This window comes from Tachypleus tridentatus, chromosome 12 (assembly GCF_004210375.1).
Source record: "Tachypleus tridentatus isolate NWPU-2018 chromosome 12, ASM421037v1, whole genome shotgun sequence".
Taxonomy (NCBI): domain Eukaryota; kingdom Metazoa; phylum Arthropoda; class Merostomata; order Xiphosura; family Limulidae; genus Tachypleus; species Tachypleus tridentatus.
The window spans coordinates 70,652,408-70,788,936 of record NC_134836.1 but is presented as its reverse complement, the minus strand read 5'-3'; the positions used below and the strand labels follow the sequence as shown (position 1 = coordinate 70,788,936).

Genomic DNA, 136,529 nt, shown 5'->3' with positions numbered 1-136,529 from the left:
AAAAGTAGCACCCCTTTATAGATTTTTTCCTACGTCCCTTCAACGATACTATCAGTATCCAGTAAAAGGTGTTTAAGTTAGGAAGAAAATAGCGAAAACATGAAAATAAACACAGCTCAGAAGTTCAGTAGCAAGTAGGCCTAACACGTATAGTTTGTTGTTTAGTTCTGCGCTTAATCAATATAACACAAAAAATTAGACTAAAATTTCTGTCACTTATGCTCTCGTTTAACGAAATTTACTTACGATACGTGTAATATTTATTTTATCGTATAATATCAAAACAAATGTCATCGCTACTAATGATATCTTATATTGTTTTCATCCAGTATGTGACTGTATTGAAAGTAATAATTAAACCAAAACTTCATTGTCTAACTACAATTAAAAGTCTGTTTTATGTCCTTTAAGGATATTATCATATATTCATTGCTGAAAACACTTGATATATCCATATGGTTTTATGTTATTGTTACCCTCACTTGTACAAAAAGGGTTAGCAATTTTTCTCGTGCAAGCGAAACTACAGGTGAAGAAAAGAAGTCCTATCCAAGGTCATGTCTCTTAAAATCGTCACAAGAAATCTTTCGTAAATTCCTTTGCTAATTATCTGAGAATCGAGTTGGACGAATGAATACTGGTCCTTTTATGTAACGTCACCGGAAGTTATAAAGCAGCCATCTTGTTGGTCCCTTATTGCGTTTCTATTTGCTAAGTCTGTTGTAAAAATATTAATATATGTTACATGAAATTGTACTAATAAATGAAGAGCAGGTCCTTTGATATAGTACTGATAAGCTCTTCCCCCGTAACTAAACTAATACGGATTGTAGTGTCACTGCTTCGGTAAAAGGACAGAAAGCTTGTAAACAAAACAAAAATATTTTGATGTCGAGAAATGTCCGTGTGTAACTCTACATATTAATTTACTTACATTATGATTCTTAAAAACAAATATGGCTACCGCTTGATGTCAAGTGCTAATACTGTGACGCTAGCGATTGCGCGGTCCAGTTCAGTATAGAAACCAGTAAACTGTACTCTGACCAGACTGCATAATTTTTCTCTTCTCTCCTCGCAATGGCTAAGCAGTAAGGCTGGAGGTTTATAGGACTAAAAACCGGGTTTCAATACCTGTGGTAGACACAGTATAGATAGGTCATTGTATATAGCTTTGTGCTTAACAACAAACTAAAAAACGAACAAACATAATTAATTGCACAGCAACAGTTAAAAGACTAAATTAAGCTAGGATAATTTGATTCTTTCAGGAGAAATTACTAGATGGCGAAGATTAAATAATTTGTCACTATGAAAAAAATCACAAATTTAAAATTTTTAGTTTTGTTACTTATACTCTAATTCAAGTCAAAACTAGTATTAATTGCATTCTGGCATAAGTTTGATTTGTTTTGAATTTCGCACAAATCTGCACGAGGTCTATCTGTATTCTAGCTATCCATAATTGAGAAGTGATAGACTAGAGCAAAGGCAGTTTGTCAACACTACCTCCCGTCAACTCCTGGGCTACTCTTCAACAATGAAATAGTGGGATTGATCGTTACTTTTTATAACGCCCCCACGGCAAAAACGGCGCACATGTTTAGCGACGTCTGTATCCTAGAGCATCAGTAATTTCTATCTGTTAACTGTTTAGAAACAAAATTTCAAAAGTGGTAAAAATAATTGCTGTAAATGTGCATACAGTTTTATTGCTTTGAGTGTCTTTGTGTTTTATTAACGCAAGTTGGCTATTTGTGCCCTGTCCGACGCGGTAAATCAAATCCAGGATTTGCAAGTCTGTATCATACATGTTCCTAAATACCTCTCACCTATTAACAGGTACTAGTAATCAGTCACATATTGCTAGACTTACATAACGTATCATTTTGTGGTTTATAAAATAGTGTATTCGTTAAGTATGCAGGGTGGCCCGTAACTTCCTACCCATCCATATGTTATTATGTTATATTCAATTACGTATGTATTATAAATTTGTTTCTTTTTTTTCAGAGAAATATGGCCGATGTAAGCCCATTTACACTTGAAGAGCGTATTGTGACAAGTACGTGGGTACATGAGCGCAGCGAGAATGAGGGACAGCACAAAAATACACTGGATATATAAGATATATGGATGGGTAGAGACTTATGGGTCACCCTGTATATGTGCACGTATATAATGTAAACTACCAAATGAACCAACATTGGTGTAGATGGCCTACAAACAACACGTGAATATCAAAGGGAATGGTGAACATTGTACATAAAAGGACATGGCCCTGATAGAGGTATTAAATATCATGCTATAAGCTTTTCTGAATTAAATATATGTGCTATGAAAATAATGCGTATTCTAAAATAATTATCACCGAAACAAACGTGCAAGTCATTGTTGAAGTTGTAGGATCAAAACAGATTTCCTTTCTAACTGGGGCCCGGCATAGTCAAGCGTGTTAAGGCGTGCGACTTGTAATTTGAAGGTCGCGGGTTCACATCCCGTCGCGCCAAACATGCTCGCCCTTTCACCCGTAGGGACGTTATAATGTGACGGTCAATCCCACTAGTCGTTGGTAAAAAAGTAGCCCAAGAGTTGGCGGTGGGTGGTGATGACTAGCTGCCTACCCTCTAGTCTTACGTTAGCACAGATAGCCCTCGAGTAGATTTGCGCGAAATTCAAAAAAATAAACAATCCTTTTTAAGTAGCGACATCTATTAGAGGCATTTATAATTATCTAATAAAAATTTATAATGCCATTTTTTCACTCTTATAAGATCTCGGCATTTAAATTAAATCAGATTTGATATATTTTAAATAATGTATTATTATTATTGTATTCAAAATTATGGACTTAAGTTTAAAGTTATGGCAAAATTGAAAATTGCTAATTTGGGTCTCTTGAGTAAGTGGTGGCATCTATTAGAGGTTTGTGTAATTACCTAATATGAATTTGTTATGTTTCTTATTGTATTATCTATGAGATACGGGCACTTAAAGTAAGGCAAATTTGATATATTTTTGTTAAATGATGTATTATTACTATCATAAAATTCAATATTACCAACTTAGTTTTAAAACTAGGTTAACGCCGTAGTTTTATATTATGCAAAAAGCGTTCCGATCACAGGTGAAATATTTTTATTTTTACCTGAGCGTTGAAGAAGATAATCACAGCAGCTCCGAGTCAACAAAATTTGTAAACCAAGAACATTAATACCACTTTATACCATAATAAAAAAATACAGATTTTATATTAAAGCTGTTGTACTACTTTCAGTGACGCGTAATATTACATTCGTAGTTTGTCCCCGTAGAAAAAAGGTTTACCTGTCCAAAGCGCTTTGTTTATACGTTTTATAATTTTGTATCAAAATCAATATTACTGTAAGTGGAATGTAATATTACACTAATGGTACTGCAAATGAAATGTACCATTACACTAATATTACTATAAGTGAAATGTAATATTACACTAACGGTACTGTATATGAAATGTAACATTACACTAATATTAATGTAAGTGTAGTGTAATATTCTGTCTATCCAGATTATGTGTGGTTAAATAAAGTATAGAACTATTTCAATGATCGACATTCGAAATAGGCATGATCGCACATTTGTTCTCATCTCGAGTGTAATAGTATTTTTGTCTGACAGAAAGCCTCCCTCAGTGACACAGCGGCATGTCTGTGGACTCACACCGCTAAAAACCAAGTTTCGATACCCTTGGTGGGCAGAGCACAGATAGCTCATTGTGTAGCTTTTGCTTGATTCCAAACAAACTGACTGAAAACTAGACGAAAGCTTGTACATTTTTTGTTAGGCGCAAAGCGACACTAGGGGCTATCTGTACTGTGCCCACCACGGGTATCAAAACCCGGATTAGAAGGAGGTTATTCAACGGATATAGTGATCGATCAAACTGTTAGAAGAAAGCGTTCGTAACTTCGACGACAGACATAAGGAACGTTTTACACGTTTAATCAACAGTTAGTGACGTGCCTTTCAGTCACAGGTTGTTAATACAGTTTTCGTGTACGTCAGGCGTTCCGCACAAAAACCACGACAGAACAAAGCTATATGGGTGTTAAAATTGTTTGAATTCATTAAGTTACAAAATTAACACTATTTCAGATAAAAAATCTAACGCCTAATTAACATGACTCGCTGGATAACCTGATGCGTTACTCTCGTTCATAATGTTGTACTTGTGATTCTGTTTGTTTCTTTTTAACTAGTTACTTACTTCGCAAATTAATATTAATACATTTTTTTTCCTGGAGATCTTGGTCCAGAGAGGATGAGGCACCTGGAACTATCCTTCGTTAAGTGACCTTCCCCATCATAAGCCGTACTGCGAAATAATGAACGACTTCTTGAGTTAGTGTGATGAAATCAATTAGTCACTGATTGTCTTAAGAATTTTATTCAAAAATACCCGAGTATAAATTATTCTATCATTAAAAACTCGCAGAAGCTGACGAACCTGTTAATGTTCCCAGAATATTAGATATTATATTAAAATATCAGATATCCTACCAAAATATTATTTATTCTATTAAAACATCGGATGTCCTAGACCAGGGGTGTGCAACATTTTTCGTCGGTGGGCCATATAACCAACTTCATCAATCAAGCGGGGTCACTTAAAAAACAAGCTTATTCGTGTAGATGCACAATAAATTAAAAAAAATTCTCAAAATGCAAGCAATATTTTATATTTTTGCATGAGTGATCATTTTAGTGCGACACTTGAAATTTAGAGTCCTTGCAGAGCTTGTCAATATCAGCTTTGACAGAAGTGGTTGCCACTCTTAACTGACTGGTCAAATGTTCATCAGTCAGCTGACTTCCACATTTGGTTTTGATGAGCTTCATTTTGGAGAAAAATTGCTCACAGCAGTTGGTGCTACCAAAAAGGGAGGCAATTCTTTGTGCATGACGGGACAAATTGGGAAACTTTTCACGTACACAGAGTTTGTAAAAGTCTAGCAAACTGTTTTCAGAGAATTTCCTTTTAGTGTCCATGTCAGCCTGCAGTTCAATGAGTTCCATTTGGCAATCATCAGGACTGTCTTCCACTGCCAAATCAAAAGGTTGAGCGAACAATTTCAATCTAATTTCAGTTTGTCTGAAATCTGGAAATCTGTTTGCAAACTCATCACGCAGCTTTTGTACACTGGTTCCATATTTGGTGCAATCCAGATTAGGAAATTTCAGTTTCCTGGTTGCAAGACATGTAAAATGGGTCAATATGGCTCTTCTCAACTGAACCTGGAAAAGTTCCAATTTCTTCTCAAAAGCACAAATATGCTCAAACAACTTATTCACAAGTTGACTTTTCCCTTGTAGTTTTAAGTTTAAATCAGACAGATGCTGTGTAATGTCTGTGAGGAATGCTAAGTCATTCAGCCAGTTTTCATTGCTCAAGAAGTCCACATTCTGACGTTTGCTCTCCATGAAGAACTTAATCTCCTCTCGCAGATTCCAGAATCTCTTCAAAGTAGCAGCTCTACTAAGCCAACGTACAGCAGAGAAGTACAAAACATCTGAATACTCACTGTCCAGCTCATCTAAAAAAGTTTTAAATTGTCGATGATTTAATCCTCGTGTTCGAATATAATTTACGCATTGGACGACATTTTTCATGACTTCTGCAAAATCCAGAACTTTGGTGCACAAGCTCTCTTGGTGAATAATGCAATGGCTTACAACTACGTCTTGTGCTCCAATTGCAGTTAGAAATTTCTTGGTGAATCCATTTGTCCTACCTGTCATGGAAGGAGCACCATCTGTTGTAACACCACATAATTTATAAGGATTCAGTTCAAACTTTTCTACAACCTTAAGCACTTGTTCACAAATATCCTGTCCTGTGGTTGTGGAGGAAAGGCTTGCCATATCTAAAACTCTTCGAAAACATCAAAGCCTGCAGTAACAGCTCTGATGAAAATGACAAGTTGGGATGTGTCATTGATATCAGTGCTTTCATCCAAAGCCAGACTGAAAGCTTCACACGAATTCAATCTCTCTTTCAAAGTTTCTTTGATGTCCTCTGAAAGATCTTTTGTCCTGCGTGAGACAGTAAAGGGAAAGGCTAGTTTGCTCCACCAAATATTTTTTCTCTGGACATGCATATTCTGTGAATATTGTTAAACAATTTTAATAAATTCTCCATCACTGAAAGGCTTTCCCTTTTCTGCCATACATTCACAAAGCTTAAAACTCAGTTTTGTCACCAGTTCTGAATTTTTCTTGAAAGTGGTAAAAACACCTTGTTGCTTTTCAATGGATGTTTTAAATGTTCAATTTTGTCCTTTCGTGCCTGACCAACAATTTCATCAAACTGGGAGGAGTGCTTAGTTGCGTAATGACGCTTAATATTGTACTCTTTCATGACTGCAATTGTAGTTTGACAGACGAGGCAGACAACACCTTGATTATGTGGGACAACAAGATATTTTGTGCACCATTCACTGTTGAATAACCTTCCCTCATCATCAATTTTTCGTTTCTTAACTGCTGACATTTTACTAGCCCTGAAATCAAAACAAAAAATTATTCTCACGAAAATAGCAAAGTAGAAAAAACATAGAATTTATTTACACATGGAACCTCTTATGGACAGAAACACATGTTTCTAAATTGGCATCCCGATCATAGCCTTCCGGTACTTAAATTAATTGAGAATAGCAAAATACAGTGTGACCTCGCCTATTCGCGGTTCGCCATTCGCGGGTTATGCGCGAACTGCGTTTTGTATGTCACAGAGACTGAAAGGGCTTTTCGAGGAGATTTCTGTTGTATTTACTCAATCAAGCCGTTTTATCAATTGTCGTCTTCACCAAACAAGATTGACTGCTATTGGCTGACTGCCTCAGCTTCCCAACAACGCAAACGGCAAAGCACAGCCCGGTAACGCACGGTACAATTTAGTGAAATACATAACAGTATGCAATATTGCTACATTATTACTGCATCAATGAGTATAAGTATCATTAGTGTTTGGGAAGCATTTCATATAGTATATAATCGCATACATATACGTTTTAAAACTGCGTCCAATATTCGCGGTTTTCGCTATTCGCGGAGGGTAAAGAACGTAACCCCGCGAATAACGAGGTCACACTGTACATAGAATCAGATGCATCTGAAAGCAAAAATTTTAATAAATTCAGTAAAGTCACAACAATATGCTAAATAATAATCGATTTACCTTCAATCTCTTGTAGTAACTGTAAAAGGTAATAAAATTTTCACCAACAATGAATGACGGACAGCAGAGGTTAGGGAAAATTGTCGCCAGCGGGCGAAGGCGAGGTTCAGGACATGACGTTAAGTCGTAGACAATAGTGCTAGTGCACGTCACCTATTCATGCCCTAAGGAGGCCGACCAATCGAATTCGGCCTGCTCCTCTCTAGCAAAATAATTTTAGAAGTTTGTCCAGTCGAAGCCTGGGAATCCCGTAGGATCGATGCTTTTAAAAATATTCCATTTGCGTTGGATTACAGATCAGGCCACATGGTTAGATTACAACAACTAGGGCCACACTAAATGGCTTGGCGGGCCGGGTTGTGGCCCGCGGGCCGCCTGTTGCACACCCCTGTCCTAGACTAACTTGTAAGAGAAGTCGGGCACTTACCTACCACGTCAATCAGGCAAAAATGGTCATTATTAGTCTTAGGTCATGGAGTTTAATTTCAAATTTTAACATATTTGTATGTTAAAATAATGTGCTAACAGTAGCTTCAGAAGCTTAAAATGCCTCAAAATATCCCCAGTAGTGAGTGAAATACACTCCCCAGTGTCTGTGAATATCTAATACCAGTAATCATAAAAACGTTAATATTACTCGAACAACAGAGCCAACCGGTAAAGACTAAAATATGATTTCTAGTTGAAATATATGAAAAGATTTCGGGTTAAACCGCAGTTTTCATACAGCTTCTAAATCCAAAGAATTTATTGTCAACTAATATCAAAACTATAAATATCTCCTAATATCAAAACTATAAATATCCCCCTCTCTTGTTTGGAGTGAAACTCTTGCAACAGCTCTGACATCGCCCATGAAAAAATTTGAAAAGGTTAAATTTATAAATTTTTATACACGTGTAACAACTTCAGAATGGTTTATCTCCATAAAGAGTAGTGTTGGTATATTTAGAAAGCCCATTGAAAAACAGTTATACTGTGAATACTTAGTTGGTTGCTAAAGTTTTATTTGGTTACACAGAAGAAACTTTTTTTTTATATATATTAGCAGCAGCAACAATATACCTAAAACGTTTTTAAAGTAAAGCAGAACAAATACTTCACTGTGTTTAATTATGTTATACAAAAGTATAAACACAAAACTTGTTAATGTAATGAACTTGACATTTTAAGTAGGAGTCATACTTTTCTAACAGGGTGGTGCACCTCTGGAATGGGTTCCCTTCCAATGTTCTAGAAGCAGTAAATTTGAGCGAGTTTTAACAGAAAGTTTGATAACTACATCAATAAGTCTGGCTTTAATACGTTTTTTTTAATTTATTTATTTATGAGTTTTAATTTAGTTTCTATAATGGGGCAGCCGAAATGACCAACAGGGACACTGTTGTCCCTAAAAAATTATGTTACAAGTAATTTTTACATCATACAGGAATGGTTATTTTCATTAATTGTATCTATTCTAGAGTATAAACTATAACTGAAATATACTAAATTTGAATGTAACAACACAAACAGTTGTTTTAACCCTAGTTTTAGTATTTTATGAACACAAAATAACAATATGAAAGCCATTACTTAACAATTAATATTGGTAAACAACCCATATTTAATATAAAACATCTTACTAATGAATTTGTTTAAGCATATCTCACATACCTGTAATAAAAAACAACTAAAGTACAAGTCAGTTTTAGTAATAAATTTAGGTATTTCAAACAGATGTAAATTTTCCATTTTATTACAAGTCAAGAGTATAACATATACACTTATCACACTGTTGTAAAACTATAATACACAGAACATTCATTATGTTACCACAAATTACAGAAGTCAAGATAAAAATTCTAATCCCAGTTCAATTTTTATCAAACACAATTATGGTTTGTTTAAAATCTAACCTTATAATATTTGTAACATATTTCACTTTATTTTGTGAATTCCTCGTCTATGTTTTTTGTATGCAAAGGCAGTTCTGAATTGTTTTTCACACATTTCACACCCATAAGGCCTTTCACCTGTGTGAACCCTTAAATGAATTCTTAAATTTAACATTCTCTTGAATTTTTTTTCACACATGTCACATGGATATGGCCTTTCTTCTGAGTGCACAGTTTTCAAGTGTGTTTCAAGTGCATAATTCTTTGTGAAACATTTACCACAGTGTTCACACTGATGTTTCTTTTCTTGATGCGTCACTTGATGTTTCTTTAAGTTGCTCTTTGTTGTAAACATTTTTCCACAAACTTCGCACATAAAAGACCTTTTAAGCATTTCATTGGAGTGCATTATTAACTTGTGATGTTTGAAAGTTTTTTGAGTGGATAAACGTAATCCACAAATGTCACACATGAAAGGTTTTACTGTGGTAAAGTGAGACTCTTCGTGGATCTTCATACCAAAGACAGTTTTTTAAATCTTTCCCACAAATGCTACAGTTGTAAAGCGGACGGTTAGCATCATGTATACGCGAGTGGATTGTCAGTTTACTCTGATCATAAAATAGTTTCCTGCAAACATCACAAGAAAATTTCTTCTCTCTTTTCCTCTTAACTGGAAATAAATTCTCAACTGATTTTTCAGTTAAAGCATTAGGACCTGGAACTATGGAAGTTTCTGTACTTGTCATGATGAATTTACCTGAAATAATGAAGAAAAAATTTAATTTCATAAATTTGAATGAATTAATTTGAAATACAAAAAAACTGTTTCATTCACTCATTTATGTACTTACAGGGTGGCCCATAAGTCCCTACCCATCCATATGTTATTATGTTATACTAATGATGAGTTGAAGGCAGCTGTTACTGTGGCATTTGGAACAATAATCCCTGCTATGTTGAGGAAGATGTCTCACAGAACATGGTGTCGCATAATATTATGCAGCGAGAATGAGGGACAGCACACAGATACACTGGATACATAAGATATATGGATGGGTAGGGACTTATGGCCACCCTGTATATTAGAACAGGGGAAACCAGCTAGATCAACTCCATAACTATCACCAAAGAACATAGATTTCACCAGTTTATATCATGTAAAATAATTAATTGAAATCAATAACTGGTTATAGTAAAAAATAGGTAACTTATCAAAATCAGTGTTTCAAATCATTTCAAGAAACCAAGTTATGGAATTATGTCAGATCACCGCATAGGTTCAAGAAGGCTAAATATACAATGATAAAATCATATAACCCAAAAGCTAAGGAAAAGTCCATGTTTCAAATGTGCTTGGATTATAGGGTTTTTATCATTTTATTTATGATTTCTTATTATTTAATTAATTAAAGTTTGTTAAACTTCATATAGTAGTGACACAACTCATGACAATAACCATTAAATTAAAACTAGTCTGATTATTCCTATTTTTTTGTATTAATATTATTTTGATTTTTCCACCTATTTAAGCACCGTGTGAGAATAATCCATAGGTTTATCTACAGTGAAGAGAAACTAATAAAGCCAAATAAATTGACACACAATACTAAAATACAAGTATGATTCTTTCAGTATTTTTTACAAGTGTTGTTAAAATAAAGTTCCTATAGAGACCTAAGCCATCCAACACACACATGGGTCTTTATTAAGTATCTCCATTTAATATCTTTAAAACCATTATATTTTCTTCCTTTTGGTTCATAGTGGTCAAGAGATTTGTTTTCAGTTTAGTTATTTTGGAAATTCTCTGCCAAGACACATGTGTAGAGTGAACACTAAATACATTAATGTAATAAACACAAGTACATTTACATTAATTCTAGATAAAATGAAATTTAACATAACTAAAACACAAAATTATTTCTCTATTATCATTTCACTTTATTCTTAAGTCATTGTGGATAATGTTTGTGGTTGTGGCACCCAAACACAATAGGAACATTCCATATAATAAACTCTCAAAGCACTTAAGAAGAATCAGTTAAGGGTTTGGAGTCAATTTCTCAACTCCAACTGCCTTTCCCTGTCTGCAACCAGTTATAGGAAAGTGGTTACTCTTAACATTTATCACTGACATAGAATTAAACTACCATAAATACTCTACAATGTAAATACACATATATTTCAGTTATACATATGTTTATAATTGAACAAAAACAACACAGCATAATCATTCTCTTGAAAAATGAAACTGTCTAGATTAGAGTCTCATCAGTTATTTCCAAACCTTAATTTTGTTTTTTCTCACATTTATTATCTCCAGAATTCAACAGAAATGAATCAAGGGTATCTTGTCTGGATAGTATTGTAAACTTAGATAACCTCTTAATGTTTTTTTTATGAAAAATAACTATTATTTTCCATCTATTCCTCCTCAGAATTCTTTCCACTAAATAAATACTTTTGTAAATTAGGAAACCATAACTGCACACTATATACCAAGTGATGCATTATCAGTGTTTGTGATAAAATCCTTCATTTTTCAATAAATTACTGAGCATATAACATACAATGTATAAGCAGCCTAGAAATGAAACGTATTTTACCCAGATATATGAATACCTGGCCATCAGATATCTAACACAGTTAAAATACACACTTTCATCAAGTGCAGGGAATGATGAAAATTATGGGATACACAATTAATTACAAAATTTTGTGACAAACACAGGACAAGTTACAGATTGAGAATGATGAACTCATAATACTGTAGTAAACGTTTATATAAAAATTCCAGCTGAGAACTTATATTGTAGTTGTCCTGTGTCTACTAATAATATTTTTCTCTGAGGAAGTAATTTCATGTGCAGTCTAGCCTTGTTCAATGTTTCTTCAGATTTTGAAATTTAGTATACAAGTAGCAAAATATTAGTTGTCACTTTAGCAACAGCCAGTAAACAATACATGTACAGACCTCTCACTCATACTGATCTCTGAAACACTGATTTTATTGTTGACTGGTAATGTTAGCAAAAAGTAGTGCAATGATAACTTATGTTTATTTATTATCATGAGTAATCTAAGAGGTCTTCTGTAGGGTTGTTTTGAAGCAATTTGTGATTTCAAAGTAAAATGCAAACTGCACAATCTTAATGTAATACAGTTGCACCAAACCAGTGCAATGTAACTCAACAAATAAGCATGTTTAAGCCTACAAAAATTTTCAAAATAATTCAAAATTGACAAAGTCTAATACTGAAGGTGAAAGTGTGACCTCCAGTTTCAAACTGTTTACAAAACAGTAAATTAATTAAGAGTACAATTAAAGAAAGAAACATTATGGATAATTAATGATCACACGGCAGAGGAGTGGGAGGTTTGTCCACCTGGTGAAAAAAGGAAAACACTTATAAAACCCAATATTGAGCAAAACTGTTTTAAAAATACTGTCTGATATACACCAATACCAAGCAAACACATTTGACAAGAGAGAAAGAAATGGAAGCTCTAAGGACCAGTACAGAGAGAAATATCCATATAAAAATCCACTCCTCTACAGCGCATGAATGTTTGATGACAAGTGGCCCACAAGTTTCACAGTTATGAGAGGATGTATACACTTTTGTGAAGTGATGACTTAGATAAATATGTAAGACAGTGACTGTTTTCAGAAATGAACATCAGTGCCACTTTTCCAACATCTGATATTTCATCATGCAGAACAACAAATGATAAGGTTTTATACATGCTGCCCTATTATATATTTCAAGAGTTTTTCTTGAATTCCTAACTGGTGACTCAGTTGCAAAATGCTGAGAGAGATAGAAACTTGAATGTTTGTCTTATGAAAGTAATCATTCTCCAAATATTACAAAAACATTTTAATGAAGGGTTAAAAATCAAACACACTATTCATTTTATAACTGATATAAAAATTAATGAAACTGGTATCTTCCAATAAACATTAACCCTTAAACAGTAGGAATGTTGTAGGTAGCAGTATCAATTGATGATGGCTATGGTTTTAGGGTTAAAAATAAAAGAGAAAAAAAAAAAGTATAGTTATCCATCAGTGATGTTTCTTTTACAATTTCACATAAAACATTAGCTGCTCTTTCAAAGTTATAATATATCAATACAACTGTTTTGTACATGATATTACCCAGAGAAATTATTGTAAAAAAAGATATATGGTATTAAAACTCTGAAATACTCCAATTTTTAGGCACCTACATAAAATTAAAAACAAAAATGAAAAATTCCAATTTTAAGATATCTGAATAAAATTACAAAAACAACTAAAAATAAACATCAATTTTTAAAAAATAAGCTTGAAATATTGAGACCTAATCATGTTTCCTGAATATAACCATTAAAATAATATCTCATATGAGATTTTCTTTTGTTAAATAATTGTGCATTTGCCATGGTTCCACTGAAACTTTCCTGTGTCCCTAGAAATACTCCTGGCTTAGACAAACCACAATATTCATTTCTAAAACTATCATTATTTTACTTCATTAAGCTTTAATAATATTTGTTTGTCTGATATAAGGAATCATGATCAAAATTTCATCCATATAAACACAAAATGCATTTTCTTCTAAAATGTATGTCTGTTTACAAGTTCTTTTCTTCATGCTATAACCAGGTTAGCAAATAAAAACTCAGTTATTTCTTAACAAATCTTAAGTCATCATTGGTATTCAACTCTTTAATTTAGACCCAACTTATTACACCTCCCACAACCCAACAGTTTAAAACATACCTTTTTATTACCATCAAGTTACTCCAGAGATTGAAGTTCATAAACTGCTATGGGCAGGATTCAGCTTGAAATGGTAAGCAGTTCTTGACTGTTAATCTTGAAAAATTACACACTGATTTCATTGTAAAGTCTGTCGGGTTTATAACTTACACAAAAGTTTGAGCGCCACATTATGTACTCATTCTGGAAACTTAAATATAACATAGGGTGTTTACTAGTTTGTCTGACCACGACATAAAAGACATTTAACAAAATACGATAGATTTTCCAATTTCTCACACCTGCCGCTCTAGACTGATCAATGTTTCAGCTCCCCAACAGGGTAAGAATATAAGAGCAAAATAAAGGATGATATCCCAGAGTAACAGATAACCTGTTTTTTAATGTACAAACAAGTATACGTTTGTTAGGGCTAACTCCTATAGCCAGTTCATTGCCAATATTACGACTACAATCTCAAATAATTAGACGATAATAGATCCTTAATCCAATTTTTATAGCGTAGATAATCCTTACCACGTGAAAGAATTAGCGCTAACAGTGTAACGACGTTAATTTATCGTGTTTAATCCATTGACCTAAACAATTGTCGAAAATAGTTGTAAAATCGGACATGACCTACTGCAACAAGAAAACAAAAATTTTAAGTTTAAGGTTGTGATTCGCATTGTGCGACACCTTGGAACTTCAAATTATATCTAGTAAATTTGGTATAAAGTATTTCCGATTTAGTTATAACCATTGACATTATTAGAATCTGGTAAGCAAATAAAATTTATACCAGTAAAATACAATTAAAGCAGATAATTACAAACTTTTCAGTCGCTGTGAAGAAAGTTCGCCAACCGTAACAAAATTGTTTCTCCTTTTTTGCTTACTTATACAATCCTAATTTTTTTTACTCAGAAATATCGTTTGTTTGTTGGCCCGGCATGGCCAAGCGCGTAAGGCGCGCGACTCGTAATCTGAGGGTCGCGGGTTTGCGCCCACGTCGCGCTAAACATGCTCGCCCTCCCAGCCGTGGGGGCGTTATAATGTGACAGTCAATCCCACTTTTCGTTGGTAAAAGAGTAGCCCAAGAGTTGGCGGTGGGTGGTGATGACTAGCTGCCTTCCCTCTAGTCTTACACTACTAAATTAGGGACGGCTAGCACAGATAGCCCTCGAGTAGCTTTGTGCGAAATTCCAAAACAAACAAACGTTTGTTTGTTTTTTAATTTCGCGCAAAGTACTCTAGAGCTATCAGCGCTAGCCGTCCCTAATTTAGTAGTGTAAGACTAGAGGGAAGGCAGCTAGTCATCACCACCCACCGCCAACCCTTGGGCTACTCTTTCATCTTTTTTAAATACTGGGTTTAACCGTAACGTTATAACGCCCCCATGGCTGAAAGGGCAAGCATGTGTGGTGCGAACCCGCGACTCTCAGATTACGAGTCGCACGCCTTAATCCACCTGGCTATGCCGGGCCTGCTACTATTAGTAATACGGTCATAATGACTTGAAAGCACTTTAGTTTTAATACGCTACTATGAAGTCATAAATGCAAAGAACAGGCTGATAACGTAATGTCTTATGTCCTACTATGATTTCGCAATAGATATTATACATTATCAAAGAACGAATTAGGCTTCATGTCACAGGTTCTCATTTCAATTTCACATCTAGTGAAAAAGCAAAGAAATCTTTAACATACGTGTATAATTTCTCAATAAAATAAACATTGTATTATGTAGTTAATAATACATGTAGTGCTTTAATTTTTAAATAAAATAATTCCCATAATACTTATGAATCGTTTTTCGTTGACTTACGATTTTTTAAACATAACAGTCGTTTACGGTCATGTAAACATTAAACAACATTACTTCAGTCACTTGTTAGATTTTGTTCAGCTGAACTGAATAATTAATATTGTATTTGATTACCTCATCAACACTATTGTTTTCACTTCTATGTGTTAATATTCGAATGAGGCAGCTGCTATTTCATTGCTCGTATTCTACGCATTTCATTATCTTTACAACAACAACAAAAATTTAGTAAAGGATTTGGTCTTTGTGTACTATTCATCAAACCTGCAGTTTTTGATTCTATAATTACAATGTTCTAAGACATATTTTTTATATATTCACCCTTAAAACAGAAGCATTTAAAATTGGAGGAATTACAAGCCGAATTCATATCGATCGATTTGTATATATTTTAATTATTGACACATAATTAATACATTTTTCTTTTTTTTACACTAATAAGCACGCAGACTTTCGAACCATTTAAGTGTAAGGCTTAAGATATGCTTGTTTTGTTTTTGTTTTTGAATTTCGCGCAAAGCTACTCGAGGGCTATCTGTGCTAGCCGTCCCTAATTTAGCAGTGTAAGACTAGAGAAAAGGCAGCTAGTCATCACCACCCACCGCCAACTCTTGGGCTACTCTTTTACCAACGAATAGTGGGATTGACATTATAAACGCCCCCACGGCTGGGAGGGCGAGCATGTTTGGTACGACCGGGATTCAAACCCGCGACCCTCGGATTACGAGTCGAACGCCTTAACACACTTGGCCATGCCGGGCCTCCAAGATATGCAAGGGTTAGGATAAGTGTGAAAGACTTATACGGATTAAAAATTCGTGCATCTGATAAGTGTAAGTTGTTCTCATATATTTTACAAAACTATATTGACATATGTTTCATTTATTTCTCAATATTATTATTTCTACATAATTAAGTGATCACATAGCAGCCTAAACCGTTTCCGCTTACAAAGATAATACGATTTCCATATTGTTGGCCTTCTCTCTTTATCTATCAGAAGGTTGGTATTTGAATAGAATTTCGGTTTGTATCATTAAACCTTTCCTTCAGAATAATACTGGTAGGGCTATTTTACAATAGAGTAACAGGTTACAACTGAAAAAGATGCCGTACGTGGGTTACAGATTGTATTCTAAAACTCTATAAATGCTGTATATATTAATAATCAAATAGGTAGTCAAAGATCGTGAACACAAGTTCGTTCTATCAAATGATGACAAAATTAAACTATTTCCAGAACGAGGTAAGTGCTAGGTCCTTCTTCATCTTTCTTTAACAGGCCTAACATCGACCTAGTTGTGGGTTTGGGCTATTGGCTTTTAGAATGCTTTGAATAGCTGAAAAGTGGCATATACAACTGAAATAGAGCGACTATTTCCGGTATTTAGGAAAAATTCTAGATGTACCGTTTTAATATAGCGCCCGTGCCATCCCAACATAGATAGTGCTAGTACAGTTTCCCATAATGCATTTCCAGGTCAAGTACTTAAACATTCTGTTATAGGATTGAAGCAGTTGGAATAATAAGCATTTATATGCAATTGTTTCAGCAAGAAAGTAAAAATTAAGAAGAACCTATATAATAAAAATCTCTGGGTATGGCAAACCACAGTAAACTAGCATAGAGACTCCAGAGTCATTAAAAAAACGACATCACATCCACAAAGAAGCTTAAAAAAAAAAAGCCACGAATTTCACGCTATTCCTGCACAGAAAATACTGGTGGAAAGATTGTGTTAGAGGCAAGAACTAAGATTTTGATGTGGGATTGATAACCAGAGAAGTGTGTAGCAGTACAAGTGAGCACGTTACTGATTCGCTAACTACGAAAACAACAAATAATCAAGGAATGTTTGTTGTTATTTCTGTAAAATTCACTGAGTTGCAGAAGTAAACCAACGCAGTATTAAACCTACTTGCAAGTATATTTGTATGTTATTTGGCAATTCGCAAGGATACTATGAAATAATCGTTTAATAACTCAGGCCTTTGCCTGAAAAGTTAGATTTTTGCAGTTGTCCAAGTTGTTCTTGAGTACCAAAGTTCTATACAAAATGCTGAAACCATTGGACCTACAAAGAGGTCAGAACACCACTTCAACTGTTATAACTAAATCGATTCTTCTGTCAACTAATCGATGTAGCTAAAAACTAAAGCGTAATGTCCCTGTATAGGTCACAGTGGGTTGATCGAAAGTTTATTAACGATAACAGGTAATTTAATTAAGCTTGCAGAGTAATTATTTATTGGAATAAATGAGCAGTTTATGTAAAAAGTTATATTTTTTATGAATGAAGATCTATAGTAGAACCTCATTCTCACAGTGATTGTTTATTCTAACTTTAAAGTTCCTCGAGTTAGTGACTTGTTTACACCACTCACAATTGTAATTCTGGATTTAATATAAAGCTATTGTGATTGATAGTAAAGTCGAGCTCCAATGGCTAGCCTCCACATCGGCTTGTCACAGTACATGCTGGTGACACTGTATCTTGGAAGAAAAACCCATACGACTCCAAACATTATGGAGCCCATTTTGGGGTAATAAATGTCAATGGAAAACATATTTTTGTGCTATTTTAGAAACTGATTTTAATGCTGAAATGTATGTACAAAGTTAAAAAACATTATATAGTGGTACGAGTTTCAAGATCAAGGACTTTACAGAGGTTATGATGAATACTAGGGAGGATAAATGCTCTTTGTCTTTGATCTTTCTCTTGGATATTCACACTTTAACTATGTGAATCAAGGAAAGTTACTTATTGATTTAAGGTTTGGTTGTCTTACACAATACTTTAGATGTTCACTTTCCAGTAGATGTGCATGAGATTGTTCTGACGTTCAATCCCTTCTGAACAAGGTCAATGAACCTTATTGTTCTCCCATCCGATTGCGAGCTGTACTTTTCTCTGCAGCCAAGGTAGTCCAAAAAAACATAATTACTAGAAATTAATAAAATCTAACAATTCTGTATGTAAAAATTAATAATAATTAACAAGCAATAAGAATGACAAATAAGTACAGTGGCATTTTTAGGTAGTAGGGGCAAGAGGGGGCTGAACTCCAGAGCTCATGACCTTAATGGAGGCACATTAATAATTTTATTCTATGTAAAATTGCACGAGATGTAGAGCCCACACAACCTTAAATCTGCAACTAAATAAGAATCATGTGCAAGAAGAAAATACAATTTTGATTTACTTCTGCAAAGTGACTCATATGTTTTGTTTGCAAAATTGGTAACGTCAGACTGATTGTTTGTTTTGAATTTCATGCAAAGATACACAAAGGTTACCTGCACTACACCAAACTGCAACTAGAATGTAAAACGCTAGAGTCCCACTTCTATAGCTAGAGGAACTATCATATGGAACTTAATGCCATTAAGACTGTCTTCTGACCTTTGTCCAGACTTACATACTCTTGTTTTGAACATGCTATCACTAGAAGCCACTGCCAGAATTGAATGACAGCAGTTTGAAAATTAGAATTTAGCTATTAAATAAAAAAACATGTTACTCTTACAAGAATTTGCAAAATATGTGTCTTGTCATTCTCTTAAAATAATGCTAGATTATAAATTCTCATCAGAAAACAAAAACCTCAATGTATTTTTCAGAATTAGATGTTGCAAAAAATTCCTTTTAGCTCAAGATCTTGAAAGATCAAATCATTACAATATAGTAATTACAAAAGCAAAAACTAAATATAAAGAAATAACATGGAAAGAGCAAATACACGTGTACTGGAATTATTTGACTACTGAAACACTGTTTTTTGGTTGTCATTTTTTATTTTAAACTGAGGTAACAGGACTGTATCTTCAATGACCCACACACAAAGCATTTGTGCCACATGAGCCAGAACCCAAAGATTTTAATCATATATGCATCATTATAAAGTGAAATACTATAACAACAAAATTCCAATATACAAACAGAGTATCCAGACAGATTGTGATGGGTGGTTTTTATCAAACTCCTCTAACTCAGTTCATCTTGAAATTGCATGTGAAATACTGATTCATTATTATTACTGGTGACCAAACTAAAGCTCTATTTTTTTTTACTTCTTTGTTTGTTTGTTTTTTGGAATTTCTCGCAAAGCTATACGAGGTCTATCTGTGCTAGCCATCCCTAATTTAACAGTGTAAGACTAGTAGGAAAACAGCTAGTCATCACCACCCTCTGCCAACTATCAGGCTACTCTTTTACCAATGATTAGTGGGATTGACCATCACATGGCTGAAAGGGCGAGCATGTTTGGTGCAATGGGGTTTACTTCTTCACAATTAATTCAGAATGCTGCTTCAAGATGTATCATTAACTTGTATAAATCTTGATTCTCCATACACAGGGAGATGAAACCCAAACAAGGATAAATACCTGAAAACCTGAGGGCCAAAATGTTGGAGTTTAATATTTCTGATGCATACTTTCATATGCTTATGCAGCTGACAATTTACCAATTCCACTAAAAACAACATAGAGTAACATGTGGTGGCAAAAATTAAAAAAAAAATTATATTAATAAAATAATTCTATTTCACCTTTTCTGTATTGTAACAGCATACATGGCTTTTCAACTTATGTTCCACTGAATGTGGGATAAAATTAAAGAAACCCTTCACCGAGGTCTTACCAAATGTTTTAACATTAAGTTTATAACACAACCACGAAAATAAGAGATGTGAATTCCCAATTATATTTATTTCATGCTGAAATATTATCAGATGTTACCTCTTTCACTGTCATAAACCCAAATGTTCCCCCTCTAAAGCACTTTCATAATTATTAAGTGTATATATACATATGGGAAACTCATTATAAATTTTAAAGTGTAGTAAGAGTTTCCAGTTCTTTGCAAACATGGAGAAAGATTTTTTTCCTTTTCAAATTAAACAAAGTCTACAAGTTACATACAGTTTGGATAATTGTCTTTTAGTTTTAAAACTGTATATCTAAAAATAAACCTGTCATGGGAAAAGTTGTTTATAAATATGGCAAGGTTTTCTGTTTGTAGTTAAACATAAAGTTGCACAATGGACTATCTGTGTTGTGCCCACCACTAATATTGGAACCCAGTTTTTAAGAGCATAAACTGTAATTGACATATAATAAATTTATATGTAGCCAACCTGAAACAGTTCTCCTAATTCATTTGTATTATTTAATAAACATAGATTAACAATATGCAATCCACTACTTACAAATTAAAATTAATAAATAACCCATATTTGTCAGGAAATATTTTCATAATAATGTTCTTTCACTGATGTCAACATGACTTGTACAACCCTAGTAAGAAAACTGTTGTAAAAATCCCAAATAAAAGGTACATATTTATAATTCTATTATAAAAATATATCAAACAGAACATTAAGAATGTTGTGGTGACAGAAGTCACCACAAAAATTCTAAAACCATTTCATTTCCACCAAACATAATTGTGTTTAGTCTAAAACTAACACTATTCTTACAATGTCTCTTCACTTTATTTTATGAATCCCTCGCCTATGCTTTTTTTGTGTGCAAAGGCAGTTCTTAACTGTTTTCCACATATTTCACACTCATAAGGCCGTTCACCAGTGTGAACCCTCAAATGAATTCTTAAATTTGATGTTCTCTTGAATCTTTTTTCACACATGTCACATGGATATGGCCTTTCTTCTGAGTGCACAGTTTCCAAATGAGTTTTGAGTGCATAATTCTTTGTGAAACATTTACCACAGTGTTCACACTGATGTTCCTTGTCCTTGTGTATTACTTGGTGTTTCCTTAAGTTGATTTTTGTTGTGAACATTTTTCCACAAATTTCACACACAACAGATTTTGTAAGTGTTTCTGTCGAATGCATTGATAACTTGTGATAAGTGAAACTTTTTCTTGTGGATAAACGTAATCCACACAGATCACACGTGAAAGGTTTTACGGTGGTACGATGAGATTCTAAATGCATCTTGAGACCAGATACAGTTTTTAAATCTTACCCACAAACTTCACAGTTGTAAAGTGGACGGTTAGCATTACGTGTAAGCATATGAACAGACAGTTTACATTTATCACAAAAACGTTTCTTACAAACACAACACAAGAGTTTTTTTTTCTCTTTTCCTCTTAACTTGGAATAACTCCATAACAGAATCTTCATTTAAATCATTAAGACCTGGAACTGTGAAAGTTTCTGTATTTGCCATGATGAGATTACCTGAAAAAAGAAAGTGTTTTATCCATTAATTTCTCTGTATATTAGAACTTAACAGTAATTTCAATTAATTGGTTATCTGTGAGTACATGTTACACTGATTCACAAAATGAAAATAACTGATTAATGTCACAAATACTTAATAATAATGTTTCCAATCATTCCTTTTAACCAAATAATCTTATCTTTATAAATTTACCTTTATTTGATTAATTCACAGTTGTTCAGCTTAGTTGACAAGGATCACAAGTCATAAAAATAATCCTTGTCAAAATTAATATTTCTGGTTATTCCAGTTATAAAAGTCTCATCAGTAAAAGATACAAATACAATAAAATGGCAAATATTAGGATATACCAGAATAAAAAGGATTCCTGAGTTAAAAAAAATAAGATTCCTGTTAGAATGTACTCTCTCCAAAAAATATATGAGCTAAATATTTATTAATATTCACCAATGTTTTATTTTTCATGTCTTCAAAACCATCTTTTTTGCCTTTTGGTTTACAGTAATCAAAAGACATCAGTGTTATCTTGGAAATCGTCTAAAAATGGTTTTTCAAACACTTCATGTTAACATTAATTCCATAAAGAGTATGTGTGTGTGTGTGTATATATATAGATATAAAGACTACATGAATACACAACAAATCTCTGACTGGCGAGAGTGTATAATCTTACGTTTCAGGTATTCAACAAACAATAAAGTAAATACAAGTGTTACCAGACAAAGAAACTGTGGATAGTTAATGATCACAGAGTTACCCTATGTACTGAAAGACCAGTTGCTGATGGTTAGGAGAATTGTTCACTGGTGAGAAACACACACATAAAAACACAACACTAAGCTCACTTATGTTTCTGAAATACAAGTAGTCTCATATATACTACTACCTGACATACACATTCAACAGATGAACAAACAGAAGTGCCCAGGGTGATATAAAGGAATCACATCCAATACTAACACCTATATATATGTGGGGATGAGTGTTTGATGAAAACTGGTCCAGCACTTTGGTAGTTACAAGTTACTTCATACACCCCTGAGAAACATCAATCATGGTAGAGTCACAAGCCTGAGACTGTTATCACAACCAAATTTCAATGCCATTCATTAGATTCTTCATTATGTTTAACAGCAAGATATGATCTTATACACACAAGTAAGAGATTTGTTTTTCACATATTGCAAAAGCTTTTAACGATTGATTGTAAATTGAATTAAGTTTCCACCACATAACCATTACAACAATATTTAATGTTTTTTATTATTATTAAATAAATATGCATATTTGCTATGACTCCTGAAACTTTCTTGTGGCCTTAGAGGTCAAACAGATAACCATAATACCCATTTATGAAGATAACATTTTAATTCACCAAATGCTAATCACATTTGTTTGTCTTGTATATAAAAGTAGTTTTGTATGTAAGATCGATATTTTATCCGTATAAACACACATTTTCTCCTAAAGTTTATGGCTGTTTACAAGTTGTACTTTCTTTATTTTTTAAATGGCTGTACAAGTGAAAATTATCTTTTAACTTAGTAAGTTTAATGTTATCACTGGTATTCAACTTATTAATTTAGCCCATATTTATTAAATATCCCATAGCCCAACAGCATATAACATATCTTTTTACTACTATCGAGTTATTATGTATTTGGAAGTTCTTGAACACTTATGTGACTGACATTCAACTAGAAATGGCCGAAAATATATATAATTTATTGCTAATCTTTAATAAGTTCCAATATCTCAAATTATTGACTAACCTTACTAGAAAGAAAAACTGATATAGTTTGCAGAAAAGTTTGAGGGCCACGTAGCTTCTGACACACTTCATCTTTCTAATTTAGGAAAGTTAAATACAGCAGACAAGACGTTTAGTAAGCTGCAACACGTTCCTCGTTCTGTCTTGTCAGTGGAAAATTCTACCACATCAACTGATTTATTTTCCAGCTCTCCTACAGTACAAATACATAAACATTATAATAAATAAACTGTTGTAATTTTGCCTCTCTTGGGGATAACTATAATCAACTCTTCATTGCAACTAAACAATATATTCTATACCTGAATATATTTTTTCCTTAAGAACAAAATACATACCTTTATCACGACTACCATATACACCCATCACAGCAGATAGTATTACGCGACATAGCACGACCACTTTCCACTTTTTTATATATATATATATAAAACATATATATATATATAGGGTAAGGTGTGGATACAACAAAACGTAGATGGACGTATATTCTCCAGAAAACTAGATATTTTCGCTTAGAGAAAATAATAATCCAACTAAAATTTTTATTACAAAGGAAAATAAACATTACATATAATACGTTGAAAGACATCAAAATCAACGCAAAACAAAGAATACAATATCCTGAAATATACGTCTACGTCCAAAACGATAGAAGCACGAAAAACGGTGTGGGAGCTCTTAAACTTTCTTCGATTTGCACAAAAACCTTGTATGTTATTAATACCTTGGCTTCTACTTTATAGTATATGAATCCACATTCTGAAACCTAATTCATCAACTGACAAGAAACAGTCACAATATCCAAAAGTCAAATTTTACAAAGAAACTTTATATTTGCAATATTATGGTATGTGAGCCATCGGAGGGTTACGAGATAAGTTACTAATTAATGCCATGTGACCTACCGGTCACTATATAATATACACGGAAATATGCCATTTTAACCCATACTTATTTTTAAAATGACGAAAGTGCAGAAAACACTGTGTTGGCTCTGAAAATTCGTTGTTTTATTCTGCGACAAAACTTATATGTCGTTAAAGAATTTGTTTGTTTGTTTTGGAATTTCGCACAAAGCTACTCGAGGGCTATCTGTGCTAGCCGTCCCTAATTTAGCAGTGTAAGACTAGAGGGAAGGCAGCTAGTCATCACTACCCACCGCCAACTCTTGGGCTACTCTTTTACCATGGCTGGGAGGGCGAGCATATTTGGCGCGAACCCACGACCCTCAGATTACGCAGCGCACGCCTTAACGCGCTAGGCCATGCCAGGCCCCCCGTTAAAGAAGGATTGAAAGACATCGAAATTGGTATGGAGCAAAGAAAATAATAGAGTACAATATGACACCGTCTCTCAGCAAAATTATATTAGCCTAGATCACGAAACTTACTATAAAATAATTTCTCTATAAGCTTAAATATTATTTTTGATTAAGATCTGACACAACAAAAATGTACTCTATCATATTTTGTTCTGAATAATCGATCCGCAGAAATATATTCGATTATCTGAAAAAAACAAAACAGGCTAGTTTAACAAATTATCTAAACCTAAAGTGTCTAGGTGAGTAAGAAATGTGATTATATTTAATTTGGCTTGTGTTTTTAAGTTTAAATTACTTTAAGTTTGCAGCACCTAGATCTCTGAATACACGTGACTTTGCGTGGCTGATAAATCAATGATCACATGCTAGTAGACTCTGCACTAGTGTGCTTATGGTTATATTTACAGATTTAGACCTTTGACGTTTACTGAATGGCAAATTTTGTGGTGTTCAAACAAATATACTGATTAGATATTAAATCGCTCATTTGATCGGAATGTGTAAATAATAAAATATTTTACCTAAATATATCATCCGACATTCACAATTTGTTAATTTCGTAACGTAGGTTTGTTGAGGAACCTCATGATAGTAAGGATATTAAAACTGCAGAAACAAACTTTGGGAAATCGTCATCTTCCTACATTACGTGGATTATAAAAAACTGTCGAGATAATGTGATAAAGAGTGGCGTACTTTGCGTATAATAACTTCACAACAATGTTTTTTTTTTTAAAAAAAACAAATAAACTATGCTACAGGACTATTGTTAAGATGCACATTAACGGCGACTTGGACTTTAAGAACATAGTAAGGGTCCAAAATAGTTTTAATTGGACATAATCAAGGCTCATCAAGAGATAAAATATACGTTGTACGTTGTTCAGTTATGTTCATACACTACAATTATTGTGGTTTAAAATTCAGATAAAACTATTCAGGAATCATCTGGTAAGATCAGTGATGTGTATATTTCGACACAAAAACATTAATGACTGTATCATGTTTCTCATAACGATACTGTTCTCTGCTTCTATTTGTCACAATGCTTCATTGATAAACCTATTTCGAAAAAAAAAAAAAATCCATGAAAGTTGGGAAAACATTTGTTTACACTGGGTTTAATTATTGAAAACCCCAAGGAACTTGGTTCAGAAGTCACCATGATAGTGCGTCACATAAGTCTGTAATTAGCTTGCCTGATTATGCTGTAGTGAACGAATTGTTGGAAGTAGAAGAAAGTAAGCAAACAAGCAGAAAAGATAGATTATTTCTATAAAGTCAACCAAGTTCTCACATATTTCAATCCTCAAGAATTACCTACAAGAGGACATGACCTACAAAAATCCACCTTTATCAGTTATTGTCTAATGGGAATTCAGTGCTTCACGAATGATTAAATAAAAGCAGACGTAAAGTATAAAAATTCTGATACATAAAATGAGCTACTTAAAACAACGGCTCGGTATATCTTTTGTGATGTTATCTCAGATGTTAAAGAATCATCTGATAAAATATCAATCATGACTGATGAAACAATAGACAAAGTTAACATGGCACAAATGTGTGTTGGTGTGAGATAAGTCGACGTTAATTTTTAAGCTCTAGAAACATTTGTGGGCATGTATGCAATACCTAATATGTCATCATAGACAATACTAAAAACACTTGAACATGTGTTTCAAAAGCGTGACATACCTATTCATTCGTTGCAAGGCCAGTTCATGATGGAGCAACTTCATGGTGTATAACAGAGGTCAGTAGCGTTAAGAGGAGGATAATTCATACCCACTGTTGTGATCGTGTGTTAAATTTTGCCTGTCAGGAGAACTTTAAAAAGATACCATTATGAGAAATGTTCTTAACACTGCACTGCATATTAAATCACTAACTTGATTAAACAGAGACTTAAAAGGAAAACAATTTAATCTACCAGATGGTCAGTGCGTGCTGACTGCATCCATACTATCATCAATCAGTACAACGTTCTACACGGGTTGTGGGACCTGTTATTGCAAAACTACGTGGATAGTTAAATGAAAGTACGGGTACGATGAGTAGGGATCATATGCAGTCATTTAATTTTCTGTTTTGTATCTTTGTGACAGAATGCTTCTTGCGACTTATTCAGCAAAGCTTTTCGAGAGAAAAACACGGCAGCTGAAGATCAGGCCCTGACACAGTTTACACTTATCAAGTTACAAGGAATGGAAGATCAGTTTAATTATACACATGAACGAGTGAAGTGCAAGGCTGTTGACATAGGCCAGCCTCAGCTTTCAAGGAAAAGGAGAGCATCTAAACATCATGAGGTTGGCGAGTCACCAGGATTATATGACCATCAACACTACATGCACATATAGAATGTTGTGTGTGTGACAAGCTCATTTCATTCCTAGAAAGTAGATTTCATGAGACAGGCTACCCAATATATCAGGTCATCCCATGAGTAATGTCTGAAAATTTAATACACAAAGTGCATCATCATTTTTGTCTTTGTAGAAGGTTTTAATAACTGAAATATATAGTAGGACGTGTATAAAAATGTTCGGACAAATAAAAGAAACTAACCCAACTCCACTTTTCAAAGATCATTAATCCAATAAACCCGTATGAAGATGGACGTGTCTGAGGAGCACATTAGGCATATAATGCTTTACGAGTTTAAAAAAGGTAATAGTGCAGCAGAAACCACGCGAAAAAAATTCAAGGTGTTTTGGTACGCAGTCTCTCAAGGAAAGAAAATGTCGAAGATAGTTTCAGAAGTTTATATCAGGTGACTACAGCTTAAGTGATGCGCCACGTTCAGGTCGTCCTGTTGAGTTTAATGATGACTTGCTGCTCGCTGCACTTGCTAAAGATTGTACTGTAACAGTTGAAGAATTAGCAAAGAAGCTAAATTCAACCAATTTAACAGTTCACTGTCATCTGCAACAGCTTGGAAAGGTGTCAAAACTAGGAAATAAGTCCCGCATGATTTGACAGAAGCCAACCTTAAAGCAAGAGCGGACATTTGCACTTCTCTGCATTCTCCTGAAAGTAACTCGCCTTTTCTGGACAGGTTAGTGAATGGAGATGAAAAATGGATATTTTATAAAAATGTAAAAGAGTAGCCCAAGCGTTGGCGGTGGGTGATGATGACTAGCTGCCTTCCCTCTAGTCTTACACTGCTAAATTAGGGACGGCTAGCGCAGATAGTCCTCAAGTAGCTTTGCGCAAAATTGAAAACAGACAGTTTCTTTGCTACCTAAAACTTGTATATATTATCAAAGACAAAAGTGAAGCGACTTCAAAGACACCAAAATTAGCAAAGAAACCAGCGCACTATAATTGACGCATATATTAGAAATGACTGAGGTGTGTAACGTGCTCTGAAAATTGCTTTGCTCTGCGACAAAACTTGCATATAATTACACGATCAAAGCGGACGAGTTAAAAAAACAACAAAAACACAACATTACGGTGAGACAAAGAAAATGAGGACATATATGCAATTATACTAATTCATATAACCAAAACGACTGGGGTACGAAAGTTACTTTGGCGGCGATGAAAATCACATTTCTTTTACAAAAGATTCTATTTTATTTTTTGTAAAGGAAAAGCAGACAAACCGAATTACACCAAACCTGGCGTGAAACAAAGACCTCTACTACATTTAAAACACTTAAAGACTGGAAAAAGCTCTAACGACTCAATTATTTTTTTTTAACTCGGCAACAAAACTTGTATGTTATTAATAAACAGGAAAACCAGATGTATTCAATGACACCACATCAACGTCGATAAAATATAGACTATAAAGTACGCGGATATCCAAAATGACTAAGGCGCAGACATTTTCTGTCGAGTCTTACAGTTTTTTCGTTCTGCAATAAAACTTGGACATTCTTGAATAAGAGAACCAGACGATGTCAAAATCAGAATGAAGTAAAGCAAACAAGAGCCCACAATATAGAATAATATACGAGGTTATACTAAACACGAATACCATAAACGACTGAGACGATGAAAATATTCTGGCGACACAAAAAACTTTTGCTTCGCGACAAAACTTACAAACTATTGAAAAGAAGGAACATACGAATCCAAGGGCACCAAAATCAATGTAAAGCGAAGATAATAATGAACTATAATATACGCAGATTAATGTAGTTTCGTTATTAGCCTACACCTAAAACATCGTAAAGTTCGTCAGGATTTCTTCTGTGATAATGATGTTAAGAATTTTTTAGAACTACCAAAGCGTTTCCCGTACTTAGTCGTTTGGACTTCATGCGTACAGTACAAGTGCACATATAAACAAATAAATATAAAGAAATAATTGTAAATTTTAAATCCTGCGAATAGGGTTCATTAAAAAAAATCTGTTAATAAAATGATTAATACTATTCAAACTTCTCTAGATATTAATACCACAAGAGGCCTACAAAAATCGAGCTTTATTTTTGGTATTTGAATTTTATTTTCACACATATATATTTTTGTCTACTGACTTTGGTGTAAAATAAAATTACGACGTTTAGCAGACACCTTTCTTTCAAGTTAATTCTAGACAGTGAAATATTTATAAATGGTCTGATAATTATAAATAGGTACCACTTATCAATCTATAACAATAATAATTTGAGATAAATAACTTAGAAAAATAAGTTACATCGTTCAAATCATAAGCAGTTTTTATATTACACTTATAATGTTGACATTTACGAATTTTATCAGTTCCAGAGAATAAAGCTTAATTGAGATAAGTTTACATGTAACAATTATAAGACAGTTCTCCTGATCCATTACTTATCAATTAATAGTGATAAATAAACCATGTTTAATATGAATTACTTTACCAAATTTTATTTATTGTCATATGTACTCCTAATAAGAAATAATTATTGTACAAGTCAGTTTTAGTAATAAATTTAGGTATTTCAAATAGATATAAAGTTTTCATTTTATTACAAGTCACTAGTAAAACACTTATCACACTATTGTAAAAGTATATCAAAAAGTACAATCAAAGTGTTAAAAGAAGGTATACAAGTAAACAGAATTTCTAATCCCAGTTCAATTTTTATCAAACACAATTATGGTTTCTTTAAAATCTAACCTTATAATATTTGTGACATATTTCACTTTATCTTGTGAATTCCTCGTCTATGTTTTTTGTATGCAAAAGCAGTTCTAAACTGTTTTTCACACATTTCACACCCATAAGGCCTTTCACCAGTGTGAACCCTCAAATGAATTCTTAAATTTAATGTTCTCTTGAATCTTTTTTCACACATGTCACATGGATATGGCCTTTCTTCTGAGTGCACAGTTTTCAGGTGAGTTTCGAGTGCATAATTCTTTGTGAAACATTTACCACAGTGTTCACACTGATGTTTCTTTTCTTGATGTGTTACCTGATGCATCTTTAAATGTTTCTTCATTACAAACATTTTTCCACAAATTTCACACATAATAGATCTTGTGAGCCTTTTCGTCGAGTGTATTGTTAATTTGTGATCCTTGAAACTTTTTCTTGTGGATAAACGTAATCCACACAGATCACACATGAAAGGTTTTACGGTAGTACGATGAGATTCTAAATGCATCTTCAGACCAGATACAGTTTTTAAATCTTTCCCACAAATTTCGCAGTTGTAAAGCGGACGGTTAGCATCATGTATACGGGAGTGGATTGTCAGTTTACTCTGATCATAAAATAGTTTCCTGCAAACATTACAAGAAAATTTCTTCTCTCTTTTCCTCTTAACTGGAAATAAATTCTCAACTGATTTTTCGTTTAAAGCATTAGGACCTGGAACTATGGAAGTTTCTGTATCTGCCATGAGGAAATTACCTGAAATAACAAAGAAAAATAAGTGTTTTATTCACCCCTTTCTCTGTACTTTATAACTGGACAATAAACTCAATGAACTGATATAGCTTATTTCCTGTAAACACAGATTGCATGGATTCATAAATTAATCAATTAACTGAAACCACAATTAAATTAACTAATGTCAAAAATATTAAAGTGATAGAAATCACCAACTACAATCATCCCAAGTAATAAACACTTGAGCTACTATCACCATGACTGTTTATTAGTTTAGTAATTTAAAGGTTAATCACCTTAGTTGATAAGTGTTAGCTTAATAGAAACAACAAAAACTATATAATTAAAATTGGTCTTTCTAGTTATTATTATTTCTATTATTCTGGTAATCAGGTCTTGTGTAAATAATCAAGTAGTTTATACACATAAGGAAGAGATAACTGAAGACATAAAATGGCAAAATATTAGGAAATACTAGAATAAATTACTAGTGTTAATATTTGATACAAGTGTGTGTGCATTTTTGTCACAGCAAAGCCACATCGGGCTATCTGCTGAGCCCACCGAAGGGAATCGAACCCCTGATTTAGCTTTGTAAATCCTTAGACTTACCGCTGTACTAGCAGTGATAAAATTAAAAATTCCAATAAAGAGATAAGCTACACAAAAATTAACAACAACGTTTTGGGACAACATGGGACCTCACTGATCCATCTTGACTGTTCCATCCTTTAAACTAAAACTGTTAATAAACAAATTTAAAACAAATCTTAATGCCAGCTCTCATCATTTATATACTTAAAGCTTTTCCTTAAACTTACTGCCTCCACAACATCTGAAGGCAAACAATTCCAAAGGCAAAACACCCTGTTAGAAAAATAAAACTCAGTTGAAGATACTCCTACACAGTCAAAAGTTATAGTTGTCCTCTAGTTCCACTGTTCTCACTGTTAAGTATAAAAAATATGATGTATTAAACATTATCAATTCCCTTTGCAGTCTTAAACATCTTAATCTTATCCATCCCTAACTCTATTTTTCTAAGATGAAACAATTTGAGAGATTTCAGCATTTCCTCACATGAAAAACTCTTCCATTTAAGTAACACTTTCCAACAACTTTAAGGCCAATGGCTCTTAAAAGGAAAGAAAAGCATGATAATAAAATATGTACCATTGTGATCTGAATGCCACATAGGCCACACATTGGTGTATCAGTACCAGAAAAAAAGGAAGTGGTGAGTTAAAAAACTGTGACCAATGCATAGCCTAGCAAAACAACTTCCTCACTTCAATCTTTACAGAAACAAGATAACCAAAGAGCTAAAGAAGGCCTGACTTGAAAAAGCTTATTATTTTGTTGCTCACTCCAAGTCGACTGCCAACTGGTGTATAATCAGGTTTTGATAACTGGACTGTAGTCCATGTACAGAACAGGGACAGTGGTGATAGAGCCAGAGGAAATGGAATTTGCCACTCTGTCAGCTAGCTCATTCCCATGAATACCAACATGACCTGGTATCCAAAAAAATTGGACAGAGATAGACGATAGAGAGAGATGGGCCAGTTTGTTTTGGATATCAATAAGAATAGGATGGTAACTAACAAGGAATGATGTCTGGGCCAATAGACAGCTGAGTGAATCAGTATAGATCGTACAATTCATATATTTTCATATATATAGTTTCAATACAATTCAGGGCAAGAGAAATGGCAGTGAACACAAACTGTAGAGGGGATTCTGTGCTGCAACCAAACTGTAAAAAACCATGGCAGAACCTACAAAGTCACCTGATTTGAACCACCCATATGTATGGGAATGGATGGATTGTTTAAAAGATGTTCAGCAAATAAAGAGCAATATTTCCAATTGGGAGTACCAGTCTTCCTCAGATGACTCAAAGATAGGTCACAGTTGAGGATAGTAATTAGCCATGGTAGAAGAGGCCAAACTGTTGATACTGCTATGCTATTCAAAGATATATCCAATTTTTCTTATTGTGCCCGAATACAAAGGCTAAACAATGACATATTTTCTATTATAGAAAAGTGTGGCCCACTGAGGAGGGAAAACACAGCCCCAAGTAGAATTCTGTGGTAAAGAGCGAAGTTTGGAAGCATACATATGAGACAGTAGCAAACGGTGAATATACTTTGGATTGGAGAAGTGCAAAAGGCCCCAGTGCAAAGCTGAAGCCCCTGATGGTGGATAGGATCCCCCATTTTCAGTGCCAAGGTTCTGGCAGAACCATAAACCATAGACAAGGGCATGATAAATTTTAAGCATGGAGTATCGATCCACTCCCCAAGAAATGGAAGAGATATTTTTCTTATAAAGTAAAATTATTTTACTTGGAACCTAGTCTGTCTTTTCAAAATTATAAACTTCTTTCCCCCCCTTGTGTTCATGAATCACAGGTATTTACTGCACCCCTGGATAATACTGTAAACTTAGATCACCCCTTAATATTCTTTTTTCAAGAAAAATAAGTTTAAGAAATCTATCTTGAGTTTTCTTTTCATAGAGAACAACTCCTCAAACTGTGTTATCATTTGTGTAATCTTCCTTAGAATCCCTTCCATAAAGCAACCATGCTTTTTAAAATAGGGAAACCAAAACACAAACACTATTGGAAGCGATGCCGATTCAATATTTTAGACAAAAAATACAATAATATTTAATTTTTATATAATTACTGAATATATAAGATATAGATAGCCAGAGATGTAACAATTTATTTGGCAAATATCTGAACATTTGGCCACAAAACAGCAGATATAAAGTAATAAACTATTCAATTAAGTTTAGAAGAGACTAGAAATTATGGGATATGTACATAATTACAAACTTTTGAAAAGGGGAGAGAAAGAGAGAACAATTACATACTAAGTAACAACACTGTAGTAAATGTTCACTAAACATTCCAGGTGAATACTCACACTAAAATTGGCTCTATCTTGTGTTTACATACAATACTTTTCTTTAGAGGATATAATTTGATCTACAGTCTAGCCACGTTCAGCGTTTCTTCAAGTTTCATAATGTAATATGCCCTGTAACATATGCAAACAGTAAAATGTTCATTGTCATCTTAGCAACAGTAGTGAACAAAACATGTCCTTCACAATGATTTTATTTTGATTGGTAGCTCTAGCATGAAGAGTTAATGAAACAATGATAACTTATGTGTTTATTTATTATCACAAGTAATCTAAGACATAAAAACTTTTTTTAGGACTGCTTTCAATCAGCTGGTAATTTTTAAGTGAAATGCAAATTATACATTTTTTAATTAAATATGTTAGCAAAGGGAAGTAAGTTTCCAACAATCCAATGGAATGCAACTCAAAACATAAGTATGCTCAAGACTATAAGAATAGGCAACAAATAAAGTCTTATTACAATAGCAAAAGGAAGACAGCTCATATTAATTCAAAAATTAAATAAATGTGCTTGAGACTACATGAATACAGAACAAATCTCTGACTGGCAAAAGTAAACACAAGTGTTACCAGACAAAGAAACTGTGGATAGTTAATGATCACAGAGTTACCCTATGTACTGAAAGACCAGTTGCTGATGGTTAGGAGAATTGTTCACTTGATAAAGAAAGAAACACACACATAAAAACACAATACTAAGCTCACGTATGTTTCTGAAATACAAGTAGTCTCATATATACTACTAGCTGATATACACATTCAACAAATGAACAAATAGAAGCCTCCAGGTGTAACAAAAGAGAAAATTATATACGAATACATAGCCCCATACCTCTCTGAGGAGGGAGATAAGTATTTGGTATTTATTGGCACAAAGTAACTAGACTATTTGTACCAAAGAAAAAGATAATAAGTAAAAATGGAACAAAGTTCAAATTTCAAGTAAAAAAATTAAATAGAAGTAAAAATATGATCAAACTGGACATTACCACTATTGAAACAAGTGTCTGGTGACAATTGATTCAGCAGTTATAAGCAGATGCACACATTTTTGTGAAATATTAATTTACATGGCAACACAAGACTGTGATGCTTTTAATAACTGAAAGTCAGTGCTACATATTCAATGTCTAACACTTCATCCTGCTCAATAACAAACAACACAAATGTTTATACATGTTGTTCTCTATGTCAAGTCTTCCTGGAAGTCATAACTGCAAAATTGAAAAAATATGTATGGCACTCCAAATAAAACATTAATTCCTCAAATATTGTGAACACTTTCCATAACAACAGAGTCTAACATGTATTATGTTGTTTCTACATAGCCATTACAATAATCAACATGCAATTTTTTATTGTTAAATAATTCTGTGTATCTGCCATGGTCCAGCTGAAACTCTTCCATGTTCCTAAAAATATCTCTGGCTCAGATAAACCACAATATTCATTTATCAAACTATTATAATTTCACTTCATCCAGTTTTAATAATATTTGTTTGTCTAACATAAGAAATCATAATCAAATTTTCATCCATATAAAGACAAAATAAATTTTCTTCTAAAGTGTACATCTGTTTACAAGCTGTCTTTTCTTCACACCATAACCAGTTTCACGTGTAAAAACTCACTTATCTCTTAACAAATCTTAAGTCACTTAATTGAGACCACATTTATTACACCTCCTACAACCCAACAGTTTAAAACATACCTTTTCACTACAACAAAGTCCCCCGATTTTTGTAAGTTCAGAAAATGATAAACTCTCACAGGCAGTTGACACTAATCTTGGAATGGTAAAAAGAACTTCATTGCTAATATTGAAAAATTGGAGTAACTCATAATTATTGACTAACTTTAGTGCAAAGCAAAGTTGGTCAGGTCCACACAAAGGTTTGGGGATCATATAGTTTCTGGAGCACTGTATGTATCTCATTCTAACAGTGATTCACGAAACGTAAATATATCAGGTTATTTACTGCTATTAGTTTGCTAGACCACAACAAGCAAAACATTTACTCAAGATTTAAAAAGGTGCAGTCAACATCAGTACAGCAGAAAAATAAATTAACTTTAACTCTCGTTGGAACAAGTGTAATCAACACTTTATTACAAATATATATACAACAAATGAACGTCTCCCAAAATATAGTCCATATTTTTCATGTACAAATATTTATTGCATTTGTTAGGACTAACTCTAACAGTCGGTCAGGGCTGGGTCAGTATTATATATTACAGTACAATAAACTGAACATACAATTAAAAGAGAAAATTACTAACTGTTTAGTATCCGTGAAAAAAATTCACCACACCGGCCACGATAAGCTAGTTGGTTTATTTGTTTCTCCTGTTTACGAAATTATGCAACCCTCAAAGTAAAACCTTATATAACTTCCACTTCTCACAAAACAATTAAAAATATTATCAATTTTACGACGATTTAAAATTGGTAGGTCTTTTAACCTCTACCGTGACGTCATGCGCTCAAAGAGCAAGCTGGGAATGTAATATAATGTGTGATTTGCTACAACGATTTATAAATATAATGAAAATTATTCATATAGGTGATAGATATTTATTAACCCATCTTATCTAGCGCATATTTAGATAATTTACTGGTCAAAACGTTCTGAAAATAATAATACACATAAAAATGTATATCTCAGAGCGGCTGATGTGGGTATGAACACTTTTACTAATAAAGCAGAGAACAACGTTTCGACCTGAAGATGACCTATGAAGGTCGAAACGTTGTTCTCTGCTTTATTAGTAAAAGTGTTCATACCCACATCAGCCGCTCTGAGATATACATTTTTACTTCAAGTGGGTTTCTCGTCATCAAGAAATAATACACATAATAAGGACGAAAATAATAGTCCGAATAATTGTTCAATTTGTAACACTTCGTTTCAGTTGTTTTTTACTCTTCTCAAATGGACTAGTTTGATTTGCTGTTTCTTTCTGTTGTGTAAAAGAAATCCTGACAAATTTCGCAAAAATATATCCACGGTTTTGATGATAGTTAACACAGATAAGTCGATACACATTCCTGTAAAACTTACTTTGAACAAATATCTAGAAACTCGCCCCTCTTTCTACTAATTATAATTTATATGGTTCTACACTACATTTTCTCTTTATTTTGTGAATATAACTATTGCCACATATACTAAATACTTATAGCACAATATGTGCATTGCCGATAATTTGTTGATTGTTTATTCAATGTTCGCTCAATGGACTATCTGGTACATAACAGAAAAATGATTCTCAGTTAACTTTAACGTTGTATATCCGTATAATGTTACACTTATATAATGTGATATCATACACACTACCGATCTACAGATCATACCTCAGTCAGCATAGGAGCCACATACTGTAAAGAAATATAATCTACTTTATAGGAGCCACATACCCTAAACTTTCTTCTTTTCTTTTTTTTTAATTTCGCGCAAAGCTACACAAGGGCAATCTGCAGTAGCCGTCCCTAATTTAACAATGTAAGACTATATGGAAAGCAGCTAGTCACCACCACCAACCGCCAACCCTTGGACTACTCTTTTCCCAACGAATAGTGGGATTGACTGTAACTTTATAACGCCCCCGCAACTGAAAGGGCGAGCATATTTGGTGTGACGGGGATTAGAACCCGCGACCCTCAGATTATGAGTCACTTACCTTAAAGAAAATATAGTATGTTTACTTTTACTTGTTTACTTTGCAGATGGCTACATTTCTGTTCTATAATAATTTGGGTACAAGGGACTTAACGTTTACAAACATCATCTAGCTGCTTCTGGAGATTAAAATCTCAGACATAACGTAAAAAATATACATTGACTTTTATTTTGAATTCACTACAATGTTCAAGTACATTTCCATTTAATTCTACTGGTTTAATTTGTTTAGGATATGATACTTGTCACTGAAGCAAGTAAAATTGTGTATGTTTATATCAGTTTATTTTCATTAACCTAACAAACTTCTTGAACAAATTAGCTGAAACAACATTTAGAATAATGAAGATGGTCGGCTATTTATATCACCCCAACAGCTGAAAGGTAGCGCATGTTCGACAACGAGATTCGAACTCGCGACATGCAAATTACAAGTCGAACGTCCTAACCTCCTATTCGTTCCAGGACCACTAGACTTATGGGAATATTGCCTAAAAGTTTTTTAAACTTTAAATACATCTAATGGGAATAAAATAAGCAATTTACATCAATAAATAATAATAACTTGTCACGTTGCCAACAGTCTTGTCTTTTTTTATAGACATTTCATCAGCTGACGGTCAGAATTCTTTTCTCGTTTACATGTACAACCCCAACATCACACTCCACACTAGCCAACTAACAACATTTAATTGTTAAAAAGGGTGTCATTATTTTATTAGACCTTTGACTCTATACACTGTCACGAGGTCATAAAGTAAACTGCTAGGTATCTGGCTCATTAAACTTTGATTTATTGACTAGACCTCAAAAGTTTCATCAAGTGTTCGGGTTAGCACCTAATACCTCAGACCCGGCATGGGCAGTGACGACTAGCTGCCTTCCCTCTAGTATTACACTGCAAAATTAGGGATGGTTAACGCAGATAGCCTTCGCGTAACTTTGCGCAAAATTCAAAATAAACAAACCTAATACCTCAAGCTTCTAAAAAAAAAGAGTTTAATTTAATTTGAATTGAGTCATAAATAGTCACACTAAAAATAGTTGTATTTCATTATCGTATATTACATGAATACAATTCATAGTTTACTGAGGGAAGAGCACTGTCCTCATCTTATTCCAGGCGAACAATTCGTATTGTGTGTTATTCACTTTAGTCAGAGAAGCTAAAACTATTTATCTGAATGATCATCAATCATGGTGATAATTGTATAATATGAACTTACCTTTATATGGTACTTCTATGAAAATCGGAACCAATTTTGATTTTTTTCTTTCGATTGCAAGATTTGTGATATAGATGAAGTCACAAGACCTATTACTAGAATTATAGTACTACTGCCGTTACCATAGGTAAGGTCGCAATACCTGTTACTAGTGTTATAGTACTACTGCCATTACCATAGGTAAGGTCGCAAGACCTGTTACTAGTGTTATGGTACTACTGCCATTACCATAGGTAAGGTCGCAAGATCTGTTATTAGTGTTATAGTATACTGCCGTTACCATAGGTAAGGTCGCAAGATCTGTTACTAGTGTTATAGGACTACTGCCATTACCTATGGTAATGGCACAATACCTTTTACTAGTGTTAAAGTAGTATTGTTTCAGAATTTTCATGACAAACTAATGAAAGGGATATTGATGCATATCTGTCCTTAATTTGAACTGATGAGCAGTACCTACCACCAACTCTTTGGTTACTCACAGAATAAATAGTAGGATTTGACTGTTACTCGTATAGCGTATTCACGGCCTCAAAATGTAGAGCACCTTTTACACAAACGAAATGCGAATCACGAACCTCAGAATTTACACTCTGAACACGCTAACCTCTAAGCTTTGTTTTGTTTTTGTTTCCATGGTGATTTATGGAAGTAACCAATGGAGATTCATGAAATTAGTAAGAGAATGGAGTTCAAATATTTTTAGATGTTTATTAAACTTCCTTTATATTTATGCTGTTGTGTTTGTATTAACAACAAAGTTTTGTGAAGATACAACCTCCACTATTCTTTTATTAAAGATCGATTTTTCAGGTCAAATTAAAACCAGTTTTGGTTTAGTTGAATACCTGGCTGTGAATCACATCTACGCTCAGGTATTACAATGATATATTGATAATCATCCCAATGACTCAGCAGTTGGCCCTAAAGCTTATAACGCTAAGTAACTGATTTCGATACCAATAGTGGGCATAGCGCAGATATCCCATTGTTTAAATAAAACAAACAAACGTATACAATTCGCACGTTCTGATGAACGCTATGCGCAAGCATGTAGAGTCAATAAGTATGACCTTGCATTTAACAAGTAAACAGGAGATTGGTTTATTTACAAAATTTGACGTATGTGAGAGTGGTACTGAGAACTAATTGAAATGAATGTAAATGCTTGTTGAAAGAAAAGGAGACGACATCCTGGCTCCTATAGCAAGGCCTTCTTCTCCTTTATGAGAGTGCTTACTAAATAATATCTTAATGTTTTGACAACTAATTAGATGTAGTACTCGTTGTTGGAAAACTGGGCATTCTTTTCCAAGAATGTCTTGGATGGCACAAGACAGGCTGATACAGTCCATGTAGTATGTTCCAAACATGCTCAGTAAGTTTTAAACTACGAGACTTTACTGGCCATTTCTTGTTTTCGAATACTTTCTGTTCAAAATACACAGTTATATGGTAGGTTGATTGTAATCAACCAAAATCAGTTTGGTTTGATTGGCCACCATAAAGTGTCTTACCATCCAATGGAAAATCTCGCATCGATACCTAACTGCAGTGAAGGTTCTGTTTACGATGATGTAGGGTTCCAGCCTTCCCTGTATGATAATTTCATCTCACACTATGTCAAATAATCCTACGTAGCTATTGTGTTTTTCGATACGGTTTGGTGAAAGAAGTAATTTGTATATGGCGTTCTTCTGAGCGGTTGGAATTTTACTGACCCTACAACTGATTTAATATTGATTCTCCATGTGCAAGACCAAGTTTATTGGTACGTTCAGTGATTCAGCCATATAGCATTGAATTTCTCCATATTCGAGTATCGCTGACATGTTCTTGTTTACACCCTCTGTTTATTCGATGCCATATTGGTTTTTAAACCTATTGCACTTATTGTTTGTATTGTATATTAACAATATTTATCCTTAATATTCTGTTTCTTTGTTTGTTGTTAAACTGAAAGCTACTCTAAAGGCTATCTGTGTTGTACTTACCGCAGTTATCGAAACGTAAGTTTTAGGGTCATAAGACCTTAGACTTTCTTACCTTCGAGCCACCAGGGAGATTATTCTTAGTAAATGTTAAATAGTGTATTCTACTTTTACTTTATTAAACTTAAAATACTTCCCTATTAAATCTTTGTACCTGGCTAAGTTCACCCACTTCTATAATGTTTTCTGTGCTTCATTGTTATTCAGATTGGATGTTGCTTAGTAAGTGTGAGACAGAAACGGAAAACTGTTAAAATTATCTTCGTATTTCTACACTTTAACTTCCATCTTCAAGAAACTGATATGAAACTTTTTATATATAATTATTTGTTTGTAAGTTGTCTTTTTTTATATATAATTATTTGTTTGTAAGTTGTCTTTTTTTATATATATTAATGGTTACAATTTTCCAAAATAAAAACTAATCTGAAAAAAAAATTAAAATATATTTATCGATATCTTTTGCTCGCCCCGGCATGGTCAAGCGTGTTAAGGCGTTCGACTCCTAATCCGAGGGTCTCGGGTTCGATTCCCGATGGCACCAAACATGCTCGCCTTTTCAGCCGTGGGGGCGTTATAATGTGACGTCAATCCCACTGTTCGTTGGTAAAAGAGTGGCCAAAGAGTTGGCGGTGGGTGATGATGACTAGGTGTCTTCCTTCTAGTCTTGCACTGCTAAATTAGGGACGACTAGCACAAATAGCCCTCGAGTAGCTTTGCGCGAAATTCAAAAACAAACAAACAAATATTCTGCTCAGGTAAAATGTGAAAATTAAATCAATAAAATATCATATTCTGGAGACAATAATAATTTTTAACAAATATTTTATGAGTTTCAAAGCAAATCATTTATATACAGGTCGATAAAAAAATTTCACTGACATCTTAATAAACCAGTTTTCTTATGGTGATAAGAAATTAACAAATACAATAAAAATATTCTATGTTTCCGTGTCTTCATTTATTAAACGATCCATTGCATGAACCAAGGGAGGAAATATTGACAAATAAGATGGTGAAGTGATATTTCCTTCCCGAGCGCTGATCTCGTCGCATTTGGAAGAGCCTGGGGTGTATTTCTCACAAAAATAATCCAATAAATCCAAACTGTAACGCGAGATGGCACTACTAAAATATTCTGCGTCATCAGAATTGCACGAGGTGGTTATAACGTGAGAAGCACACTTCTGGTAACCTCCAAAGGCACTAAAAGAAAAGTATATATTACTTGTAATTCTAGATTAAATTCCAGTACTTGTCTTGATGAACTAAATGTGTCATAGAAAATATCGATATTAAAGCGAACTAATCATAATCTTTAGAAGTAATAAAAAAACAACTAAACATGAAATATTCAGCTCATTATGGTTACTCAAGACAAGTAAGGGCCCAGCATAGCTAGGTGGTTAAGGCACTCGACTCGTAATCCAAGGGTCGCGGATTCGAATCCCCGTCACACCAAACATGCTCGTCCTTTCATCTGTAGGGGCGTTATGATGTTAAGGTTAATCCCACTATTCCTTAGTAAAAGAGTAGCCCAAGAGTTGGCGGTGGATGATGATGACTAGTTGCCTTCTCTCTAGTCTTCTACTGTTTCAGTATATTCAAGAGAAAATTTAATACCGGAGTGATGTTGAAGGCGCCCTCTACCATTTCAGATAGTTTGCTTGTTAGCAGTGACTGACACCTCTGACAAAAACAAAAGTCTAGGGACTATATAGTGATAGTTATTTTACGCACTTTTTTATTGCACGCTGTAATATAATACACAGAAAGTGTACAGTCAAAACTACGCAATTGCAAATAATTGATTAACTTAATGCAGTATATTGTTTACTGTGATGGATTTACTGTCAGTTATCTCTTTCAATATCGACGTTTGTTTCAGTTAAATGTATATTTAGAAATGCATGTAACATATACTGTTAAATATGTACTGCAAAATTCCCGCATATTTACTAAAGTTGAAGAAGATTCTGGAGTGTAAGAATCAACAATATACTTGTATATGTAAACACTGGTGTTTCGTCTGTGTTGTTGTGCAGGCTGAAATTTCTAGAAACTCTAAATACGCCTATAAGTGTAAAAAACGCGACGCCCTGAGAGACATTATATATATTGTTGGTTTGTTATAGTTAGAATACTACAAAACTCGGAAACTATAACTGTGATTAACGCTTATTAAATGGGAACTTCAGATATTTGATCAGAAACGTTTATAGGTTTCAAACATTACAAACCATTTAACTTCAGCGAATTCACATCGGCCATTAGTATTTTTACGAAGACATTATATAACTTCAGTGGCGAAAATCTCGACTGATAATCGACGAACCCAGAGCTATCTAGCTCCCTGTTAAGTGAATTGTTATTAATTCAACTCGTAATTAACTCGTTCATCGTAAACCTTCGATGAAACATCAAGGAAGTTTCAAATCAGAAAGAAAACTTGATTTTGTTTGTAACTTTGTAAAACTTTTGTACATAAATCATTGTCTGTAATAACCGTTATTGTAAATTGTATTGTTGTTTTACTATTAAGATATATTTATATTAAAAACAAACTGTGTCTATCAAACTTATTGGTAAATATTATAAACTGGATACACATCGAAATTTGTTTAATTTCTAAATTTAAATTATAATTTGACTCAGTTTCCGGCTGTTTAACATTGTAAATACAGAATGTCTACTGACATATGGTCAGAATTAACATGTCCGCAGTAGAACCCATCTCCAAAGGAACAATGAACTCCTTCATACAATCATTCATTGGTGTGTGTGTTTTTTTTATAGCAAAGCCATATCAGGCTATCTGGGGAGCCCTCCGAGGGTTATCGAACCCCTGATTTTAGCGTTGTAAATCCGAAGACATACCGCTGCACTAACGGGGGGCGCATTTATTGGTTGATAAATGATTTTTAAAAATGCAGCTAGTTGGTTAACTTACCAACACATGGTGGGAACTAACAAGTCGATGTCCGCAACAGAACCCATCTCCAAACGAACAATGAACTCCTTCATACAGTCATTCATTGGTTGAAAAATGACTTTTGCGCATTCCGTGCGCTTCAGGAAATCTGAGAACCAATAAAATAAGTGAATAATATTTATCATATTAAAATTAGACCTCGTACTACATTCTATTATCGTTGTTTCGAATGCTACACTGGGTTTGAGAATATAACATGTTTTACACTGTTTTTCTTTTAACAGTCATTTATTAAAATATGTAACCTGAATATTTGAAATGGTAGCTATTAACTTTTAATTATTGGTTTGTTTGTTTATAAATAAGCACAAAGCTACACGTTTGTGCTCTACAAACCACGGGAATCGACACCCTATTTTTAGAATTGTAAGTCTGTAAGCACACCACTGTGTCATGAGCAATTTTTTTATCATTATTATTTATTAGATGTGTGTGTCTGTAAATAAAATGTTCTCAGATAGGAGAACAGTAAATACAGGGACTTACAACACTAAAAATCTGAGGTTAGATTACTAGGGGTGGACACAGCAAATAGTCCACTGTGTATTTTCTCTAAAACAAACATTTCTGTCAGGCAATGTGAATTAGCGTGAATATAAAAAAATAAACATAAGTAGGGTTTGATATTTTGAAACTATAAAATAATGTTTTTATACTTTAGTTTACTTGAGATAAAATGATGAATGCATGAACTTTTGTAATTTAATTACAAGACCCTAATAACAGGCTTAGAAAAGGCTAACACAGATAGCCCTTTAGTACCATTGTGCGCTGTTATACAAAGACCAAATACAATGTATGTGTCAGTCACGACCTGAAATAGTTTTCTCTCTTTCAACAGAAGGATTATTTAGTTTATATTATACTGTTGTTTCACACATTATACTCCAACAAAATAGTATGAACTCCCCCCTAAGTGGCACAGTGGTATTACAGCGTACTTACACCAACATAAATTGAGATTCGATACCAGTGGTGGGCAGAGCACAGATAGACCTAAGGGAAGTTTTGTGTTTGATATCAAACAATAACCAAGTATCACGAAATCAAGAAATAAAAAAAAAACTTACTTAAGTTCTATAATTTTTTTACAAAGAAAAAAACATTAAATTATTACACTATGTAACAAAATTTTTACTTTTTTTTGTTCCCGGGCAGAAAGTGTTATTTTCCAATTGCTTATGCCTAAAGTAAATGGAAAAGACCTATTTTTCTCTTCAAACTTTGTTTTTGTGACCTGGGAGCGTATAACGAAAACATGATGGGAGACTACATTTGGGGACTGATACGTGAAAGTGATTTACATTACAGTCGCAAATCTTGATTTATATATTATTTTATTCAAACTTTATGTAAATTAAAATGTGCAAATTTGCCCGTTTTTACGTGTGTTTTTTTCTTATAGTAAAGCCACATCAGGCTATCCGCTGAGCCCATCGAGAGAAATCGAACCCCTGATTTTATCGTTGTAAGTCCGTAGACTTACTGCTGTACTAGCGGGCGGTCCGTCTTTACCTAGAAAATAGGTTAATTTCTAAATTTCATTATCCAGGTCACAAAAGCAAAGTTTAAAAGGAATAATGGCCATTTTCTGTATGGTTACAACATAAGCAACACATACTGTCCAGGAACACAATTTGTGTTGCATAGTGTTATTATTATTTTATCATTTCATAACCTTTGATCAAACAGTACGATATACAAAATATTAATTTCTAATCTAGTATAGAATAAGTAATTATGTTGGTGAAACTAAGTGACTCACTTTCCCGCGCTTCGCATCGTTCTTTGTTCTGCTTCACAGCACTTTGAACAAACAGGTCTGACAACTGGCGAACTAAAGAATCTAGACAGAAGTCCGAGTATTCCGCAGCACATGCTTCCGTTTCTTTCTGTTGTCTGTAATCGGGAAGTAATTGTAAACACTTTAGGTAATTACAATATCTGAATACTACATGTACAAATACAGAGAAAAATAATATCTGAAGATAAAACACGAATACTTGGAATGATCAGTATTAAGTTTACTCTGAGGCTTCAAATTAAGTTCCAAACATAGTTTGTTTGTTTGTTTGTTTTGAATTTAGCGCAAAGCTACTCGAGGGCTATCTGCGCTAGCCGTCCATAATTTAGCAGTGTAAGACTAGAGAGAAGGCAGCTAGTCATCACCACCCACCGCCAACTCTTGGGCTACTCTTTTACCAACGAATAGTGGGATTGACCGTCACATTATAACGCCCCCATGGCTGAAAGTGGGAGCATGTTTGGTGCGACCGGGATTCGAACCCGCGGCCCTCAGATTACGAGTCGAACGCCTTAACCCACCTGGCCATGCCGGTCCTAACTTCGAACTAACTTTAAGATCTTAATTCGTGTTTTCTCTGTTTCGTTCATGTCTTTTTCAGGTCTGCTAAGCACGAAATAATGGCCTATTTTCGACAGCTCCATGAATACTGTTAGGTATTTTCATACTTAAAATACATATTTGCTTTGAATAACTTTTCATAAGAAAAGTATAAGCTAAAATATTCGTTTTACCTTTTAAGTCAAGAATATCTCATCGCAAACTGTTATTTAATCACGTGCTGTAAACTGCCTCTCAATAACATTCCCTGATTTCCGTCTGTAATAACGAGCTGACTAGATATATTTAAAATAAATCTTCAAATATCTTATCTTCAAAACCGTAGATTAAGAAATAATAAATAATTTCTTCCTTGGAGCGCTTGAAGGTAAAAATGAATGTTTTTTAAACAAACAGAAAGTTTCACACACGATTACATTACTGTTAAACTTGGCACATTCCTCTTGGTGACTAATTTTGTAACAATAACAGTGCAGAAGATGTGTTTTGTGTACTTTCTTATACCAAACCCACATTGGGCTATCTGCTGAGCCCACCGAGAGGAATTGAACCCCTGATCTGAGAGTTGTAAATCCGTAGACGTACCGCTGTAGTAGCGGAGAGCAAGTACAAAGGAAGCCTTTTAAATATTACAGAATTTCTGAAGCGGCTTATTACGTTTCTTCTCAACCTGTTAATGTCCCTCCTTCCGCCTAGTTTATTAGGAATAATAACAATATGTTAATCTGTTTATATAACAAGAATTTAGAAACAGGCAATGAGCTCTGATCACAGAAATAACTATAGCTTTGAAAAGAGGTCGCTTTGAAATAATTTCTTATCTTGTTTAAATATTGCTCCCTAGTGGCACAGCAGTATGTCTGCGAACTCGCATCGCTAGAAACCGGGTTTCGATACCCCTGTTGGGCAGAGCACAGATAGTTCATTGTGTAGCTTTGTACCTAATTACAAACAAAGTTTAAATATTGCAAGATAAAGTAGTGACAGGTGAAGTAGTCTGTGTAGGTCCTGCCGGTTCTGCTGACCCAAATGTTGTGGTTGTTGTACAGTACATACAAACGGAACCAAACAGGTTAAATTATGTTTTCTCTAGTACCAGCTCTTGAAGTAGAACATTTGGCAGTTGTAAACGTATATCCAAGAAGTTCGGTTGTACATTTTCTTGATTAGTGTTTCACAAACGTCAGTCCGAGGAAAGTTTCGAAAAGAAACAAAAACTGACAGAATATTCGTATGTAAATCATAATGAGTTTCCCTTGTATACATCAGCGTAGTTTAAACAAACATTGATGTCGCCACTGTGGGACATCACGCGACGCAACTGAAACGTGGTTTGAAAATTAATTCGGAGTATATTACTGAAAAAGATTGAGAACCACATCTCCAGAAGTTCTAGGGCCTGGCATGGCCTAGCGCGTAAGGCGTGCGACTCGTAATCCGAGGGTCGCGGGTTCGCGCCCGCGTCGCGCCAAACATGCTCGCCCTCCCAGCCGTGGGGGCGTTATAATGTTTCGGTCAATCCCACTATTCGTTGGTAAAAGAGTAGCCCAAGAGTTGGCGGTGGGTGGTGATGACTAGCTGCCTTCCCTCTAGTCTTACACTGCAAAAATTAGGGACGGCTAGCACAGATAGCCCTCGAGTAGCTTTGTGCGAAATTTCAAAACAAAACCAATCAAACAAACCAGAAGTTCTCACACTTATCTAACAAAAGTTTGATGTGGTATGAATTTCGTGCAAAGCTACACAAGAGCTATCTGCGCATTCCGTTCCTAATTTACCAGTGTAAGACTAGAGGGTTTGTTTGGTTAGGTTTGAATACACGATGGCTATCTGCGCTAGCTGTTCCGAATTTAACAGTGTAAAACTAGAGGAAGACAGCTAGTCATCACTACCCACCGGCAACTCTTGGACTACCCTTTTACCAACGAATAGTGAGATTGACTGTAAAATTATAACGCTCCCACGGTTGAACTGACGAGCATATTTTATCTACCAAGGGAGTGTTACATTTATAAACCGTAACCTTACGTTCTGTTGTAGTTTTAACATGAACATTTTCTCGGATAATTTCGCACTTGTATAAAATCAACAGTTACGAAGCTGCCCACCATCAATCGTAATCGTCTAACATTTCCTTTTCTACACTCGAAAGCTGTATACACTTTTTCATCAGTAATACATTTCCTTAAATGTTTTTGATTGTGTATTTCAAATTCGTGCCAGGATTTTCTTTCAAAAATTCCAAGTTGTTTTTAACTTAAACCCTTTTCTCCATCGCTGATCTAAAGCTATAAATAACGATAAAGATTTAACCAAGTTTGTAAAGAACGGTGAGAGGTGTTTTCTGTACCTTGATATAATACCTTGGATTGTTTATAAGTCTAAAATATTACAAGTCGATATGGTCAAAACCGATGATTCAAATTGGTATTTTCAAACTGAATGGCATCTTATAAGACACGTGGGCTAAATCACGAGGTGGCCTGGAATGTATGGTCCGGTGGTTAAGGTACTCAACTCGTAATCCGAGGGTCACGAGTTCGAATCCCCGTTACACCAAACATGCTCGCCCCTTCAGCTGTGGGGGCGTTATAATGTCCCATTCAATCTCTCTATGCACTGGTGAAAGAGTAGCTCAAGAGTTGGCGGTGGGTGGTGATGACTAGCTGCCTTCCCTTTAATCTTACACTGCTAAATTAGGGACAGCTAGCGCAGATAGTCCTTGTGTAGCTTTGCGCGAAATTTAAAATAAATCGAACAAAATCACAAAGTTCCGTCACAGGAATCATTCTTAACCGTAGGACGGGATTAGTTAGGCTTGTATGTATTTGTTTATATGTTGTTAAGCACAGAGCTGCACAAGGAGGTATCTGTGCTGCACTCATCACGGTTATTAAAACCTGGTTTTTGTTATTATAAACATTTAAGTTTTTCTGCTGGGGTTGCCACAGTTAGCTGTAAAAGCGGAGTGTTCTCAGCACCAACTTGCAGGTGGAGCCTTGGACCTTCTAAATACAATGAATAGCAAGGTTATCCAACAAACGTTTTAACGTATATTTAGTCACCAAGATTTATTTGTGGGTGTGTGTTAAGTTGATCTAATGTGTATCCATGTATATTCACAAACAATTTGTTTGAACTTAGCGCAAAGCTAAACGAGGGCTATCTGCGCTACCCGTCCCTAATTTAGCAGTGTAAGACAAGGGGGAAGGCAGATAGTCATCATCACCCACCACCACTTCTTGGATTACCCTTTTACCAGTGAATAGTGAGATTGATCGTAACATTACAACACCCACACGGCTGAAAGGACGAGCATGTTTGGTGTGACGGGGATTCGAACCCGCGAGCCTCAGATTGCGAGTCGAGAGCCCTACCCACCTGGCCATGCTGGTTCACAAACAGATAAATAATACTAACCTAAATTAATGTGTGAGTGTTTCTTTATATTGTTCTGTGTAGTGCAGAAGTCGTTAACGTAAATTGACATGTGTGTGTTTCTTTGCATTGTTCTGTCTAGTTCAAAAGTCGTTAACGTAAATTAATATGTGAGTGCTTCTTTGCATTGTTCTGTGTAGTTCAAATGTCGTTAACGTAAATTAATATGTGAGTGTTTCTTTGTATTGTTCCGTGTAGTTCAGAAGTTGTTACCTTTTACCTGCAATATTCTTCCATTTCTTCTGTATTTACTGGAACTAAAGCATCATCGTTAGAAAACGGTACAAGGCGACTGGAACAGTAGTCAGCTCTCGCTTCAGAACAGTTTGTTTTAGCTCGCACTGATCGTAGCGCTAAGAGTTGCGAAAAACAGATTCAAAATATTTGAAAATTTATCAAAAATCAAACAGGTTATAGTACTCAGAAAAATTCACAAAACACACTATATAAATGAAACGATAATACGTTTTACCAGTTGAATGTCCTTCATAAGACAATAAATCCTGATTAATTTTTTTCTAAAAATTATATCTAAATAAATATTTTATGAACATGTTATTAAAGGATTAATTGTATTATAGTAACAATATATGCATAAAGAATGTTTATCCATTTTCTACAATTTCACGAAAACGATATTTTTTTTATATTGGGTCATCTACAAGAAGTCCTTGATTGGAATTTTGAATTATTTCTTCGAAAGGGGACCTAAGGCCGCCTTAAGGGGTAAGTTGTTTTAACCATTAGTTTTAACCACTATTAGTAATATGTTATACGTCAGCCTGTCAGTAGACACTAAAATAACGTTACATAAGGGAAAATTAATGTTGCAATTTGTACCGTCGTGAGCTCAGTAAAACGTGCATGTGCCAAGAATCACGAGAACAACTTACTATGCACGCTGTAGACTACAACAAAGCATGACATACAAACATGAAAGGCAAGAAATAAAAGTATATGTTACTCTTAGTTTTGGTGTTATGTACTCTTGAAACAGAACAACTTTTGAGGATCCAGCAGTGGTACATCTGTTGTATATATTTAAGGTCAAACTTGCTCCTTCATAAAGCCTTGTAGATTGAAACACATGATGAAACTGACTATCAATGAAATATTCCTACATGGTTAAATGTCTAAACCTGCGATTTATTAATTGTGATGGTAAAAGTAAAGAGTTTGATAATGGAGGGCAAATTTTCAAAGGTATAACTTTTCATAAAAGTACTTATATATATATATATATATATATTACCAATTTTTAAGAATCTCTTACGGAGAATGAAAACATCAATAATAATGCTTTGTAGCATCATCTATTCGGTTGAAAAGATATTTATATTGATTTTTACACATATTGTCACTGGCGTTATTCTGGTATTCCTAACTTGCAGTATGTTGCTCTGAACATGATAAGTTAATAATTAAGAAGTTATAAGAATTCCCACTTGACTGGGATTTGAGCTTGAGACAAATCACTGAGTCAATTTGAACGTTAGCAACAGAGGGTCGAGCGTGGCCAACAAATCAAGCTTTATGAACAGAGAACGGGTTTTATGTAAATCAGTCACTAGGAGGTAAGCAGGGATGAGCAATATGCAATTATTTTTCAATAGTTTATCCAATAAAAAGCAGCTGAATTGTGTGTGACATTGCTCATGAAGTAATGGAAATGATTTTATAGTTACAGTGTAAAGATCAGGGATTCATGGTATTAAACGTTAATATTTTATGATTAGATGTTAATCTCAGTTAAATGTTATCTGCAAATGTACAGGATTTGATTTAAAAAATTGAATCTTTTTAAGGCAGTGTCGCCAATAGTTAGCTAAACCATATAATTACCAGCACCATAAGCTTTTAAAACAATTTTTCTGACCCATTTATTCACAAAACTGCTTATGAGCTTATGATTTTGGGGTCTTTGAATAAGCGCCAGGTTTGATTTGTTTTGAATTTCGCGCAAAGCTACACGAGGGCTATCTGCGCTAGCCGTCCCTAACTTAACAGTGTAAGACTAGAGAGAAGGCAGCTAGTCATCACCACCCACCGTCATCTCTTGGGCTACTCTTTTACCAGTGAATAGTGGGATTGGCCGTCACATTATAACGTCACCACGGCTGAAAGTAGGAGCATGTTTATTGTGACGGGGATTCGAACCCGCGACCCTCGGATTACGAGTAGAGTACCTTAACCACCTGGTCATGCCGGGCGGAGCCATCATGTGAAGTGTCAGCTCATAATTTTTTTTCTCTTAGTACTGTTTAATTCAGATATCAGATATCCGATAACCCGTTAACTACTCTTAGTGTGGATGAGCAGTGAAGAGACAATTACATTACTATTTTCAAGTTATTTTAGTGTGAATTAGTGTTAGTTCATATACACTTTTCTAACAGTAGTAGTGTATTTAAATGTTCAACTATAAATGAAAAAATCCGCAAACTTTATTTTTCTTTGTTTTGAATTTCGCACAAAGCTACATGAGGGCTATCTTTGATATTCTTCCCTAATTTAGAAGTGCCAGTCTGAAGGGAAGACAGCTAGTCATCATCACTCACCGCCAACCCTTGGACTACTCTTTTGATAACGAATAATGGGACTGACAGTCGTAATATAATGCCCCCACGGGTAAAAGAGGATCATGTTTGGTGTGACGGGGATTACGAGTCGAACGCCCTAACCACCTGGCCATGCCGGGTCACTTTAATTTGTGAACTCTATGAATGGTACTAGTACATAATGCAGGCGATGTAGCATTACACTCGGCGTCCTTCTCAGTTGTTGAAAGGAAAACAAATTCACTGTATACCTACAATAAAAGACCAGATATACAGCTTTGGGGTTTGTTTGTTTTGGAATTTCGCACAAAGCTACTCGAGGGCTATCTGTGCTAGCCGTCCCTAATTTAGCAGTGTAAGACTAGAAGGAAGGCAGCTAGTCATCACCACCCACCGCCAACTCTTGGGCTACTCTTTTACCAACGAATAGTGGGATTGACTGTGACATTATAACGCCTCCACGGCTGAAAGGGCGAGCATGTGTGGCGCGACCGTGATGCGAACCCGCGACCCTCAGATTACGAGTCGCACGCCTTAACACGCTTGGCCATGCCGGACCTAGCTTTGGAGTGGATTGTTTATTTTGTTTCATATAACCTTACATTACCATTTTGACCACTTGTGTGGCCAATATCAGAAAATTGTCGAATATTGTATGAAATATTTCTTACAACGGTTCACTTGATGATGGCTAACGAACGGAAATTATGTAAATTCGTGATTATTGAAAGGTTACTTTAGAACATGAAAAGTTGTTTCCTTTATATGTAATTATAAAAGAAAATAAAACACAAAATGTGAAACCGTAAATTTGCACATATCTCTGCTTGGACCCAATAAACCTTCATTCCAAATTTCGTGAAGATCGATCAACAAGGGGCGAAGTCGTGGTAAAAAACAACAAAAAAAAAACACCCGTAAAATCCGCAAAACTGAAAATTTGTATACGTATTCCCCAAGGGATCATTAATCCTCCATACAAAATTTGGTAGTGATCCACCCTGTGAAGTATGCACCTCGATGTACAACACACAGTACTATTATATTTATATAAATAAATAAACTGCGCAAAAGTTGTATACATGGTTTTTACTTATCCCACTCAGTCCTCTAGTGAGGGTCAGTAAAAAAAGTAATTTTCACAGGCCATTTTAAATCTCCAATCTGTGCTACTCTGAACTTGCCGAAAGCACAGTTATTTAACCCGCATGCGTATAATAATTCGTTCACCTTTTAAATATAGATAGTGTTATCATACCAACAGAAAGATGTTTCAAGTTTGTTTTGTTTATATATCAAAAGAAAAAGGAAAATTATTTTACACTCGATAGGTTTAAGATAAATTTTCCAGGCATATTAATAAATCTTCTTATGAAAATATGTCATCCTTTGGTATTTACTGGGCAGAAGGTTATATGAACGTTAGCCGTGTGCCAAATCTCTACTTTTTGTGCTCATTTCTTAATGACCCATTTACACTTAAATTCTCTATGCATATAGACTATAACAAACTTTATAAGCCTACTTTTTACGTAGGGAATAAAATAATGTTAAACAGGACGCGAAGCAGAGCAGTCGTTTAATAACTCCAGGTCGCACCAAACATGCTCGCCCTTTCAGCCGTGGGGGCGTTATATTGTTTCGATCAATCCCACTATTCGTTGGTAAAATAGTAGCCCAAGAGTTGGCGGTGGGTGGTGATGACTAGCTGTCGTCCCTCTAGTCTTACACTGCTAAATTAGGGACAGCTAGCGCAGATAGCCCTCGTATAGCTTTGCACGAAATTCAAAACAAACAAATAAACGAAATGTTGGAATAAGTAGTTTGGTTTGGTTTGAATTTCATGCAAAGCTACACGCGGGCTATCTGTGCTAGCCGTACATAATTTAGCAGTAAAACACTGGAGGGAAGACAACTAGTCACCACTATTGAGGTAGTCTGGTTTTAGCTTGATTCATATTAAATGCAGGAGAGAAAGGTAAGGGAGCTATTACATTTAATCAAAGTATTCTTGCTATAACACGGTAATTATAAGATCAGGATGGGGAATCAAACAATTACGTAGATTTGTCTAACTTAAAACTAATACAGTGAGGGGTAACAACCTTGTTCATGATACAGTGAGGGGTAACAACCTTGTTCACGATACAGTGAGGGGTAACAACCTTGTTCACGATACAGTGAGGAATAACTACTTTGTTCACCACGAACCGTAGCTGTTGAATGACAGTGAGTTTGTTAAGAACGTTGTTAGTTGTATCTATACTTAACGATAGACTTTTAATTTTCAGATGTTGACCGCTATTTTAATTTTTCAACTCGCGAATTGAAACATGTAAGAAGAGACGATTGTTTGTTGTTTATTAAGCATAAACTACACGATAGCCTACTTGTGTTGCGTCCTCCATGGGTATTGAAACCCGAATATTTAGAGTTATAAGTTTACAGATTTACCGATGGAGGCTCTTGACAGACAGAATATCTCTAACTTCTTTCTGGAACTAATTAGGCATCTGTGTTCCTCTAAGTTTATAACTTCTGAATTTTTATAGCTGTTATATTATTAATATTTTGTTACGTTAATATACGTGATTGTATTTGATACTTGTGGTTTAGCTCTATAGCTTAAACTGTGTGATTTGAAAATAAATGCAAATATAAGCGAACAAGATGACTTACCGAGAAACACAAGAAGCACTCTTCTACATCCAATCATCTTCTGGTAAAAATATATGCTCAAAAATCCACCTTTATACACACATCAAATAAAGGTAACATTGACTAACAACCTGGAGGTATTATCTAAAGGCCATTTCTTATGGTGAGTGGGTTGTTGTCAATATATTCCAGTTTAACTGTACCTGACAGACCTTGTATAAACTTTACAAATGTTTGAAACCTTGGAGTAACGGTAAAATCTAGTGAATATATCAATTTAACATTACAAATAATGATTCACATTTGACAAGGGACATAAGCAGTGAGTCATCAGTTCAAAGGCGTATTTACAAAGCTTGATCTATCAAGGACTAATGTGAAAATCATTTCTTGCGGCCCTCGTCAAGGACTAACACATTCCATTTTTTATTTTAGCACACAAGGTCAAATTGCATTTATTAGTTATCGCTTTCTGTAATCGAGTAGCACATTAAAATATCACAATCGTTATTACAAACAGTAATGTTATGTTCCTACAATTACAGTACACAGTTGTTGTTGTTTTTTTGTAAAATGCCATATACGACTGTCAAACATTATTCCCGCCAACTGCCAATTAAAGGCTTTTACTCATATAGTAAATATAAATATATACTTGGGCTTAGAATGTTTCTACAGACTTCTACTTCTTCTATGACTTGTTGGCAGTAACTTGAAAAATCAACGGACAGCACTTTCTTCATTAGAAGAACTAGTTAAATGTATGTACAACAAACTCTTTACACTATAGAGGCTCGGCATGGCCAAGCGTGTTAAAACGTGCAACTCGTACTCTGAGAGTCGCGGGTTTGCATCCCCGTCACGCCAAACATGCTCGCTCTTTCAGCCATGAGGACGTTATAATGTGACGGTCAATCCCACTATTCGTTGGTAAAAGAGTAGCCCAAGAGTTGGCGGTGGGTGGTGATGACTAGCTGCCTTCCCTCTAGTCTTACACTGCTAAAGTAGGGAAGGCTAACACAGATAACCCTCGAGTAGCTTTGTGCGAAATTCGAAAACAAACAAACAAACAAACTTTACACGATAGATTATCATAGGCATAACACAGTTCTCACTTTCTTATCAGGCCTGGCATGGCCTAGCGCGTAAGGCATGCGACTCGTAATCCGATGGTCGCGGGTTCGCGCCAAACATACTCGCCCTCCCAGCCGTGGGGTCGTTATAATGTGACGGTCAATCCCACTATTCGCTGGTAAAAGAGTAGCCCAAGAGGTGTTGGTGGGTGGTGATGACTAGCTGCCTTCCCTCTAGTCTTACACTGCTAAATTAGGGACGGCTAGCACAGATAGCTTCGAGTAGCTTTGTGCGAAATTCCAAAACAAACAAACAAAAACAAATTTTCTTATCAAAAGCTCAATTACGTCTATTCAATTGCTTTAGAATTTCAGTTGGCAAGCTGAACTATTTTTCTCTGTTATTATCGCCATACTATCCGAGCTTAATTCAGTTACGTTTCGTGAGTTACCATTTCTTCTCCTTTTTCGTATTTAGGCCTATTACCAATAAACACTTGCTTTTCACATACAGGTATACTTCCAAATAACCATCTACTTTTTACCAAAGGCCACCTAAACAGTTTCATTTATTCTAGAACTCTCTTTGACGAAATAAACTATTTATTTTATCTCTTTCAACACTATTAGTTTCACTTTAATATTTACATCAACCGTTAGGCCTTCCTTCTCTACCCGAAAGTCTCTTTTATGATATTACTTTGTTTCTCGTCAGCTCTGTCTGTCAACTTTTCCCGCTCATTTCACATTATTTATATGTTTATTACTTAATCGTCTGCTCGCTGTATCTTCTACATCAATAAATTTCACGCGACGTTCCACAATCTGTACATCAATGACTTAAAACACAAGTACGAATCTTACCGACTTACACAACTAAACTTGTCATAGCATTTACATTAAAATAATTGTTTCTGTCTTATTATGATCAAAATCAAACAATAATAAAATATTCATTCATAATAATATCTACACTAAATTAATTTATATCATGACAGTTATCTTTATTCTCTGTAAAAAATGTTTTTGTTAATCACGTGGAATCTTTATTACATTTTCTTCGAATTAGCAAAACTTTTGATCAATAAAAACGTGTTTTGTTATTGAGGTTAGTCATATTTTATAAGAGTTTTGTTCCAAGACCAGTGCTATTCTCAGAACTGCTTTCTTCTTCATCTCTCAGCTCACTCTAATGGACGTCCTCACCACGATTTTCATAATAGAATAAACCTTTACAGAAGCTGTTGATGTAGATTTTCACACCATGTTCTGATAAACTTTCTGTGAGTTTTCCAAAATCAGATTCCATGAGCACTTTTTAAGGAAATATTGGGTTGAGGAATAATTCGTGAGCGTTTTTTCAAGTTAAAAAATATATTCATAAATGAAACGCTTTCGCAAAATATTTCATGTCATTTGGTAGATAATTTTTTGCTCTAATAGATGGTGTGTTTGATTTTCATATGTCTTTAATTTTTGCTTTCATTTTCAGCTCATTAAATGGAATGTGAAGTGGACAAAATCGAGCATTTTCGACACCATCTGCTTTTCGCATTTAATTTCTTGCAATTTCGTTTAAAACAATGCATACTATATACCTAGGTATTACATGAAATAAAATATCATAATAAATGTTTTGGGTGTAATGTGTTCATGCATTGAAGTATTGTATAGTCTTGCATGTAATGCTTGAATGAAATTATTTAAAAAGGCTCACGAATTATTCCTCAACCTAATATTTTAAAATGTACAAAAGTTCAATGGCATTGTTTCAGGGGGTTTGACCAATGTATGGTAAAAATAAATATTTATTTCTTAAACAATTCTCATCAAAATAGCCCTATAGCTAGAAATTTGTGGTCTTAGAAAAACTTTAATTCCTTGTTTACTAATTCGTTAATGGTACCAGAAGTTGCTCATATCATTACAATTACTTCTTGGGTCGAATATTGTCCTTTCTTTCCCTTTGTAACCATATATTTTTACTTTGAAGGTGATGGCGTTGCTCTAGATCAGGTGTGTTTCTGTTGTTGTCCTGCACGAGGTCTTTAAAGATTGTCTGCCTTCTTTAAAATGTTGTCATTTGGATATCCATCGTCTAGCAGCCTTACTGTATAGATATTTATCTCTGAAAAGGCATATTATACCTCTGCAACGAAAGCTTAATCGTTACATGGCTGTAGGAAACAACAAAGCCAGTCAGGTTATGGTCTGACCACTTTCTGATACTTATTTATTGAAAAATGTTTCTTTATATTCAATACATTACATTGTGTGTATGCAATATTTGTAGTTAGAACAGATCAACATTCAATCTCATAGCATTAAAATTTCAAAACTTTTCTCCCCCGACCCCCTAGAAATGACATGCTCTTCACGCATCGTGTACCACGTTTTTAACTGTGGCAATGATCTTACCACTCAAAAGTTTCTTTCTACAGCAATGCGTCACGGTACAGTGTTTGTTGAGCAAATAGCTACATGACGGGCTATTTGTATCGTACTCACAAGGAGTATCGAAACCCAGTTTTTAATAGTGTGAGCCGTCAGAATTACCGCTGAGCTGTTACAGTACTGTCGGATCATCAGATATTTTTCGGGAATAAAAAATTCCGGTCTTTTTATCTTTTTGTGAGTTACTAGGATATTATTAGTTATGTATCTTTATGTTGAGAAAATAACAACAAAATAACATACAATTTTAATGTAGTAAATCTGGTACAATCATAAAGTCTTTTGTGATAATTTTAGTACAAATTATCAATATTTTTAAGTTTTAACTACCTAGTTCTTTTATTAGAAAAGTCCGTATTATAAAACTATATTTAAAAATGTCATCTACTGTAAGGCTCCGTTAAAAATTCATTGATATTTTATTTTATACTAAAATTTCAAAGTAAAGTTTATATGATAATTAAGGAATACGTTATTTTCATTCTGTTCAGTGTCACTACACTATCTGGTTAAAACAGCAACAAACTCAAAATATATAATTTCCGAAAAACCACATACTACAATAATGTACGTGACAGTGCATTTTGAAAATTTATATGTAAATTAGATTTTGGTAAGCGTGAAAAGCGGTAAAAATTGTAATTAAAGCTTACAATATATTACTGCAAAAAATTTTCCAATTTAGAAGTAAATAAAAACTTGTTTATCTGAGTTATATGTATGTTTTATTCTGAACGATTCATAACGTGTTAAATGAAATATATATACATATATATGTTGTTGTTTTTTAATTAAGTACAACGCTACATAAAGTGCTGTGCTTTTCCCACTACAGGTATCAAAACCAGGTTTTAAAGTTGTAAGTTTGTAAACATACTGCTGTGCCACTAAGGGCAGATATCACAAACATCCTCTTATTAATTACAACTAACATCATAAAATTCATTACACCAGAAACTCCAGTCCAAATTATGAATTTAAGATGTTTCACTCATAACCAAAAACTTAATAATTCATATCAATTTTATTCAGTCGTTTTCAACGTACTTTTGGGAATAATATTCTTGAAGTACACTTCCTAATTTTTCTAGGTCTTCTTTACTTCTTATTACACCTTTGGGAAGGTAGCCAAGAAGTTTCTCTGCATGCTCTTTAAGCAGACGCTGTCTTTCTTCTTCAATTATTTCTTTGCGTTGTTGTTCCATTTCTTTTTGTCGTTTTTCTTCATCCTTCTCTCTTTCTGCTTCTGCAAGACGTCGAACTCGCCTTTCTTCTATGAGTCTTTCAACTTCCTTTCTGTGTTCCAGTTGTTTTAATCGACGCTTTTCTTTTGTCAGTTGCTCAATTCTGTCCTCGTCTGCATACTTTTGTAGCATAGCCTTTCTATAGCATTCCTCTTCTATCTTTTCTGCATCTCGTTTTTTTGCCTTTAACTCTAATTCTTCTTCATGAATGTTTTTCCATTCAACACGGTGTCGAAGCTTAGTTTCTATCTCTTCTTCATCTCTTCTTCTTTGCTCCTCTTCCTTTTCTGCAACATCAAGCTCTAACCGCAATGTTTCCAACTCTTCACGTTCCTGTTTCTGCTTCTCCAAAATAGCTTGTAGTTGCTGCTGAAGTCTCTCGTGTTTTTCATTTTTCAACCGTTTTTCCTCTTCCTGCTCTTCTTTACGAATGTTTTGGTATGCCAGATATTCTCTTATCTCTTGGTTCTCTTTTTCACACCTTTGCTTTTCCTTCTGTTCCAATTCCTGCCTCGACTTTTTAAATTCCTCAAGAAATACTTTTTCTTTTTGTTGCTTATGAATCCTTTCTTCCATTTCTTTTTTGGTCTTCTTCCATTATCTTTGCAACAATTTGATCTATCATAAATTTTTCATGCATATATTCCAGATAGGCAGCCTCCTTTTTCTTTTCTTGTTCTTTAATTTGATCATCTAGTTGCTTTTGGTACTGAATTTTCATCTCAAATTCTTTAACTTGTTTTTCTTTTTCCCTCATTTCAATATCTTCATTGATTTTTTCTAGCTCTTTAGACCACCATTCTTTTTCACCTTTCTGAATAGCTTTTTCGACTTCTTTTTCAGCTAACTGAAGAGCTCTTTCTTTACTCACATATGCTTCTCTTAGTTTGGATTCAAGTTCTCTTAATTCTAAACTGTTCAGACAAATTTGTTTGTGAAGCTTTTCTTCTTTGATAGCATTCTTACGCTGTCTTTCTAGTTCACAAGCAACTGCTTCTTCTTTCTTTCTCTGTTCTTCTACCATTTGTCTTCTTTTATTTTCTTCAGCCAATATTTCACTTGTTTTCTTCTCTTCTTGTTCCAGCTCCAATCTTCTCAGAAGTCGCATGTCCTCTGCACGTCTTGCACGTTTAACTGATTCTCTTATACTCTGTTCTTGCTTCATTTTCTGAATCAAGTTCTGTCTTTCTTGCTCCTTTTGTGATTCTTGAAACCACATGATGTACAATAAAACATTTATGTTCTGCAATAAAGAGAAAAGCCATTTCAACTATACTTTCATATCAATAATCACTAGTTTTTGACAAAGAATACGAACTAGCACATTAACTTATGTATTTAACTTTACACATGTACACAGTATTAATGACAGGTACAGTCAACCTTCATGATTCCCTTCCATACACAAATGTCCAACCCTTTATTCTGTTTTGAATTACTTCAGTTCTAACAATGTGAAAATTAAATATTAGTGCTAATATAATATATATACATAAAGTATAGATGCTATTCTTATCACATTGTAACTTTGAAGCTCTAAATTATTGGCAGATAAAACATATTTTTGAACTGTGAAAATTGGTAATTTATTACAGTTGTAAAACATGTTATTTTAAGAAAATTATAACTTTTTATTGAAAAGGTAATCCTGAAATGTTTAACACATAGATTGATTTTAGTGTAGATTCTATACTTCTCAGAACTTTACTTATTACTGTACCAAAATGATTTTTTCAAATTACTAATATATGAATCAAAGTACTTAAGCTAACCTGCCTTATGAAATGTTTAATTTTAAAATAGCCAAACACTCATATAACCATTTTGAATGATAGTAAATTAATTACTGGACTAATATTTAACAGAACTACTCCATTCCCCATATTAATGGAAACTTGCCCAAAATTAGCATAACCACCCCTTTTTAATGATCCTTAGTACATATATTTTGTATGCTAGCAGCAGAGTTACCAACAACATGTCCAAATAATTCATCTTTTCCAGATAGAGAAATCAAACATAGAATTGATCCTGACCACTTGGTAGCTTTCTAGGACCTGTAACTTTTCTCACACTTAATGTGGACAGATGAATTGGTTATTTCAAAAGCTCAGGAGTAAAAATGGTATGTTATTTTCTAACTTCAACTCAGCAATGATCAAAATGTAATCTCATATTTTCTTAAAAATCTCCCCTATAGCAACACACATATTGATAATAATTTCCGAACGTTTGATAGTATACACTCAAATACTTTAAGAGTTACTACCATTTTCTTAACCCCTGCTTCAAAAGGTGAGGAATAATTAAGGCAGATTACACAGATTTCACCACTGACTACAGCACTTCTAGTAGTGGAAACGGATGGTCTTGCAAATGGCTGCCACTTTGCGAGCAGGAGCTGTGGCTAGTGCTAATTTTTCTGTCAATAAGGTATCTTTTTCTGCCTCTTGCTAAACTTATATACATCTTTAACAATCTGTAATCAACAATGACATATATAGTGTCCTAAAAACCTTAGATTAACCTATAAAGTCACGTGTATGATTTCAAAATGAAGACTATCTCGTGACATTGTTTTCATGAAAGTAAGAGATACATCCATAAATTTGAGAGACATCTAGAGTGAAATGGCCATGGTTTAATTGTGAGCTTTTCATTACACTTTATTACTGCAAGATACACTAAGATATGTTGCAATCCATTAATAATGTACCTAGAGAAGACATATACAAAAAGACTATATTCTGTATCTTGAAATTTAATTATAGTCTTCAGAAAGTTGAGCTATATTACTGAGCAAAAGCACTGTATATCTTAGGTAAAAGCAATGAAACTCACCCAGTGCATATATCCATGCCACTGATTTTGGTGAGGACAAGACTGCATCCATTGTTTGCAGGAGACAATGTTGCTCTCCAACATTACAGATAATGTTTACCAAAGCTTTAGTACAAATCACCATTACTGAACTGCACCTTCCAGTCAAGACACACTCCTTTAGCTAAAGTTAGGCAAAGTTCAAGAAATTCACTTTGGATTCTCATTGTAAAATAGCCGAAACATTTCTCTAATGTTGTAAAGATCCAGGCATTTCTGCTTGCATTCGCACTTGCTGTCCTCCGAGTTCAAGACAAAAATAAAGTTTATCTTTCTTGGCATAAGTTAGCTGGTATTCTCTGTCATGTACTTGCTTTGTCTTCTTCTATTTTGGTGTTAAGTCCTCCCAGTTTTGGGTTTAGGTTAGAGGCAGCCTTCAAACTATTTTGCCACTCTACAACCTGACCAGAACATGGAACAACTCTCAATACTCTGATCTTCTCACTCTGTGCATCAAGAGAGTTGAAATTTGTCTTCAGTTGATCCATCATTTCCTTTGGACGTGAGTTCACATCATCTAAAACTGGTACTCATTAACATCATCTTCTGTGTTACTGTCTGCCCAACCTCTCTTGGCTTCTCCTCGTGGTACTTCTCTTGTGCCAGCTTTGCTCTTTAACAGTAATGACTCTCTCAGCAACATTAAGCTTTCATTAACAAATGACAGTTCATGTTATTGCAATTGAAATTTCAACAAGATTTTTCTCTTTATCAATCCCTTTTGTGACTTCAAAGATAACTTTATCTTCACTTTTGGAATAAAAAACAATGTTTCTTGTTTAACTGCAATTGATTATCACAAGTTGTATAAAGTGCTTGGTGCTTTCCCTTGAGGCATTATATACATATATAATATGCATGTTTTTAAGGCATTTTAAATGTCACTATTGACTACAGACAACTGTAAGTGTGTACATGTTTATACCAGACAGAAAATGTAGTACAAATCATAACTTCTAATCAGAAAGTGGTGGCCATTTGCATGACTTGTTGACCACATAACTATTTAGTTCTGACTGTCATCACTAGAAGTGCTTTAGTCAGAAGTAAAATGTATGTTACTAGCCAGAAGTATTCCTTTCTACCCAAAGCTATCTTAAGAAAATGGTCACAAATCATACGGTATTGGAATGCATACTTTCAAACTTATAAAAACTTTTGTTAGGTATGGGTGCTACGATATGAAAGATTTTTTTGTGTTGGTTTGGAATGACCTAAGAATAGGATGTTCATTCTTTACAGAATAATTAATCTTCTTTTGTTATTTAATTATGTGTAACTTTTAGTTGTAGTAATAGTTGTACAATCACATATGGTAAAGCTGAAAGTTGTATAATAAAAACTGTTAACATATAGCATATTGTAACCAGTCTACGAAATAATAACTCTGTGGTAAATTTAATTAAACTAAATAAAAGTATATTTGTTTCGAATTAAGCACAAACATACACAACAGGCTGTGTTCTGCGGTGTAATTCCTGAGACATAAAACTAAAAGAAACCTGTAGTTGAAATTTTCTAAACTTGAACAATCATTGCTAGGTTTACTATTATTTCATTCTAGTAATATCATTAATACTGCACATTGGCATATACAAAATAACAAGGCTAAATTTCAGTAACAGTTCGAATTTGAAATTTGTAGTTAACTTGCCGTTAGCTGATGCGAGACTAAATTTCAGAAGTTATTCCTCTACTTAAGGAGCATAATTTTCCTACTTAAATTTGAAACTAAACATTAAGTATAATATTAAAAATGATAAATTGTAAAATAAAGTATGTCACTACAAAATTTTTTCCACCTCAAACAGGATAGTTAATAGAAGATTCTGGCTAAATCCGTCGTTGTTATGGCAATTGGCGCAATATATCAAGCCATCTGGCGATTAAGTATATGTCGTGTTAAAACCAGACTAACTTAACGAATCAAATATGTTGCATATAAAGTAAATAGAAATAATATTAATACAGTTTATGAGAGTAAGTCAGATGATAACTATACTTCTCTGTTTGTCCTTTGCTGGCGAATCTGGTATACAAATTAGGAATTTTAATCCACGCATCTCGAATACTTAATATTATGAAATAGGCTTCAGACTAGGCTTTTGGGGAACATAACATTTTAGGATTTGTTGTATAAGAAAAATCTTGACAAACTAAAAATGTCAAGTTATGAAAATGATGAAATTTCACTCGTTTTCGAATGGATAAAAGAATGAGTTAACTACAAAATTTACAATTTTATCTATACCTCTGACATTTTCATGTACGCGAATTCATTTTTCGTTAACTGCAAACAGCAAGAACACCCTTATGTGAATTGTATTATTATCAAGGACTTAAATCTAGCCCGTACTGACACAGCGGTAAGTCTACGGACTTACAACGCCAGAAATAGGGTTTCTATACCCATGAATACCCCATCATGTAGCTTTATGCTTAATTAAAAAACAAGACAAAACTTAAACTTGAAAATTGACTTCAACGAGTTGAAAAACAAACTAAAAACGTGCATTTTACTCTCTATTTAACAAACAGCAAGTCAGAACACTAATGAGTACACAAAGTAATTCTAAATTACAGAAATAAACTTCGAAATATTCTATCTGTTCTCAAAATAATGCTATTCTAGACTGTAGAGGATGACATTATATAGATAAAAACAATGCCATCCTTTTCAGAGAGTATACACTACCTTTGTCATGAGCTGTCAAATTTTTGTATTCTTGTCTGTTCAGGGCCGATCAAAAGTGAGGCCAAAAGGGCCACTTGGCCTGGACCTCAAATTTAGACACTTGATACTTTTTTTTTAGTACTTATTAAGTTTCGCGACTCGTTGTTTTACGTGTCTTCCTTCAAATTATATTACGTTCCTTTTTGGACTAATTACGGTCTTATTTTGTTTTCTTGTGTCGTCATTTAAAATTTTATTATGGCTAGAGGCCTCAGAAGTTGAAAATGGCCTAGGTCTCTCTGAGTCTCTGAGAGAGCCTGATTCGACTGACAAATATATACTCTACGAAAAAGGCAAACACGTTTGTTTCTTTGTGCAATAGGATTATTAAAGTTTCACGGTTTTTCGAGAATTCATGAACATTGTTGATGATAAACAGCACAGTATAATGATTTTTTGTAAATATAATAATTTGTTTGGTGGATAAAAGATGATGCCAAAGGAGAAAAAATTAAACAATTGAAAAAATATTTAGATCAAAATGCAGATTAAATTAAGTTTGTTAAGTTGTTTTGAATTAAGTACAAAGCTACACAATGGGCTATCTGTGCTCTGCCCATCACGGGTATCGAAATTCGGTTTTCAGCGTTGTATGTCCGCAAATATACTGCTGAGCCACTAGGGGGCAAGTTTGTTAAGACTGAGAACAAAAGTTCTAAAGTTTGTGTATAGCCTACTATAAGTCTTTTTTCAAGATAACATGAAAGTTTTGATAATAATTTAAAATGCAAACTTATTTATTGGCCCAGCTTTTTTTTTCTTTTTTTTTTTTTAGATTAACGTGGAAGCATTTCGACAATGCTTCATCTGCTAGCCAATGAAGATGTCCGTCTTTACTCAGTTCTCGAACTTATTGGAGCTATAAATATAAACATAAAAAAGCATTAGTTCTAAAACTATTTACATCAGTTATTATGAGACAGCGATAAATAAATAATAAGTGAAGTACTAAAATACATCCTTCTTGCTGTAAACCCATGCAAGGCCAGTAAAGAAGAATATAATTACAACTGATAGGCCTAATGGTCAGTATGTTGACTGTTAGGAACAATTTTAAAGTATTAGTAAGTTTGTTATTTCAATTTAAAAAAACGAAAAAAAACAATATGGCTGCGAGTGTTCATAATTGACTACCTTCCTTCTGGCCTGTAGCTCAAAATTAGGGTCTGTTATTCCTGAAGGTTAAGGTTTTCTGACCTAGTTGTTTATCTTATGTGCATATAAGGTGTACTTCTTATTGAAAAATTTCAGTTTAAAATTGTCTCTCATATGTCACAACTAGTACCAAATAATTCTATATGTTATCATCCCCCCCCCCATATGGCACAGTGGTATGTCCGTGTCTTATCCTGTTAGAAATCTGGTTTCAATACTAGTGGTGGGTAGAGCACAGATAACACTTTGTGTAGCTTTGTGCTTAATAACAAACAACAACTGCATATTATTTGTAAATTATAAAATAATCCAGTTGAAAAACCAATATATGACACTAGTTGTCAGGAGTTGGTTTTGGATATTTAAACAGCTGCATTTCAAATTGTTTCTTTGCATTCTGTGTAGCTAGTTGTCGCCAATTTTGAAATAATAAACGAGGAAGAAGATAGCTAGTCGAATTAGCTCACAAACATGGGATATTTCTAATCGATTAGCATGATTTGACTATTGCTCTTGGAAATTCATCTACGGTCTGCGATTTTACTTTTATTTTGTGGCGCTGCCCTTTTTTCGTTGCTTGAAATTAAGCACAAAGCTACACAATAGGCTATATGTACTCTTCTTACCATAGATATCGAAATACGGTTTCTACGGCTCGCAAACATGACGCTGTGCCGCTAGGGGGATACACAAAATAAAAGAAAAGTGACCTCAAATATTTTTTATTGACAAGCACATCAATCTCTAATATTACCCCACGTGACGGTCTAGCGTTAAGCCTTGAGGTTAAAATAGCTAAAAATCGGGTTTCGATACTTGCGGTAAGTAGACTACAGAGCCCATTGTTTAGCATTGTGCTTAACAAAGAACAAACAGTATCAGGAATAACAGAAGTAGTTCAAACATTTGTTCTTTATTATCACTGTATATTGGTCTACCTATACACAAAGGCCCGGCATGGCCTGATGGTTAGGGCGCTCGACTTTTAAGCTGAGGGTCACGGGATCGAATCCCTGTCAGTCGTGGGAGTGTTATAATTTGACGGTCAATCTCACTAATCGTTGATATAATAGTAGCCTAAGAGTTGGCGATGGGTGATGATGACTATTGCCTTCCTACACTGCTAAATTAGAGACGGTTAGCGCATATAGCTCTCTTGTAGCTTTGAGCGAAATTCAAAACAAACAAACAAACCTACACAAAAAAAATAGCTCTGAATATTGTAATAAGACTTAGGCAATATTTCTAAACGCACCATTGTGAATTGTGTAGAGTAGTTTTTTTTTTTTACGTATTCTTCACTAGCTAACAAATAGCAGTGGTTGCTGGCTCTCAGTAATTTAAATGTAGCTAGTATTTACCTGTTACACATATACACAAATAGCTGTGTGCAGACTATTTCAGTACGGTTCACTTTTCAGAAGGGTGGTCAACATCAAGCATTTTGTGATAATTTGTGGCAAACAAATGATCTTGGTCAATTTTAGAGTGCTAATTTCAAAACTTTTGTTTGCCCACCTGACAAATTGTCCCTTTCACCTTCAAAATTGAAAAACAAAATGGCTGTCAATGAACATCCATAATCAGTAACCATTACTTTGTACACCCAAAAAGCGAAGGGAAATTTGTGCCTCCAGTATTTAAACAGAATGTTTCTGTCTTTATTACAGACCTAAAGGGTTCTTTAAACTGAAGAATAGGGATCAATAGTCGCGGCACTTGAAACTTTTAGATAAGATTAAAGTAAATTATTCTATGAGACCTTGCTGGCATGGATGAAATGAGAGTCTTAGGTATAGAAAAGGACACAACCAAGACATTTAAAGCTAACCGAACTCTCGAACAGCGATTTCTTGTTGTGTGTGAAGTTCAACAACCACATCTATATACAAACAAATGGCCTAAGATTGGGCAACCAAGTATCACCAGTTCTAGGCAATATTTTTATGACACAAGTTGAAACACAAGCAATTAACACAACATTACATCCACCACTATACTGGTACGGATATGTAGACAACACGATTGCGGGATTCACATTTACAGAACACACACTTAATTTTTCCAATCACATTAACGCTATACATCCCAACATTAACTTCACATGTGACAGGAATAAAACAATCAAATATCATTTCTTAACCTCAAAATTACAAGAACCGATATACAATTGAAAACAAAAAATCCACCGAAAAATCACCCATACTGAACTATACATTCCTTGGGACTCAGCACATGATACAAAACAAAAGCTCAACGTACTAAGAAACCAAATCAACACAGTCATAAAACTATGCTCACCAAATAAAATTATCGATGAATTAGACAAAATAAAACAATACTTCATCAACATCAACAAATTTCCTCCACAAACCGTAGAAAACATTATACGCACACACCAAGACAGAAAGCAAAATCAACCAACAAAAGTAAATATATATCACGAATAAAAAAATCACGAAACCATATACTGCTGCATCCCATATATTCCCAACATCAGCAGAAAAATAACCAACATTTAGCAAAAAACTAGCAACAAAATATGACATTCCAGCTAATACCAAATTTATTCAAAAAACAGGCACAAAACTAAGGTCTATACTATGTAAAAACTATACTGACAAACACAACATCAACATTATTTATAAAATACAATGAGATAGATAACTGCCACGACTTCTTTATTGGAGAAAACTAGAAAAATGGAAACCAGATTCAAAAAACACAAAAAGTCACCTTCACACGTTTTCGAACACTGCAAATCAAGTAAACACAACATAACCATAGAAAACACCCAAATACTAAATAAAGAAACAAACATAAACAAACGCAAAATTAAAGAAGCCTTACTTATACAACAACTCAAGTCCAAAATGAACTAATACAAAGGAACACCTTTATACCTATATTAATAAATATATCCAACATCTAAGCACGCCCTCTACATTCCTGCACTCAATTACACAACCGCCTTCAAACATGTAGTCAGCTGTCGGTCAGTAATCCTTTCTTTCTTTGTGAGCCTGACGATGACCGAAGGTCGAAATGTTGTTCGCTCCTCTACATAGTGCTCTCTCTATTCATGCCAGCCTTTTTTACACATATAATTTTCTCTACAAGTGGGTTTTCTCGTCATCACTATAAGAAATATTTTAAAATGCTTACTTGTATAGATATTTTATTACATTGTGACACATTGTCTTATATTTGCATTGAATATATATGCATGCGTCTACACAGCTTGAAAATTTTTATATGGCTATATATATACGGCTTTAAAACTTAAAACAAAAAGTCTAACAGAAGGTGTATCTCCATCGCAATGTAGGTCCTTCTTCTTCAGTCACCTCCAAAATATATGACACATTTTGTAATCCCACATTATAGCTTGTACCCTAGAATCTTTTTTTTTTTTTTTTTAAACGCAGCGTATTTGTTTAATTTTAATGTTTTGTTTTGTCTTAAAAATTATGGTTATAATATATATATACACTACTCAATATGCATTGCATGTGTATATATGTTTAAAACTCATGCGATTGCAAAATCTAGTCCATGTACCACCCCAGTATAGTTTAGTAGTTTCTTCAATCTAGTGTGTAAATACTTCGATATAGCTACAAGATATAAATATAGCAGCTATATGCATTTTACAATCACATACATAACATAACGCTCATGCCCCCGCTAGTACAGCGGTAAGTCTACGGATTTACAACGCTAAAATCAGGGGTTTGATTCCCCTCGGTGGGCTCGACAGATAGCCCGATGTGGCTTTGCTATAAGAAAAACACACACACATAACGTTCATACATATAGTACTACTATTAATGACAACATTTTGGTAATGACGTCAGTAGCAATAGCCATTCAATCTGTATAAAGAGAGAGCATCATACACGAACTACGTAATTCATTAAACTAAACTACTAACATTATTTTCTGAAGATACAAATCGCTCCTAAATATTACAACTTTTAGACATGGAGTCAAAATAACGACTTGTGGATTGAGAAAATAATTTCAACACTGTGTCTCAAATCTTAAGCTTGGTTGTTTACTTTTTGTAATTGCGTTTTAATTTTAAGCTTTCTATTTTGTTTCTGTAATTTTTTTTTAATATTCCTATTACCAATCTTTAAATTAACTTTTTTTTTTTAGTAATATTGTATGCAGAAAAAGGCGTCGCAGTTAAAATATTAACATGTCGAAGGTAGTGTCCTTGTGGAACATTTGCAGAATCAGAGGGTGCTATTCAGTCTATTGTAAGATGTCTATGGTAGTTTCATGTCCTAAATAAATAAATAAAAAAAAACAGATGACGTATGTAAGTACCAAACACATTTGCAAAGTACAATATCAAAATGTGATAATTTTAAAATAAATTTATTATATACGCTATAATATTTTAATACGAAAAATGCCGTATCGTAATTATAAATTACATCAAAGTGAAAGATCGTCAAAAGTTTTTATTTTATATTATGTTCAGCTCTGTATTAAGAAAACAGAAACTAAACAGCCCAATTAAACTTACTAAAAGTCACGGATAGTTATTAAACTTTATGGGGTAGTGATTTGTTAACTTGTAGCTCATAGTTGACATTTCCATTAAGACTTTTCATTTCGTACTGCTTCATGCGTTGTTCTTACCCGTTAAATAATCATATTAATTTAACACAGTAGAAAGCTCCACCTTACATCTTAATTTAGTTGGTGTACTTTGGTTTCAGGTACAGCACGTGATTGTTTAGTATTCGTGTATAGTTGTGATGATGTTTCCCTAAAATGTGATCTAATTGTTTATGTAAGTTTTAGAACCGAATATTCGCCCAAACTTAAAGGTACAGTCTTTTTGTTATTCTAAGTTAGTAAACGAAAGTAAATGATATATCGTAACAGACTACTGGGGTATTATCTATTATTATTACTACTAGTAGTGTTGGAGACAACTGTTAACAGTACAAAAGTTTGGGCGAGGTTTGAAACTTAGCCGAAAATTTAATGTGTTGTCTTTGATATATCGTAATGTAATTTTGAAATTGAAGAGATAATAATGATGTTAAATAGATTGATATTTAATCATCAAAAGGTGTGCTTACTTTCTCATACGGTATTGCTAGAAGTAAAAAAAAAAAATCTGTACTTCTAGGTTTCTATGAGTAATGTATGCTGTGACGTATGTTGAAACCCTATCTAAACCGTTTTCGGGTATAGTTATTGAGCTCGGCTGTTTAATTAAGAAAAATAATGTGTACATAATCTTTAAAAGATTAAATTATAAATTTTAGCATTCAAGTCTCCTAACTTATATCGGGAATTATTGTACTTCTCTCTTTTTTTTTTTTTAAGTAACCTCTAATAAATATTCATTTGTTCTATAATACACTAAACTAATCAAACATTTAACATTATATGCAATGTATTCTAAGTTGTTTAAATTTGCTGATCATATCCAAGGCTTGAGTTTTGTTAGCTGTGAGGAGCAGGATGCTGTTTTATAACTGGATTTAGGTTATTTGGTGAATTGGTTTTCAGTTATAATGGATACAAAGTTATGCACATGTTTAGCTTTGGGCTCTTTACCTCAGAAAGGACACTGATTTGTTGGAAAGAGTTCAGAGTAGGGTTAATGGAATGGGATAGCTAATCTCTTTGAATTTGTTTTCTTTTGGAAAGACTTGGAGGGGATCTGATTGAGGTGTTTGAAATTGTTAGGAGCAATAATGGTGTTCGTGTTTATTTTTTAATGGTGAGAATGGTAAGACTAGGGAACACAAATTTTGGCAGTGTAGAAGTCATCTTTAACTGAGAAGGCATTATTTTTTTTACAGGTTAGATGACTTTTGGAATAGGTTGTTTTCAATAGTGGTAGATGCAGATAATTTAAAAGTTTAAGGGAAAGCTTGATCAATGCATAAATTATAAGGGTTAGTTTTGAATTGTTACTGTTTAATGCACTGAATAGAACAGTCTAGATAGTCTAAAAAGTCTTGTTGTCTTTTAATGTTGCATTATGAGTTATCAAAAGTTCCAATTATGATGAAAATAACCTTGATAGTGTTATTGAAAAAACAGATCTTGGCATCCTGGTTGCTCAGTTTTAAGCCACCTAAGCAGAGTTCTGTTGTTAGTAGTAGGGCAATGAAAATTTTAGGTTATATCTGCAAAAATATTTAATATAATTCTAAAAAAGTTGTGATTTTATTTTAATGGTCACTGGTTAAACCTTATTTGAAGTATTGTATTTAGTCTATGATTCCTTTACCTTAGGAAGGATGTTGAAAGTGAATTATTGGAAAAGTTGCCATATAACAAAAAGGTTAAAATTTTAAAATTGTTTTCTCTTAGAAAAAAGAAAAAGGGTGAGAGGGAATGTGAGATGTTGTAAATTGTTAAGGTAATTTATGGTGTCTATATGTTGTCATTTTTTTTCTTAAACTTTATGGTAAGAGTTGTAGAATTAGGAGTTATAAGTATACATTTTGGCAGGTTAGGAAACATTTTCAACAAAGGCAGTTTATTTTATCAAGAGTGAGGTTGGCCTTTAGAATGGGTTTCTGACAGATAGGATAAACTTAAAGGAATGATTGACAAATACTTAAATCAGAGGGGTGGCTTGAACTGTTTTATGAAAGTTTATTTTAATGGATGAGACAACCCAGATGAACCACTAGGTCACTTTTCCCTAAAATGTATATTCTGTAGCCCTTTGTTCGAACCTTTTTGACTTACTTGTCTTACTTTCAGTAGGTATTAGATATTCTAACTTTTTTATGACTATACATGTAATTGTAATTATTTTAGAGTTAATAAATAATTTATGTAAGAAGTGGTTTATATATAATTTTTAAGTGACTAGTGAACTACAACTAAAGTGGTGAATTTTGGTTGTGTAGAAAAACTAGTATTTAAAGTCTTTAAAGAGAAGAGGCACCTACTTTATGCATGAATAAGGCTCTTTTTATTGTGTTTACTTATAATTATTTTTATTTTTGTGTATTTTGTAAAGAAAGTTTAAAGGGTTTTAAAGAGTTTAAAAGTTCAAATTTTCATGTTTTGCATCACTCTTAAAAGGGGTACGAACTGTAATTTTCAAATTAACATTTTGTGAAAGTTGTGATACTGTTTAAAAGAAACCCTGTGATTTTGTTACTGTATGTAGATCCCACTCTGTACCGTTAGGGGGTGAATAACGAAGGAACAGAGCTTCAGTTTTTGTAACTACTCCTGGAGCTCAGTTTTTCTGCTCAATATTTTTCAAATGGAGCTTGGAAGATGACGAATAGAGCTAAAAAATCTTGATGTTCAGTAAATTTGACAACACATAACATAGTAATGCTATTTGTAATAAATACCAGTGAATGCTATACAATGTACAGAATAGTGTAATTATATAATTTTTTTAAACAACTTGTTCAAATATCTAGCTCAGTTGTTTTTATTATCTTCAAATACTAATCTATCACTCTACAATTATGATATAGAAAAAAATGTTTCCCTGATATTTTTTTCAGCTTATGATCTTCTGTGTTATAGTAGACAATGTGATGCTTGGTGATTAGTTCATTCCTTTAAGAATAGCCAGTTAGCGTGGTTTAAGTGAAGTAATGCTTCAAAAGCTTAAACAGTGATGTAAGTTGGATTTTATGTTGTTGTTTTTTTATTATAGTTATTCCTTCAACACCTGATCAGTTACTCAATCAAAAGACTGCCAAACAGAATTAACACATCAGCCTCTCAACCATTACAACAACTTCAGGCATAAGTTTTAAAAAAATACACTGAGAAACTGTCATTCAAAAATAACAGCTTACTTTCATTTCATGAGTAAATGAAATTGAAATAATAATATAATGCATACTTGCATGTTTTACTTTTATATATAATTCTACACACATTAGAAATCCCTTTGTAACAATAATTATATGACAGAAAGAAGTAAAGATTTTTTTCTTTCATTTTTTGGTTATTATATTTTAATTCTTTTTGACATCACATTATTTCATTGGTCTCTATACAGTTAGTTTTATACACTGTGCTTAAATGGTGCAGAAAATATTTAACTCTTCTACACTTGGTTAATGTTTACATGGTAAGTGACTAATTTACCAACCACCTTAAATTCATGTGTATATATATATACATGCAGGAGAATTGTAATTTTCACATGTGTGAAAGTAATATGATTTTTCACTGCAGAATAACTTGATTGCTCTAAACGTTAGAAGCCATTTTAACCAGTGAGTTTCATGTAAATGCAACGGTGAAAACAAATTTAAAAATTTATGCCAATCTGCATTCAGTTACTGATGCATAAAATTGAAAATTAATTTTAATACTGTAATTATATGCACTGTTTTATATAAATGTGACAGAATAAATTAAATATGGAAACTTTGAACTAAATATATAAATGCTTTTTGTTTCTTTCAGCTTGTATTGTAAAATGTAACAAATGTATTGATGAAAATTTCTGAGCTGACAATAGAATTAGAAAAAAGATAACTGGAAAAATTGGTGATTAGATTTTTTTTCTTGTTTTAATATTCCCACCTTATAAATTGTTTTAACTTTTGTAAAGAGCCATTATCATAAACATTCTTTCAAAATAGTAAATATTGTGCAGTTTTTGTTTTCCAAGGTTATGTTTTTACTTAAGTATTATGACAAGAATGTTTTATCACATGAAATCTAAGGACAGTTATATTCAATAATGTATTAATTGATTTCAGTAACAGTGTCCTAAAATCAGATATTCCAGTTTTATTTCAAAATGCTTGGTTTTTTTTATTTAATGAGTTGTTCTAACAAAATAATAAATTTAGTTATGAATATCCAGTTTTCCATAAGTCTTGTTATGTTTTTTTTTTCTAACCTTCCTGGCTGATTTCTCATGCAACACTGCTAGGGGATGTTTTTTAAAAGAACACGAGAATGGTAATATAAAAATAAAATCTTAAACTTTTATGTTTAATGCTTTCCTGATTTGTAATTAATATCACCAAGTAAAGTTTATTTTCATCAAAAAAATAAATTATTGTTAATCTTATGGAAATTCCATGGGAGAAACTAAAGGAAAATTATTAGTAATATTTTTTTCATAGGTTTCATGTTACATTACACACAACATGTACCCACGTACAACAGCTCATGGTTACAAACGTAACTTAGTTTTAACTTGTTGTGTGTAATGATGTGAGAATTGTTTCTAGTTAGAAGTACTTGATTAATGATCCTGATTATTAATTGATTAGTAAATTTCACTCATCATCTAGCTCTGTTTCTAACTTACTCGGGGGGAGTTTGTGCTTTGTGTACAAAACATTTTTTGGTTATAGCATTTTGTATTTGAATGTAAAAAGTTTATAAACTGGATAAATGCTGGATAAATGAAATTAAGTGATCTGCCCAGACTACTTGCATGTTAGGCCTAGTATAGTGTTTTGGTGACTGCAGTATTAAACCGAAGTGGATTAAATTTACTCTGTAGCACGATACCCACCAAACACTTTAAGACACTTTGAGTTAAACAGTAAGTCAGATGGCTTGTCTAGTAAGAGACATATTTAGTGATGCTTTGAAAATCTGGGTATTGGAGTTAGGTATTAACACTCAACACAGTAAAGGTACCAGTACCCTAAGTGTTTATAAACAAATGAAATTCACACAGAAACAGTGTTGTCTGAGATGAGTCTCCGAGGGATGACTGCTTCTTTTCCCAAATACCTTACTATTTTTAGTACAGAGTACTATCTATACAGACTTCTTATAAAGATATGGTGGAACTTGTCTATATTTCTTTGTTTATAATTTCAGTTGTGCTTGGTTTAATGACATTTAAAGATATTCCTGTGTGCATGCACTTCATTATTTTAGTTATCTTAATGTTTTCTGAAGATTTTCTATCTGTGACTTCTTATATTTATGAGGCACTATATTTATTGCAATTAAGTTTATCTGGAAAGAAGTTATCAACAGAAACTTAATTTATTAAATAACTGTTGAATGAAAAGTGATTATTTTAATACTGTTTACACACTGAACAGCCAATCCTATAAACTAACCAATGAAAGACAATGCAGCAAGATGATGATGACAAGTCTGAGTCCAGCTCTTCCTTTGAAAGTGATCCGGAGGATATACTGTTGCAGAGTTCTCGTAGTGGAAATGTTCAAGTAGTAAATCAGCTATTGAAAGAGAAGATAAAAGGACATGTTTCATTTGATATCAACTGCAGAGGTTAGGAATGATTCATTTATTTGATTTTATTAATTAAGTGATTTGTTTTATATTTTTGTAGGTAGGTCTTACGTAAAAAAATGCACAAACGTAAACATTCCCTGAGGTTGTGTGGCCTTTATTTATCACATGCCAACATATTCTGTTTGCTGTATGAGTAAACACTGAAAGATTGATATTAATATAAGTATGTATTATAGATCTCTTTTGAATATTAAATTTTTGAATCTATCTCATGGACAACAAAGGATACAACAGAATAGACTTGTTAAAATATTTAACAGGAAGGGAATTTGTTTCCTGTGTAAATTTTAGAGTTTTCTTGCTTCTTGATGTAAATAAAGTTTTTGAGGTTATTTCTCTTTATTTAGATGAAGGCACCATGACCATTATTACATGTATTGATTATCATAGTCTTTTTTTTTTTTTTTTGTTGAAACAAATCTTTTCTTGTTCCAGTTTGTGACTTTGATTACTTAATTGTTGGAACAGTGGTATGGTGGGTTGGGTGTGGACTAGTGGTTAGCACGTCTGGGTTGTGAATCATGTCAGCAGAAAAAGATGTTGTGAGGTTGGGGTTATGGGGACGCTCAGATAGTTTTTGTGTAGCTTTGTGTGAAAGTTGCAAAACAAATCGGGTCTGTATTGCAAGGTACCTATCAGCATCTGGTTAATGAGATAATGATAATACTGTTAAATCACTTCAACTTAATAAAGATAGGTATCACAGACTGCCTATTTTCAAATGAAAAAGATTTAGAGCATAAAACATGTTTAGAAGATGAGGAAAACAGATCACACAGTGTCCTTTTTTTGGCACTGAATACACTGGAAAACCAGATAAAGAAGATAAATACAAGAACTAAGAGGGAAGAAAATTTCTACATGAGACATCTTTCTGCTGTTCAGACACATGGTGAATGTTGTGATTGTTGATCTAAATACATGAAAGAAACAAACAGATTAAGAGGATTCTAAATTCGGTTACCCTGTAAACACGAGATTGTAAAACTGATCTGTCTCCAATAGTCCGTCATGCCTGAGAATAAGTAATTAGTTTTAACCAAAATCTTTGATTGAACGAGTTAAACCAGTAACAGTAATTGAGTGGTGCTACCACTTTCTTTCTAGTTTGGTGTATGTCTGTTTAAAAACAAAGTTTTATCTTTAACTCAGTAACATCTTTATCTCGACTTTCCTTCGTTCAGGGTCTTGTGTTGTTTCAAGACTTGTTTTTTAATGCTAGAGAACTGATTTGATCTAAGACTCGTTTCTGTAGTGTTAAACATAAATTAGTGTGATGAACACCTATTAAAAGAAAATTTCAGTATTATAACTCAAGTTAAAAAGATAAAGTTAAAAGTAAAAGGAAGTCAAGTAAGAAATGGAAGTAAATCAGAATTATTTAGTAATTATTAGTATCCAAATTTTATTTTTTTAATACTCTTTAAGTTTTTTGCATTTTTAAATTATTACTTCTATTGTAGGGACACAGAAAAGTAACCGTGGATGGTCAGCACTGCACCTTGCTTCTTATTTTGGGCATACATCAGTTGTTCAACTGCTGTTACAGGTCAGATGTAGTTTCATGTTTTGATATGTTTTTTTAATTGCCAGTATGATTTTCTAGTTTCTTGTTAAAAACTATATAATATTTTGATGTATTAAGGTTGTCTTTTTATTAATGAGCATGACATATAAGTATACCACGAGTTTCTATCTTTTTATTTTAATACAGTATTCTTATAAATTTATTGTACAGGCCCAGCATGGCCAGGTGGTTAAGACACTCAACTCGTAATCCGAGGGTCACGGGTTTGAATCCAAGTCACACCAAACATGCTTGCCCTTTCAGTCATGGAGGCATTATAATGTGACAGTCAATCCCATTCATCATTCGTTGATAAAAGAGTAGCCCAAGAGTTGGCAGTGGGTGGTGATGACTGGCTGTCTTCCCTCTGGTCTTACACTGCTAAATTAGGGACAGCCAGCACAGATAGCCCTCAAGTAGTTTTGTGCAGTGAAATAAAACAAAAAAACAATTTATTGTATGCATGAACAGTTTTTCATAACACCTGCTCAAGTGCTGTAAGTAAATATGTCTTTTAAAGTATCCCAGTGATGTCACTGATAATGAAAAGAACTGTTGAAAACCTTATATTAATTGAATGTATTCAAGGCCAGTCAACTGGTACAATTCCATGTCTGTGAAGGAGTTTTGACTATAATTCTGTGTGTACGGAGTGCATTTTCATCAAGCATGGCATACATATTAAAACAGCACAAGTCTGTTGTACGTATAAAATTCAGATGTATTAACAAAGCATTTGTATTGAAGATTCATGAAGTCAGTCTGACTTGGAGGCTGAGAGTGAGGTGATGTTCATGTGAAGAATAAAAACACTTTAATCGACTGAACAGATTTCCACTTTCATAACCTATACAGTCTCTTAAATTCACATCTACAGTGCTTTTCAGGAAATCCTGTACACTGTTTTTGATATTTTATATAACATACATTGTTGCCAAACCGGCAATTTATAGTAACATGTTGATTTTGATAACTCTGCATCAAATGTATTAGACTACATTGAATGACATTCTTAACAAGGTCAGACTGCTTACATTTTGACCTCCCCCCCATTTGTGCATACAGAATGAATTCAATTTTACAGGTTAAGGCTTATGATAAGATGCACTATCATCTTCCATTTCACGAAAAGCTGAAAATGCTCATATTACATTAGAATCATCAGATTACGGTTTAGGCATGTATCTCAGCTTGTCTCCCAGTTTATTATTTTATTAGATTTTGTGTATTTGATTTGATGAGACTGTGCATAATGGAAAAATTAATATTGTTTGAACTGTTGTAGTACATACCTCCATAACAAAACTTTGAGATATAGTTTTAAGCTTGTCTTGTAATAGGTGAGATAATGCACTGTAATATTCTGTATTTGACAAAATTCAGATTTATTGGTTAACCTTTATTTAGACAACATACCTATAAAAAAAAAAAAATCATATTTAAGAATTAGTAGCATTTTAATAAAATGAATTGGAAGATTTAGTTCAGAATATATTTAATTTTAATATATAATAATTGGAAGATATAGTTCAGAATATATTTAATTTTAATATATAATATTTTAAGACAGTTAACCTCTTTAAGTTCTGTGAACATCTTTCTGGTATTGAGCGTGCGCCTTCTTACAAAGCTACCTTTTGCTCTCTTTTAACACAGCTGCATGTCTGAAGACTTACAGTACTAGAGACCAGGTTTCAATACGTGTAGTAGGCAGAGCACAGGTAGCTCATTGTGTAGCTTTGTGCTTAATTAAAAACAACAGTGAAGTTACCTTACAAATATTGAGCACACTTCTTTATGCCAACTTATCAGAACTAATTAAAAATAGTAGTTCTAACACTTTCAAGAATCTTAAACTCAAATATATTTATCTTTATTTTAGAAAAAAGTTAATACTTCTTTAATATCATTTTCAAATAAAAACAAAAAGAATATCCAAGTTATTTTTTCCCCACATCTGAAGACTTGTCAATAAACAACATACCAGTTTTATAATATTTTTATACTTCCAAACCCAAAGAATATGTTTATATTTTACAAGAAAGTATCATTGCTTGAGAACATAATTATCCAAATTTTGTTTCTTACCTGATTTTCCCTTCTGTTTCACATCCTCCGTGTCCTCTCTACCACCAGTTGGGGAGTGGATCGATGTTCTATGTTCAAGATATATTGTTCTCTTATTCGATCAAAACTTGACTATGGATCAATGGTCTATGGCTCTGCCAGACCCTCGGCCTTAAAGATGCTGGACCCCATTCATCATCAAGGACTTTGACTCTGCAATGGGGCTTTCTGCACCTCCCCAGTTCAAAGCTTATATGTAGAATCTCATGAACCTTCTCTGCACCTTTGCTGTTTGCAACTGTCTTTACTATATTCTTTGAAACTTCATTCCTTACCAAAGCATCTCACTTGGGGATGTGTTTTCCTTCCTCAGTGGGCCATACTTTTTCAGAACAGATGATCTGCCATTGCTCCTTTTGGCCTTCACATCCAGGTGCAATTGAATGAATTGGGTCTGTCCTTGGATAATATTGCAGAATCCACTGGTCAGCCCATCCCACCGTGGCTTATTACAGTTCCCAAATGTGATCTTTCTTTAAGTCATCTGAGAAAGGCAGATACTCCCGATTGGAAGTACCGTTTCTTATTTACTGAACATCTTTTGAATAATTTTTCATTCCAATTTATGCAGATGGTTCCAAATCAGGTAACTCTGTGGGCTCTGTCATGGTTTGTTACGGTTTGGTGGTTGCACGCAGAATCCCCTCTACAGCTTCTGTGTTCACTGCTGAACTGTATGCCATTTCTCTTGCCCTGGATCATATTGAAGCTAAGCAGTACTCCAACTGCTTCATTAATACTGACTCTCTTAGTTCTCTACTGGCCCTGAAATCACTTCACGTTGGATCACACCCCGTTCTCGCTGATATTCAAAACCGACTGGCCCATTTCTCATTAACATCTACTTATATTCAGTTTTTCTGGATATCAAGCCACATTGGTATTCGCGGGAACGAGCTTGCAGACACGGCAGCTAAATCTATCTGCTCTGGCACTATCACCACTGTGCCTATACCATACATGGACTATGGTCCTGTATTCAAGGCTCAGATCCATGCCAGCTGGCAGTCAACTTGAAGTGAGCAATGCTAAGACAAGCTTTTCCAAATAAAACCCTTTATTGGACTTTGGCCATCTAGCTTTCGTAAGGTTCGGGAAGGAGGAAGTTGTTCTAACTAGATTACGCATTGGTCATAGTTATTAACACATTGTTTTCTTTTATCTGGATCTGATGCACCAGTGTGTAGTTTGTGAAACACTCAAATCACTGTAAGCCACATTTTACTTTCTTGCCATCGTTACGACTCTCAACGACGGGACTATTTTAAACATGCTCTGTCCCAAGGTTTGTCCATAATATTAGACAGTGTTATTGGTGATGGTGGCACTATCCACCTTGATAAAGATTTTTTAGTTTTTTAATTGGCAATTAATCTTTTTAATGTCATTTAAGTGTTTGATATTTATTCATTACACCTTTTTAATTGTGGTTCCCTTTTATGAGTCTTAATCTCTGTAGTTTGATTTGAAATTGGAAAATGGCCAGGACATTAAATAACTCGACACCAGGACTGGAAAGGCCAACTTCAGGTGACTATTGCTGCTGTTTGAACTATCCGTTTGAACTACCCGTTAGTTGTCCTTGCGAGTTATTATTACAATTTTGCTGCATGTCTTTTAACACTTTTATTACTTTACTTTTTTGATACTGGCCATAATGACACATAACCTGGAACCAGGACTGGAAAGACCAACTTCAGGTGACTGACGGTGGTTCTTGTACTTACCTGTTAGTCTTCCTGGCGAGTTATGATCATTACCATTTTGCTAGAGAAAGTCATTTACAACTTCTCTTACTCTGCTTTCTCTCTTACCATTGTAAACTAGGTGTCAACATTGGTTTTATGCTTTTTCTGTTTTTCAATGATGTTTTGTTTTACCTTCATTTCCTTTTATGAATTTTACTACATTTACTTTATTTCTACCTTTTTACTGGGTGTTTGGTGCAGATAACCTAGCTGCTTTGTGCCATAAAACACTAAATCAACCAACCAACCTTCTGTTTCACTGATTTTATTGGTATAACGTCATTTGTAATCACATAAGATGTGATATGATAAACTACTCATGAAGCTGTACTTGGAAACTTAATAAGAGTTAAAATATCACTGGATGCAGCATAATACAAGATACTTATATCATTATACAATGAATAAAGTGGTGTGAGAAGTAATTTAGGGTTTTATGTGAAAGTGGCAAAACCAAGATTCTACATAAAAAAACAAACAAACAGAATGTAATGGGAAGTTAAGAAGACCTAAGGGAAAAAAACATTAATGTTTCTGTGTTAAGTTATATTTATTTCAAATCTGTGGAAAATGCATTATTTAATAAGAAATTGGTTAAGCTTAGTCATATTTAACAAGAGTGATAGACAACCATAGTAGTTGAGCATTGGTTGGCCACACTCGATTTCTCTAGATCTCACGAGTTACACAATACCACCTGTACTGTTTTTATTTTAACTTAATTCCGTCATTAACGTAGATGTAAATATCTCCTAAATTTCAACACATTTTCCACTATATAAAAAGCCTGTGAAAGAGGTAGCTTTTATTACCAAGGATTTATTTAACACCAAGTGAAATTAATTTGATGTTTGTTATGAATGGAAATTTTTTATTGATGATTGAGTACTTATAAGAAATGTGGAAAGAAAGTAAAACTAATCATTGAATTCAGGAAGATTGATTAATTATTTGTAATTAAACACAAAGCTATACAATAGGCAATCTGTGCTCTGTCCATTATAGGTATTGAAACTTGGTTTCTAATAGCATGAATCCACAAACATACTGTTTTCCCATTGAGGGTGAATTCTGGGTAGAGACTGATTATGTTAATTTGTTATTACCTAAAACAAGCTGAAACAAAGATAAATAACAAAAAATATAATATTTTGCCCAATTTGGAAAGATCCCAGGATAGAAGCTATAATGTAGGATGTAAAATGTGTCCTAGGTTTTGGAGGTGACTGATGGAGTAGGAGCTACATTGCAATGGGGATACACTATCTATTAGTGTTAACCTCCATTTGCCAGCACTTCTCACCAAACTTTTTCATGGCCATGACTTGACCCTCTTCTGCTATTGTTTTTGTCTCTTGTTTGCTACTCATCTCATAGTTTTTATGTTCACCATTAAATCATCTGTCTGTTATATTTTCTACATCAATGTATTACAAATACAACTTTCAATAATTGTCTGCTTTTAAGTCTTGTAGTAAAAAATCAACTATTAAACAGATGTAAAATATTCATTCACAAAATAAATATTTATGTTAATAGTGTTTTATATTATGGCACTGTGAAATAAATAACAAATGAAAATGCTTTGTTATAGAAAAATGGTGAATTTGCTACTTTATTGTGATTCTTTATGTTGGAGTGTAAGCTTGTTTGTTTGTCTGATTTTTTAAATTAACTTTTAAATATATTTTATCATTCTTCCATTAATTATTCTGTGAAATTTATGCTTTTAACATAAAATAATTAAGATTGTGAAAAATAAATTGTGTCAGTGATAGCTCGTACTTGTATGAATGATCCGTTGCAAAGTTTTGTTATAAGATACTTGTATTTTATCATTCCAGAACAAAGCAGATGTAAATGTTGTAAATGATACAGGCGACACCCCTCTTCACAAAGCAGCTTACACTGGGAGAGAGGCAAGTTTTAAGTAATACCTTTATAAATGAAATTTTGCACATAGTGCTGAAATTCTCATTACTAGCAAACATCATCAACTTTAGCTTCTTTTGCAATTATGATAAAATAGAAAATATTTGTCTTTGATTTATGTATGACAGAATTATTTTCTTTAACATATTATAGAAATAATACCAAAAATTGAATGTTTTACTAATTTGTTTAGAGAGATTCACACAAGTTTTTAAAATAAAGTATAAAAAGTTCACACAATTTCCATTGAAATATTAAGTTTTCATAATGTTTCTTATGAATTTAAATAACAGAATTTGGTGCAAGTAAATTTTTGTCAAATTACAATTGTTCCTGTTTATGCCATTAGTAATAGAGAGTATTTGCTGTTTAACATGCCATATATTTTAAGTTTTATTTCTAGAGTAATCTCTCTTAGTAATTAATTTTTTTTTTGTAAATGAAATGTACAATTTGCAAGTTACTGTAATCTTTTGCATGCATTGAATCCTTTGTTTCATTTGTAAGTATAGAATGATTAGGCCTATCCTGTGTACTGTAAAATGTTTTAGAATGCGTGCAAAAGAATAATACAGCTCATTTGAAAAACAGACTTAGATTTTAGTCACTGAGGTACTTTTTATGGTTTTCATGTTTTATAATGCAAGTTTGTGCAGAGTTGTGAACAATAAATGAACTAGTAAAAAAAATTGCACAAAGAAAATAACTTTGCAATATACAAAACAGGAAATAAAAGTATTTTTTGTTTTTTCGCCCTTTAGGGACTTCTTATTTTATTATTAGCCAATGATGCTGATGTTTTTATTAGAAATGGAGAAGGGCAAAGACCAAAAGACGTTGCCAAAGTTGAAGATGTTCGAAAACTGTTACAAGGTATGTGTAGTATGTACAGGTTACGTTAAAGATTGGTAATGTGAAGAACGATACTGCAGATGTCTAAAATCTTAGTAAAGGACGGTAGTTATAATAGAAGAACATGTATGCAAATGTTTCGTTATAATGATCCCATCATAACTACAGAGCATCTCTCAGGTGTCAAGGGGTATACACCTGCTTATAAAAAAAACAAAACAAGATGTGATATCAAATAATAATTCTAACCCTATTTCTGACCTGGCATGCCCAGATGGGTTAAGGCACTAGACTTGTAATCTGAGGGTTGAGGGTTTGAATCTCCATTGCACCAAACGTGCTCACTCTGTCAGCCATGGGGGTGTTATAAAGTTAAGGTCAGTCCCACTATTTCTTGGTAAAAGAGTAGTCCAAGAGTTGGCAGTAGGTGATGATGACTGGCTGCCTTCCCTCTAGTCTTACACTGCAAAATTAGGGACGGCTAGTGCAGACAGCCCTTAAGTAGCTTTGTGCAAAATTCAAAACACACAAACAAACCTTGTAGCTTTGTACGAAATTAAAAAAAAAAAAATCCCACAGTTTATAACTCAGAGAAGATTGTATTGTTGACATTGTCATTCTCTGACATTTAACCCTATAATGATGACTCATAGATCAAAAGCCATATTATTGCATTTGTTGACTTGTTTTCAAAATTTTATTGAACTATTATTTTATGAATTTATGTCATTAAGCTTGGTATCAAATTGTAGATTGCAATTCAAATTTTAGTATTATGTGTTGGTTAATTTCTTAACTTAAAAATGAATCTCAAAAGATCACACCTAAATGTAGATTTTAGTGAGTCACATGGTAAGTTGAATGCAGCACTGTTTAAAGTTACATGTTTGTAATGTCAAAATGCCAAGTCTACAGTTTAATACAAATTAGGAATTCAAATTACTAATATTAACAAGTTAGAATATAAAATAAGAAAGCCAAAACTTTTTATTTTACTGAGATATAGCTTATGTCCTGAATCAAACATGGTGGTTCCATTCACCTCTTTCTATTTTTGAAAAGTCCCTTATAAATACTTACTTAAATATATAATGTGAATAAGCAATCAGAAGCTCAGATTATCCCCCTATTTGCATTCTTGCCCAGTTTAAAGTGCTTGGAAGCTGTTTCATTCTCTCAAACGAAGATTTCATGCAGGTAGGTTATGTTTTTTAGTTTGATTGAAATTACACATTTTCTTAGGTGAAATAGAGTTTAGTTTTTAAACTTGATAAATTATGGAGGACTTGTGTATCGATATAGTTATTTATGATTATTTTGGTTATTCCACTAACACGTGTGTGTATAAAACCTAAAAAGAATTGTTTCGCATCCTTCACATACAAAATTTAATTTGAAAAGGCTTAGCAAGAAGTAAATGAGCACATAGGTTGTAACTAGAAGATATTTGTTGCTGTGCTTACTTACTGTTTGTGTTTTAAGAAAAATAAGTTTAGTAATTTATTTCTAAATAGTAATAATTAATATACGAATATAATGTATAATAATTGAAATGTGACCACATTTTACCAAATACCAGTCTACTAAAGCACAGCTAAGACCAGTCAGATTTAAATTACTGGATATGGTAACACGAGTGCACATGCACTGTATCAATGCAAGTTCTGTAACATTAACTAGCCATGCTTAAAAGGTAAATATAAAGAAAGTAATAAATATAGATGAATGTATTATATTATGAGATTTAAGTCATTTAGAGTAAATATTTGTTTTATGTTATAATTTATTTATTGTGTAATGAAAATGTATAATTTATATTTATTTCCTAAATTTTTATGGTAGTTACAAAGTTAGTGATATTTACAGACTTAATGTAGTTAGGGTAGAAGAAATAACAGACGAAATATAAAGTTTTCCTTAAAACAAACATTTGGAATGAATTTAGAAGGTTTTACAGATTACATAAATAATATTTGGGATTTCTGGGTTGAAGAATAGTTTTATAATCATCACACGAAAATCACTGTGCTTTGTTTGGTAATTAAATGAACCATTTTCACAAACAAACTCTTAGTAACAGAACTTCATCATAAAAACTGATTTTTTTTGTGTACAACATACTTGGACTCTTCTCTAAAAGTCTATCAAATTTTGTGAAGCTACACATGCTGTAACAAAAGTTATAGAATAAATACTTGTATATATTATACCGATCCCATCCCAAAAGAGATAATTTAATTTATAAATGAAAATGGGGGGGAAAATCCTACTTTCATTTCTGCATAGCTCCAAGAAATCTTTCTGTAAATAATTCATTTATTGAATTTTTGTTAGCATAGATTTATATTTGGTGAGAAAAGGTGATTTGTGTCAGGTGTTTTAATGTGAATTTTCTTTTTTGTTAGTCACGGCAAGTTGTTTGAATTATTACTCATGAAGTTTTAGTTTGAAACTTCCCAGATCAGATTATAAACTGCTTACATCATTGTGAAGTAAATAAATTGGCTTTAGCTATAACTTGTGATTTCTCGTTATATTGGTTTTCCCGAGCTTGTTTAGAGTTTTAACAATATGTAATGCAGTTTTGTAAAGTACAGTTAAATTGGGTTAACTGATGGAATGTATATGGTCGTGTATATGTATAGAAATGTTTAAATTATGTACATTTAGGCCATTGCCCAAACAGGCGTCATGGTACTTCTCTCTTGGATGATTTTTTATTTTAGCATTTGATTTGTTCTTTTAAGTCACAATTTTTTTTTATTATTTTTTGCCATTAAAGCAACTAATATCTTAACTTGTAGTTATTTGTTCAAAAGTTTCCACATTGTTTACTTTTTCATTGTGTTGTGTTATGGTAGCTAAACTATTTGTATGATTGTATGGACTTTCATATTTCGTATTATGAAAAACATCTATGAAGTCTTGCATAGTGGTACTGTTTTATAGTAGAGTGATTGATGTTCCTTAAAACTTTACTCTCCAAGTACTTTAAAACAAAAATATTATGGAAATCATGAATAAATGTGTATCTAATAGTATGAGTTAAGACTTGAAGATTGTATTTTTTAATTTTTTTGGTTGACAGAGAGCCACCTGTAAAGTAAGGAGAAGGAATGACATGATTTACTAGACCCTTTTAAAATTTTTTTTTTCAATAGTTCAAAGGTTTTATGCATACAAGTACAGTGGTTTGAAAGCTTGCAGTGTATTTGATCTCGATACTCATCTCTATTCCTTTCACAGCTGCAGAAGATGCGGACGTGAAGAGGAAAGAGGCCAAACTTCTTAGTGCTGCACGGGAAGGAGACCTACAAACATTAAATAAACTAGTATGTTGAAATTATGTTTACTGGTAACAATACACTTCAGTTTCACAGTTACAAATAAGGAATGAGATCTACAAACATTGAACAAACAAGTATGTTGAAGTTAAGTTTCCTGGTAACAGTACACTTTGGTTTTAGTTTCAAATAAGTCACAGTGAAGAACTAATGAAGTGAATTTTAAAGCCTCTGGTAGCAAGATGGTAAATCTGAGTTTTACACTAAAACCTGGGTTTCAATACCCATTATGGGCAGAGCTTTACAACCAACAAAATTTAATCAGTGATGTCGAGAAACCCACTTGTTGAGAAATTTAAGTTTGAAACTGATGCAAGGTTTACTGACAAAGAAATATAAATAAAAAAAATGGATAAATATAAAAAAAACAGTTCTCTTTGAGTTATATTTTATCCAGTCAAAAAATTAAGAAAGTGTTAAATTGTCTTTGCGTTTAGGAGGGTGGGATATTAATTGTTGCTCAACTCGCAGAAGTCATCTTATAGTATGAAGTTAATCTGGTAAAACTTTGGAAATATTTTTAACATTTTGCTCTGTTTTATCTAAACATTAAGAAGTTTTATTGTACTGAAGTAATGTTATTAGTGCATCATAAAGTAAGTGTTTGGCAGATGCACACAAACCACTGTTTGTAGAAGAATGTTGAATTTTTGTGGGTGTAGTGTTTATTTCAGAGTTATTTGAAAATTTTGTGCATTGTCATTTTAGCTTACATTCAGTAGGAGCTAGTCCTAAAAATTTAATCACAGTGTTAATGCCATGCATTATTGTCAACTACTTTTAGTACCAATTCAAAGGTTCTTAGTTTGGGAATAAAGTTGTCCTTTATGAATAATCATAATTATTTGTCATTAAATGTATGATGACATCACTGAACCAACTTTTGGAGTTATGATTCTGTGTATGTAGATGATGAAAGTGTTTCAATGATTTTGTGGATATAATTTACCAATAAACTTACACAATTGTACTTGCTCGAGACTGGAGAAAAAATTGCATTTGTTTGGGTTAAAATGAATATTTTAGACTTTGCAACTTAAAGTGATTATATCAGCTTAGGTAATGAACAGTGCACTATAATTAAAAGGTAAAGATAAGAGTCAGTTAACTGTGATTTAGAGTTTGGTGGAGATCTTATTGTACCAAAGTTTGGCTGTTTGTAAGTAGCCTTGTTTAGTGTGTATTTTGTGATGATAAACTAATGTTCAATAGAGCTGGGTGATTAATTATAGTTAATTAATTAATAATTATTAGTAATTAATTATAGCCAGTATAATTAACTGCCTATGAGATTTAATTCTGTTCGCTATTGTTGCATAGAATATACAATCAAAATTTAACAATGAATTGATTATTGGCACAAAGATAACCTATTACTCTAGTTATTACTACTTTTCATTATGTGAACTATTCAAGTGAATAGAAAGTGCCATTATGTTCTCTCATAATTATTTTAGATTAATTTAAGTTTGTTAAGCTTAATCAGTTAGTGTTACAACTCATGCTGATTGAAATCAGTGTTTCCAGTTATAACTGTTTTTGTTAATCTAACTATTCAAGTTTTGTTTGATTAACCGAATGTAGTCAGTTTACAAATTATACTAATTTCCCAGATGTAGTATTGGTTACTATTTAGAACTTGCTGATCTTGTTGCAGGTATGAGCACTGGTTAAGTAGAAAAATGGTAATATAAACACAGGAGAGTGTTATTTAATTTCTATTATTTAACACCTTTCATTCGATAAGTATTTTTGATGAACTGATTAAAATAATTTGCGTTTTCCACAGCTTCATGATGCCAATCCACCAAATATAAATTGCACGGACACCTCGGGAAACACAGCCCTTCACTGCTGTGCTTATAGAGGACAGAAAGAAACAGCAGTGTTGCTTTTACAATGTGGAATTGATTCTTCCATTAAAAATCAACGAGGTAACAGTCTTTCATGCAAGAAAGATGTTAAACTGAAACATGTTTTCAAATAATGTGCATTATGTAAGACTGGCCACAAACTTGAATAAAGGGTAAAAAGTCAGGAAAAATTGTAAGATTTCCATTACTATTTTCTTTTTTGTTCCAGAATATTTACATGTGTTCATATCTTGGTTATGCAATGCACATACATTATTACTTTTTTAGTTTTAACTATAACCTTTGTTGCCTTGGTTTGCAGAGTCCATTGTACATTACCATAAATATCCAAATTTCCTTTATATGCTAGCATTATTTATAATTAAATTATTGTTGGATTTGTTAATTGTGCCTTGAAAAACAGTTCCATTTGTCATGACATATTGGTGCCTTTATTTTACTTGTGTTTTGACTGTTAAATATGCTTTTTAATGATTAAAGTAAGTGACATTTACAAACTATGTAAAATGTAATTCCAGGAAAACTTGTTTAAAATTTGTTATGATTATATTTTTTTCATTGTTTTTATTTACAAGCAATTTGTTTGCTTCCTTTCATACCTACTGTTTTTCTGACATTATATTTTTAAGTAAGTGACATTAGCTTAATTGAGAAACAGAAATGAAATATGTTGACTTGAAATTGTAACATTCGTATCACCATATTTCACTTTAGGTTATTTCTCAATAATGAAAAATCAGTGATACATATTGGATGTTAAAATTTCTTTAATGTATATAAATACAATATTTTTAGGTCAAATAGCTGCAGATCTTACAACAAATCCTCATATGAAACAAATTCTTTGTGTTCAGCCAATTAGAAAGCTTCAGAAAAATGCTGTTAGATTCGAGGGACCATTGTTGAGGGTAAACTATTTAGTTTAATAACTTTGTACTTATGTTGTTACAGTGAATGAGTTGAATTTTTTTCTATACACAAAATCTGTAACTCTGTGTTTGAAAAAAAAATAATTCATTTTCATGTAGGAAAGTCTTCCATCAAAATGTCAGTGGAATTCGAAAGGAGTAATTTTGTGTAATGTATTATGCATCATTCATGTAAATACAGTATATATGTTTTTTATGAAAAATTAACCCCTTCTGGACTGAAGGGATATCACTAATATCTCCTGTCCTCTTCCTTTATTCGTTGTGGTGAAAATAGTTAACTAGGCTTCACAAAATTTGGTAGAAATTTTGTTAAAAGTGCTTAGTTTCTGTATAAAGAATTTCATGGAATTAGATACAGTAAATGTCATTTTGTTGTAGTATGAAACATCTAAAATCTCATGAAACTGTTTTGAAAATCAAATTCTTCTTTTTACCTTTTTTTTATTAATCTTAAATTTCCTTCTCATATATTCAATAAACTTTAACTTATTTGATATGCACTGGTGTATCCTTTTGGAACTCTATCTACTGTTTAAATCACATGCTGTAATTTATACCTGAAAGTACTGACAAAGACTTACCATTGAACAGTAACCTCACATTTCAGTATTTTGAATACTTCTTTTGTCAGACAGGATCCCTTGATGACTACAATATATTTTTTTTTGTTATTGTTGTTGAGATCAGTTTGTGTCTCAAAATTATTATTTTCACTGAATGAGAATTTCTGGTATTTGCTTTTTTGTTTTGACATAAGAGTCTGTAAAATATATTGAATTAAAAAATGAAATAAGTGTCATCTTAGTAGTTCACTGTTGCAGGTCTAAGCTTATTCACTAGACTACAGTATGTTTAACTGATGTCTTATTGTAAAAGAATATTCCTATACATTAAAGACAAACATAAAATGGTTATGAAGAATGAAAAGTACAGCGGAAAATATAAAAACAGTAGTAAAACCTATAATTAATTGTGAAATATTTCAAAACATTTATTTTGAGGTTTTCCCTTTACTCTCTGAAATATTCAGCTTCGTCATGTTAAAGTAGAACTTATCTGCATGACACATTGATGATTATTTCCTTAAGGGTGTATATCGTTTTAGAACCGAAAAAGTCTGTTTTTATTATCATATTAGGCAGTTAAATAAATATGGGTTCAGTTAATAAATATGTAGTTGGAAAATAAAAAAAGTGTAGAAACACAAACACTAGACTAAACAAACATTCTTATAAGTAGAGTTAAGAGTGGGATGTATACAGTCTAGAGATAAGACAGAATACTTTAGATGGACGTCTAGAGATAAGACAGAATACTTTAGGTGGACGTCTAGAGATAAGACAGAATACTTTAGGTGGACGTCTAGAGATAAGACAGAATACTTTAGGTGGTTTTTTTTTCAATTTTTATTTTTAAATAAGTGTTAGAAATGCTATAATATTGATTCTTAAACTGTGTTTAAGTAATATCTTAATGAAATACAGTTAGAATTATTGTTATTCTTATTAAATATTGACAGTTGATTTTTGAATGTGCATGTACTGAAACTGACCAGAGCATATACTGGTCAGGGATGGTTCAAGCCACATTCCAGTTTATATGTAGTTACGAATGGGTGTCACACAAGAATTCAGTCTTTATATTTACTCTGAATTAGCATGCCTTTTTTAAAAACTTTACAGTTAAAGGGACTGAAACTGGGTGTATTCTTTAATTATAAGTAGTAACTTCAAAGTAGAGGTTTTCTTCTTTTTTCAGTAATGTATTTTTGTGAGTTTATTTGTTATGCATTGAACTTGTATTTAATTTTTCAGTACTTATAAAATTTTGTAGGCCTGGCATGGTTAGGTGCTCATAATCTGAGGGTTGCGGGTTCGAATTCCCACCGCACCAAACATGCTTGCCCTTTTAGCCATGGGGGAGTTATAATGTGACAGTCAATCCCACTATTGATTTGTAAAAGAGTAACCCAAGAGTTGGCAGTGGGTGGTAATGACTAGCTGCCTTCCCTCTAGTCCTACACTGCTAAATTAGGGATGACTAGCACAGATAGCCCTTGTGTAGCTTTGTGCAAAATTCAAAACAAACTAAACCAAAATATACTTTTGTGTGTGTGTTCTTACTTTACTGGTTTGCTATTTTTACTCATTTAATGTTTTTTTTAATTCTTTAGAAAAGTAAACTTCTGGGGTGGAAACCATTTTGGGCTGTTTTAGAAAGAGGAGTATTTTCATTTTTCTCTCCAGGTATGCTGCAATACTTTAGGTTTTATGTCTTTGCTTAAACATTTTGTTAAGGTGTTAGTGATTATTATGTTTAGTGTTTTGTGTATGATTAATAGTACCTTTTTCTTAAACAGTGACATCTGGTGACTAAATTTTAAATCTGAGCTTAAAATAAAAATTACTATCTTCTCTTGTTTAATTTTGTTTTCAGTTACAAAATAATTTTCATAAATACCTAAATGTTTTTATATTTTTATTAGTGTGACGTCTCATATGTCAGGAACTTAGTTGATAAGACGTCTGTTGACAGTTTAAAGGTTTATGTGCGCGTTAACATGAGCAATGTTAAAATTCTTAACAAAAATATGTCTGTGCTTGAATGTGCATACAAGAAAGGATTTTGTTCATATTTTTAGTTTATAATTTACTAAAGAAAATACACAATTATTGTTTTTATGTTTCTTAACTTTTCCATATGGATCACAGGTCAAAGGCCATGCCTTTGTATTTGTGGATTTGTTTTGAAAATTTTATTGAAGTACTATTTTATGAACTTGTATCATTAAATTTAGTATCGAACTATATATTAGAGTTCAAATTGTATAGTACATATAATTTAGTTTGTTAATTTAAAAGTAAATATTGAAAAGATGCATCTAAACATAGATTTTATGTGTAATGTGATATAATGAATGCAACACTAGTTGAAAATAGATGTTTGTGATGTCAAAATACAAAGTAGATAGTTTAGTATGAATTAGAAACTGAAATTATCAATATTAAAAACATAAATTATATGGTAATAACCTCGTATCTTTTTTTATTTGCTGAGATGTCCCTCATGCACTGAATCAAAACAGTGGTCCTGCTCATCTTTTTCCATTTTTGGAAATGGTCTTTCATATTCACTTCTATATATGACATGGAAATAACCAATCAAAAGCTCAGAATGTCCCTTATGTGGTTTTCTCAGCCATTTTCAAATATATTATTATTTATTTCTTTTGAAACAAGCCATTGTGTTGGTAAGTTCAGTCTTTAGCCTGTTCAAAGTTTTATATATTTTTGGACCCAAATGCAGCTTAATTACTAAACTTGATAAATTAAATTGGAATCCTGTGGTATCGATATGTTACCTTATGATTTTTTTTTTTTTTTTTGTTATTCAAAACAGTGGCCCTGCTCATCTCTTTCCATTTTTGGAAATGGTCTTTCATATACACTTCTATATATGACATGGAAATAACCAATCAAAAGCTCAGAATGTCCCTTATGTGGTTTTCTCAGCCATTTTCAAATATATTATTATTTATTTCTTTTGAAACAAGCCATTGTGTTGATAAATTAAATTGGAATCCTGTGGTATCGATATGTTACCTTATGATTTTTTTTTTTTTTTGTTATTCATGTGTGTGTGTGTGTGTATAAAACCTAAGATAAATCGTTTCATCTCACATCCTTAACTTGTGAAATTTCTTAAGGCTTAGCAACTTACAACACACAGCAACTGAGTACAAATGGCAAAGTTAGAAGAGGCAATTGTTTGCTTTAATTCTTTATGTACTGTTCTATACATGTGTGTGTGTGTAAAAGAAATAAAGTTTAAAATTTATTTATAAATAATATATATATATGATGTATTATAACTGAAATGTGACTATTTCACAAAATACTAGTCCACTAAAACATAGCCAAGACAGTTTACTTTGTAAAGGTCAGCTTTATATTATTAGATATGGTATCATGAGTGCATGCGCCACGTGTTAATATCTGTGATGTTAGCCAGCAATGGCCAAAAAGTCAATAAAAATAATAAATATATATGTAAATGTATAATGTTATGACATTTAAGCTATTTAGACTTAACATTTGTGTTTTTGAGTTATAATTTGTAATCATTAGGGGTAAAAAGCATGATTCATATTTATTTCTTTATTTTTTTTGTGGTTGTTACGAGCTTGGTCAAATGAACCAAACATGCACAATGATTCTAATTCAATAGTGAAAATAAAAGATAAAAAAGATATAGAAAAAAAATTATATTTGATAATTATCTGGAACTTATAAATATTTCACGTGAAATATGTAAACTTTATGTAAAAGTATTTTTGATCTTAAAATGAAAATTATTCTGCATATTGAATAGTCAACATTCTGAAAGAAAAACATTTTGCAAGAAATTTTAAGTTCTTTAATTAAAAAACGTCTTAATATTTTAATTCAAAACCCCAGTATCTTGTGTATAAAAGGCTTGTAATGTTTACCAATAACTTGCAAAATGTTTTTAAATACATGCCTATATTAACAAAACTCATAGTATAATTACTCTCATGGATTCTTCTGTAGTTATGAATTCCCATTGTGGAAGGGTTAAAGAAACATGTATATTAAACAGGCAACTAAATGAAATTCATAACTATAAACATACTTCAGTTTTTTGTCACTTCAAATTTATTGTCTGTGGTAATAGCTCCCAAAAGCATCAAGGATGACCTATCTGTTGGACATATCTGAAACATGCAGATGAATAAGAAAATAGATAATAAGGAAAATGAAATTGGGGATAAGTTTTTGTGGTTATAACCAATAACTTCTGAAAACCTAAGGACTGAAATCACTTCATATGTTTTCCTCATTAAAGCTGTAACTTCAGTTAATAGTAAGTAAATTGGTAATAGCTCAAATCAAGGTATGAGATACTTTTTACTGCATTTTAAACAAATAAACTTTGATGGATAAATTATTTTTATGATATTTGAAAATAATTCAACTGAAAATAAGCTATGTACATATCGGTTTTTCTCAACACTTCCTTTTCTATTTTTATTTAGAGCTGATGCAGCTACTGGGACAAAAAGAAAAAGCTACAAATATCTCGATGAAGCTAAAGTTGTGGTAAGAATTATGAGTAATTTTGTTATCACCTAATTTAGTTGTTTTGTTTTTTTATCTTGTTTACTGTGTTGATAAGTTGGATTTGTATACATGAAATGAAAATTGAAAGGAAAACAACTTGTAGGTAATGTTTTTTTTAATCAGATGAAAGGTGTTAGAATGTGTGTTTCATTAACTGTATTCAGTTAATGAAACAGTTTTATTTTCAATTTGTTGCTGTCTACAATTTAATGAACTTTGAGGACCCTAGTGAGTATCAAACTGTGTGCAGATGCCACGTTTCTCTCAAACAACAGATACTGAATACTTAGTACACACCCATTAGGTATTTATATAGGCCATACTTTGACCATTTTCCAAGTAATGTACAGTGGATCACCCTCCCCTTCTATGTTGTCTGTTGGTGTAATACTGAACTTACTGACATTGTGTGGTGAGTTGATTTGGCCCTAAATTTTTTTTGTCGTCACTAGAATTTTGATAAAGGTTGTTGGTTAAAGTCATAACAATATGACAACTGTAATTATTGTACATTTGGACCATACGTGGTGTGATTGCACCTGATGAAGGTGGAAGGATGCACTGATGGGACTGATATCATTTAAGTGTGTCACATTTTACCATCATGGAGTCTTAATAATATCTGTGTATCCTTCCTATATCATAACTGAACCAACATTAACAGCCATATTCAGCAGTGTTAGGTTTTTAAATGTAAGCCTATCAGTTCATTCTGTCTTTTGTGGTATTTTTACCTGGATGTAGTCTACATATTTTCCATTCCACCAACTTATTAGTGTTTGGATTGGTCCTTTTGTAGAACTCTTGGTATCAGAAGTGATAAACCAGGTTTAAATCTGAGATATCACAAAATAATCCCCACACTTTAACCTGTGGATGCATTATATGAATAAAATTTGTATTTTAGCATAGATGGTAGGGTGCTACTGACTGGCTGTCTTCTCTCTGGTTAGTAGTTCCAACATAGGCATTTTTAATATTTCAGGATTTTTTTCAAAACATATGAATTTGTTGATGAGCATCATGTAAAAATAGTTTTTCCTGTCATGTACTGATGTTTCAAAAATTCTTTTACATTTTAAAGTGACTCATGTTTTATATACATTTAAAACATGATTTATGCTGTGTTATTTCATTGAAACAAAGGTATTATGTGAACTGGCTGTATTTTTCTGTAGTGTTTGGGGAAAAAATTGTATAGCATTTAATTCTGTTGGATTCATGTACAACATGTTCCATTTTTCAATTGTATAGCATTTAATTCAGTTAGATTCATGTACAACATGTTCCATTTTTCTTTTTGTTAAATAAATAACTAGGAAAGAGTTAACAAGGTTTTTATTTGATAATGTAACAGACATGAGTTAATAAATCAGATTTGTAGTTTTTAAATGTTGTAGGCTATTATACTTAAAATACTATTTTTATTTTTTACCACAGATGTTTGTTGTAGCTTTCAATGATTTCTGTTTATTTATTCATAAGTAGTTATTCTTTTATGTCAGAACAATGCATCACCTTATTTCCAAAGTATTTATTCAAGCAAAATTTTCAGAAATAACATTTGGAAATTGAACGTTGTTTATTCCAGGCAGACGGGGGTGATGAGGCAGCTTTTGCTATACACTTTTCTGATAACACAAACCAAAGATTCAGTGTTCCATTTCTTCACTATCAGCAGCTTGACAGAGAGGTGAGTTGTTATCAAGAACAGTCAAAAGGTTCATGGAAGTATACCTATAACAAAAACTATATTCTTGGTTAATTATGTTCTTAGTTATGTTTACATTGTTTGTTTACTTAGAACTAAAATTAATAATAGGAGATCTTCCAGTGTTACTTTCTCTGTGACTGTGAGTCTATTTGTATTAATCTATATTGTGTATAATTCATAGATTTATTACTCACACACAGTCCATAGTACAAATAAGATAAACTAAATTGGTATAATCTAGGAACAAAGAAATATCTTGATAATTGAATAAATAATGTGCTTAATGATAAACTTTTATCTTGCTAGAAATGGATAAATGCACTGAAGGAACACATTGATTTCAGTACCCACTACACAAAACAAGGAATGGGTAATGCTGATAGTGACGAAGAGGAATATTCTCTTGTGCCTTTGGCTTCAATGCAACGAATGTTTCAAGTAAATATTGTATCAGGTTTTTGTCTTTACTACAGTGGATATATCAAGTTAATATTGTATTGTGTTTTTATCTTTACTACAATGGATATTTGAAGTAGTATTATGTGTATCACTGTCTCTTAGCACTTTAATTAGATTTTACAGTATACACTTATGAAAAAGGTGTGCAATAATTAAGTTTAGGCACTACTAAACTAGGGTTCTCTCTTCCTACAAAATATTTTAGGCATCTCGAATTTATAATGGATGCAAGGGAGAATTAGTGGTATTTAAAGATGTGTGTACAGTGCATCAGGTGCTTGTGTACTTTAAGTTTGATTTAATAATGAGACACCCAATTTGAGACAAAGTTTGAAGATAGCTTGAATAGATCATGAAGAAAATTATTGCAAGTTTAGCATAGTGACAAATAAAGAATATTTCAACAAGGGTTTGTCATCATTGGTGTATTTCAAGCTTTTGGAATTGTTAATTTAAAGTTTAGACATGTTAAATAAAGTTTTATGAATCTTACAATGTCCAGAGATGACTATCATCCAAAGTTGTAAATTATAGTGTTCCTTGCCCCCTTCCCCCTCCTTCCCCTTCCCTAGATTTATTGTGCAAGTCAAAGATTCTGGAAAAAACATGGTCCACAGAAGATTTTAACAATGAGACTGTTGGCTTTGTGAAGGGAAGTGAGTTTCTACTTTTACAATACCTGAATTTCTTTGAGGGATTCTTATGTGAAATGGTAATAATGTATATTGAAACATCCTGGGAATTATTCTGCAGTTAGAATGTGGAATTAACACACTATAGATATGAGATGAAATGTTTCTCTCAAGCTCTCAACTAGAATATAAAATTGTTTTAGTTGATATGTTGTAGTAATTGGAATTAGACGTAAATTTTATGCTTTATATATGTACCATCTCAAAGAGTTCTTAAGCAATTATGAACAATTTTTATGTCCTTGCAGACTGGTCAGGCACATCAGAAACTTTTGGAGAAACAGATTATATCTTTACAGTCCTTATCAAAACAATACTTTTGTGCAGAAAAATCTACAAATTCAATTGTGAAACATTTAGTTTCGTGGCAGAATATTGAGTCTCAGCTCACTCAGGTTGTGGAGTCATCCAAAACATTGTCAGCCAGCTTGTCTCATTGTATGGCTGTGTTCTCACAGCAAGAGGAGGTTAGTTTACCTATTATTTGTTCAGTGTTTGCACATATTACAAATAATGTGTAATATTTATGTATTACATATACATGTAAACACTGATCAGTTAGTCATCCACATTCTTACTTAAAGTAATAGATTATTTTTGATACAGTTAGTGTTCTGTTTAGTGATTTTATTATTTATGAAGTTTGTATGTTAATTTAAAATAATCTGTCAGTCTTGTATCAGCCAAAGAGTCAGTTAATCATTGTGTTGTGAAGCCTGTGATCAAATCATTGTATGGTGGGGTTCCCAAACTTTGCCAACTGGTGGACACCCTTCAACTTCTTTAGTGTATTGGAGGGCCATCTCCTGTTATAAAGAGTTTATCATGTGTAACTGATCTGTCATATTTTACTACCTTTATGGCTTGATTCTAGTCTTAAGAAAAGAACAATGAAAAGAAATTTAAATATGAAAAATAAATCTTATGACGGACTTTTATGTCAAGAATGCTGCTGCTATACTAAAACAATCTTGTAAATTACTGAGTCAGTATCTGACAGTTTCAAATGAAGATCTGTCTCCATGTAATTCAATTTATGTTAATAACAATTAATAATTTGGGATGTTTATATATTATTAGTTTTATAATGCCTTAGCACTTCACTTTCTCAGTAACTGATAATTTCATAAATTTAATGTATTACTGCAGACTCCCAGGGGGTGCTGCAGTCCACAGTTTGGGAACCTCTGCCATATGGTATTATTATATGTTACAATATGACATTTTCCTATGAATAATTATTAATGATTTAGTTTTCTGATATCTGAAAAAAACATTTACCAAGTACTCATTTTAAATTAGCTCTGCTTTATCAATGCAAAGTTAACTAAAGTAAATTGTGCTTTTAGTAAAAAAACAACAAAAACTTTGCAGGTTCGAACTCTTCAACTCAAGCAAGAACAAGAAAAATGTCGTGTTTTAGAAGAAGCTCTCCACGTGTTAGCTAAAGAACACCACGAACTGGAACAATCAATTAGCACAACTCCTTATAATTCACCAACTCGTAACCACATCGACCATTTTCTTCAAACAGAATGCGAAGAATTTTATGATGCCTTTGAAGGTGGTGGGTTTTTTAATATAGATTAAAAACTAAAGTCATGGTTTAATAATGCATCTTCTTCAGGGTAGAGAGCATCTTATCTTTTCCAATATTTCTTTGAATTTTCCAGTATTTGTTTTCTTTGGGAATAGAATTTTACACAAAGAAATTAAAGCTTATTTTAATGTAATTAATTTATTAAATTATTTTCATCTTTTTGGGGTTATAAAATAAGCAAAATAAAAATAAGAAATATTTTCAAGCAAACATAATATTTTTATCCTGGAATAAAAATATACTTGTATTAAAGAAGCTATAGTAATTTGATAGTTACCCATCTTTTATATGAAGTGAATTTATATTATGTAAATTCTTATTTTATATCTTTTGGTCTCTCCTTCATATTTTTTCTATTTTTTATTGAAAATTGCTGTAAATCATTTTAGTTTTTGAACCACAGTTTCTTTGAAATGAATTATTTTTATACCTTCTAAATCAAAAGACACCAGATGGTGTGCAGTTATTTTCTGTTTAAACACATCCTTTTCTAATTGTTCGTATAGAGAACAACATTCATAAAGGTTTAGAGACTTGAAAACTTCTGTTCAGTATTTAACAGATTTAGAAAACTACACAGCAGACACTTATAAAAATATTTTTATGGTTGTGAATGGCAGAAATACTTCACTGAAATATATTAAGGATAAAAATATCACTTGTTCTTATTGTTTTGTCTCTCTTTACAAGTTTGTGTATTTCATTTTTAATAACTACACTTAAAATAGCAAAAATAAAATGGTACTTAATGATCTTAAAATGAATAATTATAACAACATAAACTACAAAGCATATACTGGGAGTTTGAAATGAACTGACAAAATAGAAATCTTCCACTCCCCATTGCAGAAAAAAAAAAGGAACTCATGGGCTTGGTTGATAAATTTTAATGTAAATATGACAATGTGGCAGCTGACAATTTTCCAAAAATCACTTCTGTACATATAGAAAACTGGTCATGATGTTTAAACTATGAGCAATGACTAATCATTTTGTGTGGTTTTAGTGAGTCTGCATAATATGGACATTTTGTATTTCGCTTATTAATCTTGTCTGTTTGCTCTAATCTATTTAGTCAAAGATATAAAGGCCCAGGTTGTTAAGGTGCTTGACTCGTAATCTGAGGGTTGCGGGTTCGAATCACAGTCACACCAAACATGCTTGCCCTTTCAATTGTGGGGGCATTATAATGTAATGATCAATCCTGCTATTTGTTGGTAAAAGAGTAGCCCAAGAGTTGGCAGTGGGTGGTGATGAATAGCTGCCTTCCCTCTAGTCTTAAACTGCAAAGTTAGGGACAACAAGTGCAGTTAGTCCTCGTGTAGCTTTGTGCAAAATTCAAAACAAAGAAAGAAAGATATAATTAATTATAACTTATAATGGGAAAATTGTGTTTTATTAATTAACACCTCTGTTTTATTTTATTTTATACACCATGTTAGTCAAAGATACCTCATAATGGGTAAGCTGTGTTATTGCTTAACACCTGGTTTATTTTATTTTATGCACTGTATTAGTCAAAGATATCTCATAATGGGTAAGTTGTGTTATTGCTTAACACCTGGTTTATTTTACTTTATACACTGTATTAGTCAAAGATATCTCATAATGGGAAAGCTGTGTTATTGCTTAACACCTCTAGTTTATTTTATTTTATACACTGTATTAGTCAAAGATATCTCATAATGGGTAAGCTGTGTTATTGCTTAACACCTCTAGTTTATTTTATTTTATACACTGTATTAGTCAAAGATATCTCATAATGGGTAAGCTGTGTTATTGCTTAACACCTCCAGTTTATTTTATTTTGTACACCCATACACGGTTCAAAAGGATCATGTTTTAAATTGTAGATGTGTTACGAGTTAATTAGGATCTGATTCACACTACTTAAAATCATTTCAAACCTTAAAACATAGGTATAAATAATAAGCATTAATTATAAATACTGGCTCTCTAGAATCTTAGTTTGTATCTCAGGACAGCTGGTGTGGGTATTAACACTTACTAATAAAGCAGAGATCATGACCTAGGAAGGTCAAAACATTGTTTACTGCTTTATTAGTAAGTTTTAATACACATAACAGTCGTCCTGAGATACATTTTCACTTCAGGTGGGTTTTTCGTCATCATGAAGAATCTTAGTTTGTCATTCAAGACCGTTTATATAAGTACCAAGTATTTGCTTTCATCTTTCAACTTCTTGCCATGTCATTTACATTAAAACATTAATCATTAAAGAAATTTCTTTGATTTTAGAAATGATTTTGAACTTTGGAGATGATTAGACAAGAAAACGTAGATGGTCATTGAGAATAGCCATTCATCCAACCTTTGATTTATTGGGAATGATAACTGTTAAATTTTATTTTTTTTAGATTAAGAAGTTTGTGTGTAAGAGGGAGGAATTTAATTTAAGCTTATAATTAAATCAACTTGAATTATATTATGTATGTAGAAGTTTTTAAATGATAAAATAGGTATCAAATTATTCAGGGGTTACTCATCTATTTGTTTAATTATTAAGCTTAGGAGAAGGATGCTAACATGTTAATTGAAGAAAGCATTATGGGTTAATTGTATTTAAGTAAATTGGCATGCAAAGTGGTACTGTTAAAAAAAAAAAAATTGATCTTGTGGTACAACTGAGAATTTAATGCCCCAAAATACAGATTTAGTTTTTTTAGGTCTGTGAACTCTATCCATGACAGAACAGTTTCTAGATAAATATGATTTTATACAGTAATGTCTGATAATGATTTCTGTTTGTGTTTGGTTAGTGAAAGTAGCCATTCATTTGTTGTAGTGTTCAGAGAAATATTGTTATTAAAATAATATATAAAGTTATTAATTTGGACCTAATACAAAAGACTGTTTGTGTGTTACTTATTCATTATTGGTGATTCAATATAAATATATATATTTATTTAAAAATTAGTTTCTCTGTGTCTGATTAATTGATTGTTCAACTAAACACAAAGTGGCAAAGTTAACTGAAATAAAAACAAAGTTAGAAGGTTGATTTATGTGATACCAAAGGTTTTTAAATTGTCCAATTAAGAACAGTATCCTAATAAAGATGGTCAGGGAAAACTGGTATGGTTGAATAGCATTGGTCTCAGTTACTGGGATAACACAGTAAAGATGGTTAGGGAAAACAGGGTATGGTTGACTAAATTTTTGCAGTCGTAAAGGGTGATGTATGCTGATTTAAACCCTTAGAACAGTATACAAGTGATGTGTCATGTGTAACTAAAAAAAAAAGTGTTTTGAAAAGAAAAAAATTAAATTGATCATTCAATTTTTCAGAAGAATCTCCCACTCCAGTTGTTACACCAGAGAGTGCTAATCAATTGGAATTAGATCCAGAGTTTGATAAAACACTTACAGAGAATGAAATATTTCATTCTTTCCCATCTTCTCTTGCTACATCTCCTTTGCCTTCTGAGTCTGTCTGGGGAAGGTAAGTAATTATAAAAAATCTAATCCTATAAAACAGTGTGCATCCATCTGTCTATTTCTCTGCCATGCACCAATGTTATAGCAACTTAATATGTAGCTTAAATGGTTTGGCTTCCTGCCAAATGATACAAAATTAGATATATATTGGACCAAAATGTAAAAAAAAAAACTTTTCTGAAATGTGAAAACTATCTTTGTTAAATTGTCAGGTTATGCCAGAAAATGTTTTCAAATCTCATAAATGTAAAGAGACTGCAGTTCTTTCCTTCTAATACCATCTTTCATCATGACTATGTTCAAGTATTGAGGGCAGTCCTTCAATAAGGTTGGTACATTCCTGCCAGAGCCTGTATTTAGTCATGGACAACTTTACATAGCTTTAAACTGAACTCAAAACCAAGAACACTTCAAGGTGCTCATTTGATAATTATGAGAATCATGGAAGACTTGTAAAAACCTGCGTATTCACAAGAAATGTTGCAATTTAGGGGTTTGTTGATTGCAAGTTACTTTTTGTCTAAGATTTATTGATCATTCATGAAGAGTTTATACATTTCCTTTTCCAGTCATTTTTAATGACTGTTGCATTGATGTAGATGTACGTGTTAGGTTTAGTTTTCAAAAATGAAACTTTTAGAAAGATAAGATAGAGAAGGTATTTTTCCAGGAATGCTTTTTGATCTATTATATGTAGGCCTGGCATGGCCAAGTGGTAAGGGTGCTCGATTTGTAATCCGAGGGTCGTGGGTTCAAATCCCTGTCACACCAAACATGCTTGCTGTTTCAGCTGTAGGGGCATTGCAATGTTCTGTTCAATTCCATTATTCATTGGTAAAACAGTATCCTGAGAATTGGCAGTGGGTGGTGATGACTAGTTACCTTCCTTCTAGTCTTACACTGCTAAACTAGTGCAGATAACCTTTGTGTTGTTTTGTGTGAAATTCAAAAACAAACAAACTATAACATGTACTCATATGGGTTTTTATACATACTACAGAAACTTGTAATAAGGTTTCTTATTTTACATTAATTACAAAATACAGTTTTAAATCTAAGTTTTTATTAACTTTTTCATGTACCCTCCTGCATTTTGCAAACAGAATTAAATATTAAACTACTTTTTGCATAAGTAACAGCTATGCTTTTTCATATTTTATTTCCCTTCTCATAATATTCTCACTTGGTAGTGTGTGAAGTAATTTGGCACTGGTGAAAACTTGTTAGAATAATGATAGTTGATTTTGTCATTATATATTTTTAAAACAATGTGAAACTGATGAGGCAACTCCTTGTCATGCATGTCAAGGAGCAGGCTAGTTATTCACTGGGTAAATGAAAAATGAGGTTTAGTAAATGGTTTTACTGCATAAATCAGGTTGTTGAGGTACTTTATTTATGTTTTGAGTCAATTGAACTTTGTTGACTTGCTATATGTAATATAATACTGGTAACATATCTGTGGTTAGGAAAGTGAAACTGAAAATATTTTAATTTTTAACTTTCAAACAACTTACTTGCCCCCCTTATTTAATACAGGATGTCTGAAAATTTTAGAAACACTTGAAAATCATACCAGGAAAACCCTTTTAATATAGACTCATTTTTGTTGATGTGTAAGAATAATATTTAGTTTCTTGACAGCATACAATTATGATAGTTCAAGATGTGAATCATGAGTTGCATGAAAAATGTCAATTCTCTGCTTAATCATCTGCCAAATGTTTTCCAACCTTGCAGGAGTAATCTTTGTGAAGGCTTCTTGGACATATTGATGCAACTGATCCTATCTTGTAATCTTACCGGTACAAACTGTACCATTTATGAAGCTGCTAAAAAACATGTTTGTAGCCACAATGCATGGAGAATGTGGGGTCTAGTTGATTCGGTCTCATCACCTAATCGATCAACTGATAAGAGAATATTTCATCAAATGTTTTGCAGATGTAAGATACGAACCTAAAGAGGCATCAACACTCTAGAGTAAAACATTAATAAGATCTATCTGTAATTTAAAAAAAACAATTAATATTTTTCTTTAACATTTAACAAACAGTGTGTCTATGTTAAATGACTTTACCCTGATGTGATTTTTAAAATGTTGTTCAAAACTTTTTGCCACCTTGTACACCAAAACACATACAAAGCCAGAATTGCTTAAGGTACCTAAATGACATCCCAGTGACATAGTATTGATAAAATTAACATTTATTATAAATTTTAATGTAGCTATAAACTAATTTATTACAGTTTTGTTTATATTGTTAACAACATCTGGAAATGTATGTTAAATTATCTTTAAAAAAAATGAAATAATGTACCTAAAGTTTGATCTTGTTTTACTTTATTTGCAATAAGGAAGTAAATGTTAGACTTTTCATACATTTATATTCTAGAGTGCCAATCAAATGCTACCTAATTGACTAATCTGATTGTATAGAAGTTTAATTTATTCGTTGAAAGGTTTTTGTGGCTTCAAAGGATATTCTTGTTTGAAATTGCTATAGCTTCATTGCATGAATAGTTAAAGTTTTTACTTAATTAGTCCTGTATTTCAAAAACTCAGTGTTTCACTAGATATATAGTGCTGTTATTTTCACACCAAAGTTTGAGGTTATCTATTGTAGTATTAGTTGTAGGAATGTTACCTTTTGTCCTAATGGATAAAATCTGTATTTCATCATACTGCGTACTGAAGATAGTTTACCCACGTGATTTACATGCACTTACCTTGCCAACCAATCCTGGTGCCTGAGAAAGTAAAGCATAGCAGTGAACAACAAACAATGCTGTTTTTACCACAAATAGTCTACACGTGTTTTTTTCACGTGAGTAGTTCGTGGACCAGTACTAATGTCTGAAAACCGTAAAGTTCAATAGTGAATGTCAAGTAGTGTTATTTCCTTCATTAGAAATAAATGCTAGCTAATACTGGTTTATATTACTTCATTTCTTGGTTTCATGTTATATAAGTGACAACTTGCATGTCCATAAATAATGCAACAAATAACTGGAAATATTGCAAAGCTTAATATACTTTTGAATAAAAAAACGTATTTGAATAATGCACATAATACTTTTATAAGTGGATATATAACTCATTAAATTTTGAATATTGCATTTGAAAACATTGTTTCCAAGAAACTTTGGATTATTTTATTAATTTTAAAATTATGGAAATGAGTTTAAATTAGTGACCATTTTCATGAAATTGGTAGAATCATTTTACAATTAGGAGCAGTAATGGAATAGTCACGTATATAAAAGCAGACCACATTTCTGACCAGACCTATAGAATGCTGCCAAAATTGGTATGTGAATACAGGAGTATATGATGACAACCCAGAGATAAATATTTTTATGATGATGATGTTGCACAGTGTAAACCCAAAGGTTACAGACTCTCAAGAGAGGAATATTTAACATTACCTGTTAATGGCAGGAAGACTAAGGTTGCTACTAATGTATGATTTGGTTGCTAGGTGCATTAGGCCTAACGTACTATGTTACTCATTAATTAATACTATGTTAGTTAAGTAAGTAACGTTCCATTTACCAATGAAAGAGGCTTTATACATCATATACAACAATAGAATTACGTTTGTAGCAAACGGATACTAACCCAGTGGACCACTGTATTTTTGTGTTGGAGAGTACATTCCTTCTGTAAATAGCAAATAGAAATTCAAACTGTGTGTGTATGGAGTCTGTTGAACAATATCAACATGGCATTTCCTCTCTTTATACAGAAGCCATTGTTTATAGGTATGTGTTTTTTATTGTTTTTTTTTATCAGTATCTGGATGATAGCCAGATGTAATGACACAAATAGGGTTGCATGGACTCGTGCAAACTGTTATGCTAGTTTATTCTGTTTGGTTTATTACAGCTCTTTTAATAGTTTTTTTTGGTTTTTTTTTAGAGTAATATCACTTCCACATTTAGAAATGAAATAAAAACCCTATAACCCAAGCAATTTTGAGAGGTGGACCTTCCTTCTTCAGTTTGTCTCTGAAGATAGGCATATCCTGACTTGCCCTACCTCACTTGAGTTTGATAGCTTAGCTGTGCAAATGGTATGTTGCGATATTTTGAGCTTAGAACTGAGATTTAAATTTTCTTAAATGAAAAGTTCAAACAAGAAGCAGGATCCCCATTCTCATGCAGGTTTGCTTGCACAAAATATCCTTTCTGACCTGAAACTTCAGTTCAGGGAATGTTTTTTTAATCTTGATGTAAGTGCAACAGAAATAAGGATCTTCCAAAACCCATTTGTGTTATTGATGAACTGCCACCTGTACTTTAAATTGAAATAACTGATACACAGTCTAACATGTTGAAGGACAAATACAAAGAAGGGAAACTGATAGAGTTCTACAAATGCCTTCCATGTGATCAACATGTTAATATTTAATAACATTTGCTCGTGGATTCATTTTAGTTTTTGTCACTACCTATTTCTGTGAAAACATTTTCAGAGATGAAGTATGTGAAATCTAGTTACAGATCATCCTTGTCTGATGAACATTTGTAATCACTTAAGGGTGATAAGGGGTGCTAACTTCAAACCTCATTTAAGTGTAATTTTATCAGAAAAACAACAGTTACATGCTTCTCATTAATGATAAATAAAAGATGATTGTGCATCTTAAATATTTTCAAAATGTGCTGTTACGATAAGTAAATTAGTGATGTTGTATTCTGATCATGTTTGCATCCATACTTAATCTCACCACGACCTCTCCAGCCCACAAAGCCTAAAAAGATCTACTTCCTGACCCTTGTCCAGAAAGGTTTGGAGCCCCTGACAGGTGCCACCAAAGAATGCATTGTATTCATAGTATCTGTAAACTTATCGACCAATTAGGGAAAGAAGACTTTTGACCTCAGCCGTTTGTAGTAAATAATAAACATTTTCTAAATTAATATTAAGGTACCTTTTAAATATGTCTGTTTGACCTTGAAAAACCCTTTCGGATTTTGCCTGTTGAGAAAAAGTGTGTGTGTGTGTATGTGTAAACAAATACAGAACACATCTGTCGAAATTAACATAAGATTTACCCATTTTGGGTGCTGTGATTGGAAATTTGGGGTATGAGAGGGGACTGATGGTAAAAATATCTTTTACTCATTTCAAGACCACCCATTTTTCTACTCATTGATGGCTCCTCGTTACAGTTATTTGAAATGTAAAATATTAAGCGTGTACTTCACGGTGATCTCACCAATGACCAAAAGATCACAGAAATAAGTAAACCTTCCAGAAAAATCCACTGAAAAAACTATTTTTTTCAGATGTATCAACAAAATTTTATTTGAACTCGTGGAATAACAAGCTATTATCTATTTAATTCCTGTAGTACATAGTGATGAGTAGAAGACATTTTTAATATGAGGAATAAACGACCTTATAACACCAAATTATGGTCTTTTGTTTAATTAGACACTCAACATTTCGCTTTACAACTTCTTCAGGAGTGTTCTATTAAAACACACTGTAACGGTCCAAAATGGGCGTAGCATGACAAGGTGGTTAGGACGCTTGACTCGTAATCTGAAGGTCAGGGATTCGAATCACCATACCCCAGACATACTCGCCTTTTCAACTCTGGAGGCGTTATAATGTTGGTCAATCCCACTATTCGTTGGTAAAAGAGTATCCCAACAGTTAACGCTGGGTGGTGATGACTAGCTACCTTCCCTGTAGTCTTACTCTGCTACTTAGGGACGACTAATGCAGATATCCCTCGTGTAGCTTTGCGGAAAATTAAAAAAATAACAACAACAACAAACATTACAAAACTCCAAATAGATAATTTATTATTTAAATCCATTGAAGCTTTGTGCTCTTAATTTTGGTTTGTTTTAGTAGAATGCTCCAGAATATGCTGAAAAACTAAACGTTAAGTGTACAATTAAAGATAACTAACAGTTGTGGTGTTATAAGGTAATTTATTTCTACCGTTAAATCTAACTGATTGTTTCGTGGTTGCTAGGTTCGGATCTGGTATGTAATTGTAACAGACCATTCATGGACACATTCTGACCTAATTTGTTAAATGGAGACTGCTTTAAAGGTTATACAACTTGTTTGAACTTTTTTCGTTTAATGCTTTTCATTTTGTTGATGCATTTGAAATGTGAATTTTAATGGTTTGGAAACTTCCAGGAAATAGAAACAGGCACATCGTTATTATTGTATTTCTCTCCTCTCAATTGAGGAACTATTGTTGACGAAGGGAAGTAAAAACGTAGCGCGTGTATTGTGCGCAATCACATTAGACCTTTAGAATTTATACAAAGTAAGATAAGTATATGTGATTAACGTTAATGTTCAATAGAAGAAAATAGTTTTTTTTATTTTAAATCGATATAGCAAAACTTAAATTTGAACTAATACAAGATATTGAAAAAAATTCCTTAAAATACTTTAATGTTTTAGTAGTTTGGGTGTGATTTAGTTTCTCACAACTTGTTTTTTTTTGTTTTTTTTTTCAAAAGCGGCCCGAAGGCCGCCTGGAGGGGAGGGGTCACCAATTTCAACCACTCACACTATAAAATGTGGTGTGATATCAGTCAGTTAGTCAATAGACACTGAAATAACGTCACGAATAGACATTTGTGTTTGACGTCAACGAAATAAGCATTTGCCATGAATCGCAAGAAAAATTATACACTCTGTATCCTGTAACATATTGTGGCACCAACTTCAAAAGCAATAATTAAAATTATTTGTCACTCTTACTTTTAGTTTTATCTACTCTTGAAACAAAATACGAGGGCTATTCAAAAAATACGCGGACTGACGTCATAAAACAATATGTACTTTATTTAGAAGTTACAGGTCTGGGACCCCTTCGAAGTACTCTCCTCCCCAACGCACACACTTATGCCAACGGTGTTTCCACTTGTTGAAACAGTCCTGGTACGCTTCTTTTGTAATGACCTCCAGCTCCTTCTTCGCATTTGCCTTAATCTCGGGAATCGTCTCAAATTTTCTTCCTTTCAAGGGTCTTTTGAGTTTGGGGAACAAGAAAATATCTCAAGGAGCAAGGTCAGGTGAGTAGGGGGGTGGGGTGGGGAAGAACAGTGATCGAGTGTTTGGCCAAAAACTCACGAGTTCTGAGGCACAAATTTCGCAGCAACGCGGTGCATCTTCAATTTTTCGGTCAAAATCTCGTAACAAGATCCAACTGATATCCCACACTCTTCAGCAAGCTCCCTGACAGTCGGACGTCGATTTGCCCGCACCAGGGTGTTGATTTTGTCGACGTGTGGGTCGTCAGTTGACGTGGAAGGACGTCCAGGACGCTCATCATCTTCAATGGACTGTCGACTATCCTTAAAACGTTCATGCCACTTGAAACATGCCGTACGCTTTATAGCAACATCACCGTAAGCCGTGTTAAGCATAGCAAAAGTTTCAGTCGCAGAGTTTCCAAGTTTAACACACAATTTCACAGCGAGTCGTTGTTCCTTCAGGTCATTCATTCTGAAATCCGCCAAACGAAAAATGCACTTCACTTAAAACCGCGTAGCTAATACACAAATGAAGATATCTGCAATTGGAAATGGCGTCGTAATCAGCTGATCTGTGCGAACCTAGCGACACCAAGCGGATTCCCCTGGAACCAACTGGAGCCGCGCAATTCAAACAGTCCGCGTATTTTTTGAACAGACCCCGTACTTCCAGGGATCCTGCGGAAGTACACCTAGTATAGTTTGTTAAATAGTACTGAAATATAACAACAGTTAGAAGTAACATGAAAATATGAAACAGAAGAAGATAATGAAGTGCAAGTAGTGTAAACCAACTAAATATTGCCATTTGTTGCAGGGTTTGTTTTGTTAATTATTTATGGTTGGAAAGCTAAATATTGCAATTTAAAGGTTGATTGACGTGTCTGTTTCTTTGCAACCTTTCTCCATATTTTACGAGCAGTGGGTTCCCGTTTGGTTGACACAGCAGATAGCCCGGTGTGGCTTTGCTTTAAGAAAAACACACAAACGCGCAGTTGAAAAATGATACACACACTTTAAAGATTTTGTAGTTTGTATAAGCCAGGAATACATGGTACTAATATTACATGAACAATTTCTGGATGTAATTTTCTTTTGTTGTGAAACTCTTTATTATTTGAGTAGAATATGAAATTTGCTGGTTTTCTGAAATCGGAAAGTGATATTTTTGATGAAATATCATTGATGAATTAAGAAACAGGAAATTTGTTAATGCAAATTTCTTGGACCTCAAACAATACTTGAGATTTATCATAGCCCAAGATATGAAACTTCGTGACCTTGAAAACGAATACGTCTATTTTAAAGTGACAAAACATTTACGAACAAACAAATTTGTACATAAAATCCGTCAAGCGATTTCTAAAAGTGATTAACCCTCAGTCATTCAGAGAAAGCTGCACGCGTACACAAGCCCGATCTTGTTATATGATTTTCTATATACGTACGTGTAAAAAAAAAAAAAATTAAATATACTCTTTTAAACTGTGCAATTTCTAGTTTAATTTCTGAGTAACATGTGTCCTATTGATTATTGTATGTCAGCATTTAGAATTAGTATTAAGAAAGTTTATGTAGATTAATAGAAGAAAATCAAACTAAAAATTAATAGATAACGACTGTCATATTCTATATTTAAACTAAGCCAAACTGTTCAAGTTAGAAAGTACTTATGGTTAGTGTTTTTCATTTATTGATTCTGGTACAGGTGCGTGCTTATGTGTGATAAACTGAAACGCACAATACCATATTCGTAAAAAAAAAGAGGAGGAAAAGAGAGAGAGAGACAATTCTTTAAATACACAATTTCTAGAATAATACAAAAAATTCTAATCGCAAGCTTCGAAATCTTAGTCCACTGGTCTTAGGCCTATAATTAGTTAAGCCTTTTAAGCACGCCTATATTCAATAACTATGTAACACAAATTTTGTTCCTGGATAGTATGTGTTATTTCTTAATTGCTTATGTTGTAAAAGTACAGAAAATTGCCATTATTCTCTTCAAACTTTGCTTTTGTGACCAGGATAAAGAAATTTAGAAATTAACCTATTTTCTATGTAAAAACGTGCAAATTTACACATTTTCATTTACATAAGGTCTGAATAAAGCAACATATGAATCAAGATTTTCATATATTTATGCTAAAGTTATACAAAAATGTTTAGAAGTGAGTAGTTTTTCAAGATTTGCGAATGTAATGCAAATCAATTTCACGTATCAGCCCCCAAATACAGCCTCTCATCATGTTTTCGTTATATGCTCCCAGGTCAAAAAAACAAAGTTTGAAGAGAAAAATAGGTCTTTTCCATTTACTTTAGGCATAAGCAATTGGGAAATAACACTTTCTGCCCGGGAACAAGAAAAAGTAAAATTTTTGTTACATATTGTAATTGAACGCTGTAAATTTGTGTAACGTTTTGCTTTAGTTCAGTTAGGTTTAAATGTTACCGTACTTAATGCTATCAATACATAAACGTACAATGTTTACATTGGTGTTAGGTCTTTTATATTTTTGATCATTACATTATTTATCCTCATGTGTCTTACGAGAAGTATATATAATTATAATAATTTTTCGCCAGCTTGTAAAATGGTTGTACAATATATTACAATGTTCGTTTTACTATGGATTTAATTTGGAGCTCAAAGACGCAACGTTTAAACACTTTTCTCAGTCATTATAATTGTATGAAATACTATGTTGATGACTGAAGGCGCGGTTGGAAGTTTGCTATGAAGTTCAAAAACAAAATATTCCACTATATACACTCTTTCTGGACTTTTAAGTATACACAGAGGCGATTTTAGGTCAGATGAGACAATAGAATAACATTTGACCAATTCCCTAATAAATACAACTGCTTAGAATGCACAAAAATTCCAAAATCCATTTAGTTGGCGCCCGACAATAATTCTAACCTTTGTATTAACTGTTGTGTTTTTGAGCTGGTTAAATCTGTGATGAATTATAAGGTCATTTTTTCATACGTAAAAAAAAATTCCGTACATATCTAGAAGTTCTTTCCCTGATATTTTTTCAGTCCCAACAGCCAGTATCAGATTTGTCACTTGAAGCTATGTCAGTTATTCTTGGTTTGTGCCACGTGTTATTGTTGCAGTTGCTATAAGCCAATATCGTAAGGTTAAGGAAGTAGTTTTTCAGGCTTAAAATTTTTAACTGTACCTTCAAATTTCAATGTTCATATGCATCTTTTTCAGTCTCCTGTAGTATATAAAGTTAGGTTTAAATTAAAATTCAATTTCAAATTAAGTGTTGTTATAATTTTTACGTACAGCTTTTAATTTATAAGGGCAGCTGAAGGTTGAAATGCTTTTCAAAAGTGTGAGACATTCCCACGAAATCGATATTGTGTGCTATAAATGTTTATTAAAGTATAAATACTTTAATTGACTGAAATTCTACTAGACCCGAATTTATGTATTTTGAATCTGACCTGAGGAGTGATGGGTCTTTATCATGACAGATTTTGATTAATGTTTTTACTAGCAAGAATCTGCTGGGTTAATTGGTTCAGCTGTTAAATCAACAAAAAACGGATACCATTTTATCTAATGCTGGACCTCGTGTGTTGAGTATGATTGTATAATTCTATTCGCAGGTTCACATTTGTGTAGGTGTAAATATATTATAATTTCTGCACCAGCTGATTATCTGCCGAGATTATTATTGTTAGAGATAATGGAGAAATAGATGTTATAACTTCGGGTTGTGCTGTTTTTATCGTTAACTTACATTTATAATACATGCCAATGTTGGAACATCACTTATCTTTGGGTGTTAAAATCATATTCAAAAATATTTCTGACGTAAAGGTTCAGTAAAGTAAAGTAGTGTATTGTTAAATTGAACAGATTGTTATGAATTTTTCAATGATAGTATGTACCAATTCCAACTCGGCGATAGATTTGAAATAAAGGTCAAAATTTTACCTGACTGAAGTAGAACACTTCTGATAACCAACGACGAGTAAAATATGGCTGGAGAAGGACATAGGCCTACTACCGACAGAATCGATCTAAAACGCTACAGGTGAATCTAACTTTAAAATATTTTCATGTAATTAGTAATGCAAAAAAACAAAGTAAGAATTACGCCAAAAGTTACAAAATATTTCAATTTCGAACACTTCAGTTAAAAACAAATTTAAATCAAAAGTTGAAATATAGGCCTAGCCACAGGCTTGCAATTAACTAGCCTAACGAGTAATATAGGCCTGATATAACTGCTATAACATGTGATTTCCAAATTGATAGTCTGTCACCTGATTAATGATTTTGATATAGTTATTGTATATAGTCAAGTGAAACATCTTGGATTTAGTTATTTATGTTACTAAATCAATTAGGCAAAATTGTAATAACCATCATATTCTAATTTTGCTATAGTAAACCAATATTGATCATCAGTAGATGTAATTTATAACTTTTAAATTATAATATACATAAACAAATGATTTGAAGGCTATTTATGGAAATATGACTTTGTATCAAAATCTCATCCATTGCCATAAAAATAACCTTAATTTTGTGAAGTTACTGTGACCTTTATTGAAGTATATAATTTGTATGCTTCATTTTTTTTAGAAGATACTGTAACTCGATAAATCGTAATGTTAAATGTAGCATAAATGTATGAGAAATAAATTCTTTTTTACATGTTTAAGAGCTCAGGTAATGTTAATTTTACTAATCATTTTGTACAGAAGAAAAAATTTGTTCCAACTTGGTCTGTTCATTGATTCCTTCCTAAATGGTTTGAAATGAATAAAAACTAACAAGTCTACAATTTGTGTCAAAGTTCTACAATTGTGATATGCATTTCATATGTTTTAAAATTTGTAATTAAATTAAATCAATTTAAGTTCTTGAAAGCACTGATTATACTTTTCTCACTTCTATAACTATTTCTTTTTAAATAAAAATCGTCTCTGGTCCTGTCTGTAATATCACTGAAGGTTTACTCCTATTCAATTTCAGTTTATGATTCAATGGCCTTGAAAAAATAGGCACAGTAATTTTCTATATGTTAAATTGAAATAACAGTTTCCTTCACATAGTCTATCTGTCATTGGTGTTACTGAATATCCATTTTGGTTACTTTTATTTCTCTTGCACCAGATTATACTCTATATCTAAGAGGAAATTTAGAAAGAGCATTAAGGAGGAAGCTCAGAATGAGGTTTTGGTTTATTAATATCTTTCTTAAATCAGTTTTTGTTGAATGTGGAGATGTACAATTTGGATATATATTGTTCACTTTTATAAGATGTCTTAATTTTCTTCATTAAAATTATATATGATGGCAAGAGTTGCCTAGTGACTGACCATCTTTTCTTTGGTTAGTCATACAGCACACCTTTTTCTCTTTTAATTGTGTCATGAAATCAGACTCCTAGAAAATCAGTCACTCCTTTAGAACTTATAATTTATTCACATTTTGCTTCAGAAAAACAATGAAACAAATTAGAAATGTCTTTAATACAATAATAGAGAAGTAAGTTTTATGTGGATTAGACAAAACTGGTCACTCAAAAAATGCATGTTCTTGTTTCGTACTTGTTTTAAGCCTACTCATTCGTGGGTGCATAGTTAAGTAATATTTGAAACTTCTTTATTTTGAAAACATAAAGAATAGGTTATTAGATCCTGACAGTTGAGAAATTCTTAATAATTACAAATTTGTGTTAGGTTGTTATTAGAATTCAATATACTATGAAAATGAAATTTTATTGGCTATCATGCACTACTTTAATTACTAGTTAACACTTAGTCCATGAATTTGGGTTATGTCATGGTTTGTGGTATTCAAGCTGGAGCCAAACAATCTGTTAATCGTAGACAACTACACTTTCTTGCCAAAACACCTTGTCTTTCAATGGTGTTTGGCCACAAAATGAAGAGTTTGAAAGATTGGCCAGACTATATTTCTTTTGTTGTACATAATAGTAGAAATGTTCCTTTTCAAGCATCTGTTGCAAGTCTCTTTGTACAAGCAAATGTGCTTTAACTTAGTGAAGGTTGAAGATGGGAACTTTATTCAAAAAGAAAAGGTTGAATTTAGTATAATAGTACCATATCTTGTTGAGGGCTGGAAGAAGGTAGTAAAGATGTGGGACATTGTGGACTTGAGCACCAATATCAGCTTTTTGTTCTCCTTTCTTGAAACATCCACAGCTGGAGAAATGGAGGTTAAACTGAATAAAAGGGCTGTTACCAAATGCACTTTGGTTCCTGCTTTTGCTGATGCTGAAAAAATAAATGGGGCTCATTACATAATCTTTCATCTTATAGTTTGTCTCAGTGTGGATATTTGATTTTTGGTTACATTTTGTTTTCTTACACAAAATTAAATATAACTATTTCATCCAAAGTCCTCATATGTTGTGTAAAATTTGCACTGCAATTTTATAGCTTGTTTAAATACTTGCACGCACACACACACACACACACACACACACACACACACACACACACACACACACACACACAAAATACAACCATAGCTCTCAAAGGTAATCTATGTATACAGAATTATTTGTACATAGGTTATATGTTCAGCAGTCACTGGATTTGGGATCTGAATTATAACAATTAAGATGTATAACCACTATATATACACACACACACACACACACACACACACACACTTTCTTATTTGATGCTTGTTTTACATCTTTGAACTCTATAACCCATAAGTTGCCAATAGATGAAAGCATATTCAAAAATGTTTTTCAAAACTTTATAATTTGATGGTTTAAGTCAAAAAAGGTAAATCTACTATAATAATTCTGTTATCTTCAAAGTGTATAGCACTTGCATAACTAAAAATTGTTTGAGTTTATAAGGATTAAAATATGAATATTGAACATTAAACAGTCAATTCGAATTGATGTTTTGAAACTTTCTTCAGATTTATTTGGAAAGTAATTTTGCCTGCAACATGTGATTATCATGGATCTGTATGCCATGTTATAAGAAAGGACATCTGTAACATGGTTATGTCATGGATCTGTATGTTATAAGAAAGGACATCTGCAACATGGTTATGTCATGGATCTGTATGTTATAAGAAAGTACATCTCTAATGTGATTATCTAATGAATCTGGAGAAGGTGCTATAAGAAAGTGCAAATTGTAATATCTTTATGATAGATTATTTTGAAATTTTCTCTTCACATCTTTCTTTCAGGTAAAGTAGCTTCATCACAGAGTTAGTGTACATATCTCTTTGTTGATGTAATTTAAATAATTTATAAATACTTATTCTTAGGTGTCGTCTTCCAGTTCCAATGTTTTCCAGGAATGATTTCAGCCTTTGGAGTATATTGAAACACTGCATAGGAAAGGTACGTAAAAAGTAGTGTGATCTCTGCCAGTTTTGTACGTTTTGTAAGTTAACGTGTACTGTCCTGTACATCATAAATAGTCTGGTAGTTAAGATGCTTGACTTGCAAGTTGCAGATCACAGGTTCAAATCCTTGTCACTAAACATGCTAAACATTTCAGTTGTGGGGACATTATAATGTGATGGTCAATCCCACTATTTGTTGGTAAAACAGTAGCTTAGCCTAGGAGCTGTTGGAGGTAGTGTTGACTAGCTGCCTTCCCTATAATCTGTTATTACAAAATCATAAACAGTTACACAGATCGCTCTCATGTAGCATTATGGAAAATTCTAAAGAAATCAAACATTATGGACAGTTATATTTAGTAATATATTTTTATTATTATTTATGCCTCTCGATTCCTTGAAGGAACATAGGGCCGCAGTCACTTGCGCATTCATTAACAGGCTGGTTTTTAAGTGAGTAGATTGTTAGCCCACTGCACAACCCCCAACCAGGAGGACAAACCTTAGCCGTCCCTAATTTTGCAGTGTAAGACTAGAGGGAAGGCAGCTAGTCATCACCACCCACTGCCAACTCTTGGGCTACTCTTTTACCAACGAATAGTGGGATTGACCGTCACATTATACGCCCCCATGACTAAAAGGGCGAGCATGTTTAGCGCGACTGGGATGCGAACCCGCGACCCTCGGATTACAAATCACACGCCTTAGCACGCCCGGCCATGCCGGGCTACATTTAGCAATATAGTGTAGCAGGAATTCTAGTAGATTATTGAGTTATAGCTTTGATAGTCATCATTGGTTGTTTAATATAAATAGTTCTTTGTTGTTTACAGTTGTGATCATGCATTTTAAGCTTTACTGGTGAGTATGTTATTTTGATTTCTTAAACAATGACTTTGACTGACAGGTAGAACAGTTGCCAGGTTTTTGTATTTTTATATTAAAAGAAGGATGTTGTTTAACACTCCTACGAAAAGTGGGGCCTAATAGGCCCCAGAGTAACTTGAAAGGTTATTAATATTAGGCTAATAATTTTGTATTTAAATGAAATTGCCATTTAAATCCATTAATGAATGGATTAACAAGATTCCCACTGTCCCTATCTACTATCTAGCGAAACCACAGCCAGGGGAACGGGCTTGGAGAAATCAGGACTAGAAACGTCTTTTCGTAGGAGTGTTAAACATCACAGTCAATCTCGCTATTTGTTGGTAAAAGAGTAGCCCAAGAGTTGGTAGTGGGTGGTGATGACTAGCTGCTTTCCCTCTAGCCTTACACTGCTAAGACCTAGCACAGATAGCCGTCATGTAACTTTTCACATAATTCAAAACAAACAAACACAGATTCTTTGTTCAGTTTTATTACATTAGTCACTTGAGGAGCAAGTTATTTTGTGCCTGTTAAGCAAAATAAAAAGTGACTAGTTTAATGTTATACTTTTGCAGGAGTTATCATGCCTGTAGTGTTTAATGTTATATTTTTGCAGGAGTTATCATGCCTGTAGTGTTTAATGTTATATTTTTGCAGGAGTTATCCAAGATTACCATGCCTGTAGTGTTTAATGAGCCACTAAGCTTTCTCCAGAGGATCACAGAATACATGGAGTACAGTTTTCTGTTAGAGAAAGCTGACGATTGTGATGATCCACTTGATAGAATTCAGGTAGTGTACAAGAAATATAAAAACAATATTTTATGTACAGTCACATACCATGTCAGCCACTTAGTTTTATTGTAGAAATGAAGACTTTTTGGGTACTGGCATATAGTCAAGAAATAGATAAAAAATGTTGTTTCACGTACCTTTAATTTGTAATCTGTAATGTTCTAATTAAAAGGAATGTTTAAAATAAGCACTTGCAGTCTAGTGTGGTTTTTATCACTGTTATTCAGGCATACTGATATCATTGTTTTGCCAGCTTTCTGGCATTTATAATTATAATGCAAAACTAGATTATGTCATAGGCTATGTCCATGCAGTAGTTTTTACTTTTGGATGATAAATGCAGTGGCCTACTAAATGGTATTCAACAGATTAAAGTTTTTCATTGCAAGTGAAAATAACCCAGAATGAATGAAGGGTTTTATTTGTACAGAATGTGTGAGTTTGGTTTAGTCTCGGTAATTTCAGTAGATGTGTTGAATGAGATTTTGTTTTTTGTTTAATTTTTCAGTATGTTGCAGCTTTTGCTGTATCTGCTCTAGCTTCGAACTGGGAAAGACTAGGAAAACCATTTAATCCTCTGCTTGGAGAAACTTATGAACTAGTCAGGTAAGTGTTTCACTATTTCTTAACTGTCTGGTTAAATTTGTTGACTTCTCAAAATGTTCTGGTCATATATAACTTTGTATATATCTGTATCTAATGATAACTAATTAACAGTGTTATACTTAGAGTAATTTTAATAATGACATGTGTTACAAGTTTATAGCAAAATAATTAGATAACTTGTATTTTTTGTGTAATAAATTAATTAAAAACCCATGTTGATTAAAATTTGAAATAGACCTGATGTAGAAGTATTGGTAGGATACAGAGATAAATACTTTTTAAGCTATATTATTAAGCATAAAGTCCAGCCATGGTTACATTCATGAAGTTAAGCACATTAACCATTCTGTGTGTGGGTAAATGATATAAGTAAAACTTTTGAAATAAAAACATTGAACCAAACTAAGATATTTATCTGAAGTAGTGTAGCTCAGTGTATTTGATATGTTAAAATGAAATTGACTAACTTTAATGTTTTTTGTCGTGTTTCTTTAACAGGGAAGATTTTGGTTTTAGGGTTGTATGTGAACAGGTTAGCCACCATCCACCAGTTAGTGCTTTCCATGCTGAATCTCCACATTTTATTTTCCATGGATCCATCCATCCAAAACTCAAGTTCTGGGGTAAATCTGTAGAAATCAAACCAGATGGCTTGCTCACTGTTAAGCTTTTAAGGTAAAATGAAGCAGCAGTTTAGGGTATATCTTGTGATAAATCCTAGAGGAAAGAATCTTGATTTAATAAGAAAAAACAAAAAGTCCATGGTACATTTCTAAGAAATAGAAAAATTTCAGGGTTTGATTCAAATGACACATTGGCCAAATATGTATATTTATTTATAAAGGTTTTAAAAAATCTTGTAACAAAAAATTTCTTTAAATTAATTTATTAAAATTATTTGTCAAGTCTTGATGTAGTAGTAACTAAAGTGTTCTAATAGGACCAAACTTTCTATAGTAAAATGTTTTATTTTGAAACTTTTAATAGGACTAAACTTTCTATAGTAAAATGTTTTATTTTGAAACTTTTAATAGGACTAAACTTTCTATAGCAAAATGTGTTTTATTTTGAAACTTGTAATAGGACTAAACTTTCTAAAGCAAAATGTGTTTTACTTTGAAACTTGTAATAGGACTAAACTTTCTAAAGCAAAATGTGTTTTTGAAACTTGTAATAGGACTAAACTTTCTAAAGCAAAATGTGTTTTACTTTGAAACTTGTAACAGGACTAAATTTCTAGAGCAAAATGTGTTTTACTTTGAAACTTGTAACAGGACTAAACTTTCTAGAGCAAAATGTGTTTTACTTTGAAACTTGTAACAGGACTAAACTTTCTAGAGCAAAATGTGTTTTACTTTGAAACTTGTAATAGGACTAAACTTTCCAAAGAAAAATGTTTTATTTTCGATTTGTAATAGGACTAAACTTTCCAAAGAAAAATGTTTTATTTTCGATTTGTAATAGGACCAAATTTTTTAAGTTTCAAAATAAAACATTTTACTTTGGAAAGTTTAGTCCTATTACAAAGTAAAATGCATTTTATTTTGAAACTTGTGATAGGTTAATTGATGGTTAACGGGATGATGAAAGTAACGATGAATATTTGCCATGTGTATATTCAGTAACAAACATTTAATTCTTGGATGTATCAGAACGTACATATTTTATGTTCAGCAAACTATATTGAACAAGCTACATTATTAGGTACTGACATGTTATAAAGTTTAGACATCTTTAACAGTTATTAAAATACAACATAAAGGTATAAAATAGATTAATAGACTATCAAATAAATAGAGAATAGAATAATGCAATTATATTGTTCAGGTATTTAGAATAGACTTAATTCTGGTAAAGTTGTGTTGTGATTTAAATTTTGGATTTCATTTAATATAGATAAACTTTCTTTAAATGAAAGTTTGGTGTTTAATGGTACAGATGAGATGACTGAAATTCTTAATCAAAATGGGGTAGTTTGTGTTTTCATTATGTGTGAGAGGTATAGAGCATGGTGGATTTTATAATTTTTTTTTTTTTACAAGTTTGACTTTTAATAGGGTATTATAGTAATTAATGTCAATAACAGCTAGGATAGTTAAATGATGATTTGGTGTATCCTAAAGATTATAGGTTCTGATTTATTGTTGTCAGTTTGTCATATTATTATCTTCTTTTGTGTATAAAGTACATTTGAAATAATTTAGTCCATATCTGTTTAGTTGGATTATTTTTAATCAGATGTTCTCAGTAATGAGTTAGGTTGTAACAAAACTAGCATTATTATTGTACATGTAAACCTAAAGAATTGTAACATATATCTGAAATGGCATACTGTAAGGTATAAAAATCTAGTGTTGCAGGTCTAATATTATGTTTTCTATTAGTTTTTTGAAATGATGTGGTCAGTTTTCTTTATCTACTGTTTTTCATAAACATACAAAAGAAGGTTGGTTGAGGCCTGAAACTAATGTTGTAGGATCTAGTAAAAACTGCTTTTATTTTTACATAAAAAAACTAGTCATTTGTGAGGAACATTTTGTAGATTGCAGACAGTGATATGTTATACCTGATTATGAATTTTGTATAAATTTAAAAGATTGTGATTGTGAAAATAATAGTTTTATATTTTGTAGGTTTTAACATATAGCTCATTTTAATATTCATTCTTGAACATTGTTGTTTTTTTCTGTAGACATAATGAAACATATACTTGGACCAATGTAAGTTGCTGTGTCCATAACATCATTATTGGGAAACTCTGGTTTGAGCAGGTACAGTTTAAGTTATTGGGGTTATTATAATGGGAAACAAGTGAAGCAGTGATACAACTTAGGTATTAAAAGTGTGTGAGGCCTTTCTAAGCTGGGCTTGAATGTTGGGTTATGTAGGATAAAAATCGTCAGAAACAAATACGATAAGACATTGCATGCCTTTTATGACTAATTAAAAGATCCAAAGTCTTTCCTGTAATGGCCTTTTGTGGCAGTAAATTATAGTACGTCTTCTAGTGGAGACTTGTTGCTCTAAGTTGTCTAATGATTAAATTCCTGAGAAATAAAAAATTTTAATACTATTACAGTGTGAGAGGGGGGACCATTTTCCCATCATTGAAAAGTGAGGGTACATATCTCTACATCCCCCATTCAAGTTAGATCTGAGGGAAAACATGAAAGAGAATGTAAATACAGAAGTTTATTTAGAATAAAGATAAATTAATTTCCAAACTCACAATAGAATTAAAACCATTTTTAGGGACATTTTGTATATTTTTGTTTCATACTGTATGTTCAATGTTTTACCAATAATTGCTTGCTGAAAATTAGTGTTTGGACATGGTTTTTCAGACAATATTTATTTATTTATTTTTCTGTGCAAGACAAGTTTTAAAAGCACCCATTTTGATAAATTTGTACTTTTAATTAAATAATTTTTAAATGCATATTAACCTAGTGTTCTTCATTTAATTAAGTTTAGTATTTGAAACAGCTGTTTCTTATTACATAATTTTTTGTTATAGATCCACAATGGGTTTTCAGTAAAACATTTATTGAGATATTGTCACTTTTAGATAAACATATAAGTATAGGAATGGTCTTTATTAAATTATCAGAATTGTATTTGTGAACCATGTGTTTAAGAAACAAATATAATGACATAACAGACAACCTAATTGGATCATAGATAGGTTTTAATTCAGTTTTGCCATAAATTTGACCTAAGAAATAATAATTTTGGAAAGATAACCAGTAATAATCTCGATAACAAGGATATATTTTTCTATTTTAAATATAGTATGGCATTTTAGAATTGATAGGCCATGACACAGGCCTTTCTGCTGTTATGAACTTCAAACCAGCTGGTTGGTTTAGTAAGGACTTGCATCGGATAGATGGTTTCATATACAACAGGCAGTGAGTAAACTGTTGTTGGATAGTACAATACTTATGTTAATTTACTGATGTTTTTATTTCAACATGAGGTGTTAAGGAGTTACATTAACAGTTTAATAAAGCTACTATATTATCATAGCATGTAAATACATTTGGCAATTAATTGTAGCTAATAATTCAAATTATAATTTTATACAAGTTTAATGTTATTAATTTTATAAGGAAATAAAACAAACAACCTTTACTTTATGTTAGTATGAGAATTGTGGCATTTGCTCCTTAGGTATCCCCTCTTCTCTAATTTATTCACCACCTCTCCAAAAAGTACAAACTTTAAGATAAATTACTCAACATAATGCTGATATTGCTCAGGCAATACATAATTTTTATAGCCTTCAATTGTGTTTGGTTACAAATCCATTAATAAGAAAATCAGATCCCTTTCCATGCCAACCTATCACATCTTCCTTTCCATAAATAGTCAATAGTTACTTCTGACATTTAATACTGTATTATTTATAACTAGTTGAAAGCAGAGGTTTTAATATATCAAGACATTTGTTTTCAGTACAGAGAATTATTTATTTTACTTCCGGTTCAAACGATATTTCAACATAAAATACATTAAGTTTATCCAAATTTTTAATAGTTCTTGTCTTGTAGTTAGAAAGTCAGAAAAATTGTGGTAGTTATAGGAAATTGTCTGCTTCTCACATGTTGTTATTTTGGGTTCTTTGGTGCTTTATTGAATTAAAAACCAACCATTTAATGTAATAGTACCATTATTATACAAAATTAGGGTAAGTTTAATTATCACTTACGAACAACAACAACAGCAACAAAAAAAGATGACCCAGTTAAGTACTGCATTTCTTGCATCTTATACAAGTTATTATTTATTGTTATAAAGTAAGTGAAATGTTAGATTTCTTGGTTACATTGAGTAAATAAAGAATAATAGTAGTAGTAATATAAAAATTCCACAAAGTGTGCTCATGAGTAATCCCTGCATTATGTACTTTGATAGGATAATATGACATATATGTTTGCCACATTATTTACAACTTGTGTGGCAAGAATATTACACACAATCCAATGAGGAATCATTATTTACAACTTGTGTGGCAAGAATATTACACACAATCCAATGAGGAATACCAAAATAACATGCAAGTAGAAACAGATGTATTCAACTAGGAGTTTAAAGTTATTTAAGATAACTAATAGTTTTATATTACCTTCTGGAAAGTAAAGAGGCTTTAGATTTAAATTTATTTTGATTTTTTTTTTATCAGTTTAACCACCTTTATATAAAATTAAGGTGGAATAATGGATAAAATATAAAGTTTTACCAAAAAAAACAGAAATTCATGTAGTAGATTTCTAGAGATTACACATATGAAATTTGATATTTTTCATATGAAAATAAAAATTTTATTTGTGAGATGAAAATCACTTTACACTTGGAGCAGTCAACAGTTTGACTCCATATGTTCATAGATAAAAGCTTAGTGAAATTAGCTCATTAAAACTTATGATGCTTTGTTTGCAAAAGACCTTTCTTTAATTATTACAGAGAGCTTGCAAAACTCAATGGAGATACACCATACCTTTTATAAGTTATAGAAACTGTAATGGTTAATTTGGGTTCATGAACTCGTAGCATAGCAAGAAAGCTAATAGATGTTACTAGATATTGCATGTTTTAATATAGTGTAATAGGTATAATAATTTTTTGTAGTATTTTCTTAATTTTGTTTTAAATGGAAATGATGTTAGTTACCAAAATGGTTAATTTTCTTTGAAGAGATGCATTTGGTTTAAATAATCCATAAGAATCTGATATGATGTTAAATGTGTGCAAGTAACATGTCTTCATGCTTTAAAAGAAAGTAATCTTTTGTTTCTTTGTAAAGGGAAGTGGTTGCAGGGAGAATTTTTGATATATTAACCCATCATATTATTTCAGAATTCTTTATTACGGAAGTATAAGTGAAAGGGTTTATATAGATATTTATGTATAAAAATAGTAATTTCTATTTATATAGGGAAACAATCTTTAATATAAAGCTATGAAAAACTTATGAAGTTAGAATTTTGGTATTAGGTTATGCTTGTAGTAAACAACTTGCATGTGATAAAACATTAAGCATACAAACTAAGCTGATATCATTAAGCTGATATCAACTGTTTAAAATAACATAGAGAAACTTTATAATTTTAGAATTTAGTTCAGACAAATCTTCTAACATCTTTATTCCAGGCACAAGGTTTGTTTATGATTTCTTCACACACATTTAAGAAACAAAATCTTTACCATTTCAGTGATAGGTTGGGTTTTGGGTTACACTGCACAACAATTTTTTTGAAAAGTTTTGATTTCTGAAAAGTTTTTGCTGATTGTGACAAGAACCTGGTGGGTATGCACAAATATAGTTTTGGTTTTGCTTCATCATGTTGGAACTCTGAGAAATAGTTAAATAACCTATTTAATTGCATTTGTGTTTCTAATATGCTATTAAGTTTAACACACATAAGTGTTTTGCTCCTGATTTTCGTTTATATTCAATGTCCGGTGCATCACGTTGCAGTGTCCAACAGTAGTCAACAAGCATTGACGGATTCCATTAGCCCTGATATCGTTTTTCCATTGTAGCAATGTCTTGGTAAAACTGAAGATTTCGATGAAACGGTACATGATGGGCAAATTTGGATGTGAGTTTCGTGATCAGCAGCCAAAATTCTATAAGGAACACTCAACAGTCTTCAAGAAGCAAAAACTTTGTTGTGTAGTGTTATTATCCAGTTATAGTTTATATGCAGTTATTACGTTTTACTAACACGTATATCATTGATGAAGTTTTAATGTTTAATCCTACACCTGATCTCTTGTTGATGTATGTTAAACATGTACTTGTTATTTTATTACTAATGTAGTTATTAAAGTGGGTGAAATAAACGAACTCTTAAAGCCCAATTTGCAGTTTAATAGCAACATGGATTGTTGTTAAAATAAGGATATCAGACATCGCAACATGACAGTGTTTGTCTATAAATTAATCCTGAAATTATTAACTTGTTTTCTTACTGTTCACTTGTATTGCATCATATTTAGTAGTTGTTTTTTTGTCTTCACTTGTCACACCTCTGTAGAGAAATGCAAAGTTTTCTGTGTGTAATACTTAAAGTTGTCCACCAGTGGAGGTGGTGTATTAATGGTGCCTTTGTTTATATTTTATTTGTCTGGTGTTCTGTTATAAAACCTTGTAACCAACAAAGACGTGCACCTACAGCCAGTTCGATGCATAAATAGTTTGTAAAATATGCTGTAAAAGCCGTTGGTAATTGTAGAGTTGAATTGACATTCTTATAATTTGTGTTTGTCTTAAAGTGTTTTGAACACAGAAGGAAGATAAGTTTTGGTTCCATTGTTATTAAGTTGTGTAACTTCTCACTGTTTAGAAAAAGAAAACTTCGCTTTCTATATGGAAAATGGACTGATTACTTGAAGAGTGCCAAAGTTGAAGCATATGAAGAATACATTCGCACTCATCCTACCAAGTTTTGTCCCCCTGATCGATCAGAAACAGAAAATGTTAAGAACACTCCTTTACTCAATAGTGCTTCGACAAGTAGCCCAACTCACAATCCAAAGAAAATGGTGTCAAAACTGAATAGTTTTAAAAAGTCTCTTACGGGCAATGGTAGCGGAGGCAAAGAAAGTGATAACAAATCTTCAAGCCTAACCTCTATGGTAAATACAGTTCTTTTATTTGCACTTGTTTTAAATCAAGTTTGGAAGTTAGGAAATTTACAGCCAATCAGTGGAAAACCCTATTAGTAGAAAAGGAAAAAAAAATCTCTTATCTAGTTAAAATGATACTAAGTATAATACATGGTAGAAAGTGGCAGTTTTTTAATGTTTTTTTAAAAATAGTATGATATTTATGGGCACAGAATGACTCATGATCTCTAGCAAAGGAAGGTTTGGTTTAATTTACTCTGTTAGTCACAAGGTAAACTTAGCATGTTTTGTGGTAAGATACATGCTTCAGTGAAAAGGAAAAAAACTTTCTGTTTACTAATATTATAACAGACATATGAACAGAAAATGGCCCATGATTTGTGATGAACTGCAGTTAGGTTTTAGAGTAAATTTTTTTTTTTTTCTTAGTAGATAAAATTTCTTTGCTAAATTCTGAACCTGTTGCATAATACATTTTGCTAAAATACACAGCTTAACAAAAAGAAAAACTCCATGTTAATGTATCACATTTCTTGCTAATATTACAAGATACTTGTACATGTAGGTGATTGTTCCTTTTTATGTTGCAGGATGTACTTATAAGATTGTTTCTATGCAACAGACATATCTTTAACTGTTAAGAGTACAGGAAGAGCCATTTAAAATAAAAGTTTTTCTGCTAATTTGCTTTACATGTTTTTAAGATTAAACATTTCTTGCTATATAACATGTATAAGAACAAAAGTTACTGGTGAGTTACATAACAGACCCATAAAAACAATAGTTATGAGAGTAAAAGTTTCCTGCTAAGCTACAAAGCATCAGTAGATAAAGAACATAATGGGTGATGTACCACTGTGTGCTTAAATTTAAATTATAATATGACATATACAGTATAGATAAAGAACATAATGGGTGATGTACCACTGTGTGCTTAAATTTAAATTATAATATGACATATACAGTATATTAACATTTTAGAAACACTTATAATTTTCACTAATAACTGTATTCATGTTTGTTTTTACAGCCTGTTGGTGATGATGCTAATGACAAACTACCTACAACTGATTCATCGTGGTCACTGGATATACCAAATTCAACAATATTGTGGCAAGTAGATCAAAGACCTGAATACTGTTCTGAGGTTTGTTTCCAAGTTTTGCATGTGGTTAACTCATAAATAGAGTGGTATTTCAAGTTTTGCTCATGGTTAACTCATAAGCAGAGTAGTGTGTCAAGTTTTATATGCAGTTAACTCGTAAGCGGAGTGGTGTGTCAAGTTTCTTTAGAGAGACAGAATTACACTTCAAATTTAGTTTGTTGATTTTACAACACTCTCTCACTCTCATTAGATCAACCTCTACTTTACAGTATTTCCGTGGAAATGAATTTTAATTCCAATTATTGCATTTATTTTATGAAACTTTGCATTTAGTTTCTAAACATTTGTAACTACTGCAATGAATATTAAAAACTGACAGCTTAGAAAAAAAACAATGAATATTTCATAGACAGTTCTAACAATGAGTGTTTCTGGTCTCAAAATTACAAGAAAATAGAATTAACTTACTATACAGGATTAAAACATTAGTAATAAACCTGACGAGGCTGGAAAACAGTCTTACATTCTGCATGTTTTGATGTATATCACTGTGTCATCCTCAGGAATATTTGTTGTTTTTAACACTGTACATTACACAGGCACCGAGGAATAGTAGAAATACTATAATGGAAGTAGGTATGTCTCTTTTGTTGTCGATGGAGCAGTTCATCATCCTGTGTGTAAAATCTTGTTTTGTAAATGTTGTCTTATGTTTGAGTTCTTTAATATTTCTTATAACATTTCCTGTGCAGTGTTGGATATTTTCAGTAAAATTTGTCAAATATAAATTCTGCTTAACTACCTCTGTAGCTGTATTTCATATGTTGTGCCTATTTCTTCCTTATTGTGAGAGTGTGTTCAGAGCTCTTATTTTCTATTTATTTGACAATTGGTATTTTCTAAAACTTATCACAAATATCAAATATTTTGTTTTTAGCTATTGCTTCCCTTTTGACCACTAAAAGGTTTTGTCCTTGTATAATTTCTCTGAATTAAAGTATTTCTCTATAAAAGTAATGATTCTTTCAACTTTGTTTTAAATCCTAGTTTAGAGCACAGAACCTACCATTTACCAAGCAATGTCAAGATGTAATATTGTTTCACTCTTACTTTAAAATTGAGAACATTGCAGGATATTCGGAAATCACATGCTTATCTGCTTTATTTCAGTATTATCACTTTACACTGTTTGCTATGGCTCTGAATGAGTTAAATGATGACATGAAGCACCAACTTCCACTTACAGACTCACGGTTACGTCCAGACATTCGTAAACTTGAACTTGGAGATATTGGTAAGTATTTGTTTTGAAAACGAAAATATTATATATGTAACTTAATTTTAGTTGTGTGCATCTGAACATACTGTTTGCACATCTTTATTTTTTATGGAAAAGAAATGGGAATCTCCAGATTGTAAATTTATGTTATTGTCAAATATGTGAAATTTCTGGTCAAAAGGAAATTCATTTAATTGGCAGTTTTCTTTTTGCTGATTTATAGCAGATTTAATCATTTGTTCTTGAGACTGGGTATAATACAGTAGTTAGTATGTCAAGCTGTGAGGAAGGCTTAAGGCTCAAATCACAATTTACCTTTGAATACACACAACACTTGAACTTGTGTGTATGATTGTGGTGGTGATGGTTATAGGAGGAGGGAATATAACCCTGCCAGTTAGTCATGCTATTCTATTAAGAGTGATAGTGTAAGTGGTGGATGTTTGTTTACCCTCTCTCTATCTCTGATCAGCAGTCATAAATGGCTTTGTTTGAACTTTGGATTCTTTATTTGGTTACTTAACTCATGCTGCATAAGATGCTACTCAAGATGAAAGTACATAGGTGTTAACTTTCTGTCTAGAGATTAGCTTTCTGGGAGAAATTTTCAAGGGTATGTTTATTCTGAAATTTGTGAATCAAAGCACTAAGTCCTAAACACAAGAATCATAAAAACTATGTAATATATCTATAAAACTATCTATGTGTGTCATAATTAGAATGGACTACATGTTCAGTGTAGCAGCCATGTTTTATTTGTCTTAAGTTATTTGTGGTAATAAAGGTATAGAAAGTGTATTTTGACTTTGGACACTTGACTGAAAAGACTAGCTTTTAAAGGTGAGAGTTAATGTGACGTGGGACTTATTGGTCCTTTTCTGCTGTTTAACATTTTAATTTAACTTTAAGAAAAAAAACCAAAAACTTATAGCTAGCCCTTATCATATCTTTTTAAGCTTTTTCTTAAATTTACTGCCTCTACAACATGTGAAAGAACCTATTCCAAAGGCCAACCATCCAATAGAAAAATAAAACTGTCTTAGCTGAAGATGACGTCTACTCTACCAAAAGTTATATTTGTCCTCTAGTCATACTGTTCTCATTGTTGAATATGAAAAAGGAAGATGTATTAACACAATAAATGCCCTTTATAAACACCTCAGTCAGGTCCCTGCTAACTTCTCCATTTTCAAGAGAAAACAGATGAGAAGTTTTAGCCATTTCTCATATGGCAACTTCTCCCTTCCAGGCACCATTCTAGTAATAATTCTCTGAACCACTTTCAGCAATTCAATGTCTCTCCTTAGGTAGGTAGCCCAAGACTGAACACAGTATTCCAAATGTGTTCTAACCAGAGACCTGTACAATGAAATTATAACCTCTTTAGACTTGTATTCAGTATTTCTGTACCTAAAATCACATTTGCCTTACCATTAGCTTCTTATCTGCACTTATTATAATTAAAATCCATCTGTCATTTATTTGCCCAACTCGGTAAATGATCTAAATCTTTTTGTAACTCAACAATATCCTCTTCATGGCCAGTAACACACAAATCTTTATTATCTGAAAATTTAAGTAATTTATTGGTTATTTCTCCTTCTATGTCATGATGTAAGTCAGAAAGAGCAAAGATCCTAAGACTGAGCCCTGAGGTACCCACTTCATTACATTAATCTAGTTCAATTGAACTCCATTTATAACAATCCTCAGGTTTCTTCCATCCAGCAACTGTTCTATCCAATCTGCTAACTTATCCCCTGCACCTATTGAGATCATTTTTTAAAAACTTTTTGAAAATCAGATAAACCAAATCTACATCCTTAATTTCATCTGCAAAGAATGTTATAATTTGTAAGGCAAGATTTTTCCCTTAGTGAAACCATATTAACTATCTAATAAAATTCTAAATTTTGTTAAATTATTTTGGAAAGCACCTTATAAGAATCTTTTCAGAACGTTTCTCAAAACTGATGTAAGACTAATGGGTCTATAATTACTGGGACAATTTTTATCATCTCTCTTGAAAAGAAGAATTATATTAGGTAACTTCCAGTCCTCTAGTATCTGTCCACTATTCAAGGACTGACAAAGAACAAATCATAGTAAGTGGCTAATGTATCTAATCTTTAGACTCCTTCAAAACACATGGGAAGTTTTATCTGTAGAGCCTTATCTATATTTTCTGAACCAGCTCAGAATTACTGTAGTAATCTTGTTTGATTTTGGATGAATTTATCAGCTGTTTAAGATATGGAATTCTGCTTTAATCTTCATTTGTAAAAACTGAAACAGAAATAAACATTGGTAGCCCATCCATCTCATAATCATGCTTTATCATCCTTTAAGGGTCCTACCCTCATTCTAACATTTTGGTTACCCTTAGTATATTTAAAGAAATCCTTACTGTTAGTTTTCACGTTATCGTGGCCATCTAACAAAAAGAACACTGATAACACATCTGAGTTGTGATGATCATTACGTCTGTTTGTATATTTTCGACTTTTATTATTAGAAGTATGACCTGTATTTGTGTGTTATAATTTTGCAATGAAATCAGTTTCCATTTCCTACTTCATTGAACAAACTGAGAGAAAAACAAAACTACTGTCTATACAAATATTTGGTTCTTTTTGCAATATTCATCAATAGAAACTGAATTTAAGTAGTTTAAGATAATCAAAATGCACCAAATAGCATTATAAAACTTCATGTTTTGAAAGGAAGATCCATTCAGTTGTCAGTGCAAGATATTTGCATCTTCTTAATGCCTGTTAAAATAAGAAAGGCTTTCTTGTTCTGGATTTGCATGATATATTTTGTTAGTACATATTTGAATACTTTTCTCTGGCATTTAAACAGCTGTATTCAATCCCTTATTTTTAATTTGTCACACGTAACTTTTATTTGTTCCGTGAGAACTGTAAGAGTCTTTAACTCTGAACATGGGTTCGGTCAGTTTGACTGATCACGTGACCTTTTTGTACTCATATAAAGTCTTCATGGGTGTAATGCTACTAACTTTATGATATAGTGCATATATCTTCATAAAATTTGGCAGTCTTTTAGCAAACATTATAAGCCTTTCATGTACAAAAAATCATATTTTTTTAGTGAAGTATTTTTAATATACATAAAGATATGTCCTTGAATACACTGAGTATTTGTTTTGAGTACACATGTTCAAAGTGATTTTCATGTTAAAATTAAAAATAATTGTACGTTTCTTCATCCGAAATCCTTAAATTTCATTTGTATAATTTTTGAAACCTTCTAAATATGCTTCAGATGTTCATTTTCAGTAAAACTTTATATTTGTTATTTTTCAACCCTAACTCTATACAAGGTTGGACAGGTTGACCTCTCACCTCTTAACACCCTACAAAATGGAAATAAATCAGTTATTCTTTTTTTTTCTGCAATAACTTCAAATTATAACAGGAAATTATATTTGTTTATCGTGATTAGCTTTAAATTTGTAACAGTATATATCTATTTATAACTAAATGTTATTGTTTTATTACACTTTTGATCATTCTTTGAAAGTGTCTAACTACTACTTACACCATCATAAGTTCTAAATCACTCAGGGAACATGCAGATCATGTTACACTGTCAACTTATTTTACCTACCTGATACTCACTTGTGCCTCATTAAATATTTTTAATATATTAATATTATTTATTTTATCTAATCTAATTTTAACTAGCCTAAAGAGATCTCTATTTTTATTTCTTAGTTGCTTTTATAATGATGAACAAACATGAAAAACAGGAAATAAAGTACTTATCAAAGTATTCTTTTGTTGTCTTTTGTTGATTACAGTTAACCCTACTTTTTTATATTAATAGTAGTAATGCATTAAATAATTTTTCTTTAATTGAATCATGCACCAAAGAAAATAGACTAATAACATGCAAAAAACAGATAATTTTCTCTAACAATTTCAGTTTTCTGTCTTTCTAACTATGCAATAAGTTTTGTTACAAGTTGATCCAAGCTGGCAGTTACAATTTCCATGAGAATCAAAGATGTATTATAAGTGGAATTTTTGCTTATCTGTTGAGAATGCAGTGTTGTATAACATGTTATTTGGTTAGTGAAAACTTAACTTTTTATTGGTTATAGACCAGTATATAATTAACTGTAAACTCTAATACTTTTTATTCACTTGAGTTTCAGATGAATATGACCAATTCTTAATTGTTTATTTATTTAACTTTCCTTAGATACAGGATCTGCAGAATTGACCTTTCATATAATCTTGACTAGTATAATTCATAATGATGTAGATTTAGTAATTTATGTTTCTCGTGATATCTGTGTTACATAAGTCATGGATATTCGTTTTCCCCAGATGGTGCTGCATATGAAAAGAATCGAATTGAAGAAAAGCAACGGGAGGCTAGGAAGCAGAGAAAAAAACAAAAACAGAGCACCTGGGAGCCAAGGTAAATCATCTGTAGCTGTGATTTTGGAAGTGCTTTCTTAAACAATGAAGCTCCCAAAAAATATTTAGTACTTGTAACATTTAATATTTTTTTTATGAAAGGTCTTAATTAGTACTGTATGAAATTGAGATGTTATAAATTTAAATTTTATTTGTGCAGAAAAGTTGTTTTTATTTAAAGATGCAAAGTTACTTCCCTTTTTAAAAGGAAATTATTCCTATTTTTTTTATCTATAATCAAATAAATGTAGTTAGAATATAAATTTAGAAGATTTGATATAACAAGTGAGAGATAATATTCTTCAATTTTTCCTTGACATTTATTTAAAGTTGTTTTTTTTAATGTATGAATTTCACTGATTGTACATAATGTTTGCTCTTAAAGAGTGGAATTTATGAAGTGTCATGCTGAGATTATTAAATTTTAGGTGGTTTAAACAAGAAGAAAATCCATACACTGGAACAAATTATTGGATATACACTGGAGGTTACTGGGAGAGAGAATTTTCACATTGTCCAGACATCTTTTGAAAGTATATGGCAAGGTAAATGTGTACAGTTGAAGATAGGAGAACGTTGCTAATAAGTACTGTGTATTGCCCAGTATTTGTTTACTTGGTATACGAAATAAATATATAGTGGGTTCTCACACCTGTATTTTAATATGAAAATTTCAATAACTTGCATGAAAAATACTTTTTTGGCCTTGGTGACAGTCTAAAAACTGGGTCATCTACAAATAATCTTCTAAACAATCTGTTCTTTAATTTGTTTGATCTGTGTGATAACTGAGATGAGTACTGTTTTCCTTAACAGTTCCTGTTTGCATTTTGTTGTTATAATTGTGTTCAAATGTATGTTTTTGTGTTGTTGTTTCTCTGCTCAATGAAAAATGTTGTAAGTAGTTTTGAAAGGTTAAAGTAAATATGGAGTTGATTATTCAGATTTTTTATTGGTGTTTGAATGTATTTGTAGCCATAAAACAATAATGATCAGATAAATTAATATTAGCTGCAGCAAATTGCTTCCCGGATTAGTTAACCATCTGACAGATAAAATTATTACTTAAGATTTAAGTTTTACAAACTGGAACTATCCTCAGGTTTTGTTATTTTTGTGTCTGCTTAGAATCCAATGTGTTGTTTAACTGGCAACATTCCAAGTATGTAAAAATGAAATAAATTATTCAGAGATGTGAACTTAGTGCATGGTAATATTGTTGTCTATTAAGGCACTTGTTCAGAACATTAAGCATGTTTTAAAATCATTAAGATTGAACTGTACCATATAAGGTTAATAGTACTTATGTAAGTATGTTAATTACTGTTTTTATTATAAATTTCTATTTCTAGTGTACCTTTTTATTTTTTGTTAGTAACTGTAAATTAATAAGTTATAGATCACAGATTTGTATCTCGGAAAGGCTGGTATGGGTATTAGCACTTTTATTGATAAGCAGAGAACAAAGTTGTGCTAATACCCATAC

At 32.6% G+C, this 136,529-nt stretch overlaps 4 protein-coding genes and 1 long non-coding RNA gene across 8 annotated transcripts; 1 reads left to right on the top strand and 4 right to left on the bottom strand.

The window, feature by feature from the left end:
- Window positions 1-8,207: 8,207 nt before the first annotated feature.
- Window positions 8,208-14,975, bottom strand: LOC143233545 (uncharacterized). Its single transcript, XR_013018206.1, has 2 exons — window positions 13,865-14,975; window positions 8,208-9,853 (listed from the first exon to the last, which is right to left on the bottom strand). It is a non-coding gene; the product is annotated as an uncharacterized LOC143233545 (long non-coding RNA).
- A 3,277-nt stretch (window positions 14,976-18,252) lies between these two features.
- Window positions 18,253-36,268, bottom strand: LOC143233544 (uncharacterized). 4 transcript variants are annotated; one of them, XM_076469876.1, is made up of 6 exons: window positions 36,035-36,268; window positions 35,463-35,538; window positions 33,749-33,862; window positions 30,093-30,830; window positions 23,663-23,854; window positions 18,253-21,886 (listed from the first exon to the last, which is right to left on the bottom strand). In XM_076469876.1, exon 4 carries the CDS (start codon window positions 30,817-30,819, stop codon window positions 30,115-30,117), a length of 705 nt encoding a protein of 234 aa, XP_076325991.1. In that variant the 5' UTR covers window positions 30,820-30,830; window positions 33,749-33,862; window positions 35,463-35,538; window positions 36,035-36,268; the 3' UTR covers window positions 18,253-21,886; window positions 23,663-23,854; window positions 30,093-30,114. The 4 variants fall into 4 exon arrangements, with proteins under 4 accessions (XP_076325991.1, XP_076325993.1, XP_076325989.1 ...); XM_076469878.1 differs by lacking the exon at window positions 33,749-33,862; XM_076469874.1 differs by lacking the exon at window positions 35,463-35,538.
- A 5,190-nt stretch (window positions 36,269-41,458) lies between these two features.
- On the bottom strand, window positions 41,459-54,835 carry LOC143233543 (uncharacterized). The gene is made up of 5 exons (XM_076469873.1): window positions 54,684-54,835; window positions 49,667-49,799; window positions 45,409-45,542; window positions 43,602-43,731; window positions 41,459-41,857 (listed from the first exon to the last, which is right to left on the bottom strand). The coding sequence occupies exons 1-5, from the start codon at window positions 54,718-54,720 to the stop codon at window positions 41,593-41,595; spliced, it is 699 nt and encodes a 232-aa protein (XP_076325988.1). The 5' UTR covers window positions 54,721-54,835; the 3' UTR covers window positions 41,459-41,592.
- Window positions 54,836-58,262: 3,427 nt separating this feature from the next.
- On the bottom strand, window positions 58,263-60,140 carry LOC143233541 (meiosis-specific nuclear structural protein 1-like). The gene has a single exon (XM_076469872.1). The coding sequence runs from the start codon at window positions 60,007-60,009 to the stop codon at window positions 59,218-59,220; it is 792 nt and encodes a 263-aa protein (XP_076325987.1). The 5' UTR covers window positions 60,010-60,140; the 3' UTR covers window positions 58,263-59,217.
- A 10,769-nt stretch (window positions 60,141-70,909) lies between these two features.
- On the top strand, window positions 70,910-136,237 carry LOC143233540 (oxysterol-binding protein-related protein 1-like). Its single transcript, XM_076469871.1, has 27 exons — window positions 70,910-71,046; window positions 73,720-73,837; window positions 76,252-76,444; window positions 77,932-78,017; window positions 83,755-83,829; window positions 84,604-84,715; window positions 87,941-88,026; window positions 89,828-89,972; window positions 90,708-90,820; window positions 93,018-93,090; window positions 95,903-95,964; window positions 97,577-97,678; window positions 98,006-98,137; window positions 99,099-99,317; window positions 100,225-100,417; window positions 103,760-103,913; window positions 118,222-118,297; window positions 119,830-119,964; window positions 120,476-120,573; window positions 121,072-121,248; window positions 123,266-123,344; window positions 124,366-124,484; window positions 127,926-128,217; window positions 129,239-129,355; window positions 130,484-130,607; window positions 134,951-135,044; window positions 135,472-136,237. Exons 3-27 carry the CDS (start codon window positions 76,282-76,284, stop codon window positions 135,572-135,574), a joined length of 3,129 nt encoding a protein of 1,042 aa, XP_076325986.1. The 5' UTR covers window positions 70,910-71,046; window positions 73,720-73,837; window positions 76,252-76,281; the 3' UTR covers window positions 135,575-136,237.
- The last annotated feature ends 292 nt before the right edge of the window (window positions 136,238-136,529 follow it).

Bases quoted from the DNA above. Each gene is read 5' to 3' on its own strand.
- LOC143233541 (XM_076469872.1), bottom strand. From the start codon at position 60,009: ATGGAAGAAAGGATTCATAAGCAACAAAAAGAAAAAGTATTTCTTGAG.
- LOC143233544 (XM_076469876.1), bottom strand. From the start codon at position 30,819: ATGGCAGATACAGAAACTTCCATAGTTCCAGGTCCTAATGCTTTAAAC.
- LOC143233543 (XM_076469873.1), bottom strand. From the start codon at position 54,720: ATGATTGGATGTAGAAGAGTGCTTCTTGTGTTTCTCG. The intron at 49,800-54,683 runs GTAAGTCATCTT...CGCAACTCTTAG, and splicing joins AGTGCTTCTTGTGTTTCTCG to CGCTACGATCAGTGCGAGCT. The intron at 45,543-49,666 runs GTAAAAGGTAAC...TCCCGATTACAG, and splicing joins GAAATGGAAGAATATTGCAG to ACAACAGAAAGAAACGGAAG.
- LOC143233540 (XM_076469871.1), top strand. From the start codon at position 76,282: ATGCAGCAAGATGATGATGACAAGTCTGAGTCCAGCTCTTCCTTTGAA. The intron at 83,830-84,603 runs GCAAGTTTTAAG...TTCGCCCTTTAG, and splicing joins CAGCTTACACTGGGAGAGAG to GGACTTCTTATTTTATTATT. The intron at 89,973-90,707 runs GTAACAGTCTTT...CAATATTTTTAG, and splicing joins TTCCATTAAAAATCAACGAG to GTCAAATAGCTGCAGATCTT.